This window comes from Chanos chanos, chromosome 6 (genome assembly GCF_902362185.1).
Source record: "Chanos chanos chromosome 6, fChaCha1.1, whole genome shotgun sequence".
Lineage (NCBI taxonomy): Eukaryota > Metazoa > Chordata > Actinopteri > Gonorynchiformes > Chanidae > Chanos > Chanos chanos.
Genome location: NC_044500.1, coordinates 18742684 through 18886862, shown reverse-complemented (window position 1 = coordinate 18886862; position 144179 = coordinate 18742684). Strand labels below are relative to the sequence as shown.

Here is a 144179-nt window from a genome sequence, read left to right as displayed (position 1 = left end):
TATTCATAATCTATACCTTATGTAGAAACTAGTGCATGAGATGGCAAAAATAAACTTTTTTTTCTTTAAAAGGTTATTCCAGAACTCATTTTATTAAAACATATGGCCCCATCATGGGTTAATGTTGCTGATGTTCAGATTTCATTTTTTCTTTTAAAAAAAAAATTCATATGAATGATATTGTCCTGTGTCTCCATGCTCTGTCCAAAACTATCCCATTATTTCCAGTCCTGTTTTCCCTCTCTTCACAGATAGCCCATTCACACACTACTACACAAGTTTGTAGTTAGTGAATAATAGTGAATCGTAAAATATACCATGCGGATATCTAAAGTTAAAAAAAAAATGCTGTTCCAACTGGGCATTTATTTCTTTATTTATTTGGGGTTCATTTAAAAGCATACATTCTTGATCAGTAGACATTGTCACATTGGTAACTCATTGTTAAGGCAAAGACACTCACCTGTAAAAGTCAAAGAGGAAAAAAAAAAAGAAAAAGAAAGAAGCTGATTGGTCGGTCGCTGCGTGCTCTTTGATCAGCAGAAACATGCCTCGTCAGAGGCGGTGAACTGAAGCCATCTCCTCGGCCAATGAACCGCTGTGCATGCAATAAAACGCGGAGGTCCCACGGCCAGCGGCCCAGGCCAAGCACCGTGTTCTCAAAGAGCAAAGACATGATTTAAGGCAACGCATGCCAAGGCAAAGCAAATAAACAGGCAGGAAGCTGTGGGCCGGATCCAGGCAGAGAGGGGCCTAATTGAAACGCTCCCACTGCTACCACACAGAGGAGGAGCCCAGCTGCACACACTTAATGGATCCAGAAAACAAGTCCTTGTTTAAGAACCTTCCCTAATGAAAAGCTTTTTTTTTTTTTTTTTTTCTTTCTTGTCCTTTTTTTTTTTTTTTCTTTTGGCTTTCCATCTTAGTATATGACCCAGGTCAAATAGATGTCTAAACACGTTTGAATGAATTCAAAATGTGTAGTTTAAAGATTTAACTCTTCAACATCTGTTTATTGGTAAACATATAATGTATTGCAGTGTGTATGGTAAATTTTAACCATGATGCGTAGACTGCATGTGAGACAGGAAGCCACCTGTACCATATCAATAGTTGATGTGCAGTGGTAATTTTATGACCAAGTAGACATCCTGTAGTTGTCCGCGGTTCCTTCTGAAAGGGCATGTATTTGGACCCAGGGCTGTGTTTGCGTGTCTCCTCATTTAGCCTGTCTTTTGTCTTTGGTCTTTTGTCTCCACAGAGCTACAGAGGGAGGGAAGCATCGAGACTCTCAGCAACAGCTCCGGTTCCACCAGCGGGAGCATTCCACGGAACTTCGAGGGTTATCGCTCGCCCTTGCCCACCAATGAGAGCCAGCCTCTGAGCCTCTTCCCGACTGGCTTCCCTTAGCCCCGCCCACATCTCATCACGTCTCGCAGAAAAATCCCCTCCATCGCTAGACAATCCCCAACCCCTCAGCGTATCTCTGCAACATCACACCCCTAACCCCCCGGCGAACCCGCACCCCCCACCCCCCCATCCTCCCGCCAGGGCAGTTTGTCGTCCTGTTATGCCGTGCTTTCCTTAGTCAAAACAAGCTTCTCATTGGTCAGCAACTACTCCTCAACCAATCCTGGAATTAACATGACACTCATTATAATTTGTTGAGTAATTGACTGACCTAGTTTTGTTTTGATGAGAAAGAGAAAACAAGAGAGAGTGAGAGAGAGAGAGAGAGAGAGAGTGAGTGAACAGGTTAACACCAGCAGGTCTGAGAAAAAGACCTGTGTTGACGTTATGCTAAAGAGAAGTGTCCATTTTGTCCCGCTCCTGCTGGGATGCATTCATATACAGTGTCATTATCAGATAAGTGTGTGTGTGTGAGAGAGAAAAAGAAAGACAGAGAGAGAGAGGGAGAGAGAGTTTTAACATGTCCTGTTGGTTTGACCTCTCAGTGGATAAGCTGGAGTGTGAGTGTGACAACGTGCAGTGTTAACATTGGTCATAAACCGTGTCCTGCACCAGAATTCATCTGAGTCAAATTCACCTGAGTCATCTGATCATCTAAACTGATAGCTGTGTGGTACAGTCGCTGCTCGCTGGCATTCTTCTTTTCTTCAGTGCATAACTGCCTTTATGGATCTGTATATTAACCTACAGTACAAAAAAAATGTTTTTCCATTCTTATGAAGACATAATCAGCCAAGTGATGTATTTATTGCTGATCAATAAACAAGCATACAAACAAAAAAAAGAGTATTTTTGACTGAGATCAAAGCTGTTGTTAGCTGTCATTTAAATTTGAGCAGATTTTATAGTGATTAATATTCTGTTTGGGTTAAACTTCTTATGTAACAGTGCTTACAATATATTGTATATTATTCTGCGAATTGCTCTGTATATTAGCATCTGATTTTAACGAAAGTCTCGATATGGATTTTAGTTGTTTTTTGTTTTTGTTTTTGTTTTTGTTTACTGCTTCGATTCTGTGAGGAAAGTTTTCATTCTTTTTTTTTTTTTTTTTAAATTTGAAAATTGTGCAATTATGTTTTGGTTCAAACAGACATTGGTTTAACTGCTTCCTTCATAAAGGACAAGCCCATGTCTGCTTTGGTTTCCATGTTTAAGCACGAGCCTTAGAAGATGGGATTAAGTGACATGATTCTGATGGATAACTGAACCTCTGTAAGGCACCAACAGCCCAGTATCTCACCACACATAGATCAGGTGATCTTCAGTAACCAATATGACCTGTGAATGAATCAAGGGCTGTCTTTTGACTGGAGAATAAGCATGTAGCAAATCTATTACTCATATCCACACGCGCACACACACACACAGACACACACACTTATTCATATCTACATTCATATATATACTCATTATCTCTGTCTGCCAGCTAGCTTTATTTCAGTATGTTGTAGTGTTCGAAATATTCACCAAAACATTGGACATGACTGGACAGTACATGAAAAAATGTAAAGATATATTTTACAAACAGAAAAGTTGCCTGGTATTTTTTACTGCAATCCAAACTATTCTCTTTTAGGATTACCCATAAAGAACAAATGCTGTTTGAGCCTGTATTTAACAGAACAATAGCATGTCGATCTGAAATGAATTGCATTGAATGGCCAGACTTGTTTGACTGTATGATAAACTATAGGCAAAGCGAGGCATGAATATACTGTGAATGCCGTGCAAATGCTTTTTCGTTGACTGTGTTACTCTTTTGTAAAACACTGAATTAACCTCCTTGTCAATTACAAATCCATCAAAGTGAAACTATAAGTTTATTTTGTTTTTTGTTTCTTTTGTCTTGAAATAGTAAAACATTTTGTGATCTAGCAGTATGTTTAATTACTTAGGCACTATATTATTGTTTTTGGAAAACATATGACCATTCTAATCTAAATTGAAATATGTCTGTTGCAATGCTGCTGATGAACATGCTTCTCTCAGTGTAGTCTAAGTTATTTGGTCAGCCTCGAAGTAAGTTTGTACCCGATGTGAAAGATTTCCTTTTTCTTATTTTGTTGCGCATTTCTTAAATTTTGTTTAGTTCATGTATACAATTTCTTCTTCTGTGGTTATGCATTCTGTATGTGCAAAACACAGCCTGCGCTCAATACTAAAGTGACAGTGATCTGGGCGTTTCTTTTTTATCTCCCATCTCTGCTGCGTGTCTTTTGTTTGTGTTAAACTGTTCATGTACGCTGTTTTAGGAAAACTGTGTAGAACCACAAAAGACAATAGCCGCAGAACTGTGCACACACCGGACTCTGTTCACAATCACCGCAAGTGCTTTAGTGAATCCTAAAATTTCTTCCAAAAAAAAAAAAGAAAGAGAAAATTTCAATATGTTCTGGACTCTGGTTTGTTCTTGCCGATTACTGTTGATATGTCAGGCTGACGCCGATCCACAAACAAAAATGTTTGCTGATATCATTTTTACAGCTTGCCTTTTGCATTCCTCTAATAGTGTGAGTCAGAATCCTGTCCGTAGGTCACGGCTTTGACAGAAGCCTAAAGTCACTGTTCTGATTCTGAAAAATGACATCATCAATTTCCCATCATTAGAATAACGGACGTTAAAGAAATATTAAAGGGGAAACAAATGGACTAGTGCCATTTTAATATTAAATTTCACCCACTATTACGTATGTGTCTCAAAGCCAAACAGATGAATAGCCCATCTGGCAGAAATAACTTAAGACAAAGCCATTGGAGTATTATCACAGTCTTTATTGTGAGAGCTTACACAAGGCCAGGCAACCGATACTTTACCAGAATGAATGGGTAAAAAATAGATTAGAATGAATATTTCAGTGAACATTCAAAATGATGATAGATGATGTGTGAACTATAGCATTTTAATATATGATATTTCCATATCAGTTTAGGTCACAGTGGTTATTATACAGTTCTTAAGCATGTCAAATAAGTGAGAACAGATGGAGACAGTCTTACATAGCTTGCCTCTGCAGTACTGTTTTTCCTACAGGGCTTGGATTCAAACAGCTAATGTACTGTACATTTTTAAGTGCGATATATTGTACCAATTAGTACATTACTCTAGGATTCAAAATGTTTACAATCTACATCTGAATATAGTTATTAAATATCAAGATTAATTGGCTTGAGGTAATAAGAGCTTAATATTTTTCTACCTGTATCCTTACATGGATAGGAATTGTTGATCAATGGCTGATCATATAGAATCTATAAACTGACCCTCTGATCTTTGGTTGTTTTGGTGTCAGAGCAGTTTAGAAAGTATCTATTTTTTTAATTGTGACAACTGTCACTCTTTTCCACCTTGCAATAAGCTGTCACATTTTATCCATCTCCTTGTTAATAAAGCTGTTTGAATCCATGCCTCACTGCATATCACTCCTCTATGGTCCTGACATACTTGCCTTTGACCTTGGCTTGTGTGTTAAGTGACTGACTGAACAAGGTGTGTCAGCTTAATGAATGAATCCTGAGACCTGAACATGACGTTTAATTTTTGCCTTCTTTGGTTTACTCACGTTTCACCTACAAAGACAGGAAAGGAAACGGTGTCTTTTCCCAAACCTCCTTGTGGATGGTATACTCTGTTCACACACACATAGCCTGCAGCCTGTCTCCTGTGGTGATTCCCTGTTGGAGGGTGTGATAGCAGAGCAGACTCACTCCCCTCTGCAGCCACAGCCTATAAATATCAACACCAGATACAGTAGACATGTCAGCTGGATGTGTTGGGGAGTTCTTTTCTTGTTTTTTGTTTTTCCATGGGTTTTGAGGGAGTCACCCCCTACCACTGCTGCCCTAATCCATAAGCAAGCTTGGACACCTCAGTAGTTTTCAGCTACAAAATATTTTGTGTGCGTGTGCGTTGGAACTGTATCGGGTATGACATGAATCCTCAAACTGCAGTGTGTGTTTATGCGTTAAGGCTTGTTGACATTCTCCACAGAGATCTGTTTGATATCCAGGCCAAAGGAAACCTCTACCTCCCACCTCAGACATCACTTACATCCCCCAAGGACAGCAGACAGGCTGGCACTCCTGGCAAGGCCCCCCCCCCCCCAGACAAGCTACACTTCATTTAACCAGCAACAAACTGAATATCAGATGATAAGACCTACGCAAGAACTGTTCGATTCACACACAGAGACACACATATGTAGAGTTTACTGGTAGTATACTAAACATAAATTCAACTTTTCTTTTTTTGTGTGTTGATAATGATCAGAAATCTAAATGTCACAAACATGGATATTTTAAACTGTTCATTCTGAGAGTACTGCATACACAGACAAAATTGGCTTGTTGTACAAACGGATGCAGTTTTATTAGGAAGGGCCAGTCTCTGATTGAAAATCTGTCAGAAAAAAAAATGCAGAAAATAGCCTACACCTCATTTTATACGGTTTAGTAGCCTGCAGGTGCAGGTCTGCTGAGACAAAGATTTAACTGAAGAAGACGAGTAGAATTACTTCTAGCACAAAATAATGTATTGGATAAGTTGTTTCCTTAATGTTTTTAGATTCAATTTTGAGTTGAACAGAGTGAACCACCGGCAAATTTTCCTATGAATGTATGTGCAAAAAAATCTCCCATAAGTCATCTTCCACTGAACAACAGGAACTTTTTACTAATTAAATAAAGCTCTCACAAAATCGCGAATTTATTTAAATGTGTTATTTGAAACAGGATGATGCATGTACAAGGATGGATAAATCCAATAATACCACGTGGGCGCTCGCGCCTGAGAACTTTAAACGCCAAACCGCTCTTTTGTAAATCTAATCAAAGTGTTTAGAGTCCGACATTTGTCAGAGCCTCATAATGTCAGATTACATCGCCTGTAATAAAGTTCGATGTTCCTGTACTGCTACACGCATTGCTGAGGAAGCCTATTCTCATTTCTTAATTATGAGCGGGAGGCTGTAGCAGTGTTTGAAAAAGAGTTGTTTTTATTCTTGTTGTTGTTGTTTTGTTTTTTTTGGGGGGGGGGGGTTGTTTGTTTGTTTGTTTGTTTGTTTGTGCTGTTAAAACCTTTAAAACAATGCATTTCTGTTGGCATCGAATTTACTGACATCGAACAGAAGGCACCGAAAGGAAATTTTTTATCTTAACCTTTGATAGCGCCACCTAAAACAGAAGATTCATTATTATGAAATGTTTCAATATAACCACCTGTTTCTTATCACTTTAACTGTAGCGTTGGATTTAAAAAATTAATTGTCCCTTTCTTGAATACTTAAAGTCGTCTCTGGTGAAATATCTGACATGACTCGCATCACAAGCAGGTAGGTGTACAACAAACAAGTTTGTGATATCGATGCTGACTCGTGTTCATTCAAAAACCGTAAAACCCTTCCAATGAAACATTCCACAAATTGTCACCTTAAAATAGCCTACCGCAGAACAGAAAACAAACGAGAGAGCTGGTGATTTTTTTGCACAACATCTCCCCTATATCAGTTCTTTGCGAGACAGAATTTTTTATTCAATACCCTGTATCCAGTCTTATTTAGACAAGAAAAGAAACAAACAGTGCCTGTATCTGTATATTTCACCCAAGTGGACGTCTAGTAGAGACGTTCTATTTTTCGATTAACCCGTGAATAAGCGCAATTGAATCAACTTATCTCCAGGACAGACAGCTGCTAGCATGCTCGTCTGCATCGTAATCGAAACGGTTGCCTGCTGATTAAGCCACTCATCAAGTCGGTTTACTAACAATGGATAAAGAACAAGTAAAGAACAAATGTGCCTTCTGAGACCTAAAATATAACAGTTAATGGTTATTGATCCGTTGAAAATGTGTTGTTAATGATACTAATGATATAACCGCTGTGTAAAGTTAGTTCGTGCTGATAAGTAAGTACGTGCAGATTATGTATCAATTCACTCCACAAAGTATAGGTTGAATCACATTGTCAGCTCAACATCCGTTTAATGGTTCAGCTGTGTATCCTTTCATTTTCGCTGGGACAACATCCTCTCTGGATGTAAGCTCTGTTAAAACTGCACTCTTGAATAAAAATGTACGCTCCCAGAATATATACTGAGTGGGTAAAGTTGATATGTTTTGATGGTTTCGTTTCATAGTTACGATAAGCTGTAGTAATGTGCCTAGCCAAATGAAATGTAATTTTCTTTTTCCTCTTCATAAACTATTTCAGGCATGATTATAAGAAGTGTGTCGTTTGATTCAAACCGACCAAATCTATCTTAGATCTGCCTGTTGGCTATCGTTGTGTGACATAATGAGACTATTACAAAAATATAGCCCACTGGTACTGGGCTAATGTCAGTACTATTTTATTTTTGTAGTATATTTAGTAGTAGTCTCAAAAGAAATACCCGATCTAATCGATAGTGATCATTAATGTTTTGTTGTTGTCTGATATGTTTCATTCGATTTGCCTACTTGGCAAAAGAACACAAATTCCTGTTCGACTTGTCATACCGTCACATTTTAACAATGAGGCGAAATATTTGGTCAGTGTGATAGGCATCGGGCAAATGGTCATGTCTACAATCACTTTTGGTTTCTTTCTTTTTTTATCCTTATCAGTAGGCTACTTCAATCGATTAGAAAAAAAAATCTCGAGTTGGCTGGAGTTTTCAGGCAGTGTTTCTTTTTGTGACAAAACATGACACGAATGTTTTGAAGTGGGGAAAAGCGAAGTCAGTATCTTGTGTAGCGTCAGAACAGCCACCCTATGCCATAGCAAAGGACTGTGTCAGGACCGTGGACTCGACATAATGATGAAAAACAGGCCACCTGCTCTACTTGCAGAGTGGTTAAAAGCCAAAGGGAGCAGAGACGATTAGGTCCAGCAAGCAGGGAGTTGTAGGGAGAGTACTAGATCCTGTTCGGTGTTTTGCATACAAGGAAGAGACGCAATTACGGATCTCACCATTATGACAATTAAATTAACGGCATTTATTTGTTATATGAAGAAAATCTCAGCGAAGGCGGTTAAGATATTTAAGGCATAATTTTGTCACAGTAATAGTCTATGACGTGGGTTGCTTTAACTTTCAGTTAAGCTAAATTTAATGTAAATGTTAATATTTCAAGAACTGTGATAATGTTGACGTTGGTTTGACACTGACATTTTGGCATGAAAATAAGGTTTCCAAAGAGCGTTTCGTTGAATGGCACTGGGTGCTACGTTTATGTGTTTCTCCTCTTTCTACAGAACTTTGATGTCCAGGAAAGGTAGTAGCATAGAACACAAAAATAACCAGGTAGACAAAGTCCCACGGGTAATTGTAGCGCCCCCACCTGTTACCTTCAGAAAGTATCACTTCTCACAAAACACCTATGTCCGAAAGCAGTATACTGTATATAAGAACTGTTATGGCCCTGGGAAATGAAAAGTTGTCCTGACGAAAGAATTGTTTATTTTGAAGAGAGAAATCAGTGCCAAATCCGAGCAACTGCTGACTCAAATGAACGGTAAACCAACAGTGTTATATGAGCTGACACTGCATGTTTATTTCTGTCATTTTCCCAAAGACTGACCTCTTTAAAATATCCTGAAATACCTTAATGGATAGGCAGCTAACGCAATTTGTCCTGTAACATACTAGCATGTTTTCCATCTTAATTATTTTATTTGCATATCTGAACCTCTCCTCCTCCTAAAAAGCACATTATGGCTCTCACGTTTAAGCACTCGCTTTAACTTTGCAGCTTTCCCTCATGGAAAAATAAGAACGTTGTTATTTATGGTTGTAAGTATATTGTTTCATAGCTCTATACAGGATAGTTCTACGGTAGAAACATATAACAAAATGTTTACCGCTATATTTGTGCAAAAATATCTTAAGATACTGTAAATCCTCAGGGATATGGCACAAAGATCCTGTTAACATAAATATTGATGCCGATTAACAGAGATGAAGGCGTGCGTCTCTCTCTCCCTCTCTCTCCCTCTCTCCCTCTATCTCTCTTTCTCTCTCTCTCCCTCTCTCTCTCTCTCTGTACACAGTGGCGGTGCGTGAGAATGAGAAAGACAGAATGAAGTCGCAGATAACTACAGTATTTCTGCAATTTTGGGGTTAGTACTTAACTTGTTAGTCCTGTTAATTGCATATGAAGCTGTTATGTTCCAAGTCCGCGCAGCACAAGTGAAAATTGGCCGACGGAAGGGGGGCGGTGTATGCTCCATTGTAACCACCAGAGCTGCCACGGAGAATTGTTATTTCTCATCAATCAGCTGCAATTTGTCCAAGTGAAGAAGACAGGGCACCGGTAGCCCCACTGACTCGGGTCAGTGAGACAAAATATGCTTGGAGAGGAGCAAATTGCATGAGTTGGCAATCTGAGCGGAAGTTGATCAAATCCAAAGATTCGATAAAAGGATAAAGAAATACCGGGAAACATAAACAGGAGTGTGCATAGATTAGTGTAGTGAGAGTGAAAGCGTAAACTGGGCAGAAGGAAGAGGAGGACGAGGAGGAGGAGGAGGAGAAAAGAAAGGGGGGGCTGGTAGCTGGTGAAGGCGTTTGGTATACATGTGACAAGGGGAAATATGAGGGACTTTGACAGGTCTTAAACGGTCTGGCGCCAAGGCCTCAGTCTACTGGCTAAATATAGCGGAGAGATGATGCAGAGAGATGGGAAGAGATGATGAAAAGAAAGAGCAACAATGCAAAAAAATGAAGAAAAAAAAAGAACAAACGTCATTTAATGACAAATAAGCGTTACAGTGTCCTCTAGTTTCATAAATATGAAAGGTATTGAATAAGTCTCCTGTGTTATTGTCTTTTAGAGAAATATTACGTTCCTCGTACCCACAAAAATACAATTAGGCAGGTATCTTGAGCCAGACACTGTTCAAGGACACCACATCTACGCGCAAGGGGGCATAAACGGATTCACTTAGAAAAATATTTGACATGATGTTTTTTTTCCCCTAGATGAGGCGGGACTATTATAGTTTCTGTAGTATCGGCTCTGTACTTTTGTGCTCTCTCACTGAAAGGTTCTCGAGAGATCTTTGTTGAGCAAAGTGAATTTCTCGACTTTTTTGTTGTTTCTAATTAACTGAACGATGGCTAACTTCTGAAAAGTTTCCGACATGAGTGACTTTTTAAGTCATCTGTGATAACACTTCAGCGCTTGATTACATTCTTGTCGGTCTGGATACGTACAATGAGGATAGAGGCTACAGGGAAAATAAATGAAGCATAATTGGAGGGACTTTGTTAATGTGATTAGTTCCCTGAGTATACACATAGAAAACCATTACCATTCCCATGTGTTCTTAATCTTTTTCCACTCAAAATTTCTCTCCCTCTCTCGCTCTCTCTCCAATTTAACCTCAGAGATCAAACATAGGATAGATTAACACATTTGAATGTCTCTGTAGGTAAAACACCTCAGCTGTGTAAGGTGTTTTTTTATAACGATGTGGAAAAAAACGTAACTAAATTCGCAACTACGTATATGATACACTGAGTGTACTCGTTCAACAAACGGCTAAATTACAGAAACAAGGGAGAAGGGTTAAAATTATGATAACAAACGCATTTGAATCAGTTAAAAGTAAATTGCTTTATATGTATGTCCAGTATTTTTATTTAGCAGCTGTAAGACTTTGGGATCATTTACCACAAAAAGAGGAGGAGGCAAAATCCTAGGTAATGGGATTCATAACAAAGCCTTGTGTACTATCGTTCTCATACAAAAATTAAAAACAGTATAAACAACAACAACAACAAAAACAAATCAAAATGGTATAATGCATTTTATAAAGGTTATGAGGCCTGCATTTGCTCTTTTCCAAGGACCTGCTTGATCCATATTTAAATAACGAATGTTAAAATTACGCTAAACTGAGCTAAAATGACTCATCACGTGTTTGATTCTTTATTCAGTGTTCCAGAGTTACAAATCTTAAAATAGAACTGTTCCAGAAGCACTTAGTTATTGCGGCTTAGGTCGCATTCTAGACATGCACAATATTGTGTTCTTTCTTTCTTTCTTTCTTTCTTTCTTTATTTATTTTCGAGTAGGCCACAATTTGTTTCATCAGAGTTCATGTGATAACAGTTAAGGAAGTCTACGTTATCAAATGCGGTATGGCTATTCACACCGCTTTTCTCACCGCGTTGATTTTCTTTTGTTTCTCTGATGATCTTGTTCCCCGTCTTCTCAAGCTCGGCCTCACTTTTTTTTAACAGTCCTTCAGCAACAAGTGTCTATGTACTCTAACTCGTTCACATTAAGTTATTCTGAAATGGGAACCACACAAGCACTGCACTGTCACCTATATAGTTTAAACTTCGTTATTTTCAGCGTTTTTATGCCCGTCGCCTCCAGCATTGCTGAAATGTTTTATCTTATCCACGAGTTAGATATGACAAATGACACAGAGGCAGTATTTAACACTTTGCCAAACAACTAATTAACAGTTTGTACAGTGGCCATTCAATGCAGATTTCGCTTTTACTATTTAAGAAAATTATTCACTTTTTGATGACCAAATTATACCCTCCGGGCCAGCTGCATGAGTAACGTTACCCACTTGGTCTTCGAATCTAAAGACAATGTCAGTTATCCTAAGTATTTTTGTTATTATTTATTCATGTACGACCTACAAACTATTACATTATTGAAGATAAAGACAATGCAAACAATGGAAGAGAGAAAGATGGTTGTTGTAGCTCTACATTTAGGTTGTTAATCTATGTTCGGCCAAATTTTTAAGAACTGAGGTCGTGTCACATCGGTGTTGACTTTAAAAAAATAGCTTACTAGTCCACATAATAATAAGAAGAACATTACCGGCATAGTAAGGGTTAACTAATTATTGCGACATAGTCATAGGCTTCTGCGAGACCACTTGACTACTCTTGTTTCCGAAACGTGTAAAACAATAAACTTTCTGATTTGAACAGAAAACTATGGATAAACGATAAGCAGAAGAATTTGGACAGGCGCTTGACAATTGATTTTAATTCTAAAACTCCAACAAAAGACCGATTCTCCAGAAATTTTTGACCGAAAAATTAAGTAATAAAGCAAAGCTGCTCGACGTGAATGGTGAGAGGGATTGGAGTGCAGCGTTAGAGGATTTGGGGGTAAATATGATGTGACAAGAGACGGCTCTTACTTCGGGTCCTCAGCCGACTGGCGCCATGCGGCTCTATAACAAACTGAATCCATGTTAATCAAGGGTCCACGAACAGCTTTCTTAAAGGTAAACCCTAAATTGCAGTCTCCAAATCTCCGAAAACCACTGACGGGAAGGAGGCACAGCGAGCGCTGTCACACATGATGGAAATACGTTCACACTCACAAACGAAACAGTGAAGTGCAGCACTGTGTGTTTTCCTCTCAATAGATGACAAAGCCATTGTCCATTCTCTGCCAACTAATCTTTGCAGGCTTTTCATGTAACAAAATGTGTCTCCACCTGTAAAATTACATTCCAAACCATAATACACATTTGGTCATGTGTTGTAGCCGATCGTCTCTGATGGTGCTCTGCTTTTTTTCTTTAAAAAGGCAAACACATGCAGCTATATTTTTGTAAAGTGATCGCATATCCTACAAGTCACTCTACTACACTTCTATCGGCGTTCTATCCTCACCTGTTAGTACGGACATGTAAAGGGTGACATGCAACATACAAATAAAACAGTTCATTTTTAGCAAATATAAGTAAGAACTCACCGCATTTTGCACTCCTCTTTTCTGTTTTGAAATTGATTCAACCTCTGTGTTTTTCTTCTTGCTTCCTTACAGCATCTGGGCTCGCGCTTTTCGAATGGCCCGGGGTTGTGTTTAAAGTGGCAATGTCCGGTATATTTGCCACTGTCCTTCCAGAGGAGTAATTCGCGAAGACAGCCGCGATTTAAACAGCAGCAATGCTCATTCACAAAATGAAACTTTGAGCGGAGCTTCAAAGAAAAACGTTTTAATAGTTTACATGATCCATGTGTTAAAGACAATGAACTTCATACATTGTAGCCTAATGCAAACTGGTTCACTCATAAATTACGATATCACCTGTAAAAGATGATACGACACAGAAATCTAGCTGTTTTATCATCTTTGGAGAACACAGCATAGGCCTATATTTATCATCGACACAAATTACCGTTAATGTTTTGGGAAAATGTATTAAACAATTCCGCTTTCACTCATTGTTCGTTTAATTCAACATGTTCGATTGCCTGTTAATTCCAGTAGAAATGACTAGATAAAGAAGTTTATCGGATTTCGTAAAAAATTCTAAACTCAAAAGCTATTCTCATTTCCAAGAAAAGCGGATGGTGAACAAGGTGCCCCGGACAGAGTAAAGGCACTTCATCGTAATTATTACAAAGCGTAAGCCGACCTTGGTACAGTCTACACCGGCTGAGAACTGAGGACTGACCCGGTGCTTGGCTTGGAGACGGGGGTGGGATTTCCCGATCTTTTCTGTCATTGGTTAATATTTTATTCTGTTGACATGTTTTCTTACTGCTAATGCTTCCGACACCTTCTTGTCCACCCCCTCTTCTGGAGCCTGGTCGGAGCTGTCAAAACCACGCCTATAGAGGCCCACAATTGGTCCAGAAAGCGTAAAATCAGCAATCAAGGGGGCTTGGTTCATTAGTGTTGGGATCGGAGCAGGAAGGACATGTGAGATAGTTACAGTTCTACAGTGGACAGGACAGGATCTAACCATTTCAGCTCCGTGTCCGTGTAGAATGATCGCGCTTGAATGGACATCCGCATCGAAAGAATAATCCTATATTTCATAAAACCGATCTATTGGGGGAAAGGAATCCACAAAACTGCCTTCGAAGCGTTGTTGTGTTCGCTCTGACTGATATTATTACTGGACTTCGTGGAGCCAGCACTTACGGGAGATAAAGTGATAGCTCTTCACCATTCTCTGCCTTTCCTCTCTTTAACCGTCAATCTAACGCCTTCCCAGACCATACTTTGCACTGTAATCGAAGTTACCTCACTGGTTCTATTCGTTACGAGACGGCAAGCGTTTCCCTCTGGATTCTGTACTGTTCTGAGAAAAGATCACTATATCAAAATTTCACCTCGATTTTTGGATGCACCGATGAGAGATCCAGTTTTTACAGGGACTGCCATGGCTTATCACCCCTTCCACGCTCACCGGCCGACAGACTTTCCCATGTCAGCTTTCCTAGCGGCCGCTCAGCCGTCTTTCTTCCCGGCGCTGACACTTCCTCCCGGGGCTCTCACTAAGCCGATTCCGGACCATACCCTGGCTGGAGCCGCGGAGGCTGGGCTCCATCCGGCTCTGAGTCACCATCATCAGGCAGCTCATCTCCGCAGTCTCAAGAGCCTAGAACCGGAGGAAGAGGTCGAGGATGACCCAAAAGTCACACTGGAAGCAAAGGATCTGTGGGACCAGTTCCACAAATTAGGAACAGAGATGGTTATTACGAAATCGGGCAGGTGAGGACGAACCTGAAACAGTCGAGTTACTGCTCCTGGTTATTTTTGAGTTATGTTATGATGACAGTTAAACACGAAACCGACTTTGTGTTAGATGTGCTCGACTGAAGTTGTTGTATCTTAAGTATTACTTTCATTTCGATTTTGTTAATCATAGTCCACGCAGTTAGAGAACACCTCCCGTTAATGTAGCTCAGTTCAACGGGCCTAACGGATTTTTTTTCCAAAGCGGTTTAGCGTTGTTTCCCCCAATATTTTTTCCATCCGCTACCTCCTCGGTTAAGAATGGCTGTATTATTTAACCATACAATCCAATCATTTGAACCATTAGAAACTGTCTGGATGAATCTTTTTCCACTAATGGTTCAAAGTAACCTATTAAACATTGGTTATCCGTATTCACACGGCAGCGTAATTGTTAACTACTATACTAGAACATTTAGTTACAAATGAATCCCTAGAAATTTGTTTTATTTATATGTATACATTTGCTTAGATACTCAATAACCTACATTTTTTGAATATTTCATCGCGGTTATTTAGTCTTTACGTCGGCACAGGGGCCTAAGTCAAATGAATGCAAAACAACTTTGTGGAATTCGCTCAGCTAAAAAAATCCAGCCCCTTGATAAAACCACATTCTGACATGACCGCTCAGCTCCTGTTTTTTGTAAACAGACTGTCATCCTCAAGTGAAAAGTGTGATTTAAATGTTGGTGCCTGCTCATAAATTTAAGTTCTGTCAACCAGCTACAGGAGGAAAGTTATCAGAGACTAGTCAAAAAAATATATATGTTGCTTAATGTTTGACAAGTGTTTCAAGACCTTTCTATGTTACCACACTGTGAAACTATCGATTGAAAGCCACATTCCACTGAAACTCATTTGCTTTGTCTGTTTAAAATGGTTTTGTAACAGACGTCAGCTTAAATTCGGTTTGGCACGACCACCGACAGTTTTACATTATTTTTTTCTCTTATTCCTTTGAAATTACCAATGAAAATGATGTCAGCGGTTTTCTATGAACGTTTGAATATTTTATCAATATTTGTATTTTCTCTCCAGGAGGATGTTCCCTCCTTTCAAGGTCCGAATAAACGGCCTTGATAAAAAAGCGAAATACATATTATTACTGGACATAGTCGCTGCCGACGACTGTCGCTACAAGTTCCATAACTCTCGCTGGATGGTAGCGGGAAAGGCCGACCCGGAGATGCCCAAACGAATGTATATACATCCGGATAGTCCAGCTACGGGGGAGCAGTGGATGGCGAAGCCTGTTGCTTTTCATAAACTCAAGTTAACCAACAATATTTCAGACAAACATGGATTTGTAAGTAGACCAGGTTATTACTGTTATTATAATCGTCATTAGTAATTTTTTAAAAAAATGCTCTCTAAGTAGATATTTTTGACGCTTGTTCACTTTTTACAGATTGAGAGCCAGAATTTTACTTAGTCTACAAATTTGTGATCCCTCCTTTTTTGGAGGGGAGGAAATGTGTCCCAGTCAGATATATCGCCTGTCACTACAACTGTTATGAGAAATGGCTCTACCTTTCATACTGCTGCAGAGTGATATAGTGTCCAGTTTACGCACGTCGTTACTGATGAGTTGGTTTTCTTGTCCTGTCTTCTGGCACTGACACGAAATGTTTCTGCAGTCAGTTTTATTATTTGAATTGTGGTAACACGACGAGCCTTGTCACAGAATAGGAATCTATGTTTACACCATCCTAGCCTTGTTTTCAACTCTCAAATCTAAAACCTTAAACTCTGTAATATTATTGTATTTGAAATGGAAGATCAGCAACCCGAGAGTTTTATGATGATACTGTGGAAAGTGGCAGAAACCAGGTCAAGAGAAGGAGGTGTCTGGTTTAGCCATTTATTCTCATTCCATCTTCGGACGCTGCAGTCGAGAGGAGTAATAATGTGCAGCCTCTTAGGCCTTTGAATGTCTTACCCCTAGCCCATGTAATATTGCTTGGAATTTCAATAAAAAAGACATGGGTCATACAGTATTAAAGGCTAACACCCAACAGTCTCAATCTGCTAGTGGAGCACAAATCTGCGTCGTGTTCTTTTAAATCGACGCTCAAACAAACTGACTGTAAACAAATGTATAATTTACATGTCAGGCACAACCATGCCGAGGTCTGTTTAATCTGTTTAGAACCCTATTTTAATGTTATCCTTATCTCATGGAGGCCACATAAGTAACTTGATGTTGACCGGGTACAGATCAATTGCGTTTACTTGACATTCACTTGTTTTTAAAATCACGTGCCAGTTTTGACCATTATCACTACATGTCGCGATTGCACCTAAGTTTGCGCCTCCGGTGTACGAATGCTGTAACAATGCTTCACATTAATGATGAGAATTGCATTACTTAGATTTTCCCTGTTTTTCTTATTTTTAGACAATTCTGAATTCAATGCACAAATACCAGCCTAGGTTCCATATTGTGAGAGCAAACGACATTCTGAAGCTTCCATACAGCACATTCAGGACGTATGTGTTTCCTGAGACGGATTTCATCGCTGTCACTGCGTATCAAAACGACAAGGTATGTAACACCCACGATCTTCAAATGTGTATGATTAGCCCAGACAACAAACTCTTGCAAACATCCGATTGACTCAGACAATAATATTTGTTTAAAATGTCGCTAAGAATGAATTTTAAACAGAAATAGCCTATCATATATTTTTTAATTATCTGATGAATCATCCTGGCTCTGCTACTGCAGTCTGTAGTCCTGGAGCTATATTTATGCTGCAGTGGCTAAAAGTACATTGGTTAAGTTCAAGTCAGACAAACAGATTGACATTTTATGTTGAAGATGAAACATATAAATTAATTAATCGGTTGTTTAATTTGATTAATTTGTTTAATTGTTCTTACATGTGCAAATGAAAGTTTGCATCATACTACTTTAAATACAGTGAAATAAAATGTACATAAGTTTGCTTGATACAATTAGACGTATTTTAATAGTCTTAATTCAGCCATTTTGTGAGGCAGAATGGCTACCATGGGTTTAAGTACTGTGCAACAAAGGCTTCGTGGTTGCGATTATTTTTGCTGGATATCTGTTCCACGTTTTGTTAAATGCGTGAAGTTAATTCCAAATAGATAATGAATAAAATTCTCTGCGCTAAAGCAAAGTATTTATTTTTGTACTGCTTTAGTTCTTTCCACTACATCCCGCCCCTCTGCGCTGAAGCTAATTGGTCTCCATGTCCAACTGGCCTGGTGGGCTTGTTGGTATCGTAAAGTTTATGGCATAGAGTCACAATCGATTAGCAGGCACTTAGACTCGCTAGTTTGTCCCGGAGCTACACAACAGTGTAATCATAGCATGACAGTTCCTAAACCAAAGCCCAGGGGCTGTCTGATTGGTCAGTTCTTGAATTCCGAGGTCCATGCTATGAAAACTGAGAAAACTGGACCCTGAAAACCCAGCTAAAAGTAAAGAACTGGTATCTATAAGCTTTTTTAAAATTATTATTATTATTTATAACATCAAGCGGAGGCTTGACTTACTAATTTAAAAAAACATAAAACATTTTTTTTAAAAACGTCTAGTTTTACAGAGAACTGGCATTGTATGGCAATGATTCAAACCGCAATATTAATTATTGATAGTCCTCTGTCCGCGCAACCTTTTTGCGCATCTGTCTCCGCTGTGTTGCTGAGAATAATTATAGGACCAAAGGAAAATGTGAACTCGTGGTATTTTCTCAAGGGTGTAGTGGGTAGGACTGTCCTTCATTATCCATTCTTCAATAATTTAAAAATGACTCTGGTATAATTTTAATGAAACATGTACTGTGTTTAACCATATGTGGGAGAATAAACAATCGAGATTTGGGTCTATACGCTGAGTTAAATTTATTCCTAGCTATTGTAGGCTTTGTTATTGTCTCTACTTAGATGATGATGATGATAATAATAATAATAATAATAATAATTTTGCCGTACTCTTTTTTTTTTCAGATAACACAGCTGAAGATTGATAATAATCCTTTTGCCAAAGGCTTCAGAGACACAGGAAATGGAAGGAGAGAGAAAAGGTAAGGCCTCTCTTCACAGTCCCATGGTCACACACTTTGGCTAAATTCATTATGGCGGCTACTTCCACAACAGAAAGTCTAACGACATTGGTTTAAATTCACATTCTAGGAAACAACTGAGCCTTCCATCTTTACGCATGTATGAGGATCAATGCAAAGTGGACCGAGATGGCGGAGACTCCGATGCTTCGTCGAGTGAACCTGCCACAGGAAGAGATGTTGGTCACTCACCAATCGGACCTGTGTCCAGCCCACTTAGGTTTAGTCGAAACAGTCGAGGTATGTATATATCCCCAAGGGTGTAACTTTTTTTAAAATTATAATTATTATCATTTTATTTAATATTTTGAGTTTGAGTTATGTATGTAGTGGCACTTTAGCGTCATAGGCATAATCTACCACAGATCACAACTTTTATAACAATACACCGCACAAAACAGCTTTATATTCGGTCAGAGACCGATTTTGCGTCTGACTGTATACATTTAAAAGACTTAATTGAATATTTGTTTATTCAGGATTCAGTGAGGAAAATGCAAACGTGAACTTAGGTTTACAAGTTTAATGTCAGGCCTAACCAAACGGAGTCAATAGCTAGACAAACAAAAAATAGGCAAATCTAAAATCAACGAATCTAGGTTTCTTTTTTCTTCAGACTGGAGTGAATTTTGTATATTTATTGCACCTGGTCAAGAGATATCATCATTTACCAGCTGCCTTTTTACTTGTTACTTATTATCGTATTAATACTCATTAATGTATTACCTTGTCGCTTATCATACCCTATGAGTTTTGACAATGAATCGAACAGGCTAGACTTTTATTTTACAGTTATTTACAGATTGATGATTATTTTAATCATAATACATTTGGATTATAGCAGGATTAAAGGATTATTACTTTCCTTTGATGCAATGTTGTCACTGATCTTGATAAAATATGTGTTCCCTCATCCGTCCATTCCTATGTCCATTGTAAACCTGTTGCTCCCACCCCAAAAAATCTCGAATTAAAAATATAAAAATATACTAATCAATAATTAAGATGAACGTGATCTGCAGCATAGGTTCCACTATATGTTCCTTAAAATCACACACAAAATATTAACTAATGATTTATTAGAGGTGCACAGAGTTAGAGCTATAGAGTAACAATGATCTTCTTCTGCACGCGAGTACTGGCGTACATCAGAATTCTTTGATTAAGTATTTGAGTAGTCTTATCTGCTCTCGTGTTAACGCGTTATGACTATGCACTTTGCCACGTTCTGATCATGCATCATAACCATGTCCTCTGTCATTCTCAATGACGACTTCTGCAATTTGTGTAATTTTTATTTATGTATTTATTTGTTTATGTTTTTTTAATTCAATGTAGAAGAGAAAACTTGCACTGATAGTGAGCACGAACTTGACCATCAAGATGAGCGGTGCGGAGGATCGAGTCCTGTGCCTGAACCCCCTTCGTCGTTTAGTCCAAGATGTGAGGATCGCATGAAAGACAGGCCTAGTCTGGAGAAGAAAGACGACTACCCGGACTCGAGAAAGCAGAGCGACTCGATATTTAGCATAAGAAACTTGGAAAAGGACAAATCGGAGAACAGACACAGGAAAGACACAGAATCGTCTAAAAAGGACATGGATAACGGGGGTTTAAGTGGGAGCAAAGATAGCTTCTCCCCTCTCATGGTACAAACAGAGAGCCCCTCTCACTTCGGTGCAGGGCATCTGCAAAGCCTTGCTCTCTCCGGCCTGCACAGTCAACAGTTTTTTAACCCTTTAAACACTGGGCAACCTCTGCTATTCCACCCTGGGCAATTCGCTATGGCACCTGGAGCTTTTTCGGCCATGGGTATGGGACATCTGTTGGCTTCAGTTTCCGGAGCAAGTGGTTTGGAAAATGGCAGCCTGTCTGCTCAAGGAACTGGGAGCACACCGAGTCCCTTCTCCTTTCCACTGTCTCAACACATGCTAGCGTCTCAGGTAAGCGATACGATGAATTAATATTTAATTTACTGCACTGCTATTCTCATACTGAAATATCGGTTATGATGTGTATTTGTGTAACATGTAATAAAGCGTGAGTTCTTTTAATTTCTGATGGCTTTGAACAAGATTTATGTTGTAGCCTGGATCGTGTTTTGCTGGTCTGGAATATACCATGGCCATAAAGCATCAGGTCACTAACACATATTGTCAAAGATTTTCAAAGACAGCGAAATGTTTGTTAACTAGCTTGTGCTTCCAGCGGGAAAACTGAGCTGCTGTGAACGCGTGGGCCTTTAGGCCTAAACGTTTTGAGTTAAACTGCTGAACAAGCATCGATTAGACTAATTTTCTGCAATATTCTGAATATTCCGATGCTGATAAATAATCCTTAAATGTGCTAAAATAAAAGAATGATAAAATATTATGACTACCTGCTGTCGATTCTTAAAATATTATCACTACCTGCTGTTGATACTTTGCCTATGCAAAAATCAACAGGGGAAATAGTGTTTTAAAATGAAATTAAAAGCACACATAGAGAGGAAACCTGATTTATGCCGACCAATTTAAATTCAAACTGGTGTCGAAGCTGACCTATTTCTACTAGACTTAGACCAGTGACCTCCAGAGCACGTGTCTGTCCCTCGTCTGTGTAAATAAGTGCTATTGCTGCATTTCACCTTTAGCCCCTGCTGTTGCGGGCTTGTGTCATGTTTTCCACGATAAGAGTTTCTTATTAATGTCTCTTTGGTTACAGGGCATTCCGATGCCAACCTTCGGCGGATTGTTTCCGTATCCTTATACCTACATGGCTGCGGCTGCCGCAGCAGCCTCTGCCCTGCCCAACAGCAGCTCTGCTTCCTCGCTCTCCAGGAATCCTTTTTTGAGCAGCCCCCGTCCGCGTCTGCGCTTCAGCCCGTACCAGATCCCCGTATCTATCCCTCAAAGCACAAACCTGCTCACCACGGGATTGCCAACCGGCCTAAACCCTTCATCGGAATCCTCAAAATCCGGTAGCAGAGAGGCGAGTCCAGTGCCTGATCAGCATAACCACAAAGGAGCCATTCAGAGGAACGGCTCCCCCAAAGCGGCAATGAAGGAATCTATTAACGAACTCCAAAACATACAGAGACTAGTCAGCGGCCTGGAAAGTCAAAGAGAGATATCTACACCAAGGGACTCCCCAAAATGATCAAACGTCCTCAAAAACCTATCCAGGGCATGACTTGAATTACCAGAGGATGTTATGAACTGGTTATCTGCGGTAAATTTCGATGTGTACCATTTTACGCATGGATGGTTGGAGTGGCAAAGGCAAACGGGAGTCAGCATGCATTGTTGTTTTGGGTGTGCTTATATATCAGAGAAAAAATCAAACATTTTGCAAAGACAGTAGAATTGACAACCAAATTAATTTATTGAATGAGACATGACTTGAGGCTCTATCGGCGGAAACTTGAACAGATACTATAAATGCTGCGAAGACAATCCACAGATAATAATTTACATCATGGGGTGTGCATACTGAAAAAGGAAAAAAACAAACAAACAAAAACAAAACAAAAAACAAAACACACCAACAGCCTGAAGATGTCGACGAAGAGATAGATGGAACGGACAAATGTTTTGTGGCGGGAGGCGTGCTTTGCAAATAAAATCTTTGCGTAAATCATTAGGAGTCCAAATGATCACTGTGCGCTGCAGGGTGACTGAGTTGAACATCATACAGACCTGTAGATTTACAGGAAAACAAGCTACATCCAAATGAAGTGTATTTCAAAAGGGATTGAAATAAAACTTGTGACAGATAGTTATGGCCGTTTGTAATAGCCTATGTGACGGACAATTGTACCTGAACTATTTATGTAATTAAAAGAGAAATAATCCTGTAAATAAGCTATAAGGATACAAGAATATGCAAATTGGTATTAATTTATTCAAAGCTGTACATTTGCGTGTACATAATATTTAGAGTTTAACTCATTGCTTTTTTTTTTCATTTTACATGAACGTATATTGTAAATGAAAGCTATTTAGCGCTTGTTGGTTTGAAACAGAAGGTATCTCTCTGTGATGCATTGCTGTTTAATCTGCCTGTGACACGTGAAGAAAGCGTGTGCCATCGTTGCATTGTAGCAGTTGCTGAGAACACTTATCACGTAGGAGAAAGCTCCTTGTCTCCTCTGCCGGACTGAACTGTGAGACACGCAAATTTTAGAAAAACCTCAGGTTAATTCACTCCAACACAGAAGAGATTTGCATTCCTCTTCACGAGCTGGGTTTATATACATAGATATGTTAACGTGTCTCATTTTTGCTGGTTGTCCGGGATTTATTTTTTTTGTTGTTGTTGTTGTTGAACTCACAATTTCAATAAAAAAATCAATGTGTTTCAAAATCCCCCTTTTATTTAATTAACCTTGTTTGAGAAAAAAAACAACACTAGATATACCGTTAAGGTGACAACAGCAGCAATAGCAACGATACTAGGTCTGTCGATACTTGCACTCAGTTAAGTCTTTTAACCACCAGTTGGGTACATAAACACTTAAATACAATTTCATAATGATACTAATGTCTTCGGCAAAACGTTCTTTCGTTGCATTATGAAAATGTCTCTCTGAAGCCTAGCCATGCAGCACTAATGCGGTTTACTGCGCCCTCTGTCGTCGATATGAATTTGTCATGTTCGTTTATCATATGCCTATTGCGTGTTGTCTCCTCACCATACTATGAAGACATCGGGTTAAATCACCTTCGGTTTTACTGTCCTTGATGGTAATCAAACACATACGATATCATCTGCTTAGGTCAAAACAGTAATTCGGTAAAAATGTACGTGTGCGTAACAGAGAAACCTCAAAAGGGTCTTTTGACCATCCCCACCATCCTCCTCCTCCACATTATTATTATTATTATTATTATTATTATTATTATTATTATTATTATTATTATTGACATAAATCAGATTAGGTGTCAGCAGATACAACACTGTTGTGGTGAGCGCTATCAAAGATCAGCTAATGTATATTTTCATTGTTTTCCTCCGGCTGCGCTAACAATTATTATCTCCTTTAGGGTTATTTATAGTCTAGAATTACAGTGTAGGGATAGTAGGGATATTAACTGAGATGTTTGCCTCAAAAGCACTGTGAACCCCTCTTCCTCCTCCGTAGACACGCTTTCAGCGACCCACATTTGTTGCTCTCCCGGTAGCAAGAAAATTTTAACCAGTTGCAGTTTGAGCGAAAATATTACACAATTCCAGGCAGTGGGTTTACAATGGAAGGGTTTTTTGGGTTCAGAAATGCTGGACTGAGAGCCACGTACGTAGGTTTGTGTGCGTGCGTGTCTGCGTGTGTATCAGAGAAAGTGAAGGACTCTATTAAAAAACACAGACTCGTATCATGGTGAAAGGGTTAAGCGCCGCGGCAGGGAGGTTAGGGAGGATGGGAGCTTGGACGCCTTACCACTTTGGCAGCAGACATCCCTTTGTCCAGCAACCGGCGCCTGTCGCCTGCCTGCCGGCCACACAGCCTCCCCACACCCGCTCACAAAGGGGCAGAGCCCGAGAGTTACAGCTCCTAATTAGAGATCCCCCTCTTGTTTCTGTTCGTTTCTTTCTTCTGCAATAATCACGAGCCCCGTTTTCATTAAGGGGCCTTTGTTGAACGCTGCTATCCCCAATTAACACAGCGAGCAACTCGACCCTACTATTTGTCTAAAGTAATCAGTCAATGACAGATCAATAGGCTGCAATGACGAGTAATGGTGGTTGAAGGCTCAGGGTATAAAGGCCAAGACTGTTTACATTTTTGTTGATGATCAGGACGTGCCGTCATTTCTTTATAGTCATCAAAAATGAGTGTGTCGGCTGCAGTGTAACACATGAATATTTTTTTTGTCCATATCAAAACAATATGAGCATTCACAGTATGTCCGACGCCTGACATGAAAATTCCGGGAAGCAGCGATAAATGAATGGGCCTGCCGCTGTCAAAGAATGAAAAAAGCAAGGCTACGTTAATTTGCGTGGACACAAAGACTATTTATTTATTTATTTATTTATTTAACCACAACAACCGTGGTTCTGTTACGGCAAAGTTATTTTCAGATTGGAAAAAATACCCTAAAGATCGATTATAGATATTCTAAATGGAATATATTATGTGGGTTATAGCCTATATATTCTGAAAAAGATTATTATAGCCTATAACATGACCTTTACTCTCGTAGTAATAATAACATGCTTAGGAGTGAACTATAAAATTGTGCAGTGAAAGAGCTATCGTTGTACGTTCACATTTCTACATAATTTTATCAACACAACGATTTTAGATACAGTTTTTGACACTTCGTTTATTTGACAATTTATTTACATTAATTTTTTTGATCGTAAATGCTCTAGGTTTTTGATTTGACAGCAGTGTCTTACACTTCCAGACAGTGTGTCTTTGATTCTGTGGAGATTGGATGATCCTGTTTTTGAAATGAAGAGTGAGTTGACTATCCTGAACGCTGTTTCAGGCATGACTGCTGTGCAAACTGTAGTCAGGATAAGTGTGTGGGTTCAGTCTACCAGTCAGTCAGAGTGTTAGTTTGCTGACTATATCAACCGGCCGTCTTTCTGCTGTTTAAAACGTGGCAGGACACAAAACGTAACTCCTCTTGATAATGATAAGTCGTTTAGGGCGAGTGTTTTATCTGGGGAACACACACACACACACACACACATATATATATATATATATATATATATATATATATATAAACTTTCAAAGGGTAGCCTACTGCTAAGTCAAACTGAATCTTTTCATTGATTTGGTTATTTCATTCTCCAATTTACGCATTCACTTATTTACTTAATAAATTTTTCTCATCGACTGGCTCTCATGTCATGTCTATTGTTCACCGTCGCGCAGGTATGGCTGTGTAGTCAATGAGTTTTGGTCGACGCTCGATTTCTTCTTGTCGCACTTTCAAAGCTACAATCCAAGACGATATTTCTCCCATTTCAAAACACTCCAGCAGACGACAAGTCATGACTCAAGTAAAGGACATGGGAAATTAATATTTAATAGACGTGTGTGCAGATGCCTTTTGTTACTACGCTATAATGCTTTTCTTGTTCGGGTCCTGTTTGTTGGTTTCCGTTGTTGTAGGTCACTATTGCGACCACAGGAGCCGTTCATGCCTCATCGGTTCTCTGTCTTTACAGCTCCAATCATTCAGCCTAAGCAGCAGCTAATTAGCTTTTGTTAAGACAGAACCACAAAGAGAATGACAAGATCATCCATGCATCAGGCACCTCGCTTTCCTCTCTGTTGATACAGAGAAGACAATTTATATGCGTATAAGGACTAACTTTTCAGATATGACTCAGATACTGTTCGGATATGACTGTTTGACTGGTATTATTTCAAGGCGCATCACGGCTCTTCTACTCTCTGCTGACGAGAAAAATGCTAATACTTGTAATCTGATGAATTCTATTGCTAACGGACACTGGCAGAGATTTACCCCACATACAGAGACTACATGCATAGGGCCTATGTGTTTATATAAAATGTGCAAAAAAAGTCTATATCTACAAAAAGAGTTTTGCTTGACAGGAAAGACACAGTTGGAAAGCTGTCTCCTGACAGATTACACTACAATGGCGGATAGCCTATAGGAGATAGAGGGAAGGCCGACTCATGCAGTTCCACTGAAGCTTAACAGAGGGCATCTTTACCGCGCGGTCTTGAACGTGCTGCTTACAGTTATCTTAAACTGTTGGTGAATCACTCCTCGTTCCTGGACTTTCTGAATGCTTTTCCAGGGTTTGTGTAAAACAGACGGACAAGGCTTGGCTAAAAGAAAATTTTCATTGTATTTTCTGGAATTTTGCTGTAGGCCTACTTTGACCGTAGCAAGTGAATGATGAATGAACTAAAGGTCAGTATACTGTAGGCTACTTTTCCCAGGGACGAGATGAAGTAACCCCGAAGATCTGATACTTTTTACTTCGAGAGTTAGTCATGTTAGTTATTACAAAAATAGTCCGAATTTTGTGAGCCACTGCCACCTTCTGGACATTTTTTTGCAAATAAATTATCGATACAAGAGTTCTGGGAACTTAACAACATCAAAACAGACCATGGTTAATCAGTTCATACGCTCGTGACAAAAGATGCAATATGTAACTCACTACACAACTGGTTTTGCAATAAAAACAATAAAAATGTTTGCCTAAAATTTTATTGCACTGTTAAGCGGCCGCTCACCCAAGACAAATGTTAATGCTGTGTCTTGTCAAAATACGTAACGGGGGGCCTCAACAGTAAGATTCATGGCCCTAAATATAATGAATGTGTTTGATGATAATAATAGCATATATTTATATATATGTATGTTTATGTGTGTGTGTGTGTGTGTGTGTGTGTGTGTGTATGTATGTATGTATGTATGTGTGTGTGTGATTGTGTGTGTGTGTATGTATGTATATATATATATATATATGAAGTTACAGTGTCTCAATCTACTGCTCGTGTAGTAGAAACAAGCAATTTGCATGTGGTACTGTGTTGCGCAAATTTTTAGGATGCAAAAAATACTTTTGTGAAATACCAATTACTACCGCTTGGTGTCACAATATTTCCCTTTTCGACTTTTTACTTGTTGCTGATAATAATACTTTGAGAGTAGCATTTAAAGCCTCGTGAAAATGATTGTTTATTTAGGAAGATCGTTTACATAACGATTAAAAGTATATAAAGTTTAGTCATAAAAGACATCTGTGGAGTAAAGACAAAACAACAATATGCTGTTCATTCTCTGATTTAGTCAGAGTGGATAATCATGTTGTACACCAATAACACCACGGGTGCGTCATGTCCCTTCAGCTGTCATGATACAGATCAAGAAGTTTTGAAATACAAAGAAAGAGTGCTCTAAGGTGTCTTCAAAAAGCTTTTGATCGGAATGCTAAAGAGTGATTACAGTCCATATGAAGTGTAACAGTACTCAGAAGGCTAAGTGCTTCGACCACCAAAGCAAGCAGGTATGCATCATCTACACATATCTAATGTACACGCTCAAGACAAAAAAGAGAAAAAAAAATCACATCAAACAGGATGATGTGTGTACCACGCCATAGGAAAAAAAAATCGAAGAACTTTGCACCCACAATCCTTGTCTGAAGCCACCAAGTGCTGAATATAAAAATACTGTCAAATAAATCGGTGAAGCTAAACAAAGCTCCAGTACAAATGAGGCTCCATGACATGTCATTTGGTGAAGCTCCAGCAACACATCTAAAGAAACTGAGTAATCCATGTGTCTTGCGTACAAGCACCATCCCCTTAAATCGCTCAGAGGGCAGTATCAGTTCCACAGGTCCCCTCTTCTCCGCTGATCACAGAGGAAGATGAAAACATTCGTGAGGTCAGAAGAAGATGAAAACATTCATGAGGTCATCAAAGTGAGACAGCTCAGGGGTGTTTCAGAAGAAGTTACACACAAGGGAGGTGGGTGAAAGGGGAGGGGGGCAAAGAGAGATTTCTGTGTCTGACCCTTAGAGAAATCATTTGCTCTATGCACTTTGCCCCAGGTCCTGCCACTGAGATGAACAGAGGAGATTAGAAAAGACTAACAGTCTCTGTTTTGATGGACGAAGCGCTGGAGAAGCACAGGGCCAGAGAGGGTTTGAGACTAAACTAGTCGGCCCTTCTCAAAACATACAATCCCCTCACACATCAGTGGCTTCAGCCAGTGTCCATACACACACACACACACACACACACACACACACACACACACACACACACACACACACACACACACACACACACACACACATCACACATACACACCCACACACACACGCGAGAGATGGGGAATACTGCTGTGTACATGGTAAAGGTTTCATACTCCCTCATGCACATAAACATCCACTTAGAAGAGTACAAACACACACAAACACACACACACACACACACACACACACACACACACACACACACACTGTTGGTTGCATGGTAAAAGTTTCAACCTCTCTTGTGCACATAAACATCCACTTATGATGGCATGAACACACACATACATACACACACACACACACACACACACACACACACACACACACACATCACACATACTGCTGTGTTAATGGTAAAAGTTTCATACTCCTTCACACATAAATACATCTACTCACAAGGGCATGGCTTCACAAACACAAGCACAAACACAAACACAAACACAAACACACTCACAGTGTAGACTCAATTAACGATTATCAAAGCTAGACTGCTCTTACACACATAGCTACTGGAATATTTGATCTTAAACATCCACTCACAAGGGCATGAACACATGCATTCACGTACAAATACACATACACATACACATACACATACACATACACATACACATACACATACACACACACACACACTCACAATGTAGACTCAGTTAACAATTAACAAAGCTAGACTGCTCTTACACACATAGCTCCTGGAGGATTTTATCTTAAACATCCACTCACAAGGGCATGAACACACACACACACACACACACACACACACACACACACACCATACCAGATGCATCTCATCTAGTATGGTGGATACAGGTTTCTAAACAGAGATCATATCATAATTATTTTCCCTTGATACAAGATACAACAACAACAACAACAACACCAATAATAATAATAATAATAATAATGATAATTATTATTATTATTATTATTATTATTGTTGTTGTTGTTGTTGTTGTCGTTGTTGTTGTTGTTGGTGGTGGTGGTGGTGGTGGTGGTATTTTGATTGGCTAAGGTCTTTAGTTCTCTGAAATAAAGCTATTGTAATAAATTGAATTATTTAGTGACTTATATTGAATTAAATCCCACTTACCAATAAAATGGTTTATTTTAATTACAACAAATAAAAACTGTAAACCTATTTCAAAATAAACTCTACATGCTAAAATCTATCAGTCATCAGCCATATATAAAGCACTGGATCCCACTTCCTCCAAACTGTTCCAGTGAGGGCACTGTGTTGGAACACACCCTGTAGCCAGAATTTGCTGTCTTCACTGCAGCAAGAGGAGACGTAGATGTTTCTATGTCTGCAAAGCATCACCCACCATATATGTATATTATAAATGATATTTATCCAAACATGTTGCCACACAAACACTGGGGAAATATTAAATGGTGTTCTTTGATAAAGAGGGTTCAAAGAAATTCTTTTTAAGGATCAAATAAACATTATACTGATGACATCCAAGTGAAAAATAAAAATGGGAGAAAAAGTATTCATTCAGTAAATTGTTTAAAATCACATGCTTTGAGGTGGACAAGAAGACACCTCTATAACTGAGTGGCAGTAAGACCAGCAGACCCGTGGTCCTGTTGTCCTGTTTATGCATGTCTTTGTATATATCTCTCTATATAACAGCGTGGATGAAATCTTATAAAGCATGCGTTTAGATGGTTACTACGAAAGAGCTTATAATAGCATAAGCATCTGTAAAATTATATTTAGCATGGTGTGAATATTTTCCCACTGACACTGGAGTCCACAGCGTTGTGTGCATGTGAGAGAAACTACCTACTGCTCTATCAATGTTTGTACGTCATAACAAAGACTCATTACATGTGGGCGATGTGGTTGTTAAGAGAGAGAAAGAGAGAGAGAGAGACTGATAAGAACATCAATCAGAGCAGATATAGCATCAAGAAAAGAGCTCTCCATGAGGTCCAGAGAACCATATTTTGCCACAACACGTGGAGGGCGAATTGACCAGCATGGGCTGCTGTGTGGGTGAACTAGGTTTCATGTCCCCTGTCACATGCTATGGGATCATAGAGGAGAGCCAGAGACGTTCAGAAGTGCCGACACAGAGAGTGACCTCCAGCTGAACCACAAGGCATGTGACAGTTAAACCCTTGACTGAGAGAGACATTCAATATGACCAAATACACAATTTATATTCACGCCGATGATAACTAGCTTAACCTGAAATGAACTGAGCAGCGACCGACCGAGGTAAACTGTAAGTGGTTGTCATGATTTCAGGGGTCTTGCCTTTTTGAAAACATCAGATGAATAAATGCAAAAATTGGGGAAAAAGGAAACAATCAGTTTCCAAATTTGACCACTTCACGACAGCTCTGACTACAGTTGTTAAATATGCTTTGTTTAAAATCGTGACTAGATCACCATGAATATATCTTAATTCTATTTATTGTTTAACTGTAATGGAAAGTAAAATAAAGATAGGTAGACAGATATACGGACAGGCAAACAGAGAAATGCAAAAGGGACAGCCAGCCAGGAATGAGATAAAGAAAATGTCACTTTTAAAAGTGGAGTAGAACTGAGATTACAGTGCTTGGATGATTATGTATGTCTGTATGTTTGGCATTATAATGTTATTAGGTTAAATAAACTATTCAATCTTCCCCTTAGATTTGTATCACAACACCTTCCCTCATTGACAGCTATGCGCCAGTGTTTTGTTAGCTTTCAGCAACCCTGAATCGTGTGTATAAACTGTCTGTTTTCCCTTGATGAAAAGCCGGTGTGTGTCAGTTTGAACTGAGTTAGGCGTCACTGTGTGAGGCACAGGCCGCGGCTAAAACCCACTTTGTGTATCTTTCTGACTGTTTTCACATATCTTAAGGGTTAACTGGTCAGCAATGGTTTTGTTTGCATTAGAGTTTTGTGTGTGCTTTTCTCTCCTCTCCTTCTGCCCTCAATAATTTACTGTGTAAAAATGAACTGTTGCACCCCTTTTATCGAACCCACTTATTCTGAAGCTTTCATTTAGAAGTTTTAAGGGTTCTGTCGTTTGAGAAGAATCATTGTCACTCTTTCTCTCCCTCCACATCCTCTCATTGCCAGCATGCATTGTTTGAATATAAAAAACACCAAAATAAACCAAAATCAAGTAGTATTGAGTAATAATAAAGTCACCTTCTGATAAACAACCAAATCATAAATTGTCAGTGGCTAAAAATGCTACCAATGCCTTAAATAAGTGATGGGGTATTTAGGATGACTTTAATACAAACATTAGCCACAGTTAATGGTGGAAGGTTCCGATTTTTATGATTTGGAGAACTTGAACTTTTTTTTTTAAATGTAAAAAAATTGGATAAACAAGTACTATGAAATAAAGAAGCAACACGTCCTAAAACTTGTTTTTGAAAAAGAAAGCCAAACCACTTGTGTCTGGCTGTTTTCTTCCCTTTACTACAGCCACCAGCATCAGTATGGGGTTTAGCACCCAAGGAGCAGTTTCTTTGAACCATAATAATCATACTGGCTTTAGGTTGTGTGCACACAGCTAAAACCATGAGGTTAAATGAGTATGTTTACTAAAATTTCAGATGGCTCCTTTGTCAGAGAAAAATGTGAGTATGTGTCAAAGGTAATGATACTAAGTCACGTTTATCTCTCATATGATTACACAGTGAAGATGGCAATAAAAAGATTTGTATTTAGTAAAAGTACAGGACAGTGAGCCTAGTGGAAACCTTGCATGGACTTTAAAAAACAAGCAAACAAACAAACAAACAAAAACACTCAAAAAAACAAACTTGGATTTGATTGTTTGTATTTTGAACTGCAGTTAGTATGTGAGAATATTTAAATGATCCATTAATTTACCCAAATCTTTTGTCTCTATTTTACATAAAACATGTCCTCAGTCAACCAATCAATCTGTCTGTCTGCCTATGTATGTATGTATGTATGTATAGATAGATAGATAGATACCTACACACATACATACGTACATACATACATGCATATATATGCATGTATGTATGTATGTATGTATGTATGTATGTGTCTATCTATCTATCTATCTATCTATCTATCTATCTATCTATCTATCTATCTATCTATCAAAAAAAAAAATTACAGCCACAAGCAATGTATTAGAGAAAAAGGTTTTTTCCTTACTTTCCACACGTTCGCTCTGATGTAGGACAACAGTTGATTTAATGGAGTATTGCCATCATTCTCTTTGACTCTTGTTTGTGTTTCATCAGCAGATTTCAGGTACTGGATAGTATCCATTTAACTACACAAATTACACGGTCTGCAAACCACATGAAATGATCACATTACTCGCATCTGTGTCACTAGCTAAAATAACTAAAATTTGCAATCAAATGCAGCCCCAAACAGGAAATGACACCACTTACCAATAAATAAACAAATAAAAAAACAAACAAATAAATAAAAAACAGGTGTTGATGAAAATTAGCAGCTTTGACACTGTCATTTTGTATGCAGGCAATAGAAGATGGTGATTTAAGAATACATGTTTATGCATGGGATAGACAAAATAATCTATACACCTAACAAAGAAAGAACTCACATTTTAATTTATTCACACTTAAAAAGCATTCTACATGTGTATCACATCAGTTTCATTACTGACCACAAATATATTTTTATGATGTACAAATGCTTTGAAATCAGCCCTTTGAAGTGTGTGATGAGAGATCAAACTGATTTTGAAAAAGGTGAAATAGCTGGCGCACAAATCATAACATATATGTCACTTGTGAAAACAAAATAATTACACCCCCCCAACACACACACACACATGCAGATGCAGACACAGGCACAGAGACACACACTCACACACACACGCACACACAAACACAAACAAACACACACACACATACTCGATACTGAGCAGATTTTGGGGTGCATTAATGAGCACCAGGATGCAGTGAAACATTTTCATGATCTTTCCAATGACCAGATCTAAACATCATCAAACTTTTATGGGATGATCTGGAACACAGAAGAGAATTAAATTGATACCGCCTTCATTTCTCAAAAAAAAAAAAAGTATAAGGGCTTTTCTTTTAGAGGAATCATCTAATATGTCACTAGGAACAATTCAGATCTTTCTCAATTTATATAACTGTATTCCAAGTAGGACTGAAGCTGTTTTGAACTCAAAATTGCCTCAGCTCCTTATTAACAAATAAGCATATAAATATTGTTTTTTGTTTTCTTTATTTTCTCTGCCCCCTATGGAGACAAAGAACCATAGTAATTGGGACACCCACCAGTCAGGCCTCCCCTGTTGCTAACATGGAAGTGCTAAAATATATAGATATAGATAAATATATAGAATTATATATAATTATTAAAATACAGTGGGAATGCAAGTGGTTCTAAATCTACAAACAAAGAACAGTCTGCCATACTGACACAGAATACGGATTTCAGGCTTATGTCATGGAGACCCCAAATCCTCTCACAGTCTCAGCACGAGGTATGAAAACATGGGCGAGAGCATACATGTGCCAGTCCACTCCTGTCCACACAGAGATACACTTGAGTCAAACCCCTGAGGATATAACACAGTTATTCAGTTTCCTGGGTGGAGTATATGAAGTCTCTGTGATGTCACTGCTCTACACTCTTCATCTGCACCAACACTTGCTGCCTCTACTCAAAATAAAGAAACAAACAATCACAAAAAAAAAAACAAGACTTAATGCTGTATACCCACAACGCTCTCTGGTCTGCAGCCATACACCAAAGATGCACAAGCAAAGCATTAAAACATCAAAAGAAAAGAAAAGGGAGAAAAAAGGAGAGAGGAAGAGGGAGGGGCATAGGCGTGCAGGATCTCAGCCCCTTCTCTCTTTGCTGTGTATTAGTCAGGACCATTTTTGTACACGGCCAATTATACAGGCAAATGTTTTTCCAAGAAAAGAAAAGCCTAACTCCCTTCCACGTAAATCATGAACTGAATAACTCTGCCATGACACTGATAGCTTCTCCCTTGCTTATTCTAAAGTCACACATACATTTACAGTAGCCAGTATTCCTGCACTTAAACTCTTAGGCAAGTTCTAGTTTCGTGGCAAGGCCACAAGTATATATATAGATGTACATATATACATACATAAACACATGCACAGACACACACACACATATAAATTGAGAGAGAGAGAGAGAGAGAGAGAGAGAGAGAGAGGGAGGCCCAAAATAGTTGTGTTGTACATAGGCTTAATATCTATATTTCTAAATAACAACTTTTTTACGTTTTTATTTCTGAGAATAGGCTACTTGAGTATTTTACATTAATCGTTCACGTTCTGTTATTCAGTAATAATAATACTTTATGATGTCCATCCCGCTGAATTATACAGATGAACCGACGTTTACCGTTCAGGCCTATAAATGAATTTTATCACCGTATCTGTTACCTGACGAATCTTAAGTGTCACGTAAAATGGGCTTACCGCAAAGCCTGTGGGTAAATTAACGTAAACGCATTTGCCTACATGAAGAAAGAAGTCGTGTTAAAATAATGTTGAATAAATGAAGTCGCAAAAACGAACTAAAACTTTAAGCTTGTGTTTTTTTTTCAAAGACGGTCGTTTCAACATAGGTTTGATAATAAATTTCTTAGGTGAGAACGATTATCTGGAATGTCAAAATGTTTAGAGGAAGAATTAGTCCATAGCACTTGCTAACCGATCATTTTCAGGTTTCTGTTAAACATTTTGCCAAGGTCCCGATACTGGATCCGATCTGTCAACATTCAGTCTTTTCAGTTCTTCAGTGATCTAACTTATTCCTCAGTGAAGCCAATTAACACAAGGGTTAATATGTAGCTCAGCAGTAGTTAGGGTAGTTAATTTAAAGAGATAGTAATTGAAACTTCGCGACTGATCACCAATTAGCCTATTCATATTACTTTATTTTTGTATTTTGTATTTTGTATTTTGTATTACTTTATATTTTATATTGTTTAGTTGACGGAATTTTACTAATTTCACATTTTTAAGTATTGTAAATTATGGGTAAGATATAACGGAAGAGCTGGAGTTGTTAAGAAATATTGCAACCGTCCCTTTGACTACCTGTTACCAACGAGAGATGTTCTCTGCTAGAAATACGGAAACGAAAAACTGTGTACATAGAAAATCATGCGTTTTAGTGTGCCACTGTAGTTTTTTTTCTAATAGACCATGCAGAATCCTCTCGGCAACACCCTACCCAAACACTCACAGCAAGTTAACTGTTCTCCTGTTCCTAATTTCTAGACCACGTGACGGTGGGAGTGAATGAAGTTTAAATTCCCTTTCAGAAAGCCAGCTCAATTCTGCCTCTATAAAAAAAATCATCCCTTTTATAGAAGCATCCTATGTACCACAGTAAGGTATAACTTGTCTGATCCAGAATCCTTTAGAAAGGATTTTCATCTATCTTGGGAGAGTGCAGAATTTAAGGCTCTCAAAGGGTCTGTCCAGTTCAGTAAAGCAGAGGTAAGGACGAGTATTTTTAATCACGTGCGATAGTAACAATGTATAAGGCTGTCAAAACGTTCGATGAAATTCAGTCATTGTTTTAGTGTACTCTAACCTACTTGGTTTTTGTCTGTTCGTGTCTGAAATGAATTATTTCGGTACAGTAGCTGCAGTCGCTGCAGGCCCTAGAGATCACAATCTAATCATAATTCAATTTTAATACCCAAACGCTAGTTGTTTCGCCTGTGAATGTGGATAAAAAAAAACGAGTAAAATCCTAACGGAATTCACAAGAAGGCCTGTCCTCTGTATAAAGTGTTAGATGATTGGAAAATTAATTTAAACCATCAGTTATAATTTATTTCGATGTTTCATTTTAGTTATATGCTACTTCATTTGCATTTGACCACTGTTAGCCGATATTATGCTTACTGCACGCTAATTCCTAGTGATTGACTTGCTTCATTCACAAATGGACCAGCGGTTACACAGGTAGGCCCTCACGTGCATGCAAGAGTTGCAGCTGTATTTTAGGGCGTTTTACATTCTTTAAAGCCACATCGGTCTTGTTAAGATGGTTGGCTGTCAATGAAATTTCGTAATCATACAAAATAATCGTTTCTTAGACGCAATATGCGAATGAAACTGACAAATCTTCGGCAAAGCGGCAAATACGAAAAATACCATGAGAAATTATTGTTTTTCGTAGCACGCTAGTTGAAGCAGACTAATGGTGGTAGTAGCCAGTGATGCTCTACAATTTGTCCCAAATTTATCTTTACCAAAATATTAAGGTTTTCAACATTAAGATTTTTTTACACGAATAACTGAGTTAACCGATTAATTTCATGTCTTGAAACAGTATCTTCAAGAGATGGTGGAGTAATTCATTTAATCTTCCAGTATTTAACAACAATAACATTATTAAATTAAGAGCAGCGATTTTGAAACACTGGCCTACTGGACAAACACATGGACAAATAACGATGAGTGCATTTTCGCTTGGTCTATAAATTAAGCGCAACAGGACTAAACGAATTTAAATATTTATATTTTTATACTCTGACGGGCTATAAGCAGGCCTACCTTTGGCCTAATAAACGGTTATTTTGCATTAAGATATTGACACCTCCCCGATAACATGTCTTTCTTTTCAAAAATTTATAACTGCATACTGTTTAGAATCAAAATAAACATGCAGTTTAATTAAGATATAAAACAAGGCATAGCATACATAATGTAACCGATCTTTAAAAAGCACTGTACGTCATCGAAAGCAGCCTATCACTGCGACCTCAGGTGCCTTCATACCCACCCTTATCATAACTTTCCTCTTCAACGAAGATAAGCCAACGACAAGTATTGAAAAACACTATGGTGGAAATGACAAACGGTTTTGAGGAGGACGCCAAGACTGTTACCGTTCATTTGGTCATGTCACCAGTAGATATAAGTCAAAGCTCCGCTGGCCTTCAAACTTCTCCAGGTGATTTATCGATCTTTCAGCCTCATGCTTCGACCCATTTACTACAAAACCACAACCATATTTCACTAGAAACGTTGAGTCGTTTAAAATCAGATCTCAACAGCATTCTCATAAGAACATGTGTGTACAGTGATGGTACAAATAAGCAAAGGAACAAGGTAAAATTATAATGGCGGCGTTGATTGACAGCTCCTTATATTATTTCGGCAAATCCAGTGACTTGCTTGACGCCCCCAAATAGTTTCAATGCAGCTGCCCAAAGTATAGCCTCTTTACATTACATTCTGGTGACAAGTCGATAGATTGATATTATAAGCAGTGTAGCTTTAGCCTATATATTATAATATGATTTCAGCAGTAGAATATATGTATATGGGCTATTTGCGCTCTCTAGTTCTCTCTTGAGCAGTTTCTTGATTTAGCGATAGCTACCAGCTATTAAGATGGGGGAGGAGATGAGGGGATGAGAGAACATGTCACGCATTACTATTAATATTAGCCCCCTTCATGAGAAGAACAATCGTGAGTCTGGCGCTTAGTCTGCACATCGGCTCGTGTAGGTGTTATTATCTAGAGCAACGTCAGCGATGAGAGGGCAGAAGGAGGGAGTGGGTGAGCGAGCCAAGTAATTCACTCTAGTGTTTGAACAAATCAAGTTGTCGAACAGAGCTCTTTTTTCGTATTTCCAAGAAAACATCACGACCTCATCGCTCTCGCAGAGGCATACCCGATCGACATTATCGTTTGGTATCGTCTTCTGAGCAATAGAGTGGTTAACCGCGGAGCTAATGCGTAAGGGGACATTACCGAAGGACCGTTATATCGCACTGATAAACAGATCTGTGAGCGATTGATGCTGAGCAACCAGTCGCCAGTGTAACTACGTTGCGCTGGAACGTAACTTCCTGTTGTTATCTCGCCGAGGACAGAATTCTGCAGTTCGGAAAGAGATGGAGGATTTCAGAACATAATAATTCATGAGGTAAAATCAAAATGGTTTTGATTGTCTTTAGTCGGATGTCGGATGATTTCAAAACTTCTCAGCTGAGTTAACTGCGCTTAGGCGTTTAACTGCTTTACGCTAGAGGCCGGTGATAATGCGATTACGTGAACATCTGATCTTATCACACTTTATTAAATTAACTTATCAGTGAAAAGGCGTTTGTGCAGCAGCCTGCTACTGATAATGACATTGGCACTGTTCATAGAAAAACAATGGGTCGTAAGCAGAGCACATAACCTCAGTAAAAAGTAAACAGCTTATGCATACTTCAAACAACTTCATCATAGAGACTGAGGATATTCCAATGTTAATTTGTATAAAAATCGAAAAAAGAGTGTAAACCGACGGTCAGCATGGCGAAATTTTTGTAGCAAACTACTGAATTATTCTCCGCTTGCAGCTTAAGCACATGCGCTGTGTGTTTAGGCCTGTCTTTTTTTTTTAACAGTGTTTTGTTTTGTTTTACACAAAAACAGTTAATTTGATGAGTGTAAAAGAGCAATAAGCAAATAAATCAAATACCGAATAAATAAATAAATAAACACCGCTATATAAAACACAATTATATTGAGCAGTTATTTAACAACACATTTTTGAAATCACAGAAGTGGCTATGTCCATATCCGTGCATTCATACAGGATGACGGCTTAAGAATTTGAGAACAAAATACTAAAAGAATGTCAGCACCGATTGGGCGACCGTCAAATTTCATAATGATTCCCCCATTTGAGAAAATTACCCTGCGCTAGATAATGGTAGGTAGATAATGTGTAGGCCGACATCTGAAGCAACACTTTCCTGCGATCAGAATACGAGGTTCTTATGAGGACGAACTGATGCTTGAATTTAAAGAACGTAGATTACATTGAGTATAGTTTGATGTATTTAAATATACGTGTTTAATATGTGCATTTATTTCTGAACCAAAACTGTTTTTATGCAGTTAATTAATTAAATATGTTAAAAATAAGATTGAAACGGGTGATCACTGCTGTTATAACCAAAGCAACTGCATGCCAATTATTATTATTATGTTTATTATTATCATCCATGCAGTTGATACATACAACACTGTAATTAAGACCTGACTAGAAACATCCTGCATGGGAATAATAAACTGTTGTTTATACGTAGTACAAATACATTACTGCACACTTTCAGATTAAGTTTCTAAGTGTTTTTAATAAGTGGATGAAAATGTTTGTGTCTAATACAATGGTCATAGGCCTAAGCAGTCATGTTATCAATCCTATCAATCCTTTCACCTCAAAACAGAGCCCTAAATAATTTGTTTGTTTAATCAGCTCGTCCTGCACTTTTAAATGTATGGTTAACGTAAAGACATGTAAAGAAAATAAAACATTGTGGCACCCCTGTGCCAATGCATAGGTTGATTTTTCCCATGTCAGACAGACACCTGTGGTGATCTGATTTTGACCAGTGGTAACTACTTCTAAAGCACTAATTCAAAATATAACATGGATTCCTCAGGCAATTATGTTGGAACACACCAAAGCTTCCTAAAGGCCAGACAAAGGGTCTTTTCATTGTAACATGTCTGATCCAGCTACTGCTCTGCCACCTGACATTCTCAGCGCAATTCCTCCACTTGCATTACAGGAACAGCTCAAGACCAGATAGAAATTTATTAGAGCTGTCTTAATAACATATATTAACTCAGCGCATTTCAACCAAACGCCAGAAAGAGAAGAGAAAACTCCAGACGGCCTGAAATTCCTCCATCATTCCTGTCAAATCCTAAGATAGAGCAGTCATTTGTCCCCAAAGGATAACCTGCAGCAAACTAACCATATTTCACGTGCAAAGCTGTGGTTTCAAGATTGTTAGCCATACTCCTTAATTTTGACCATAATTTGTATCACTTCACTGGAGTAAGTGCAAAGGAGTTCATGAACATCTTTTAGGCTCTTGGCTTGTGAAGCACTGAAAATAGGTTCCCAAACCTCTGTCTACATAGAACAGTATCTGCCAGGAATAGTTTAGCGGATTATATGTCTGGAGTGACACAGATATAAACACAGCACTCGCTCACTGAGCTTAGTTAAACAGTGTAAGTGAAAGGCGCATTTTGGCCTGGAAAAGTCCACGGCTGATTTGCCGCAGCCTCACTGGGCCTGTCAGGCCTTATCTTTATTAGCTTTTGCAAATGTCCGCGAGAGTTTACGCGGAATCCCGCTCGTCTCCTTTTATCTGAAGTGTGCGCTCTCACAGTGTTTACACGCGCGAGATTAAGATGAAAATGGGCATGCAGACCATCGCAACGCGAGAGCGCTTTACTTTGTGCTATGAATGTTGCCACGTTGAGGAGGCACTGCAACGTGCTGAAGTGCACCGTCCTCCCTTCGGTACCTTTCGTGTGATGTTTGTCTGCGAGCAGTGAAGGGTCGTGAGAGAGGGGCTCTGATGGTGACCTCGCTTAATGGAATCGCCCGTATTTGCCCCCCCACCCCCGTCTTCTTGCATATTTGCCGTAACGTTGGAATGATGTAAATATTTAATCAAACGATACTTTAGAACAAACGAATCTCGACCCTTTTCTTGAAATTAACTGGCCAGGTCATGTTTATGAAGATGGGCTTTCTTTCAAAAATGTAAATGTTAATGCTTTTCTCATATTTTGTCATCTTGTTCCTGTGTGAATAATGAACAGCAAATACATTTGAGTCTTAGAGCAAATGGAACATGTATTACTTTCGAATGCAATATAGTTGAAATCTTTTCCTCGTTTTAAACACAATTTTAGATTTTTGTCGAAAACCTGTTGAAATTACGTCTGGTCAGAACCATATTGTCACAGACAAAACAAAGCGGTCTGACATGTACAAGGTCGAAGAGGAGTCTCAACAAGGTCAAAGAATTAAGTTTGATTTTTATTCCCTCATTACAGTAACAGTGACATCCCTCATTTAAACCGAACATGACAATTTATTTTGCCCGTAGCCTACTACTGAGGGTATACTGAAATACTGTCATTAAAACGCCATCATACATACTGCTTTAAAGGCTACGACCATATAAATTTATAGACTACATGTTATTTTCTATATTTTGTCTGTATTTCAGAATATAGTGTCAGATTTGAACTTGTCCCATAATGATATATAAGCAATATATTTTAGCACCCGCTTTCCACCCTTTTCCAGTACAATTCAGAATACCTCGTATCCCAAACTCGATTATTCTGAATTCATGCCTAAAAGAAACAAACTCACTCCTCTGTGGGTGTAGGGTACAGATAACACCTTTGAAAGCCACGGTTGTAAGATTGTCACCTTCTCGGGGATCGGATTAGTTATTGCTATGTAATGACGAGGAAAAAATGAAGAAGAAGAAATTTGTTTATACAGTATTAGTTACACTATTTTAGCTTGTAATTATCCTGATCATTTATTTTGCCAGTCCTTTCATCCGTGGCTCTAGCTATGAGCATTAGATTCAGCACGTGCTCCCTTCTAACCGCGAGCCTTTTTAAAAAGCGATGTGACCGCCATGTTAAAATTACCAGTTACATTCTAACTGATTTGTGAAACAGGACTATGTTTTGTATGTATCAACTGTTTTCATAATATCACGTATGCTGTATTACTTTTAAATATCAATTAAGTCGAACTAACTTAAGAAACTATGTATTTTTTAAACCCTTAAGAATGAACTTCAAGGCGGTTATTTTAAAACAATCGCGTTCAAAGTTCAGTTCTGATATTCATTTTGAATATCTTTTTTTTATGTGGGCCTCCATAAAAAGCCCTTAACCTCCCTTTTTCTTCTTCTCTTACATATAGGTGGATATTATTTTATTTTAAAATGTACTGAAACCAGTTATTCACCAAAAATCTATAATTTTGCTTCATTAGATTTATTGTAACTTGAGGAAATTGTACAGTGTGCTAAGAGGGGACATGACTGTGCCTCTGTTGAGTTGTTTAACTCTGAAGACATAGTCTTTTCATGTGTTTGCGCACTGCAATTGTAGGTTGCAAGCAGTTATAATATAAAAGACTAATGAAATATGCAAAATGTCTCTTTCATTTAATGGAATAGAAAATGCCATTAAGAGAAACTATGAGAGGCTGTTAAATGTACATTCATTAAAACCTTTTAAAACACTGCAGAGATGCTTCAGGAGAAGACCTCAGTGGTCACTGACGAAGGCGTGACTGTGACCCAGTCTGGGCCTCCGGACCACGCTACTGACTCTGCACATCTGACACTGCCTACAACTCCCAGCATTACCCACAACAATGAACCTGACCAGGTAACCAATGAGGGTTGTCTCTCTCAGATGGTGTTGGGTTTGTTTTAAAATGGAATCATTTTACCTAAAAAGAGACATCGGATTTAATAGGCAGTTATCATCATGTAACCAACTAAAAAAAAAAAAATACAATTTAGTATGAACTATTTAATGCTGAAAGTATTTGTTATTTTGTTAAATTCACATACAGGCACTGGCATTCAGAATACAGAATGAAATTGTCCATAAAAATACTTTACTTTTTTTTAAAAGCATTTCTGAAACATAATTTGGATTATATGGGATTATGGAAAAGTGTGTGTAAGGCACAGTGAGTCAATAACTTTGTAACATTTCTGAGGAAACATGACTTTCCTACAATGCGTTTCCAAAGAGGCACTCAGTGTAAAAAAAAAAAAAAAAAACAAACAAAAAAAAATCAAGAGAACCGCATAAATATTTTCTGAGGTGATGTCTCTGGACACTCATTCAACACTCAGATGAAACGACGGGTTCCTAAGAGACAAAATCCCTACTCTATCTGCCCTCTCAAACTTTGGTTGGTCTCCTGTGTTTTTAGAGCATAGAGAACATTAAAGTGGTGCTACATGAACGGGAGCTGTGGAAGAAGTTCCATGAAGCAGGAACAGAGATGATCATCACCAAAGCAGGCAGGTAAGAACTGCAGCCTAATCCATACTTCAGCCTCAAACTTTAAAACGATTCTACCGCATTGTTCATTGACATCCTCGCCATACTGTGTAAGAAAATTATTTTCTCTGCTACTTGTTCGTAAAGGAAAAAAAATCATAGAATTAGGATTATAAATAATCTTTTGCTTCTAAAAATATTTCTAAAATATGAACTATAATAAACTGCAGTTTTATTTTTATTTTCTAAGGGAAAGTGATGCTACTAAGGAAGGGCTTTGTCTGAATTCCTCTGAGTATGAATACTTAATTAAAAACACAAACTGCACCATGTTTTAAATTTAATGCACCCTGTGGATTAGGTGCTGGACCCTGGACATTAAGCAGAAGAGTGAGTCAACGCTTTCTGCCAGTCTTAACCTGCCATTTCTCAAAGCTTTTTTTTTTTTTTTCGGTGGAAAATGGAAAAGGTCACCGCAATTTTTCTTCGGTGCTGTAACACTGAAGCATAGGCTTTGCCTTGTCCAACTGATAAAGTGCGCATAGAATCCTTAAACTCTTTGAAGGGTGAGGGAGAGCTCGGTCTCGCAGCTGCAAAGAAAAAATGAGGCACATTTTGACAAAGGAGGAACACATATCATCAGCGTTGTTTAGCGTGTAATGGACCACAAGGTTCTGTACAAGAAGCGCAATACGTCAATCTTACCATGACAAGGTTAGATTAGGTCCCCCATCCCCCCACGCTATCACTAACTTATTTAAGAGTAAGTCTAAAGATTCATTAGTTCACCACTGTACCTGTAAGAGTTATACAAAATTTTAGATGCTTTTGTGCAGAAGTGAACATCATGGTCTAGTGTGTCTTGGTACTTTGTGTCCTGTTTGCTTCACGGTCATTTTGAAGCCATTCCTTGCGCAGATACAGACATAACTGGTACTGTTCTTGCTTTGCAGAGGTAAAACCACAGTCATAACAAGTATAAATGAGTTGTATAAAGCAGTCTGTGCAGGGAAGCTTAACAACGATAATCTAGCATATGTGTTATGTTCTAATCTTGCTAAAATAATGCTTTGAAATCAAACAATGAACATCAGAATTTATACAAACTGAAATTGACACTAAACTGAAATTTAGTGTTGAGTTCCTAGAGACTGGAAAACATCATGCATTCATTTCTGCAGTGTCAATGATTTTACGTACAGTTTAATATACAGTAATATTTCCTCTTGCTGATATTTCAGAAAAAGTGGGTCAGATTTATTTGATTCTGCGTGTGAATTGAAAGAGAGTTTCCTAGGGTGAGGATTCAGAACAGAACTGAACTCTGAGAGAACTCGTCGTGAGTGGTTTGTTGTTATGCGAACGAGTCGGCAGCCCAGCCCGCCCCGGTCTAATCCTCTTGCTGTTGAGAGCTGCCGGCCGGTGCTCACAGCCTCCTCTGTACACAGCCCGTCAGAGGGAGCGTCGGAGGCGGTGATGAGAAGAGCGCGGCGCCCTGGATCAGTGGTGTGTCCCAGGCCCTTACGGGCCCCGCCGTTTTATCATCCAACCGCCTTTTGATCTGAGTGGTGCTGCTGGTTCCTTCAGACACAGGATGAATCATTGCAAGAGCAGGCGTGTGAGAGCTCTAAGAGAAACAGCTGGCATTCTGCATATACACTGACACTGATATGATACATTCTCAGAGTCCCCATTCCTCTCGCACACACACACACACACACACACACCTAAGTAAGCACTGCCACCCAAGAGCACGCTATGCTGATGCAGGATCAGAGGATATATAATAAACTTGCAACCTTTACTAAAACCTTAAATTTTTTTTAATTATTTAATTTTCTTTATTGTTTCCACACAAAGGAAATCAAACCATTTTTGCACAGTTCACTCAAGTTAACCTCTAAAATTTACAGCATGTCTGTGAATAGCTTAGCCTGTTAAAATGAAAACGAGCTTACAGTAAGAATTTTAAATGTAACATTTCACCACAGATTGAGGGTGAAACTGCCTCTATATCACTGATAGATAGCTCTCTAGTTTGAGGAGATGAGGACGGATAGCGTCAGAGAGACTGAACCACTAAGAGACCCTATTAGATATGCCATGTGATCCACTTGGGTAACCATTAAGGCCCATTGAGGCCTCAAAATGAGTCCCGTCACATGTCCCACAGCTGCGTGAAAGACAGTTTGGATTACCATCTGCTCTGTGCTCAGTAAAACTGTTGTGTTTTTCCAATGCAATTACATTTTGAGATTTTCTTTTTTCAGTATATGTCCATGTGATTTGGTGCAATTCCATGCTTTTCTGGAAAGAATCTTTGTGTGTTCTGGACTTTGTTGTGTCCTTTATTGTTGTAAAAATCCAAAGATTCCAGGCTTATCAGTAACAAATGCTTGTGTCAGCAGGAGTGGTGTGCTGGTACATAATTACACTGATTGATACTTTGTTGCTTACATTGTAGTAATGTATATAAGATTTCAGATTGCTGTAAATATCAATTCCAAATAGCCATGACCTTCTCAAACAGATTATTGAGAGCTAAATGAGAACACCATTGAGACCAACTATATTAACATATGGACCCGTACAAAGGCAATCTCCTCTGCTTACTGGGCTGTGACCAGTGTGTCGACCAGACTGGTTTGGACTTTAACAAGTGGCCTGTACATGAAGGTCTGTTATTGGATGTTCCTCACAGCTTAAAGCACGTCTTTGGGAGTGCCACACCTGGAGTGATCTGTGTGATTGGATTTCTGGCCTGCGCCAGACATAAAGCTTACATCTCTCCCCAATCCCAGCTCCCCATTTAGGTATTAGAGGTAATGTTATCCTGGCTGCCTTTTCCTGCTGCTCTCAGTACAGAGGCTTTTGAAGCTGTCTGTCCGTCAGGTGCTCTAGTGTGTGGTTTCTACATCCATAGCCATTTATTCAGAATCTAGAGGCAGTAATAAATGTATGACTGCTGGTTGAACCTGTTGTCAAAGGCAGCATCACATAAACTGATATTCTCTGACTTTACACGCAGGGGGTAAGGACGAGTCAGCTGCATAAACCGCTGTCCATTTGGGGCTGCCATTAAAAAGCACTTAGAGTTTATAAGGGCACTAGTTCCTTTTTTTGCAACTTGCTTTGACGCAGATGGGATGAAAAAGAGCCATTTTTCAGGAAGAGGTCACGGAAGGTAGCTCCATTGATGTGTTTTACGACCGTGTCTGCTATATTAGCATATTCTGTCTGTCATGTGGACTTCGCTTGCGTGTGAGCAAAAATGGCGCACCTACATCTTACAGTGCCGCTCTTTCAAAAAAAAAAAAAATCAATTACTGCCCCCCCCCCCCAAAAGTATACCTCGGCCCAAAAGCAAATTATTCCCAGGTATGGACTAGGATACTGTACTTAAGTCAGGATTCTGTATTTGGGCCTTAACTGTAGGGATGACGGCAATGTCTGGTTTCAAAATTTGTTACAGCCACAATGTTTTCAGATGTAGTGCTTGGAGATCCTGTGAGTCTGTATGAGTCTTCTTTTAGATTTTTTTTTTTTTTTTGTGACCTCTGTGCATCTTAAACGACTAAACCGTCCTGAAAACAGGTTGAGCTGTTATCTGACCACTAATCCTGTGCTGATCCTCTCATAACAAACACTTCCTGCGATGCTCTTACACTTAAAGGTAACTAAACCCTCTGGAGGAACTCCTAAGAGGAGCTAAGACATGCTTACTGTCAGTCCTCAGCTGTTGTGGAGACACTGTCGCGTAAATCCGATTTGGTCATTTATGGAGAAAATCTTTTCTTGGGAAATGTAATTGCTAGACGACTCGGGTAAATGAAGAAAAGAGGTGAGATGAACCTGTGACAACACGCTTAATAAATGCGAATGACATCAGACGTGAGTGCAATCGCATTAGCACCTAATTTTTGATCAAGCGCTAAGTAGTTACAACGCCAGCACTGCAGGTGTTAGGCTTAAAAAAAAAACCCTAACTCTAATGCTGAGGAAATGCGCTTATGCTAGTCACTTTTGGGTACCAGTGATGACAATGGGCCTATTACCAACATCAATTGGAGACCATTCCTGAGATCCTCTACTGTGAGATTGTGTGTTACACTGTGGAAGGATGATGTCCTCTCTTGTGTTCTTTCTAGGAGGATGTTCCCAAGCTACAAGGTCAAAGTCACGGGGATGAATCCAAAAACAAAGTACATCCTTTTGACAGACATAGTTCCAGCTGATGACCATCGCTACAAGTTCTGCGACAACAAGTGGTGAGTCATTTGCATCTAAACATTTTGCCATCCAAGCAGCCCTTTTCCCCCTAAAATGATTCCCTGGAAAATTGTAGCAACTTGACTTTTGGGTGCAAATTAGAGAGATGTTCACTGCCTCTAGTTTTTGCTTCAGCAGACCATCATGGCCTGACTTATTCTCAAGGCAGCTGACAACACACCTTACACCCTCTCACTTCACCACACCTGCATAAAGAAAATGCATGTTAGCAAAGTGTTTTAAGATTTTCTCTTGATTAATGTATTTGCCCACCGCATCCACATTCACAATCGGAACCGATATATCAATCTTACAGGCCAAATATGTGCCTAACACACAGCCTGGCCTAGAGTTTACGGCTTGATAATGAGGGGTAACTGAAACGTGGCTGGTCCCTGTCACTTTCACTGTTCACATTTGAAAACACTGAGGTCAGTAACAGTTGACTACAGCTGAGGACAGAAAGTGAATTGTTGGATCCTCTGAAAATGTCGTCATTCATGAGAGAATGGGACTAATTGGCTGCTTTAAGTGAATCCAGGGACACACTCTTATTAAGGATTGTCTACTTGCATGCAATCCTTTGCATGAGTGCTGCAAACAGAAGCATGCAATGCTAGCTGCGGCTGCAGACTGTCATTAGCAGGCAGTTAATTACTGCACGTTACTGGCAAGCACCCTGTCGTAACCAATGGACTAAAAACAGCTGGGCAATCCATGCTGTCCTTTCTGTGACCCTCTGCTACAAGCAATGCCACCAGATACGAGCAACACAGGCCATAACCACACAGCGACCTTCATCACCATACAAAAGTTGAGCTGGCATAAACAAAATGATACCAAGCCAAATCATGCCAATAAAAAGCAAGTTTCTTCAGAGGAACTAGTTTTATGGCTATTTTTTTTTTCAAATATTTGGGATGGGCTGGAACTTTAGCATTTGCCATTGTTGGTTCTGGAGTTTTTCAGCGACACCTTGGAAGCATGTAATTAGCAGCGATGTTACGGTTAAAGCGGCAACCCCCAGACTGTTTGAATTATTCCCGTAATGTCAGGAACCAAACTGCACCGCATCTGTCATTAATCTACAGATGTGCGGTATAAAAGAGGTCTTTCCGCTGCCTAAGGATCAACCTTCTGGTAGCTGCATGACACTGACAAGTATATTTTTGTTTAGATGCTCCATGACAGTGAGAGATCTCTTTAAGCGCTAAATCTGAGAACTACTCTTGATGTCTTTGTAAATGTTGTAGTGCTTGTACTACTTGTTGCTCTCAATCTAAACTCACAGGATGGTGGCAGGAAAAGCTGAGCCGGCAATGCCTGGGCGGCTCTACGTGCATCCAGATTCGCCTGCCACCGGGGCACACTGGATGAGGCAGCTGGTATCCTTCCAAAAGCTGAAGCTCACCAACAACCACCTGGACCCATTTGGACACGTGAGTGGCTAGATGCAAATAATACTCACTAAAATGTTAAGCCACCATTTGCCCTCAGAACAGCTTAAATCCCTCTTGCAATACTGTTATGTATATGTCTTTAACTTAATCTAGAGGGCCAGCAGCCCATTCTTCAAAAAGGAATTCATTCCTCTGAGAGATAAAATATACACAGAAATTTGCTATCTGAAAATCTAGTCTGCACCCTATGTTCCAGAACGTTCTGTAACTGTTTGATAACCTGGTGATTTGGAATGCTACTGAAGGGGTTTGATTTGAAATTGGTGTTCATGAAACCACACTCTGAAATCTGTTTTGCTGTGTCTAAAGGGGCATTATCATCTTGGAATCCAGGGAAAAAATGTTTTCCCCATAGGTTGCACATAGTTACCAAAAATGTCTTGGTATATTCATTGGTGCATAACCCAACCAAGTGGAGTACTTAGAGGACCCACTGACTCCCATGAGATGAGAGAGATGGTTGCCCATACCAGATCCATGACCATGTTCAACAGCCTGGCACAAGTCACGTGGGTTCAAAGCTTCCTTTAGCTTTTTCCAAAGATGAATCCAAAATGAGGATAAATCGGAAAAAGAATAAAGGATGACTCATCAGATCATATTACTTTCTTATGTTGTTAAAAAGTCCAGTTTTTTTTGCTCATTAGGACAAATCTCGCATTATTACGCATTGGCCAAGGTTGTGAGTGGTTTTCTTATGGCAGCCTCTCTATAAATATCAGCTTTATGAGGCTCACCACTGACAGTGTTTGCTGGAGTTAGGTCACAGAGACACACATTCTGCGGTCATTACTTAGGCATGTTTTTATAAAGTGGCCCACTGTCTTTCAAGTGTCTAACCAGCTTTAAGCTGTGACCTCCCTTGTTTCTCCCTTGTTGCAAAATTTTTGACATGGCTTTCATTGACACCTTAAATTATTAAAATAATAAAATAATTTAAAGTAATTTAGCTGAAATATCTGAAATTTGGGCACCAACTATCTGACATCTTTCAAAAACCTCGGAAAATTTTTCATAACAAAATATTTTGGTGATTAGTATCAAAATACAACTGTAACACATCCAGAATGTGCTTTAATTGTGATATAGTTACTTGAGAATTAGTCCTATTTTGCTAGATGTTTCTCTTGCTGTCTGGAGGCAAGTTTTAACATCAGATAAAGATGATCTTCAATTCAGCTGTCGTTCTGGTCAGTGATCTACTGTCAAGAAGTAGGGCCATCTCTACCACAAATCTGTTGTTAAATAATGGCGACCGAGAGCAGCTAAACCCTGCAAGAATTAAAAAGTCATTACTTTGACACTTCAAAATCATTGGCCCACTGGTTCAAGCCTGAGGGGAACATTTCTGTGTAGATAGATTACAGATAGCAACTTAACGCTGTTCACCCTTAATCAGTCTGGTTAAAGCACATGGTTATGCTCAGATATGCTTCACATTTGGTCCATTTCGTTTTATTGCAGTGTGGTCAGAGATTGTCTCGTATTGACTCCCAGGCAGGGAAATGATAAATATTCTCTTTCAATCAGCAAATGGTTCAAAGTATAACAGAGCCAGTTCTACTGTTGGTTTGATAAAATAGTGAAAAGGGTAGTGGTATTTCCAGCACCAGAATTCAGTTAAACATTGGGTAAAGATATATAGTCTGTTATACATAGACAAACACTACAGATGAAAGCTGAACGATCCTGCTTCATTTGAACTCCGTGTTTAAGGTCATCGACAGAGTGAGCCAATGACTGTGTGTGTGAAAGAGAGACAATGAAAAGATTCAAGAGAGCTAGAGACAGAAAAACAGATAAAGAGAGAGAGAGAGAGAGAGAGAGAGAGAGAGAGGGATAGAAAGGGCGAGAATGCAGTGGAGGTGAAGAGTCTGACCGTGGCAGCGCTGCCCAGAGGGACCCTGGGATTGCTTGTCTGAAGTTATCGCATCAGAGGCAAGCTCATTAGGTTCATAACCTGTTGGATCGGCTTGAGGTCAACCTGTCAGGTTGAGTTGAGCACCGGAGTGCTGATAAGGGCGAGTAATGAGGCTGACGAGAGGCTGCTAAGCCTGGTCAACCCCAGCAGGGACACCAAGCTTGCCACACAGCCACCCAGCTTTGGAGCTTTTGACCAGTACACTCTAGAAACTGGGAAAAAAGCCATAACATACGTACACTGATGGAGACACCACAACGTCGTTAAATGCAGGCGCCACTATATCAGTCTGCTTAAGACGTTCTGTTTTGTCTGAATTTTACTCTTATTTAAACAGAGAGAGTTTACAGAAAACCTTAGCTTTCTTGTCGTTCACTACTTTCAAGCCGTTTTTTGCATTGCTGATCAAACGCCACTGTAGTAATGCCCCAGATTCTGAAAAAATGCAGATAAAAAGCCGCTGCGGAGACTTGTATAGGACATAATGTAAATGTGTAGGGGAGTTGACGGGCTGTCTAAAAACTGTGATCTCAAGCCTGCCTCCCCCTGTGGCAGAACTGCTCAGCATCAGAAATAAATATAGTATCTCTGATCAAGCCCTTCTGTGCTACTGTTGGTGTCTGATGACAGTAGAGATAGCCTACATCTTGTGTCATTGACAAGACATTGCACAGAAACTGGAATTTGTTTTTATGACGCTATACTGTTTTTTTTTTTTAAGGAATTCAAGTTCAAATGGCATTTCAGAAATACTAGTATCAGACCCATAACCATGTTCAACACAAATGTTACATTAAAAAGATATATGGAACAAAAGATGTGGATAGAAAGGAAGACATAGATCAAATCATAGATGAGATTAAAAATGAAGGTCTGTAATGGTTCGACTAAGCTGCTGGATCGATACAGTTTGACAGCACTCATCCCTGTATTTGCATCACTGGTGCCTTTCAAATCATAAGACATTACCTCAAGACGCCAGCCAGTCGACCAGACATAAGGTCACATGCCCCTCCAGCCAACCGGTGAAGCACTCAGCACATGCACTTGGCTCGAGCTTTTGTTTGCTCGTGAATGGTGGGCAGAGTTGGAATTTAACCCTGCGTTGTCCCCCGCACACTGCTGATTCTCACTCCTCTTAAAGAGCAAGTTTACCTTGACTTAGAGCTCCAGTGAATACTGGCAAAATGCAGATTTTCAGAACAGACCAGTCCAGTGAGCCCCTTATGCTATACACGCACACACACACACACACACACACACACACATCCAGTATAACTGGATGGAGGATGAGCATACTGCAGACTGAACAAGTCCATTGATCTTTCCACACAGTATACAAATATGAACACATGTACATTCAGTATTGATTTTCACTCACTGCGAGGTTCCTTAAGAGACATCTTAAAGGTAAAAGTGTTGGGACAATCTCTTGAGCAACAGCTTAAGGCTTTTAGTGTTGTTTGAGGAGGAGTCGTATACGGTATTGTGATTAAAGTGCAAAATTATACAATTTTTTTGACTCTGTTATTAAATTTTGCTTGGAAACATTGCCCAGTTGGCAGTGAACACCTATATAATACAGATAGAGATGGTGCACAAGACTATCCTGATGGATAGCAGTGTTGCTTAGGCGCATTTGTAAATTGTCGCCCTTATGGTTGGGTCAAGTTTAGTTTTCACAGCAGTACGTCAAGCTAAAAGTTCCATGAAATGAGCAAAATTTCAACTGATGATTCGCTTCTAGAGGAATGACTGGTGCTGGAGAATGCTCCAAAAAAAAAAAAGAAAAGATATTTCTGTTTCCCTTTCCCTCTCAGTAAAAATACATACACAATACAGTATATATTACAAGTCAACATCTCTAATTAGGGATATAGGGCTGTGACACAGTTTAAAAGGACAATGCTCTGTTGTCTCTGTCCACAGATCATCCTGAATTCTATGCACAAATACCAACCTAGGTTGCACATAGTGAAGGCAGATGAGAACAACGCCTTTGGGTCCAAGAACACTGCCTACTGCACTCACGTCTTCCATGAGACTGCCTTCATCTCTGTGACATCTTATCAGAATCATAAGGTACTGGACCACGACCCCTCCCCCCCAAAAAAAAAAAAATTGTGTGTCCTGCAAACTGCCAAAAGTTTTTTTTATGAGCAATGGACTGAACTGACTGTTTGCTTTAATCCCTAGAGACTTTTTTTTAATGTCCTTTTAAGTGAAGATCCCAGATTGAGGGTTTGAATTTTTTCATGCTGAATCTTGTTGTAGATCACTCAGCTGAAGATCGAGAACAATCCCTTTGCCAAAGGTTTTCGTGGAAGTGATGAGGGAGACCTGCGTGTGTCCAGACTCCAAGGGTACAGTAGAACAGTTCTCATATGCATGAAGTACACAATAAAAGAAACAAACAACTAAAAAAAAGAAACAAAAACAAAAAGAAAGTTGCACTGATAAAGAGGGGTTCTTGCTTGCAGGAAGGATTACCCGGTGATATCCAAAAACATGGTACGACAACGTCTGATCTCTTCACACAATCACCTGACAGGGAAGCTCAGTTCTGGGGTGCTAAGCGGGCATCCACAGGTCCTCTCCCATTACCAGTATGAAAGCAGTGTCCCCTTGTCCAATGTCGATCCTCAGGAGCCGCTTCCAAACCCCTTCCCTTCCAGCCGAGACTCAAGTCTGATCTACCACTGCTTCAAGCACAGAGGTACACTTGCTCATTAGTCACTGCCTTTCATCACCTTTTCATTGGTTTAGACCTGTTTTTCAAGTATACAGAATATATAGATAACAATGTGAGCTAAGTTGTATTCAAGTCCTAGTCAAAGCATACAAATTGTTTACTTGTGTTTTATTTGAGCAATCAATTTTTTGGTACATGGAGAATAGCGTGCGCAAAGTACTGTTGTACCCTAAATCATAGTTTATAAGTTGTTCGACTGTGTTATTTGACACACACACACACACACACACAAAGTGGTGTGTGACACTGAGATTTTCAAACAGTTTTTGGTAGATAGCCAGTTGTGTTGTGCTCCACTTGTTCTTAAAGCATTGTTATTAGATTTGTACTCAACAAGCTCATTTGGCCATCTTTAACTCTGATTAATGCCAAAACTATGCTGTAATTGGATGAGGCTGTGTGTTGGCAGCTGTAGCGTTCTCTTGAAACCGCCATTCTTGTTTTGTGAACACTGTGCTGTCACGTAAAGGCTGACACCATAAAATTGCAACAAATTGTAGGGCCCACAGGACTGGAGTATACAATTCAGTGCTCATACATCTGTGCTTTGATTCACATACAGCTGAGGAGGTTTTCTGTTATAGAGTTGTTCCCACACAGGCTAGTATCTTCTTTAGATCGTTGCAGTAACATAGCTGGTGTGCTTTGATTCAACAATGCCATTTTCACTACTTGCAGATAACAGCAGGCATTTGGAACTGGGATGTAAGCGACCCTACATTGACACAGTGCCCTCCACCATGTCAGAGGAGCACTATTTCCGCACGGCTCCCTCCTATGAGCCGCCTTTACTGTCTCATCCATACCGCGGTGAGATGATTGGCTCCAGAGATGCCTGCATGTATGGAGGTATGGATGGCGAGGCTGGGGCAGGTGGGGCAGCAGGCTCTGAAGACATGCCTCCCCACTCTCTGAACTGCAATATGTGGGCCTCGGTGCAGCCGTATCCGCGGTACGGGATGCAGACTGTGGAAGCCATGCCTTACCAGCCCTTCACCGCTCACTTCACCAGCACGGCTACGGCCACCTCCGTGGTGCCCCATCACTCTCCGTCCATGCAGCGCGTGCAGCACGGCCCTCCAGACCTGCCGGTATTCAACACGGCCACCGCACAGAGGGCTCTGCCCCCTGCGCCGTCTTCGACGCCTTCCTCTTCTTCCCCATCTGGCCACAACACGCAGGACAGGTCTGCCGAGCCTCCCCTGTACCACAGGAAACCTGGGTCGCCTTTGCGGCCTCATCGGGATTACCCGGCCTTTCAAGCACAGAGCCTCACGTCGGCACGAGAGCCAAACTATCAGTATCAGATGGGCCTTGGTAGTGTGGGGACACACTGGACTGACAGTTAGGGAGTGGTGTCAATCCTGATCTTTGTTTATCCCCTTTAGAGCTTCATAGTGTGTTTAGAGAGCATATGCAATGAGATTATTTTTCTATACAGCCATCATGCTCTTGCTGAATAGCAAACTGAAGCCATATTACTATGCATTTACATGGAGCTGAGTCATCAAGCCCATATAAGCTTTGATTTCCTCGAAATGTATCTTGAATCTTGAAAAGCGATATTTATTTCCATGTAGGGGTGCATAATTCTAATGACAGCTGTAACTACAGAGAGTATCCAGGCACGAAAACTATACAGAGCCCTCTACGTTGCCATAAACATAAAAGACATGATCAGTTTAATCTTTCAGTGCCAACAATGATTTGTCATTGTCAAAATGCCTCATTTTAATGTTATACCCATATGCAAACTAAAGTTACAGTTCAAATTTGTTCAAAAGTGAATATTAGATAAGGAGGAATTCACCCTTCAACTGTTTTAACTGTAGACCTGACTTACTAAAGCCAAAAGAACTCAAAACTATGCAGGACGTTTTGCACCAAATCACTGGCCAGATTCCTGGTTTAGCACTTGTTTAAATATGCGACATTTGTTATAACCTTCAGTAAGCCTGGGCTCATTTCTGTATGCATGTGCCCTTTTCTCTATGACCATTAAAAAAGGTACTTTGGATTTTCTGGTTTGTTTTAGAGATAAGTTGGGTACAAATAATAAGGGGTTACAAAATTATAACTGGTCAGTGTATAAGAAATGACATAATCAAGGCACCTTTCAACTTGCAAACATGAGTTTACTTATAAATCACAACATGGATATCAGTGAAGGAATGCTTATATGAACATAAGGAAATTATTCATAATTGTTTGAAGACAGTACCATAAGGTTTAAATGTGCCATCTTTTGAAATCACATACGACAGAGATTAATCAATAAACAATTTGAGATTCAGTCAACAGAGCTTTATTCATCAAGCAAGCTTTTATCTATAGAGTTATGTGTCTTGATGCCAAGATCTGGAGAGTATCCTGTCTTCCCTCTGAGCTGAACCATGCTTTTGCCTAATATCACTCAGCATAGAGCAAGGGGCTAGTTCTAGTGTGTGTGTGTGTGTGTGTGTGTGTGTGTGTGCATGTGCTGGGAGGTATGGGTGTGAGTTGTGAGTTTGGCACTAAACCTACAGTCCAAAACAGTACGCTGAGTAGAATGGGACATCAGAGAGGCCCTTTGCAGCCAGATGGGAGCTTAAGGAGTGATCATTAAGCTTGGAAGGGAGAGAAGAAAGGAGAGCTCGGTTTTAGTCCAGGACCCAAATGACCAACTTGGAAAAATCCTTACAAAACTGAAAATGCAAAACAGCCTGGGCAGGCATGCGGCCACAAAGCAAACTCAAAGAGGATGGGGCAATACTTGGAAAGCCTGTGATGGTCACAGTAACCAGTGTGTTGGATATTCACAGATGGTGATCTGCTGACACCTCATGATTCCCTTTTGTTTCAAGCTTAACAAATAATGAATTATCCTCTCAAATATTGAATTATCCTCTGAGAATATTTCAAACTCCTTTTCACACTTCTTTTTAAGAAATGGCACGTTTGGCTTCCATTATAATTTGTTTAACGGCTACGTGGAGGAATTTGTTATGAATATACTTTAGGTTGCATCAGCCATTACTAAGGACCCGTTGAAAAAAGTAAAAGGAGAGTCTGAGTGTGTGGGATGGATATCTTAGCCGTTACAGCAGGTGGGGCAGAGCGACTCTGCTGTGTCTGCTTTGTCTCTTGTCACACGTTTAAGGAACATGCCATACGTCTCATTAGCACTTCCCTCACTCCTTGAACATCTTCACCCCAAAGTAATGTTCATCTGAACAAAGGAAATATTAATTACAGTGATAGACGCTTCAAAGCAAAGCGAGGCTCGGTGTCTACCGCTTTTAAACCTAGCGCCCCATTTGAGCTTTTTGGCGCGCTGTTCGTGGGACAATACGTTTGGCTATAAGGGGCAACAGAGCACATTTCATCAATGTCATATCAGGGTCAAACAGCCAATGAAACCAAGAAGGAGGCAGGAATTGTCCTGTCCATGCCCCTTGGATATTACAGTGCGGTTGAAAGATTGACAGAATGTTGGAAGAAAAGCTAAAATTCACAGTGTATTGTTCTGAACATGTTTATAACTTAAGATAAAACAGTACCAAACACCAACAGGCAATAATATGTGTTGAATTTTGTGAGTGGTAGGATACTGTAAATTTATCTGGAGAGTATCTATTGCTAGCTAGCTAAAACATAAAAGTTTTAGAGTTTATTTTGGTCGCCTAGCAACTATCACACACAGCTCTGCTCTCTGTTTTTTTGAGACGCGAATGCACCGCCGAGCATTTTCAGACCCCTCGCTCTTTGCAATGCGCATCGGTGTGATAGCATCGGTTGCACAATTATAATCTTGATTTTTTTTGTCTAAGTGAAAATAAACCACCCCAGCACTCCTGACTTGAGAGCAAGTGGAGAAAGGAAACAAATGTCATAAGTTATTAGTGTGACACTATACCATAATACTTTTTCACCAAGACATAGTACAAGTGATTTGCTGTTCAATGAAGTAACATTGAAAAAAAAAAAAAAAAAAATTTTTAAAACTAAATATTGTTTTTTATAAAATCAGCATTTTAACCATACATCTTGTTTAGACAACCAGACCATGCTTTTGATTCATGAAAAGTACTTATCAGGCAAAGCAAAGTTTTAATCTCAAATTTGATTAAACAGTGAGCACCATGATATGTTCTTTAAAAGGAACAATTGTCCTTTGCAAACTAAACATTATTATGAAAACGGATAGTTCTGAGGCTCACATCTGGAGGAGAATGCGAAAAACCAGAAAACCTCAGGTTTTTTTCCAACTCTTTCCCAGCCACAGACTTCAGGTCATCATTTACCATGATGGGTTTGCCCTGGATTATATCTGTACACTCTTCATCATTAGCTAGTGAATGCAATGGAGGTTCCATTTAGGAGGATGTACCTGCCACCCACACAAATCAAGACAGTAAGTTTTTGCAGATGGGCCTGAGGTGCACTATCGCAGACAGAGCCTGCGCAGAACCGTAATGCTTAAGCACCTACCGACATGGGACTCTACGTTAATGAGACAGCATCAAAATTCAGATGTTAATTTCAGACATGTTTCATAATCCCTGAATTACTGCACCAGAGTGAAACACGCTCTGGATGAAAAATGATTGCTGTAAATTTCTTACTTGTGGTCTCTCTAATTTGATTCTGAAAATAGGATAAAGGCCTTGTGTGCAGCAGATCCCCAGTCGTGCAAGCTCTTGTAGAAAACTGAGTATTGTCATATGCAGAACCACATATTTAACTTTATAGACCCAGTGGAAAAAAGTTTTATCCTCAAATATTTTAGTTAAAAAAAAAAAAAAGTTCAGAAACTATCACAATTTGAGGCCTCATCACAATCTTGGTTTTCGCAAACACCAAAGTGTTTGAAAGATCTAAAAAAAAATGGAGTTGTGAATTGCATATAGTACATCCCATTTATTATCCAAGATTCAAACATATATCTGAATGCGTACAGAAATTAATATCTGTATAGCTCTGGAGCCACTTTGGGATCAAATCTAACCATAAACATTGATAGCTAAGTTTAAAAATACAGATATGCACTATAAACTGTCTCACAAAAATTGCCAAAAAAATGGAAACTACAGTGCTTTTGATAATGTACTCGATGTAATGTCTTCACTTTCATCTCACAATGAGCTAGCAGACAGGACCAAGAGCGCTGATCTGAGAACAGAATCGGACTGATGATGCAACCAACCAAATCTGTAAGAAAAGAAGACAAAGGGCTGACCACTGTAATATTTGTGGTGATATCGTCATGGTGGTTGACTGCAATGCTATGCAATGATATAGTGAAGAAGTCTGACCTAGACCCCCTACCAATAAATAATTAAATAAATAAATAAGTCCTGGGCTCATTGTCATTTGATCAAAACGTAACTGGCTTTCTTTTTTTATCAGGTGAGGTTTTAGTGGCACATAAAAGGGAGCAGACATTTTAGGATTTATGATTCAACTTTCCACATAAAAAGCCGTTTATCTCCATTAATGTAAAGTCATGTTTAAGCCCTGTGTGGAGTACAATAGCGTTAGTGGTATCTATCTGTGAGAAAGTCGGCCTGGAGAATGGGGGCGAAGGGGGTCATCTGGAACTCATTGAAGTAGATCTGGCCGTGCCTCTCTCCTGCACTGCCCTCTTTCCTCTCTTTGTGCTGCTTCCCACTGTCGTCTCTAAATCCCGTCTGAGAGCTGCCTTGGCTGGGCATACCCTGACCCAGGAGCTTAAGTCGCTCCTCCTTGTAAAAGCCTGGGTCCTGGCTCCTCGACGAAGCACTCAGAAACACGCTTTAAATACTTGAGGAGGGGGGGATTTAATATCAAGTCCATTATGGTCTTTCTGGAGCCTAGTAAATAGTCAATTAGCGGATAATTCTGATTCAATCCACATGCGGCTGGAATCCTTAGGGGCAACTGAATGGCTTCATATGACCAAGCCTGCTCGGGTGCGACACAAAGGTGACTAAGTGGCTTCTCGCTCGACCCTTGTTCCTTGTTTGTGCGTTGTCTTAAGAGTCAGTTGAACCACATAAGATCTTTTACATACTAGGCTCCTGATCACTTTCTACCATCAAGTGACTGTGTTCTGAGGACACAGAATTTGTCACCATGGTAGCGAAGGTCTAGCGGGATGGTAGTCCACTGCAATTAGGACTAACTGAAGAATCCTGAGCTCAGAATAGAGGGGAGGACTTTAAAGACAGGGGGTAGGGGGGCACCAGGGTGGGAGTTTTGGAGTCCAGTTTTTCAAGCAGGGGACACTTAAGAGCTGCGGTGTCCCTTGATCAAAGGTACATCTGGCTCACTCCAATAAAACATAAACCCAACTTTAGCAAATTGGGGCCCCTGTCGAACTGAGAGGGTTTGGATGAAAGCATCAATAAAAATTAATAATTTTATTGCGAGAGCACCATGGATTAGGTTTTGCTAAGAAAATGGAGCATGGATTAAGTGTTTTATCCATCAGATTAAATGGAGGCCTAAGAGGTTGATGTACAATGTGCTATAATGGCAGATGAACAGAGAACAACAAACAAGCTCAAACTTTAAGAATAAAACTCAAGATTCAGCCTTATTTTCTTTAATTGGTGATTTAGCCAATCAGAACATAGTTCCTCTAGTTGAAAAAAAAATTAGCTTCAATCCAAACTCATTCCAAACTGGAATATGCACATGTTTTTGGAAAACAGGATATCATTACAAAGGCTGTTGTGGCATGCTTTGATGACTACAGATGTGCACTTGGCAAGTGACCTCATTGTTCCCCATACACTGGTAGTGCTTATTAAAGTCAGCTATTGGCTCGAAATATGAACATACGTGTATGTGTGTGCACCGTTCATGGAGGAGGAGTGTCTCTGTGGTTTATGAGGGTGTGACCACGTTCATGCATTAGAATGGTTTACATGAACCTTCTCTCCTCCTCTTTTCTCTCTTGTTCTTGGAGGGGGGATACCTCAGGGAGCCAATCACATGGTTACCATATGAGGGAACAGCCTCTCTCCCTGGTCCTCCTGTCACAAAGCAGTATTGCTCCCTCAGAGGGGGCGGGAACATGAGGAAATACAGGAAGTGCCACACTGAGTCACAGACATACAGACAGACAATCGAAAGAAGACATGGCCGTTGCCAGCGATTCGTTATGTGAACGTCCCAAAGAGGATTCCAAATGGCGGTAGCTATTCAGTCAAAGTGATGTAGCCAGTGCTGAGGCTACAGCTAAAGAGAGTGTTAACCTCTTGCCTTAGGGTCTGTATGGACTAGTCATTCAGTCTGGAGAATGAGTACACATCTGCATTCTTTCCTTGTCTGCCCACTAAACAGGAAAAAAAAAAAAAAAAAAAAGCAGATTGATGGATTTTGCCCCTCACCTCAAACATTCATTCTACACTGACCCCACCCCCAGATGAGTTGCCCCCTCTATTCTTTACTCAGCTAGATGTAACTCCTTCCCCTCCCCCTCGTATCACCCTCCTTCCCACTTCAGGTTCACTGCAGCTAAATGACGAGATGGCGTTTACAGCAGTGGATTCCTCTGGCCACTGCAGACTGAGGCCAGCTACAGTGCCACTCCTTTAAAGGCATTACGTATTTAAGGAAGTGGAAAAACAATTTGTTAAACCTTGAGGCTCTGTTTAGGCTTACCTCACATGTACTAGGACTGTTAACAAAGCATATATTCCATTTATTTTACTAAATAACAAATGAACTAACTTCTAATGACTTGAAAAAGAGAAGACAATGTGGAAGATCGAAGCGGCCGATGCTATGTTTTGATTAGAAAGCGACACTTGAATACAACTTGAGTGTTAGGAATGAAAGAAAAGGAACGTCATTCTCATAAGATTCAGGCATTTGGAGTGCTCATCCCCTCTACTGACTGAAAACTGGAACTGCAGAAAACGACTGTGATTTCTCTGTCTGTCTCACAGTATAACAATGAACCAGCTCTTCAGTTATATGTTGGTGATTTCTTTTCTTTTTTTTTATCATTTATTTTTAATAGTAGACATGACAACATGCCATCTGAACCATTCCTGTATGATCCTATCTTAACTGAAATGGTTATGTCAATGCTATGCAGGTAGCAGAAGCTTTTATTTTATACTGCCCTTAAACATTGAGGTGTAACATCCTCTGTACAGTTGCAGAACATGAACAGCCAAGTGGTAAGGGGACAGGCTCATGGGTTGATAGGTGACATTATGGAGGAAAATGAACCGTGTACTGGAGGCTAACTGGTTTAAATTCCTGACACTGCCAATATGAGGCCCTGCATGGGGGGGGGGGGGGTGCTGTGCTGATGAAGATGAGTTTGGGATCTGTCTCCAAGGATGCAGAAAAAAATGTCATCAAAATGTATAACAGAAAATGCAAAAAAAAAAAAGAATGGGGATAACGAAAGACTGTATCGAATTAGAGAAAAGCCAGAAGATTTCTGGTTCTTGGTCTACTGTGGAATTCTCACCAGGAGTATAAGCAAATGTGAGAGGGCAAGTTCAGGGAATTAGCTTAAGCTTCATGCTCAACTGGTCCTTCCCACAGTAGTGACACATTACGGCCACAACAACTGCACCACATTAGTGGTAAGGGCGGTCAGGCTCGCCACTAGAGAGGCTGCCCCAGGCACTCACTTCAGACTCACCCTAGGCGCCTTCCTGTGGACAGTCTAGCAGCCCTACGCTCTGATGGGGAGGGAGGAGATTGTGTGGATTAGCTCCGAAAAGCGACTGCAAAGCTCTAGCTAATACGTTCGTCGTCTTCAAATGCCAATTGAAGCACTCGTCTGGCTCCGGAGGCTTCACCTTTGGCCGGTACCCCTGTACAGATCAAGTGTTTAGTTTGACAAATACGGCTTACAGAAAAAAGGATCAGGGCGGCGGTGACTGACAGAGCAGGTTGAAGGGGATAAGACCTCCTAAAAGTGATTACCTGACTAAAGAGGGAGCTGCAGGAGCACAAGGCAACCTTGTTTGTCATTTTGCACGCTTAGTCGGGTCGAGCCCGTAATACTCATTACCCAGATACATCAGAGTACACAAAAATAAAACTTAAAGCTGATTGGATTGGCAAGTTAGAAACCACATCCACCTAGGATATCACATAGGATTACCAGGAAACTCACAGGTCCAGGTTAGCAGCACACGCAATAGTTGCACTGTTGGATCTGACCTAATAAAGCCTGGTAGATTAGGTCAAATTATAAAAACTTCAGAGGTGTTGACAGTAACTACTGAGAGTTTGTACTCGTGAGCAGAGGGCTCAATGAAACTTGCGTTTTTGTAAACACAGAAAATTTGCTTAAAACCTTGCACACATTCACTCCTTTTCTGGCAAATGTTCACAAAATATTGTCAAACACATCTTTAGCATTTAGCCAGTGTTTGAAGCGATCAAAGATGAATGAATAAATGAACTGTTCCTGAAGGCACTGTGCTTCAAGAGAACATGTAGAGCTTCAACAGGAAGACTACATGAGCATAATCATATATTAGGAGAAGTTACAAAGGCCAAGTCCCTAAATTTCTGGTAGTCAATGAGATGAGAACAAATGGCCTTTCCTAGAAACCGAGGCCTTGCTGCTATGCCAACCTGCAGCACAGTAAGTGCCCTAAGCTTGAGAAGGACGGCAAACTTAAGGATTAGGGCCCTCAGCTCAGGCAAAAGACTCTTAACGGGTGATTTGCAGATCATCCCTGCTGGCTTAGGCAAAGCTCTCCTGAACTGACATGGCCTTTTGGTCAGTGCAGGTGTCTGCCTCTTCACACTAACCAGCCATGCAACCTCAAGTAACAAGACAGGCCTGAGGGCTGGTAGCTCCCTCATCACCATCATTATCATCATCATCATCATCATCATCATCATCATCATCATCACCATCACCATCATCATTATCACCAGCTCCATCATCTAGTGGTGTTTTTGGAAGACCAAATCTGATGTTTTCCAATCACAGTTTTCCTTGGAATTTCCACACGTTCACAAAATTAAGAATTTATTTCTAGTTACTCAAACAAGCGTTCCTCAGCACATTACTCCATTAAATTGTCAAATAGAAGCAAAATAACTCTTTTCTCAGCCTGTGGATTGTCTCTTGTCACTCTTGACAACAAAACTGTGCCTCTGTTTGCTCCATACTCTGGTGTCTGTAGGAACAAGACAGTAGATGTAGATCTATGTAGATGCAGCCAATGAAAGTCCTTGGTTCAGGCTGAGCCTTTAGTTACATTGTCTACCATGAGAAGTTTTAGCATAACAGTTTTTAGATTCCTGTTTTCTTCAGCCTGGCAGAGTGCCATGATAGAGCTTAGATCCAGACGATAGGAAGTTTAGGCACTACAACGCAGAAGCGTGAAACTTCCCACCTGCTAGTGACGGGCAATGAAGCGGGACCGAGATCGATAGAGAGGTGACTCAGAGAAGGCAGGGCTGGATACAGGTGTCTTTGGCAGGTTTGGACAATAGTACGAGACTAAAGTTCTGTTTTATCTCTTGCTTTGACACCACTAAGGCTCGAAAACAATGACAGCTATGTCAAACAGCTACGTAGATCATGGTTTGAAGAGAGATCCAGCGTCTGAAGCTGCTTCACTATTGTCGGTCAAAAAAAGGCTTGGACAGTAAGTATCACATGTGGGGTCAAAACATCCTGAATGGGTATGAAGGACCGGATGCAGCTCAGAGTATCTGTTTAAAGCTCAGTGCGCTGCATGCTGTACCTTCTTTATCAAAGCTGTGTATTTGTTTGGTGTTTGTCATTTAGTCTGCAAAGCAGAGAGTAGAAGCAAAACAATCAGAGAGATAGCCATCACCAGGGTCAGGAAGGGCACATTCGGACAGCTCAGCTGATCTGGGTGCTCCTCCTAAATGCCACTGTGAGAGAACAGCACCTCCCCTTCCTCTAAGTCCACCCTAGCCTATTCCTGAAGGTCATTGCCGGTCCAAATGAGCCCAATTACAGCTAATGGTCTGGATAGCATCTTTGTCTCTTAACTGGTGAGAGGAAAACATCCGGATAGACAGTGTCAGCGAGATCTACACATTCATCTAGCCTGAAAGTGCATACGTACACAAGTAACTCGGAAGGCACAAAGGAGCAAGGGTATTAACGTCAGTGAAGATGTCAAAGAAGCTCCCAAAAGGGAGACCTATCTACATCTGATGAACACATATATTTTATGTGCTAAGAAGACCACAAATATACAGTTTATAACATGGACCAAAAATGCAAAAAAGTGCTATCCTTTACAATGTGATGAGGAAGAAAGTCTGTTTATGCGTGCCTGAGTTGTGCGTGATTTTTTTTCTTTATCTCTCAGTGCGTGTAGCATGGCTCTAATCTCTGATTGCTCTGATACCGCTGCCACCAAGACGGGCTCTGTATCGCTGACCCTCATCGCATATAAACACACACAGGCACAAACAATAGCCTGAAATCTCCAATGGCACAAACAAAGTCCTGATGTAATTACAGAATCAGGAAATTAACAAGACTGCGTGTCTGCTGTGGAGCGAAAAGTGTGTGTGTGTGTGTGTGTGTGTATGTGTGCGTGCGCGCACGAGTGTTAAAGTGTATATGGAAGCGTGTGTGTATGTGCGTGTGCTTGCGTGCGTGTGTTTATGTGTATGTGGAAGTCTGTGTGTGTGTGAGTGTGTGTGTGTGTGTATGTTTATGTGTATGTGGAAATGTGCATGTGCGTGTGTGTGTGCGTGCGTGTGGGACGGAGGCCTAGTGATATGGGCGTGAAGAGGAGACCAGGCATTCAGGGTGTGGGGGCACAAAGTGCCAGGCTCCAGACCGCACCGCGATGCCACTGATAGCTGTCTGCCAGAATATGGAGATGGCTGTGGGGATAATCTGGTAAAGAAGGCAAAGTGCGCACATACACACATCGAGAATGTTTTTTCATCATCTCTGAGGACTTTTGTTGCTTGTGATATCCCCTGCACCTGCAGAACTTAGAAGAGGACCTTTAAATAAAAGTGTACAGTAGTGTGTGTTACTGTTTTTTAAGCTCAATGTCAGACTAAAGCTCCAAAGTAGACTACAGGTTACAGCAACTGCCATTATACAAGGCCATACCACGATTAATCGAGAGACGTTCTCACAACTATCCCTACAGAATCTAATCTAATCAAAACATAAAAAATTCAATTTTAGGGATTTCATTCATTAATGATGAAATCATAACGAACAAACCAATAAAGAAAAACTAAAAAACCCCCAAAAAAGCGGGAGAAAAAAGAGGACCCATAGATCAAATGGGGGTCTAAAGATATTGTACTTAGACAATAACATGCAAGTAAGACAGTAACATGGCGGGAAGAAGACAGAGAAGAGTGAAGATTACGAATCTCTGTCTCGTCCTCCCTGGCTGGTGGTGTGGGCAAATGCGCGTCCATTTATCTCAGCTGTTTGGAGACACAGTGCTGTCTTACCAACACCGATGGTACTTCAGATATCACCATGGCAATGAAGTCTTAATAGAACCTCCTTATCGTAAGCCCCTTTTTTTCAGTGGGGTCTTAGCTGTATGTAGGCACGCGACAGGAGTCGATGGACCAAATAACACACACATACATGCACACAGACACAGACACAGACACACACACACAAACCATGCTCAAGCACAGCACTAAAGGTGGCCCTCATGAACAGCTTACATCAAACCAATACAGGGAGCCAAGTGACAATACCCTCCGTCTGTGCACCAGCTGTTTATCATCACATCATCATCGCCCTACCTGCCCCAGTCCTGGGCACGCCACAACACGGATGTTAGGCCGACTCTCAAATCTGATACAGTCGGAATGCAGAGATGCAGTGGTACGGCAGCTGTGTTAAAAGTGGCCCTAAAAAGGCAGCTCCTCAAGAGATTCACAGAACCTTCGTATGGAAACCCTTAGCATCTAACATGCTAAGAAGTGTTTGTTCATTTTGGGGAAAGACCACACTGCAGTTCCACATTCCAAGATGGGATTTACACTGTCAAAAGGAAATATATTTAACGAGGAAAACGTAAGATTTAGAAGATTAGGATTAGAACTATCTTTATTAAATATACCGCAAATATCAGGCAAATGATAGAAAGGACATTGGACAGGACATTGTGATACTCAGAGTGAAACCGCCTACTGTGTCCAGTGAGTTCACGGCATAAATGCCATAAATTCGGTATTTGAAAATTGTATGTAGATACTGATAAAAAAAAAAAAGATATTTCAACACATTATAGATCAAGATTTATGAAACAGGAGCACTTACACAACAGCTCCAAGACATATTCCCCACCCTTGGATGGTGCAGGGCTTGATTCTTCAATAAATTAGCTTTCACGGCACAGACCAGTCAGGTGAGTCCCTCTATCCCCCAAATGACGCAATACCCTGTCTCCTTCAATCATCTTCCTTCAGCACAAACAAGCAGGATTGAGCTGGGTCAACATCCTTCAGCTATACACAAGACCAGGGCGCTGTCTCTATAGAGCTGGATTAGGTGACATTCTGTAAATGTAAACCTAAAAACATTAAAAAACAAACAGTGTTTCTATGGAGAAACAAGCATGAAAGGAGCACTCTTAACTGAAGCATTAATGTTCTATGCAGAAAACTAAGACAAGGAATGTTCAAGGGTGTATATCTAAGGACGTACATTTAAAAGCACAAATGATGATAGGGAGATTCCCTGGAGACACCAAAAAAGAATGCACAAGACATCACAAAAGAGTGTGAAATCCAAATGTGAGGGGGAAAAACACAGATCAGTCACAAAAAGCACCTTAAGGGTGACTGGAAATGAAGTCATATAGTTTAACTGCTACAGAGGCCAGTTTGTAAATGCAAGAATGAGGAAACACAGGGAAAATAATTTCCATCATCTCCAGCATCTCCGTGTGTGTTTAGTTGACAGAAGACAGGCATATAACCTAGTGGACCATTTCTCTTAGCTGCTAAACCTCCATTTGTTTTGCTTTCCAAAAAAAAGGAGTAAGGGTTGCGTTCATCAGTTTTTGCTTGACTTGAAAAACGGCTTTAGGAGGAAAAGCACTGACACCCTGAGGCAAAGAGCAACAATGCAGTCAAGTCTGTGCCAACACACTAAAACCAAATGCAGAGGACTTCATTAAAAAAACAAAACAAAAAAAAAACAACATGTTCTTGTTCTACTAACTGACTATACAAAAGATTACCTGTGTTTTCCTTAAGGGCATCCTATTTAAAATAATCTAAGAATACATTGCGAACGTTCCAAGTATTGATCCCTGGCTCAGTCATTCCCTATAAATGTTTGCATGTTATCTACAAGGCCATTCCAAAAGTGTAGCTAGAAAATTTGTGTGTCCACCTAAAGAGGGGTTAGATAATGCCGATTCTGAATATCCACAGAAAACATTCCAGTGTTGATTTAGTCAAAAGCATGAGACATTATCACAAATTACTCGGCCACAATGACACCTTGCTGTATATATTTTAAATTTAAATTAAATATTTTGTATTGTAATGCCATTTACTACTGAAAAGAAAAAACAGTTTTGATAAGTTAGAGTGGAAATTTGCTGGAAGGACAACCAAGTGAACCAAGAGAATGAACACACAGTTCACACCCACACAAACACACCACGGGACACATCAGAATTTCACAGTAATCTCTCAAGCCTTGTCAGGTGCACTCCTTTGTTTGAACTGTTAATCGCTCTCATAGCTTCTGCCTGTTTTTGCCTCCACGCTGTGTGTGTGTTTGTGTACATGCTCTGTATGCACAAGAGTGAGAGTGTGCACTGTTCCATTGTTCAAGTGACAGTGTGTGTGTGTATGTCTACGAGGGGAATCCCGGGTTTTATTATATTTTTTAACACCAATACCCATTTTGGCATTGTTTGTTAGTACCAACCAGTTTCACAGAATAATGCCCCTAACTGCTAATTGGTAGACTTTGGCTCAGCTGCCTGTTAGGGTAAATATTGACCGCGAGTAATTTCATGGTCTGTAAAACGTGCACACTGAAAAGGGAGCTGGCAAGTCTGTGAATTAGGACACACATATGGCCTAAGAGAGAGACATCTTTTTGACACTGCCTTGCGTGACACACAATCATTTTTATTCCGTAGTCACAACAGAAAACACCGAAGGCCTGTTGATGAAAATCAAAACCGAGCAAACATAACATGTTAGGTGAGGGAAAAAGAGCTACTGATGTCACCTCCTTCTTTAAAAAATAAATTCACAGGTCACTAACCATCGGTGGAAGTCAGTCTGAAATATCGCCGGTTAACAAAACATGACTTTCCCTGCAGTGAACTAAAGACAAAACGTGAAAGGGATGACGCTGGAGCCTACAAGCTAAAGAGGTCTAGTCAAGGGTGCCCATACATCACGGCCTGGCGACAGAAGGTTGTTGGTTCTTCCTTGTTTGTGTGTTTGCTACCAAATCCTGGGGGGCTATGTTGTTTTAACCTCCCCATTAGTTTTTGGGGATCCACGGTATGTGTTTTCTTTACACTCTCAGGAACTCTTGAGCAAGTCGCACAGACTCCCACAACACTTCAGAATGCCTAATCCCTTCTTGAGAGGGTCAGAATACAATGACTTGTTTATCCACGCAAAGTGTTTTTTCACTGACAACTGAAAAGACAGACCAAACAAAAGAATGATCCTTGGCTGTATTTGCTTGGTTGATTGCCACATGCCAGAAAAGAGTTTAAACAGCTTTAGAGACATGGTGCTTGAGCAGTTCAGCCTCTAGAAACAGTTGATTTTTCATTATTTGAACAGAAAGAAGGTCACTCCGCTCCAACAATTCTCCAGTTAAACCCAGACAAATAATCTCTTGGAGATTGTAAAATAGGCGGTTATTTTCATTGGAGAGAGCAGGATGCCACTCCGCTGAAGGGTTGGTAGATAGCGCCCCCTATCTCCAAGCTGATTAGGTACGCAGAAGAGATGAAGAAGTGTGGCTGATGAGCCTTCGTTGTGGAGACACAGACAGTGGGGCAGAGCATGTTGGAAACACCTTGGTGCTCCTGAGGAAGGTAATTATAGATAGAGCACCACGAAACCAAGCACACAGCACACTCAAAGGGCACAGCTTCTCCCCTCCCTTCTGTCAGAGGCATAATTGGACACAAGACTGGAGGAGCACGATGGGGGAGCTGAGGCCTCCCAGGCAAAACTGGGTCACGAATGAAAGCCAATTAATATACAAAGACGACGATAATACGCCCTGTGTGATTGTGGGTGAGGTAGAAATTCAGTTCATCTGACCCAAGACATTACTGTAATGCCTGTCTCACTAGTGTTTGAGCACGCTGGCACAGAGTTAGAGGAGCACAGGAAAGGGTTAACGACGTCACTAAAGCTTGCACTGGACTACACCAAAACATGCACCTCCCAGAGCACTGCGAGTGTGTGCCTTCGTTCACGCAGCTGCTCAGGACAATTGTAAAGCTCCCTTTGTGTCTCTGTCAATAACCCTGTTTACCTTTCTTATTATCCTCCAGCTTTAGCGCCTTTAAGCTCAACATAAAGGCTCTAGGCTGATGTATGGATCCCTGACACTGCAGGATCTGTGGCGTGGCAATTACTGACATGTTCATTTCTCTCGTGTTGTTGTCTTACCTCTCTGATGCCAATCTCTCCCATAAATTGCATGAAGGGAAAATACCAGCGCAGAGGAAGAGGAGGAATGGTTGACTTGAAACAAAACCCATGGCAATGCCGTCAGTGTTGCGCATTAATATTATAATGTGCTTCGTAACATTCCTCATCCCAGGGTACCTTATGAGGACAGAATTCCAAGAATTCTTGGATTGGAATACAAAACACCATTCCGATGTACAACCACGCTCTTAAGCTATTTTGACACTTGGTTTGTAGATAAATATACAAAACAAAACAAAACTAGGGTTTAATTCAATGAATATGCTGGAGACAACTGAGTAAAGACAGAGCCAATTCTGACATCAGAAATGGGGCCTTCATTCGCATGCTGTTTTGTCAAGTGAGACAGACATACTCCACTAGGGTGGGGTATGTTTGAGGGTGATGTAAATAAACAGTGAATGCACTTAAGTTCCCACTATGTTTAAGGGTTTCTCTCTTTCTCTCACTCTCTAATGGAAAGGGTGCAGTAAACGTCCAAGGCCCTGACTCCAAACCTGGCTGAGTGACTCCTCTAAATGGTCCGGTCTGGAAAGACAGATTCACAAGGCAGACAGACCACTATGGTACTTGTGAGAAGCTAAAAAGAGGGGACAGTTGAAGAGGACTGAAGAAGTGGAGAGCTCAGGGTGGAAATGGCACCTTTATATAAGAGTGTATAAAACTGAAGGGTACTCACTAAACTTGACATTAAAAAGTACACCATCAGCACAGCTTAAATCCCAATGGTAAGGACTAGCAGTGGAGAATACTGACATCTACTGGTCAAAAGCAGACTCTTCACTCTCCCTCACACACAAACACCATCTCTTAAATCGACCTCTCAAACCACAACGATTTTACACACTGAATTTGTTTGCTCATCAGTAAGAGTTATATAATTTGAAAGGCAATGCATCAAAAGGGAATGTCTAAGGCTGACATTTGATCAAAGAGAAGCAGTCTGATAAAACAAATGGCCAGAGGCAGAAACAAAACAAAAAAACAAAACACGCACACACACACACACACACACACAATTGGGTGAAACTAACCTCATCCCTTTCTAGCCAATAAGCCCCTTAAACAAAGCCGGGCACGGCACCTTCCTGTCACATCAAAAACCATGTTCCGGCTGGCTGTGAAAGGGACAGTGAGGAACGCAAACAGGGCGGGCACCATAAAACCGGAGGGGCACAATACATCAGAGCAGAGCCTTCCCATGACACCTGCCGCACAGGTCCTTTAGGGCCCTTTGTGCACACAACAAGGTGCTCAGGGACAAAAAAAGCAAAGCGTTCCTCGTCCGCTTTTGTCGACTGTTTGCTTTTCAGGTGTTCTCCCGGTTCACCGGTGGCGGTCTTATTGTTCAGCCGCCCCCCCCGAGCATTGTGTGCTGACATGCACTGGTAAGGAACTGGGGAGGGCGTGCGTGAGGAGGCTTGGATCATGGCCAGTGGAGCTTTTCCTCTCCGAGAGGCACCTGTGCCCATACCTGTCCTTGGCCTTTCACAGGTGTAATCCCATTCCCTGACAGATCACACAAACTCCTTGAGTGGAGGGGAGACTCCTACCACAACCACGCTCATTCTTCTCTCCTGCAGAGAACGATGGAAACCAAATGCTCTTTAGGTCTGGGAGCGGAGGTCCTCTGTGACAAAAGGAGTGAGGTTAAAGTGGCTGATTTTGTTTTGATCTAAGATGAGCGTTCTCAGTTCCTGATGGACATCCTTGGTAATACAGAACAAGATCTTAAAACTTAACAATGCCCAACAGCTCGGGGTCCAGTTGACCTTCAGATAAACACAAATAAACTCAGCTTTTAACACAAATCTTTCAGAACTGGATTGGTCCAACACGGTCTCACATACAAAGTGAAGCTTGGAGTGTTTTGAACTGTCAGTTAGAATCACAGTGGAGATAACGTGACTGTTATGGTGATGTCAGGGTAATGTTCTCTCAGCGTCTTCCTGTCTGGATTGCTGAGTGTGTACTCTTACTTTTATCTGGTTTGCCAGGAGGCACAGTTCACTGCCACAGAAGTGAGTCAACGCATGATGATTTTTCATACTCATCAAGCACAAGAATGACACCTCTACTGTACATTCATGCAAATTTATAAAATCGAACAACCTACAAGCAAGCCTTAAAATGCAAAACTCCGTCAGCAAACAGTCATACGTGGGAATTTAACTTTACTGATATACAGCCTGGAAAACTGTACATACAGGATATAGAAACCGGAAGTTATTAAACACACTCCTCCGTACTCTAGCTGACTTTCTAAATCGTGCTCTTTAAAACTGCGATTCAAAGACACTCATCCAAAATGCTCAAACTGAACATACCATTACATTAAAAAAAAAAATAGAACTAAACAATAATTCTTAAAAAAATGAAAAAGTTTCTCAGCATTCCTAACCACAGATCCTGTCATGAACAGCCAAACCATTTTGTTTCTTTTTTTTCCCTCTCTTTTTGTTGTTTCAGAGAACCCTTTGAAATATGTGAGAAGAATGATACCATTGGCTGGTTTTCAAATGCTGACTTCACACCCCAAAACTGTTTTCAAATGTGTTTAAAGGATGATTTGAAAGAAAAGCTGCTAGCTTTCTGCTGCAATCATCACATTGGATTAAGGATGATAGAAATCAAACAGCACGATCTGAAGCTAAATAAGTAAGCGGCCCTTTCCATCATGAACCAAACCTGCTTCTCAAGGGTGTGATGAGTCACAATGCAAGTGGGCATGTTTAATTCATCCACCTCCTGTCTCTAAAGACAGCTTGTCTGTCATTACGAAAGAGCCTCGGCTGGCATGTTAAAGGAAAAAAAAAACCCTTCGAAGATTCTTCCCCAGAAGACTCAGGGGCCTGAAGAAAGAGGGGTGTGTAAAGACGACTGAAGCGTACACACGAGCTCTCTGCAAGCGCTGTGTGTACTTGAGGTGTTTCTCGCAGCCCTCTATCTCTTCCTCTGTCTGTTTCTCTCTCTCTCTCACACACACACACAGACGCACACACTTACATACAATGTAAACTCAGCAGTGGAGCTGTCTCAGCCTGCACATTAAGGCAGATGTCTGTCAGCGGCGCTCATTTGCTTAAACAAACCGTTCTGGCACTTCACATGTGGACCCCCATTCATTAGCACAGCACTTGAAGCCTTGCGTGTTTTGACACACTGCGTCTCAGCACTTCCAATATTTACACAACCCAGGACCACCTACAGAACAGTGTGTGCACACACACATACACACACACGCACACACATGCACACGCACACACCCCTATTCTTTTAAGTTACCCTGAGTAATTGTTCATTCAAATATACCTACGCTGAATTGCAAGTTCTGACACTTAATATGAGAAAAGAAGGAGTGAAAAAAAAAAAAAAAACTTCAGCTTGAAAGATATTTTTCCCACAGAGAAAATTCAGCAAATAGAGGTAGCATCCATCATGTTGGGGCCGGGCAGCTTTGCTTAGGGAGCAGTTGATTGATTAGTTGCATGTCTTCTTGAAATGGAACTGAGTGACTTGTTAAGGGCTCTGTTTTTTTCTATTTACTTTAGTGTCTGGTGTTTAGCGTGTCAGCATTCAGCTCATGTCTCTTAAGTGCTGGAAAGGTACGATCTCCACAGAGGCAGAGGTGCAGCTACCGAGGTAGACGGCAGAGGGAGTGTCTGTAAGGCAGTGGCTAATTAAGAAGAAAAAGGCCCGTAATGCGCTCTTTAATATGTCATTTACGTCGCACGTCACCAACATTTGCAACATAAATCAAATAACAAAGCAAGGGTCTGGTGAGTAGTACGGTAGAGTAATCCTACAGGATTAGCAATTCAATTTTTTGCCTTACTGACTAATGGGTGCTTTTTTTTCTTTTTTGTAATAAAAACTGGCACAGTCCTCAAAAGGAACGCTAATTACTCAAAAAAAAAAAAAGAAGTGTATTATTTGAAAAGCCAGATAAGCTGATCTGTGTAATGTTGAGAAGGATGTCATACTGTAATGTAATAATGTGACACACTGAATCCACATTGTCAGTTTCACTCAGAGACACTGACTATGACTGTTCACCCATTTCTAAAATAAACAACACAGTCTACATTAAAAAAAAAGTTTATTTAAAGACCCCCCAGGAATTCATAGGGCTCTGATATGGGACTTAGAGAAACCAATGGTTTGGAATACCTCTTACTGATTTTTTGAGGGTGGGGGGGGTGGGGGGGGTGGAAGGACTTTCTGCTCTCTGCCATCTTTGTACAAGTTTTTTTATTTATTTATTTACTTTTTTTTATTTATTTTAATCTTGATTCAACAACAAAGGAAGTGCAACAGTCTTCAGTTCAGACTGGGTGAAAATAAAGTCTCCCTATCTGTCATAGATATGTAAAAAGAAACATATAAGACATACTTCAAAGATGGGAATGCAGGCCAAATAAAAAAAGAAAAAGAAATAAATAAAAAAAGATAAATGAAATACGGAACACGGTGAAACATCACGTAGGATGTGAGAACACCACATCACCACGAGAATTTATGACGTGAGTCTGCATCGCAGTTCAACAAGCTTGTCTTTGGTGTTTAGGCAGCTGCAAATCACGTTTGCTCAGACAGTGCACAGTTCACTCAGACAGGAATAAAGAGTTTGATTTACCCTCCAGATCAGCACGAAGATCTCAGCTTCAGCCCTGCACGCCCATCTAACATCCACAGGAGTGGAGACAGACAGAGCTCTACAAAACTGACTTCTTCATCTAGCTGCACAGTAATGACGGCTCCCTCTCTTTTCCGCCGACTGCTGGGGCCGACACCCGGGCCAAAGCGTAGCCAAGGGCCACGTGATGAAAATAACTTTGGTAATCCCAACCGTGGTCAGCGCAGCTCCCGTGCAATGCGTAAAAGACAGCTCTCCAAGAGTCGTCAACTTCAGGAGCCACTTCCACGCAGCATGCAAAAAATCAAAAGCACATGTTGGCAAGAGAGAGAGCTTTATGGGCCTTGTCATCTAAGAATATGAAAAACGCGAGGTACACTATGCATGCTAAAAACCATCACCCAGTGCAAGGTAGAGGGAGTGAGAAAGAGAAAGAAAAAGAGAGAGAGAGACAGAGAGAGAGAGAGAGAGAGAGGGAGAGCGAGAGAGAGAGAGAGAAAGAGACAGAGAGAAATATTTCTAGGAGCCACTTTAAGCCTTTGTCTGACAATGCAGACTTAGTATTGCTCACTGCCTTGACCCAAAGGTATTTGTGCTGGGAGGCATGAATATATGATTCATATCTGCCAGCAAACCCATTTTTATTTTTAATGGCTTTTTTACGCACGATGCTTATCAAAAGTCCATAGCTCCTTAAATGTTTTTCATAGTTCGCATTTGATGAAGTGTTTCAATCAAGATTTTATTTTACTTATCTGTACGCCACCAAATAAAGGGAAGATATGGCATTGTCTGCAAATGTACATTTCTCATGCAAAAGTAAAATTTGTTGCACATCTCTTTTTGACCAACATAACTAAGAATATATATTTTCTAATTGTTTCTGAATCACTTCAAAGAGGACTTTTTGCTTTCAAGCTAAGGCAAATATAGTGTTGAGCTGTCTGTTTATTCGAATATGCAAACTCAGGCAAACAGGCATAATGCATGAGGCTGGAGATTCATCTGACCCAGTTGTAAAAGTATTTAAATACATCATTCTTAACTGTATGGATAGTTTTTTTCCAAAAATTTTTTTCTTTTAAATATCCAGCTTATTCTTAAATCTTTTCTAAAATATATACCCTCGTATCCTGTAACAGATAAAAGAAAGGCCAAGAAAAGAGTGAGTCAGAGTGAGTTGGAGAAGCCTACGGGAGCTACTGAAATGATCGAGAGGGACTGAAGGGAGAAGACAGAGTGATTGAGAGAGGCTGAGAGGAAAGGCCTAAATCAGTTGACGTGATTTGGAGAGGTAGACATGAAAAGTGAGAAAAGAGAGGTGGAATTTACATAACTGACATGTTGACAACATAAGTATATCCATACTTATGCATATCCACACATTTCTCGATGTAAGTGGCGAGAGCCTAGAGATAACGATGTTTGAAATGATTTGCTGTTTTGTGCCTTGTGTGTAAGATGGCCAAATTTTATCTGAAGAGATGACCACAGAAACACAGTTTAATTCATCATTTAACAACGCTAGCAAAATCTTTTTTTAATGTTTGCAATTATACTTTTCATATCTTTTTTTTTTTTTTGTTCAAATACAAGATTTTTTTAAATCCTTTTTTTAAAGCCTTTTAACAAAGCAGAGTGAATCTAACTAGAAAACAACTTACAGTTGTTTAAATATTTATGTGGAACAGACAAGTTCTGAGGTCTTTCTTCTTAAGCCTTAATATGTAGCATGATTTTTTTGTTTCTTTTGCACGTCTTCTCTGATCAAACCAGGACTTGTCCTGTCATCACATCCATTGTTGAACTGTAACTATTTGTGGTTGTATTTTTGTGGAATCTCAAATTTGAGAATGCGATGGTCCACTGACAAACAACAATAACCATAACAACAATAACAGTAACAGCAAACCCTCCAAAAATGTGTGGTTTGGTTTTTCGCACCTAATGGAAAGAACTGGCCTGTAATAGATCCAAATATTCCATAAAAATTTTTAAGGTCAACTCAGTGGTGCTATCCTAACAACAGTGTTAGCCTACTGAAAACTGGAGAATTAATATTTATGACAGAAATAAACCTAGAATTTGAGAGTTTAAGACTGCCATATCATAGCCCATTAAATCATAATTCAAGTACAATATTTTGCAATGTGTTTAGGACTTAAAATGTAACTCCTGAATTATTTACTCCATATGGTCTTTTTGTTCATCTCAATCACTGGCATGTGTACATTTTAAAGTGTCATATGTCCTCATAAAATTCACACAGTTTTCTGTTAAAATAAGCTGATTAAGGTGGAGGAAAGACATCTGACCACAACGTGGGCCGTGAATAGGCTGAGATAAAGCTGAGGTGTGCGCAGGCTAAAAAACGCGAAGTTAAACCTAGCCATCAAACTGACAAATGCTCCCTATGACTCAACCACGATAAACAAAAAGGCTTTGGGTAAACAACAGAAGATAAGTCCCGAAGAGGGAATGTCTATACCCAGATCAGTCGACTTATCGAATCGATAAGGCAGATTAGGTGTCTAATTCCAAATAAACCTCCAAAAGAAATCTGGGGTTTATTGTCCAAAGCCCTCCAAAACTATGACCCAAGCCAAGATTTGGCAGCTGGGCATGCAGACAGATCACAAATGACGCTCAAGAACCTAAGATGATCAGCTCTGGCAAATAGCCCCGCCCCATCAGCCCCCTTATTGTTCTGTGGATCAGACACATCCCACCCAAATGGTTGTCCATTTACAAAATTACAGAAAATACAGCATTGCACAATACCATAGGAAATAACAGTACAATTCAATTCAGACTCATAGAGTGAAATTCACTTTTCGTGAGATGAATACAGCATTTCCTACATCTGAACTGGAACTGCACTTTACTAATGATTGCCTGAACAACAGTGTTGGTTAATTTAATATACTCTAACATTAATCATATGTAAAATAAAACAAAAAAAGGTACTTTTACGGTTATACTTTCAAAATGGAAATTCTTTTTAAGGGGGAAAAACATATGTGGAAAGACTGTGACATGGTAAAAATGTTTAATGTAAATGTTAATGTAAATGAAAATGTTGGTTGATCAAGGATACTGCTGTAAGAATCCCTTTACCACATAATTAAACATTTCTGAGGACATGTGTATGACTGAAAACTAAATGTTTACTGTCCATTGTACATAGACTGACCTAATAAACAGAGTATACACACATAAAATGCCTCTTTAAGATCTTATTTATATGTTTATTTCTGTTCATGAGCAAAATAATGCCAGATTATGAGTCTAATGCTCTACAAGAGCTTTTCCAACAATAAGCGCTTTTTCTCTGATCCTGAGCTGTAAAAACTGCAGTCCCAGCCAAGTCAAGACGGTAACATAGCAGACAGATTACCCAAAATGGGGATTAGCCACTATTAATTAGTTTACTCCTCACCTGACAAGTACACCCCCGGCTCCCCCCACAGAACCCCGTATATAACCAGGATTTATTGCCACTGGCGCCCCTGCCCTCTGCAACTGCAGCCGTCACCCCTCCATCAACCATTCACTCTGTTACCACCTGCCTCAACACCAACTCCTGCCCCATCTGAACCCAAAACACTCCAACATGTCCCAACAACAACCCCTGCTGTCTCCAACAATGCTATGGCAGCCTTTTGGCCGACAGCTTCCCCTCTCCCATGCCAAGCGTGGCCTGAGGTGGCAGGTGGTCAAACGTGTACCCTCACCCTTAAGTCCAAAGCACATCTGATGAAGTTGTAAAACTTTTGGGCAACAGTCAGAGCCCGCAGTTTCAGACAACAAGAACAAATAGTCTTTGAAAACAAAGTGTAAACGTTGTGACCTCTCACTAAATATTGTAGCCAATGGTTGCTACTGGGATTTACTAAACCAAATGCAGGGGCAAATGTACAAAAATATGGCAAGAATGTAGAATATGACACAGAGAATGTAGACCATACAATTAACTTTAAATAAATATACATTCTGCATACAAACTCACTTCTTACAGTCTACAAAAATGAAGACAATAAAAAAATCCCCAACAACAGCAAAAACAACATAAAAGAGCTCTATTATTGTTCAATTTTAAAAGATGTAGCAACTTTGGCTCAGCAGTTTATCTCGAAACCATAACACCATTAATCTGCACAAATTACTGTTGTAAAGTAACATGAAGCATTGTAAGTAATTTACTGTGCCATTCCTCAGTGTACATTTTAATGTATAAAGGTGATTGCAACATTCTTGTGATGGACAAAACTATCGAACATTTTCTACCAGTTAGCCCACACAGCATGCAGTGATTAAAAAAAACCCCTCAAAACTATCACACTCAATATTCAGCGGAGCGTGAAGATTTCTCTTTATAAGAGGAAATGAAATTGTGTAATTACAGATTTGGGCTGTGGTTGACCATTAACGGGGTAGCAGCCTGTTCATCTTTCATATGTCGCACAAAGTGGATTAAAAACCACAAGCTCAGAGGCGTCTGCACAGCATCATATTGCGTTTTCGCGAGAATGATTATTTAATGCGCTTATTAACCGAACCAGTGTGAGGTAACGGGTTACGCTGACATGTATGAGGTATGTATGATGGAGGACAAAAGGCCAATCCACCGTCACCCTGCGCTTCAGAAACAACGGATTACAGAGATGGCCGGCTGCTGGCGTCGAAGGCGTGACTAGCATGAGGATAATGGTGAGATGACACCTCGGTTGAATGTGTCAGTCAGGCCCCACACTAGCATGAGGAAGGGGCCATGGTTGGGTAGGATCAGGGTGTGCTATGCCACACTACTGGGCTGGGGGCATAGAGTGTAGGGCATGGCATGTTAGTGGGTATGGGGGATGGGGGGGTTGGGGGACTGGGGGAGACACATGTAACATAACACGGTGCTGTGAAAAAAAAACAAACCAAAAAAACGCCCAAAAAAACCAAAGGGTATTACACAGATGGCCCTAAGGCAATAACTGCTACAACTGCTAGTAGCCTCAAAAGTGCAAATACATTCCAGAGAGACACGTCTTTTGTGCTGTCCTAACTGCTCTTTGTAACAGATTCTTATGCCTTCTGTATATTTAAGGCAGACTCATTAATCTTGTAAAATAATACACTGTACTGTATTCGGCACCGGAAAGGGACATGGCTGAAATCCCCAAGGGCAAAAAAAAATCAATTTAGGGGAAAAAAAAAGCCACTGGGCCTTTGAGTTGACTTTAGTTAAACTGCAGCTTTGAGATTTGACCTCAGTTTATCTGGTCAAGTCAGGCCAAACTCTCACAGAGTGAAGGGTCTAAATCAAGTCTTAAGATTCACTGAATCGGAGGGCTTAGGTTCATGGCAGACACATAAAAGCATGTTAAGTATGTAATAAATAAACTTATGCGATATTTGACATAGTTTTTTTTATTCTATGACTTACTATGTAATGTGCTAAATTTAATGAACTGTATATGCAATACTCCAATCATATTTTGTTATCCATTGTATGTACACATTTTTTGAAGCATTTTACTATGTTTACGTTTAACATGTCTATACGCCTGTTTGATATAGCAATCTCTTGGTTTGTCTATTTTATAAGATACTTAAAAAACTGTTTGTGACTAAGTGTTATACAAGGTTGTTAACACTATATTTGAGAAAGGCTCATTTACTAATATTATCAATGATTAATATGTTACTGCCCAGAGCTGAGCTACTCACACCGTGTAAGGGTTAGGGTCACATACAAAAACACTGGGCCCGGCCAGGGCCTGTTACCCAGTACTGTGACCGTCGCGACCAAAGGAAGAGATCTCTGAGAGAGAGAGGGGTGATTTTTTTTGGAGAACATTCGCAAGAGGTCCAGAGACAAAGGCTGAGATTTAAGATATTTTGTGAAATACAATTTTTAAAGTGATGTGGGCATGGAAATGGGACAGAAATATATTATCGGTTATGGCAACATGTGATGAAAAGCACGCATGCCTTGACTGTGACGTCTGGGCACTGATCTGAGGTGCAAGGGAAACAGGGAAAGATGAGCAACATCAAATAAGCACACTGCAAATATTAATCACGGTATGACTAGACAATTTTATCCATGGTCGTAGTACACAAACCTCCTATTAGACGTAAAACGTGTATGTGAGAGCGAAGGAATAACAGCAGTGGTCTAGTGAGCGGTGAGAAAAAAAATCATATGTCCAGATAAATCATATTTCACCTTGGTCTTTTGGAGTATCTGATTGGTTCCCCCAAAAAGGAAACCTTATAAGCCAAAGTGCTGGTTTCCAGAGTTGATGAGTTGCAGCAATGTGGAGTCATTTGGGTCCACGCTTTAGGTACACTCGTATCTTAGAAGGCAAAGAGACGGAGTCCTTGATAGTTCCAGGATCATTCCCATGATGCACTGAGCTGATTTGGTAACTCAAAATAGTGGCTAAATGCCATATTCAGACGCTTCATGGTGATATCTCCCTTATTTTAACTACCTGTATGGTATAAAGAGGTTATTTTATGCAGCAAAAATAAAGATATAGGTATAATATTCATGTGTTTAATGGAGTTGGAGGCACCTGGAGGATTAAACCTGGCTATGGTAAGGGCGCAATATGTTTTGATAAGCCAATAGGGAATTAGTTAACAGGTCTGAACTGAACATTTGACTTCACAAAGAAATCTGACCATTTAACCGCCTCTCTGGAAATCCCCACGCTCTAGAGGCATTACAGGATCTCTTTTCATGTTGGGATTTAATTAAGGGATGAAGAGGGTGAAAAATCAATATGTCTTTTTACCTATTCCCGATAATTCTTTAGTAAACTAGACAACCTAATTCTTGGTGCTAACACACATATTTAGAAAGCATTTAACCAATCAGTATTCTCACATCTCTTGAACTGATTATTGTCGCTAACCTGTGTCAAGTCTTCACTTGAGTGATCAGAGGCATTAAATTAAGTGTGCATCAGTGACTCAGACCAATAGTGAGTTGTGTGCCCTTAAAACAGCATACGAAGAGAGAATACGTATGATCGTGTAACAGATTAGATTAGATTACGCGCATCGCTGACCTCATCTTCTGAGAACTTGGAAATCTCCTCCTCCCCCTGGCCTCCTAACAGACAAAGTGCCACGCATCACTAAGTGCTGCTTAATTACAATCAATGCATACTTGACACAAGAGGGTCCAATAGTGCTTTAAAAAAGTGTCAGCTCCATCTGTCACTGTATTGATTGAGTAATGACTAAACAGGTCAAGAGACACAATGTACTAAGTGTACACATGCTCCACAGAATGCATAACAGTTGTAGTGGGAGCTGACTTCGTCTTAACTCAGCCTTCTCTGTATCTGAGGTGGACAATGTTCAAACCATATAAGTACATTAACGTCAGTGTTAGGTCCACCTTTTCACTGTTTTAGATTTAGGAAAAAGAAAAAGATGCATTTATTTAGGTTATTGTTTACAAAATTCTAATGGACCGTGGAGGTTTATGTTTGAAAAACGGCATTTCCTCTTATCTAGCTTTAGTAAAATGCATGTGAGAAGAATGATGAGTACTATGTTGATGAAAAGTATGATCCTAGTTATATCAAGATCGTATTATGGTTGTACATAAGCATGGTAAATATTTAATTGTTGATAAGTATCTTCTTTTATTGTTTATTCAATTAATGAATAGACTTAAATTTTCTGATATTTGCATATCAAACTTTCTGTATCTATTTACAATTGTCATAAAATGGACTTTATCATGAAATGGGCTTTACTGCATTGGGTATATTGCATTTGGGACACTAAATTATGATTAACACTTTCACAAAGACTGAAAATAAAAAATGTGGGCAATTAATAGTATTTCAATGATTACCTGTGCTTAACTTCAACAAGTAAGAGTACCTGTTGCTGCAGTTGGCAGATGTGGAGCCTACCTGGTCTCTTTCGGGGTTCTTTGGGTACTGTATCTCCACTGCCATTACATTTTTAGATGGGGGACAGCAGGAGAGGCAGCCCTTGCATTGCAGTAGGCGTGTCACCGAACACTCAGCAGCGTTCCACAAAGCATTGTATGAGCTTGGGCCTGTTTGCATGCCTGCGTTTAAAGTGTGTGTGAGAAATTGAGGAAAGCAAAAGTACACAAACACAGAAAGAGAGAGAGAGTGAAAGAGAGAGAAAGAGCAGGGAATAAAGTGATGTGTCTACACCTCATTTGAAGTATAATAACAAAAACATAAAAAGCATCAAAGGAGCCTGGGGCCGTTAGCGTTCAAATGTTCACTGGATGGTGTCAGCTAAGCACATGGAAAAGCAAACATTCTAATCCCATGTAAAGTGTGTTGGCTCAAGCTGTTTCTGCTGATAATGTCAATAAAGATCAGCACAGTCAAAATTCACATGAAAGGACAGCTTCTATCTCTAAGAACCAACATTCAAGTTTCTAAAAATCTCTACAGCGGAAAAACAGGAACACAAAAAGACCGGGGAAAAAAAAAAGACCTCTGAGGTGTTTGTTGAAGGTATTCGTTTTTTTCCCATCAGTAATAACCTAACATATCCAAACTGAAATGAACCCAGAGTAACTTCCACAAATGATCTTTTTGTCCACAGTTTTTAAGAAATGTCTTAATATTTTTTCTTGCAGAGCTCTTCACAGATACTTCTAAACTTCTCAGTTGTGTTTCTGAGATTTCATAGGTTAGCATTTTCTTTGGCTGTTCTATCAATAACAAAAGTGTTAATGCCTAAAAAGTACATGTCCAGAGTCAAATTCAGGACCGAGCCTGTGGGATGGTCACTAAATTAAACTAAAAATCCACTCTGTCATATGTATGCATTGAGAGATGGATCCAGCTATTTAACTGAAAAAAAAGGAGTTCATAAATGAAACTTTCCAGGAGAGTCCCAGATGACATGAGATAAAACCATAATGTCAGGAACTGGATCTACCCACATAGCATTCCAAATGTAGCACTGAGTCTGACTAAGATCCGTAAAACAGTCTTTTTTGCACAATGGGCCAATACCAGCACAGGTCCGCTTTGATTATCTGATGCGGGCAAGGACCAGTATCAGCCCAGTTTCAGCTTCAAAATGATTAAATCTTGCTCAAATCTGCAAGTCATACTCACATCTCACCCAAATGTAGCACAGAGTCATATTCTTACAGATTAACATTGGCCTGGCTCTGACCTTGACAGCACCATAAACATAGCTGCCTTAGGCCTGTGCATCTTGCATTAAAAGGCAGACATCAGAGGCTGTCACTGCTTTTAAGCAGGAAGCCATGCTTCACCATGCTTCCCTCATCTGCCCACCACCAATCTAGCCCTGAACAATCTAGCTTCCCAGTCACAAACATCACCAATAACGTTCACAAGGACCCCTCTGTTAAGCTAAAAGCACCACAGAGAGGTGGGCTAGCATCTTTTCCGCTAAGCCACCCAAGCATCCGTTCCTGTTTGCTTACATACCATGAAACAATTAAGAACTCCAGCACATATATGGTGGATTTGGAATGCATTCGGTGGAGCTGTTGTTCAGTTAGAGGCAATATCATACTGGTTCTCCAGACCTGCCCCAGCATGCTTCACTGCCTGTGTCAGTGTTGCCTGGATGTGCAGAGATTCAGGCGGATCTGGCATCTGGTATGTGGGTAGCTATCACGACAAGATTTAAAGAATATACTCTTTAGCATCGGCTAAACGACGCTGAGGCTAGCTCCAAATTGCTTCGTGCACCTTAGAAACGTACCTATGCAATGTACATAAAACTACCTGGGTTGATTTACAGCGGAACAATTATGTGTGATGCCATGTAATTTTGAGAATCTTAAGTTGACCTGTTGGTGCTGTGAGACCTACCCATGTTGCTGGTAGGTATGTAGGGCTGCATTGAGTTGCGTAGGGCCAGCAAGGCCTTGCAGTTCTGAACCAGCAGGAGAGAGACACCGTGGCAGGGTGGTACAGAGCTACATGGACATGGGGACATGGGTTTGTTGGCCCAAACTGAACTATCTGTAAGCCAAGACACCTGCTCTCGGTCACATGGTGCTGTGCAAAGTACTCCTGAAAGAAACCATATGAACTAAACGTAGTAGGAACAATGAGTGAGAATAAGTGCTATTAAGGAGGTGCTAGAAAGGACATTTAAGACAAATTTGTCCAGAACAAGTAGTGTATATGTATAACAGTGCAGTCTTCTTAAATTTTGCTTCAGGCTTGTGTACTTGAAATGGAGTTTGGCTGAATTATCATTCTAGAATATTGGGACTTTTGGTAGTTAGATTTACCATCAGCGAAGGGAATGAGTTCGCATCCACACTGCCCACAGTGAACTCCACTCATACAGGGCTGCTGGTGGTAGGCCCCCTGGGGAAAAGAGGGGTGTCAAGCTCTGGTTCTGCTCACTATAATGAAGAGCCTTACAAACAAATCTTACAGCCTTCAGCACTTACCCCCTGTCTTTGGGAGGGCCTTTTCTTATCTGATTCTGTACCCCTCTTGGACCTCCTGCTCCTCTCTCTACATGACCTTTGAATTTTGATCCCTATGGGTTACAGGAACCGGGAGGAGAACTTCAGAACTGATGACACAAGAGTCTTCTACAGCCATATTTAACAAAAACTGACACTGGCCACTTTGAGCAAGATAGTACAGTGTCTAGGTGTGTATTCAATGTGTAAATGCCATGAACAGTCCAATGGATGATTTTGCGCTGTATAACACTTGAGAGGAGCCAGCAATAAAAAAGACTTCATATCTTGCTCAGCTATGGCCCAGAAATTGTAGGAGGTTGAGGTGGCAACAGAAACTGCAGGCAGCCACTCACACCATGGGCTGTTACTCAGTGGTGTTCCACTGCAGCTGCCTACCGACACTCAATAATTTTACACTCAGTGTCAGGGTTTGGGAGCACCAACTTTGCCCAAGTTCAGATGTACTTTACCAACAACCTAGATGGTTAGTAACCTGGGTTTTATACACAACGTGTTTTCAAATGTGTTGCACAAAACTAGCCTAGAGGCTTCTAGAATGTACACACAGTCCTTACAGCTTGTGACTAGGCATAATGTGGCATCATACATAGCCCCCCCTCCTCCAAAAAAGGAATTTCCTTTGTAAGTTGATAATTTGCACAAATTTAAGTTCTAGAATTAGCATTGTGGGAGACCAGTCAAATCTGGGAGCCTAGTGACAGAATGATACATAATTTGAAAATTCTGAAAAATTTTTAAGACTGTAAACAAAGCCTTGAATACATGTTTGCTTTTTTTCAAATACTGTTAGTAGTTTCTGCAACAGTAGATGAGCATTTTGTGTTAGTAAATATGTTAAACCATACAGTTTACCTGTTTGTGTTGACTCTGGGGAGTAACTGATACCAGCTGGGCCAACTCGAGACTTCCTCACTGGTGTGACCACAGGGTTTGTTGGACAAACCCATCTCTCCTTCTCTGGAGTAACTACCTCAAACTGCACTGTGGATGGGGTCATAAGGATGTTAGAGCAACCAGGCTTGGCCACTGCTCTGAGTTTAGCTGTACTCATTGTTACCACTGCAGTCTTAGCATTAGGTTTACTGTACTGCAAGCAGAAGACTTGGGATTGTCTGCTTGTGCTCCCAAGCTTTCTTTGAGCTCTCAGCCCTTCAACCGTATCAGTGTTCTTAGGGTCAGCCGAAACTACTGCAGCCTTGCCCCTGGCTCTTCTCCACCCAGACCCTGGTCGCTGAGATGTAGTTGTGCTGGTGGAATATGAGCGGCAAAACTCAGTTTTCAAACTGCCTCTTTTCTTTCTCTCTCTCTGAGCCTGGGTCCTGTCTGCCTGCCCCTCTCCTGGGCTGTCCAGCACCTCAGCACTACAACCTGCCAAATCAAAGCAGAGTCACTTACCACTACTTCCAAGTCTTGGTTTCTACCCTATGGTAAGATGTCTAACTGATCAGTCAGGTGAGTAAACAGTGAGAAGAGCTTTTCCTGAGGGAAAAAATAACTCTGTTATACAGCATTATCATTATGAAGAGCTTCCTGATGCTCACTATTTCACACTGATGAGTTTACACAAAGGCAGAATTAATGGGTAATTCAATTAGAAGCAGAAATAACACAAACAGTCTGCCTGACAAGGTACAGTCACAGCTTCAGACAGCTTATTACGTGGTCGTCTTCGATGATGCATGCTCACAACTCTTTAGCACACTCAATTAGATGGATGCTAATGGGGTGGCCAAGGATGCCAAATAACAGTAACAAAGTCCCGGTCCTTTTGCGCGAGGCATACGAGATTAGAGCTTTAATTTAATGTCTTCAACTCTCCTTCTCTTTCATGAAACCCACCTTCAACAACCACCCCCCACCCCCCCATCCAAAAACCTCCCCCAAGACATTCGCAGTGGTGCAGCTTAAGCCCCTTTAACGAGACAAATCTTGTCAAGATAATGGTGGTTAGTTTGCCAGAACCTTCTCTCTCTCCACTGGTTGCGATTGGAGGGTTCCCCAACAGTGAGTTAAAAGAGGCCCTTTAAAAATCATGCTAATGATACCCGATTGTGACCCTCTGTCCTCTTTAATCAAAGCTATTAGGAGAGCGCCTCATCATACAATGTTCTCTCATCATTCAGTGCTTCAGGAGGTACAACATACGGTCTTCACTCAGTGAGCCCATCAACTGAGGCAAAATCTCCAAGGTTTTCAAAGCAAATTAACTAATGCACAAATCAAAGTCAAAAAAAAAAAGAAAGAAAGAAAGACAGAAAGGAAAAAGCACAGGAGACCTTTTTGTTTGTAGCAATTTGTAATATGTTAAAAAGATGAACACATTCATAATTCTTCAAAATAACGCAGATAATGAAGGAAATTTAAGTTTAAATAGGACAAATACACCCCTCCATCACCCATCACACAAACACACACAAAATCAATGGTTTGAAATACATCTATTGTCTACACCCAGTCCTCCCTTTTCCGTATTGCACTGAACACTGAGAGCGAACAGATGAGAACAGCAGACATTTTGGCAGTGAGAAAGCTCCAAGGAGACTCTGCAGGAAGGGTAGTGATTCCACCCAGATGTCTTAAAGACAGCTGATCCAAAGTAACAGTTCATGGGAGTCTGACATGCCTTTAAGGGAATACCTTCTCACATACTAACTCCTTAGGAGGAGCTGATTCTGAGACGAATCTCCATTCACTTTTCAACACCATAACATTCACGTTATGTTTATATTCAATTTTATTGAATCACAGCAGGTCCACTCAGCAGGCTTGTTCTTCTTTGTGGGTGCTGTGCAGCTGGTGGTGGGGTGTATGGAGTAAGGGAGATGGGACACAGAGGCAGAGAGTCAGAACCCTCCAGCACAAATCAAAATCCATTAACCTGAACCCACTGAGCCAAACTTCTACTGGCTGGCATCCTTTTGTCCCAGTGACCAGAATACCTCTACAATTTTGGTTCAGCTGCCTTCTGAAATAGATGTTGACTAACACCTCTGTTAACTGAGTCAGGCATATATGTATAGGGATGAAGGGAAAAAAAAAAAACAAACCCTGCACACTGTAGCTCACAGGGATGGTCATTGCTCCTTTAAATGAAAAAAGGACATGAAACACTCGGCCTATAATATAGAAACATCAGAGACAACATTAGATACTTTATTTATTGTTTGGCTTTGAAACATAATGAGTAAAAGCTGCTGATTTCACTCAGCTGCAGTAAGAGCAGGATGGCCTGGTTTTTTTGTGCACCGTTTTGGCTTGCCATACTCCCTACTCCCTCAGCCCTCACCCCTGTTTACATTCAAAGGTCACGCAATTAAAATTTTACTGGATTGTAATTTCAAAGTAAAAGAATGTAGGACCTTTCAACCATGTGAAACAAGCCATTTTACCCCCCCCCCCCCCCCCGCCCCAACACACACAGTCTCCATCAGCCCCCTCCCCAAACCCAATTTAACTCCTCACCAACGACCCCATGCAGCTCATTAAAATCACCCCGGTTGACGCTTCACGTTTTAAAGGACCGAAGACATGCTCATGATGGCTTTGTTTTAATGAGTTTTAAACATAAATAACAACAGCACATATAAAATCAGCTGTACGTCAGTAAATGGAACGAATTTGTTAGTAACGCAAAGCTTAGCAGTGAGGGCGACAGCCCAGTCTGATAATCTGTCACACCAAATGAAGGGAAAGAGCTGCCACTGGATTCATCATTATTTATTCAATACACATTGTTGATCTGAGCTAGATATTTTTGGTTTCTAGTCATCGACTATGTTGACGCGATCTCCGCTGGCCTGAGTTTGCTTTAAGAAGTAGCTGGTGAGTTTACCTGACGTTATTGTCGGTGCATTGGGCCCTTTCTGCTTTGACCTGGACAGTCTATGAGATCTGCTGCTACGCTGTTGCTTCCCTCCAGCCCTGTCCTCACTCACTGTGTTACAGCTTCCCTGAGCTTGCTCTTCAACCCCCTGCACTACCACACATTCTCTGTCAGGAGAAAGAATGCAGCCCTGTTGGGCTTTAGACAGAGCACATGTCTCTCTCCTTGGGCCTTGCTCTGAGCTAAATAGGCCTTCTGACAGCTCCTCCGTCACCCTGGCGTAGGGTGTTGTGCTCGGTTCTGACCTCGCTGGTGAAGTTTGGAGTTCAACCATCTCATCCTCATCTTCCTCTTCTCCTTCAAAAAGTTCTGGAGTGTAAAAAATAGTCTGGTCCTCTAACTCTTCCTCAGTGTCTGCTGCACTACACTCTTGTCTGGGGACAGGGCTGGCTGGAATATTCACTGGGGAGAGGTCTAGCTCTTGAAGAAGAGGCTCTGGAGAAACTTCTTTAGGCCTGTTTTCGATCATATCCTCTAAGCAGTGTGGCAGTGGTTCAGAAGTAGACTGGGAAGAAGTGTCTTTCTTGTTCACTACTAAGTCTCCTTCCCCAGTAGTGTGGTTACCAGAAGCCTTGGGCTTAAACAGAGGAGCTGTAAATCTGGAACTGACTGGTGACGAGGTGGAGAGCTGGTGTACGGATCCTGTTGTTGTCAGATCTTTGGTTTCATTGTTCTGTGTCCCAATTGGATTGTGCACAAGCTTCTTCGCATCTGTTCAAACCGACAAAAAAATACAGGAATAACAGACCATTAGTACATGATAAGGTGACCTGCCTAGACAGCCTTTTTATTGTCTACTGATTAAGTGTCCACAGCTTTATACGTTTCCACTGTTTACACAACTGTATATTTCAGTTGACATACAGCAAATAGCCTTTCAAAACAGTGAATTAACATATTTTCATTATTTAATTACATAGATAATGCTTTAAGGATGCTGATATAAATTGACTGGATGATTATGTGAAAGCAAAACATATACAGCTTTGGTTGTGACCCAAAGAGGGCAAAGCTAAAGTGTGTCATACTAGAAGGTTCAAATCTGGGGCAAATTTTGTGTCTTATTTACTGATGTGTTATTTTAAGTGTCAAATAGCAAAACTAAAACAAATTCAAACTAAACGCATATGCTGATTGTGCCCTTGCGTATATTATGCCATTCACAATTTTCCGTATAAAAATTACTGTCTATAATTCTGATCTCACTAAACATAGTATCTGGAGGAGAAAGAAAAAAAGAGGCAGCCAAATCCTCTAGGCTGATGGAAACATTACAGTGGAAAAACCACAACAGCCATGTACATAAAAATAATGAAATATACTGGCACTAAGAGAAATTTTAGTGCACTGTTTAGCATTGTTTTTTGGGGAAAAAAAAATCAAAACAACTTTTAATCAATAAGAATTTTTAACTGAACATCTTTTGTTGAAAAACTGTTTGAGGTGATATATCTCCAGCCACATCCAGAGGATCCTTATAATACCAAAAAGTTTGACACTAGAATATGTTCCAAATGTTCCAAAGTAAAATATGGTATAGTGACAGGTTTGACGGCTACAGCTGTGGGCTGAGCGCTAACGGTACATAACGATATTTACAGCTTCTGAGAACACTCTCAACAGTCCTCACGGATGCTCATGCTCAATCTACCACGAACAAAAGGTCAACGAAATTTAATTAAAAGCAACAGTCAAAGATCTGCTTGTCTGAGCGCTGGCGAGCTGAGGCCCCGGGGTCTTGGCACAGTAATGAGCCACCTCCATTCCTGTCCTGATTATAGACAATGGGTTATCCCAGATCACCCCACCACCAAGTCACTGTAACAGAAACATCAGTCTAATATCTCACACTGTTTTAAACAGGACACATTCCCCTGAACTGATGGAGACGTACAGGAGGTTTGTTTAGCTGGTCACATCCTTGTTTTGCTCATTGTCTTGTAAGAACAAACTGTTTCTCAGGTGAAAATTTACCAGGGCCTTACGTACAAATCTATACCATACACTTCCAGCCAGATGTAGACATTTGGTTATATAAGGACAATAGCAAAGAATGGTCACCCTATAACAAGAGAGACATTTTTATGGCACCAAATTTATAGACAAAAGATAAATGCTGTTATGAGTTATATATACATTATACACATACCCCTCTTCCCCTGTCAATTCAATTTAACTTTTTGGCATGACTTTTTAAACTTGGCCAAAGTCACCTGTGATCCACACAGCAAAAAACATACACTTTTTTATGCCCTCTATACTGTCTCTGTCTACACACACAGACACACACACGTATATATATACATGTACGTTGTACATACATATACAGTATATATATGTATATATATATATAGAGAGAGAGAGAGAGAGAGAGAGAGAGGAGGAGGGCAAGACAGACTGATATATAGATATAGATAGATAGGTTGATAGACCAATATAAATCCACACACACGTTACACATGGTAACCTCATGTTACTTCAGATATAATACATTAAGCATGATTTTGCAGGCTCATGGGTTTAATGTAAATGATGATAAAAGTATTCCTGACAGGTGTTCTCATACCTGGTCTGACCTTCGTGCTTGAGCTCACAATGGGGGTCGCGACGTTGACCATACCACCAGAACTCAGGCACGGCTGTAAGAGCCGGGGGTCTGACAGCTGGGATGGGCAGGATGACTCAGACAGGGGTGCGAGCACCACCGCGGAGACATTGGGAGACAGAAGAGCAGTCTCGGCGAGCTGCTCTTCGTGAGCTGCTACTGCCCCCTGCTGGGCGTGAGAGAAGGCAACCAAGGACTGCATGGCGCCGCCAAAAGTGTCGTGGTGTTTCACCAGCTGGCGCACCCATTTTGACAGCCCTGGGAGAAGACAGACGACAGGCGTGTTAGAGAAACAATCGAGCTGCTTCATTTCCATACGCACTCTGCAACGTTACTGTCCATCAGTGAATGGATTTTCATAAGGTAGTGTGTCTACACTGCCACATGTAAAAAGGCAAACCCCCAAAGTACATGTATGCACCGCTTCATGGTACGTTGGTTGACAGTCACTTCAATGGACCACTATCTCCATCTAGTGTTGGTTATGTGTTATAACACAGGGAACATGTAGAACATAGATTGAAATTAATAGGCTGGAAGCTCAAGTTTTGCATGTGACTTCGTATCAGAGGAACTTCTTTATTACCTGTAATGTATCTGTTGGGATTGGTCCTAAAACGGTCATCCACTAGAATGAGTGCACCCCAGTCGTTTCTATGTCGGATGCACCTTAAAAAAAAAAGGGACATGCAATTTGAGATAAACGCTTAATCTTTCTATCTATTAGTGGACCTCCAAACAACACTGCATATTATTTAAATATCAAGTAATTGCATAGATGCTGAGGCCCAGATTCTGTACACTTAATCCAATATTCAAAAATATGTTTTGGAAAAAAATTTGTGGTGGTAAAACCCATTCAAACACACCTTCCCAAGGCCTGGTTGAGAGCACGGTAAGCTTGGATCTCGTACCAGCGGCTGCCCGACAGAAGCCCACGTGCTTTGGTGTGCTGGTCATTGTATTTCATCTTAAGTTCAACCTGCAATACACACAAAAGCAATCAAATGCTATCAGAAACTACACACAAAAAAAATGAAAGCAAAAAAAAAAGCTTACGCCAAAACAGTGATATGAAAAAATAACTGTCAGTTGTCCATAATAAAATGGCTCAACCTCTCCCACCTCAGGAGACAAGCCACTATTGGGAAAACACTCATCACAGCGTAATTCATATCATGTCGCTCACTGTTAGCCATGTGAACAGCGTGGACACAACATGTGGTGACACAAAACTTGAGGCCGTGAACGTGGCATATGACGTTAATCTTCTGCTGCCCAGCAAGGTGGCTTTGTTCTGATGGGAGGGGGGGCAGTCAGCAGGTTGGCATATCCACTAGGTTAACACCTGGGTATGGGCATCAGGGCAGTGCCAGCCCCTTCAGGCTGTGGGACTGGGTATCCATTCAGAGCTAATCCCATTAACATAGACTGTAGATTTGGGAGAGGTGAGGGGTGGGGAGGGTGTGTGGCAGAGGGCAAGGCTATCCTGAAGATGACACCCTGGGCCCTTTGAGCGCTAATCACTGCTTGGCTCATATTCGTTGATCCGTTCTGAGGGGGGGGGAGGTGGAGGTGGAGGGGAACAAAAAAAACAGGGGTGGACGTCAACTCAAGACAGACAACATGAGTATCTGACGTTGCCACAAAAATGCCAGGGACACATCAATCAGTTTTCACGCCACTTCTGGATTTCGAACGCTAACCTTTCTCGAATTGACAAGTGAAAAGTTCAGCTCCCCTGTCTGACGGGACAGGGCGGTGAGAGCTGGTTAACTGCATGTGACAGGTAACGTGTGCTCCTGCTTACATACACGTCACTGCCTCTGCTCCAAGATAGGCAATCGTAACATTCTGGTCCCTCTTAGTGAGAGCAGGCTCCCGACTTACACACAAACGTCAAACCACGGGACCACGGGATGCCCAGAGAGACGGCGTCACACTTGTATACATAGACCTATACCAGTATAGGCAAAGAGTGACGAACCCACACATGCAAGCTTACATATAAAACTAGAAAATACTCAAAGTTTGCCCCCCAGCGATTCCTCTTCGTTATGTGATGCAGAATTTCCTGTCTGGGAGTCACCGGAAAGGTTAAAAGCATGTAGCTCAAGATCCAGTCGTGGAAAAAGTAAAGGCTGGGAACCCCGAGGCTGCCGATGTCATCTAAATCCAATCAGAGTCCATTTCAGTATTGAGGCCTCCACGTCCCAGCGCAACATCAACTCTCAATCTGACATGACAGGTTGCATATGTGAAAAAGGCAATTCTCGCTGCTAGCCACTCTCCTAAATGTGCAAGAAAGCACAAGCTAGAAGGGATTAGTCCAAATGTCAGGAGATAGCTTGGTCTGGTGTCCTGCCAAGACCTTCTCTTACCTGTTCATCCCTAAAAAGAGACATTTGACTGAGAGGCATGCTTCGCGGCTGAGTGGCTCGCCGCAGTGGAGCCGCGTGCTCGTTTGTGCCCCGGGCGGTCGTGGACATCTTGTGTCTGTCAGTGAGATCTGGAAGCGCTCCGTTTGCGCGGGCTGCACGACTTGACAGCTGAGTGGCTCACACAAGGAGCTGCCTTGCTCCCTGTGTGTGAAGTACACACTCTATTTAACACCGAACAGCCCTATAGCCTGTGTACATGCTCCCTAAACATACAGGTAACTGCCAAAATAAAGAAACGCTTGACTAAATATCAGGTATGTTATACATACATATAACGTAGAACAAGTTCAAACTTATGTTTTGTTAACTCAGCACAAATACACATTCATGCATTCTACATACCTCCTACTCTATAAACATGCACTGTCGAAAATATTGAGTGAGAAGCTTTAAACTGTGTCCTGTTAAACAATGAGCAACCATGTCCACTAATAAGACAGAATAACAGCTCTAAAGTATCTGGTTTTTTTTCTGGGCACACTCCTTGTTCGTAATGTTTGTCTATCAGTCTGAGATTCAAGGCAGCACAACTGAGTAAACCTGAACCAGCAGGTTGCAAATATCAACTTAGAGCATGACCAGGGAATTTCATCAATAAGTCTGTTGACAACTTAACAGAGAGGTGAAGGCTGGTGAGTTTGCAGCGCATAAAACACCGTTTTGAGTTAGAGAAATGCGCATTTGCGAATAAAGTGCTCCAAAGTGGTCTGGTGAGTAGTGGGGGGAGGATGGGGGGGGCAGTTATATGGTCACAGGAGTCACCTTTCATTCTATTCTCAGTGAGTAAAAGACCGGATATGCATCACATGGCAAAAAGTATGCCCTACAAGCCTGAATGCTCACATCCCAAAGTGAGGGGTCCTGGTGACTTATGATGTAGGGTGCATTTTCATGACAAGATTATGATCCACTTGACCCCACAGAGGGCACAGGAAACAGTAGCTTTATAGATCAAACCACATGGTGTGGCCACTTTGCGAAGTATTCCTATCCTAATGGAAGTTGCCAGAGTGACAATGCCCCAATCCAGCCAGCATGAGAGCTCAAACAGTATCTTGATAAGCATTGAAGCAATTTAAACTACATATATATTAGGGATGGGACAATAAATCAAAATTCGGTAAATCACTGATTAAGATGCCTTAACAATGAAACTGATAATGGAATTATGGTATCTTGTTATCTGACGAATCATTTAAAGTTTTATTTCATCTAATTGTAACATTCGTTACATCCAGTGTCACAACAACGCATTACGTACGTGTGTCACTGAAAACTGCTGTTTAAAATGACCGAGCAACAAAAACGTTTAGGATTTATGGTATCTTGTTATGCAAAGAAACAGTTTTTGTTCATAATGTAGAGACACATACTTAATGTATGATTCATGATATTAGTCCTTTAATTTAATGGTTGATTAACTTTGCTGCTTGGAAGAATTTAGATTTGTTTGAGACAGCTTGTATTTATGACACCTTTGTTGTATTTCTGATCTTCTCTTGTTACTTTCATCTCCTTCTGTGTTGTCTAGTAGAGAACTTTATTCAAATGAAAACTTATTTTGTATTTTGCATGACTAAAAATTAAATATCAATTCTGAATATTCATACTTTGCCACTGAACTGTTATTAGGCTCCATCAAATCGTGGTGCTATTGAATCGTGAACCTCATATCGTATATCAAACCGAATCGTGAGATAACTATATAGTCCCATCCCTATATATATGTGTGTGTGTGTATATACATATACACACACACACACACATATATATATGTGTGTGTGTGTGTGTGTGTATACATATATATATATATGTATGTGTATGTGTGTGTGTGAACATATATATATATATATATATATATATATATACACACACACACACACACACACACACACAACATGTCAGTCACTAGATCTCAATAAAAACCACAAAACACTTTTACAGGATATTTCAGAATACAGCCTGGTACAGTATTTTCCACGACAATTAACATTGAATGATGACTGTTGATGGCAGTGGAAGAGCTGCCATAGCATCCTTCCATCAGAGTTCCTGACTCATGTAGAATCTATGTCACGGTGTACTGAAGCTGTTTGCACAGCTACACAACATACTCTTAAGACTATTTCTTTTGCTGTTTTACTTGACTGTGGATGTTACCTGTACCAGTACCACACACTGTTTGTCCGTTCAACTCAGAAGCCCTGAACTACATCACCTACTGAATGATGAATAACAAGACAGCGTTATGAATATGAGAGCTTCATATACCCTGGGTTTTCTTCATCGCCTAACACACGCCAGACAGGACTGCATAAAATATTAAATTTAAGACTGTAAAAACAGCTGATAAATTTGTCATATTGAAAATCACCCAGTACAGACTCTGCCATCTGAACAAATATTAAAAGTCTGAAACGCCATAATATGAAAATTAAACCCATAAACCATTCAACATTCTCCGCCAGAAATGTCCTCATAAAACTGAACAGTCTTTCACATAAGCCTTTCATCAATCAACAAAAATGACATTATTATCAGCTGGAATTGCTCTTTTATTGACTGTAAAAACGACCAGTTGTTTTACTCAGAGAAACAAAACATGCTCCTCTGCTTTTTAATACTCACCCAAGTATATTTTATGTGTGTAGGTTCAGCTCACAAAGCTTTCTTTGCTTAAGTCTCTTAAAAATTCACCTTTGATCTGATTCTCAATAACAGACTAGTAAAAATGGTAGTTGTGTGTTTTTAAGTGAAGGTTTAAGGGGTTCTCTGTCTGGGAAGGCAGCGTAGGCGTCCGCATGACAGAAACACTGTCCTCATGGTGAGAGGAAACAAGAGGCCAAGAGCCAAGTGGAAATGTGTGTTTGAGTGACGTGTGAGAGTGCATGAGTGAGTGGGTGAGTGAGTGTGTGTGTGTGTGTGTGTTAGAGAGAGAAAGTGTCTGAGGGGTGCAGAGAGAATGTGTGTTGTCCACATGTGTGACTGAGAGCCAGTGTGTGTCCGTGTATGTGTGTGTGTGTGTGTGTGTGTGTGTGACCCCCATAAAGAGTCCTGACAGCTCTGTCGCAGCTTGACGGCATCATCCCCACCTGTGGTTGTCTGCTGTCTTGTGTTAGTGTTGTGTCAGGCTGGCTGTGGGCATTAGAGCTACTGCACTCTGACAGGCATTTGTCTCAGGGTCCTCTGTCCCTTATGTGCAACAAATGGGGTCATCTCACAGTCCACAGTGTGGACACTGTGGACACAGCCTCACAATGCCTGTCATACACCCTCCACCATTCCACTCTTCTAACAACGGTTAACAATATTTTAATGGTTTTCCCCCACGTTAATTCAGTCAGACTTACCCTACAGCCAGGGAAGCTGGAATCATACATTTGCTACTGGCAACATATGTACGATAATACTGAACAAATCCTACAACAAGTGAGCATGTGCACTGTTTGCTGTTTAAAATATGTCTTTCAACACTCCAGTAAGCTGCATGAGACTTGGCCCTGTTTGACTTTACTCAAACAATCAGACTAAGAACACTCTGGGGTATCATCTATGTCCATTAAACGTGCTCTTTATATTCTACAGGGCTGTGTCGTTTTATCGTTTTTTCCCCCTGATTCCCTGTGATAAACATTGACAGACTGAGCCAGGATCTGTTCACAGCACACTGATTACGTGTGTGTGTGGCAGGAAATGATCTGTACCAGAGAAACGAGGCCAAAGGCCAAAGATGCCACACTGAAAAAGTGTGCCTCCACCTCTTGACCCTGCACCAGGCCAAGGTGGCATTTGATGCATCCTTGGCAGGAGCGGTTGGTGCGGAGAAGACGATTTTGGGGGGGGGGGGGGGGGGGGGGGGGTGGGAAGAAAACAGACAGTTTTGAAGACTGCCGACTCCAGCATGTGGCATTTGAAATGCGGGCTTGAGTGTTTACGGTTGGCCAGGTCCGCCCCCCCCCCCAACACACACACACACACACACACACACCTACCCTTACGTCTTCTCTCCCAATCAACTCGTTGCTTGTCCAGAATGCATGAAGGGCCTGGGAAACAAAGCTGCTTGATTGAAAACTTACCCCTAAGCCCTCACTCCCTCCACCACCCATCATCTTCCTGCCAAAAAATTGGGACCAAATGGCAAACTCAATTGGGTTTCCAGTGGAGCAGAAGTGAAAAAAATCAAAGCCTTTCCCCCCAGAGGTAAGGCCAGCGTCACCATAGCGACAGCCTCTGCTAAGGTGAAGGGCTGCGTGGTGTCAATCATCCACATGTATCCCCACGGTGACAAACCCAGTTAGGAAACCTTCAACATCCTCTGACAGCAAAGGTAGACAAGGGAGGGGAGTCAGGGAGCTTAAAGGTCAGAGTGATCTGCTAAGGACAAGGTAGACATGGCACGATTGCTGTGGATTTTTTCTTTAATGGGTCACGTAAAAAGAGAGCTGCTGATCATTGGGCTGTCTGGGGAACCTTTTTTTGAGGACAGGCGTTAATACTGGAGGTATTTAAAAAAAAAATCCAGTCCTCACACTTCAGAGGACATGTTAATGTACTATGAGATAAAAGGATGGACGTCATCTACAGGGGCTGAATAGAGATACCTGGACATATTTTACAAGGGGGAAGTCTCCACTATCATTCTCAGCCTCTGGTCCTATAACAGACCTGTAGGCTAGACTGGCCATCACATAGTGCCCAGTCACTCTGTCTGCTGTAACCTAGCCCTCGACCATATAATGCCACCACCATTACATTACAGTTATTGGCTTTTTATTATTAACATAAGGTCCGCCTGTGCAGCTAGGCACCATGGGCAGCAACAGTTCTCCAACCGTTTCGATCAGCCGCAGCATTTTCTGCTTCTGCTGTCGTAATATTGATATTCTGCAGGTATTCTTTACATGTACTGTGCTAAGTCTAATGTGGACTTCCTCTTTTCCCTTCTGGTCAGGTGATGTCCATCACATAGCAATGGTGGGATGTCATTGGTCTTGCATATGAAGAATTTGAGTGGCTAGCTCTAATTTGTGCTCTCTGACAAGGTCTTGCAGCCTTTGCAAACAACTTTTTCGTATGATCCCCTTGTCGGTGATGCAGTTACAGCATTTAACACCAAGAGTTCTTTGCAGGCACAGCTCGTGGAACACATTCAACTTTCAACACATTCAGAAGTTCTTTTTTTTTCCATGTTTGCATGGAGTCTGCATGAAGCTCCGTTGGTAGGATGATGGTGCTGAGTTGGATCTCTGTTGCAGTGTCTATTGCTGCTGTTGAGCAAACTGAATGCATTCACTGAAACTTGGCTGATGCTTAGTTGCCTTTGCGTCACCGTCACTGTCACTGGATAATATGCTGCCAGGGTACGCGAACTGGTGCGTGTCCCCAAGTAGTTGGCATGCAGTGTTATTCGTGGATCCATTTGGATGCCACCAACCTGCGTAACTTTGATTCTTTCTGTTTTCTCCTCAGACCGATATTTCCTAGCATTTCCTTGAAACTGATGGTCAATTATTGTGGATTTTCTGAAGTCTGGAGATTAAGATCAATGTGTATGTGATGTAGACTTGGTGCTTAGCAGGGAAGCGTCGAGCACTAGTTGGATGGAAGTCAGTGAACAAACTAACAATCACAGCAAGGTTCCACTCAATACACGCTACCTCCATCCAAGTACCCAACGACTCCACGTTTTAGTCTGGTTGTCTGTGCAGGTACTTGAAGAGCCTTAGTGAGGCACGTGTATGCTATCATAATTGCAAGACATTTTGTCTCTAATACATTATACTGACAGGCAAAACAAACTGTCAAAAAATATACAGAAGTGAAATATTTGAAGTAAAAGGTTACCAAAGGTTGATCTTTTACCTGCAGGTCTTTGATGTTGGGGAATGGGATACCAATTGTGACGACCGCTCTGGCGTTGTCATCTGTGAAATCCAAACCCTCACTCACCTTCCCCCTGCACACGGCGATCAGCAGGGCCCCATCTGAGCAAGCATCATCATCATCATCATCATCATCATCATCACCATGACAAAACAGAACAAGAACAACAGTACCAGACAGGATAACACAGCACTGATTACTATCTGATAGGAAATGTCTTTGTCGGTGGAGGGAAGAGGAAGATTAGTGTAGTTGCTATGATGTGAAGTCTATGGTCAGTCAGGCTCCAGTCCTGTGACAAAGATTGGCCTTGGCCTGACCCTCACCTCTGTGTCCGCTATGCTTGATGGCCTCGTAGTATGTCTGCAGCAGCTCATCAAAGTCGCCCTTGCCCCCGCCCCGGGGCTCCGTGATCACAGTCTTCCCATCCTCCAGCTTTTCCCAAAGGCCTGTGTTTATCCAGCGTTCTCTGAGCTTATCCAGCATCTACAGGGAAACAGATGTCAACACATTCACAGGCAGGTAAAAATGTACTCTGCGAAAACAATACTGATATTACTTTCATCTGTTGTGTTGCTTCTGATAAGGACAGCTTCACATTTCAAATGCAATGACAGTTATAGGTCTATAGATACAAATAAGTGGGCACTGATCACAGGTACTAAAGAGAATCATTAGCAGGATGTATTATAACCAGCTAAATTGTTGTAATACACGAATGTGCAGAGTAAGCCAAACTCTTCAAACCAGTTTAGGGGCAATGCAAAACAAGCATGAAAAATTTAAGTTACAGCAATGTGCCTCACAAAAAAACAAATCTCCTAAACAAGGCAGGATATCCACTTGTTTGGGTCAGGGTCCAGAATTTAACAGTTCAAATAAATGGACTAGAGGCTTCTGCCATAAAACAGTCTGTGGGCAGGAACAGTTTGTATCTTTTAAAAAGAACAGTGTGTGCTGTAAAGACAGCTGACAGCGCAAGCAGTCTAAAAGCCTGCGATTTTAAGTTCAAGCAGCTTGAAGGATGCTCTTCCACCCTCCTTCCCTGCTCTAAAGCAGCTCTATTTGCTGGTCAGGAGGAAAAAAAAAAGTTTGTGCGTTTAAACTCCCCATAATAAAAATCACTGTTGCAGTGTGCAAAAAGTCAGGGCCTCTCGAGGGAGGAACATTGATCTAAAAGCCCTCTATCTTACAGAGCACGACTCATGTCTCTGCTGTGTGGATTTTCTCCTTGAATAAGCATGGCTTCACAATCAAAGAGAATCTCCACTGGCTCGTAAATGTGTTGGAGAGGTCAAGTAGAAGTTCTTCTCATCGTCAGCAGAAAACTTCAGCACAGTGCTGGAGTGTTGAGCTTCAAGTTCTGGTGCTAGAATCTGCCAACTTGGGACAGCGAGATTCTTCAAGGCCCAATATTCAGACCTCCCAAGTTCTATTTTAAAAAACTCATAATTTTTTCACGTACAATGATCCCACACAGATATACAAACACAACATATGCACCGGGTAAAGATCCGTGAGAAGGGGAGCACAGGAGAAGATTGAGTCACCTTCCATCAGTGACTTTGGTCATAGGAAAACAACCACATAATGCAAGCGGATGTGCTGGTCAAGGTCACTGCCTGTAACTGTGAAATGAAGCAAAGGGCGATTTCATCAGGTCGGTGACTGCAGGAACAAACAAGTGGAGAAGCTGTCATCAATAAAACATGACACTTTCACAAAAGCTAACGACAACAACATGGACAAGTGCCCTCGTTTGTCCGTGTTTGCAGCTCTGACTGAAAACTGATTGTCCCGTAATTGCTCACGGATCCAAACACAGAACCAATAGTGAATTATTCACCACTTAAGTATTCTAACAAACAAATCTGCCATTCAACGTCGGGCTGTGTTTGCAGGAATTCTCATGTTTGAAGGTGAGTTAAGAAAAAAAAACCAAGGAGACAGGAAAGAGGAGAGAAAGTTCAAAAGGAAGAGAGATACACAATCTTTGTTCTCAGCAACAGAACTGACGAGCTGGAGAGCTGGGTTGGGCATCCTGAATTTATCTTGTGGGGCAAAGTTATTAATTTCTGCCCAGACTGAAACATAGCCTGATAATACCGTCCAATGTAACCTGAGAATGAAATGCTGGCTCTTAAAAGACAAGGACACGTATGAACACAAAGACTCCTTGTTGTTTACTTTCCTCGGCTGTAATTTGTAAGGCACTGGTAAAAGCAAGGGGTGAAATCCAATCCAGCGCTACTCCAAGAGCACTGCGGCTCACAATGTAATGGTTCTAATACTTCAATCTCACAGACAATGTGAGTAAACATCACTCTTATGTCTTCCATGATGCTGCAATTTAATTATGTGCATGTCTCCCCCCCCCCCAAATCTTTCATCTTGACAGAGCAAGGTCTGGTTCAGAGGTGACAGCCAGAAGGACTGGCCAGGATCTTTGAGATTCGAACCTCTTGCTTAGAGTCCAACCTGCTGTCACTTACTCTTTACTTACTGGAACTTTCAGCATCTCCAGCCAAAGGTACACATAAGGCCCCCTCTCTCTCCCTCAGACTTTCTGTGAGTGAGGTCTTCCGAATGACTCTTACTCCTCAAAGAGTAGGACGCATAACAAAATGTCAGGGAGGTATAGATCACTGATTCAGTAGATTGGCATCTAGTTGATTCTAAAACAGGTAGTCAGAAGTCACCAAAAATATGACAGAGGAGCCTGGACTGCTGTGTGCAACGTTCCCAAAAGAAATGTCCTAGCGTGTGTATGCGGGAAGAGGGGGGAAGGGGGGCGGGAGCGCGGGGGGGTGTAGTGGATGAGCACATGGCATTCATGACTAATTCAGATGCATTATCTGACAAGGGCTGTCGTGTTTCCACGGGGCCCAGATCGGGACCGCGGTCGAATGAAAATGTCAATCTACACACTTGGCTGAGGCTCAGGTGCGGTAACGAGGGAGGACCGCGCACCACCTCGTTGCCAAATCAGATCATAAAGCCATCAAATATGGAAAGAGAACGTTGTGACAACATGACCACAGCATCAGCGCTGGGTCCTGACAACAAACTCCAGACAATGATTTAAAAAAAAAAAAACTCTTTTCACCTGGAGAAGTCTACATAAGAAGTTTACACACCAACAAAGGCCCAGAATAAGTATGTGAAATACAACACCAAAAAAACATCAAAGGTTTAAAAGTAAATTCCACTTTTTCCTCCTCAGCATTGTTAACAATACCGATCACTAATTAAGGGTTGGGTAATAGCTGAAATTCTAGCCGAATAACAATTTTTTTTAAATCAATTGTACAAGAATGATTTTTGAGAATTCATTTTGCTTCATTCCAGGTCTATAACCCTCTAGCGCACAATGGAGGGAAAGTAGCACAACTGATCTAGGGTTTTCTATTTTGTTTTGTTCTGTGACAGTGAGAATGTGAATGGCAAAAAGTGAACAAAAGTGAACAATTTTAATGTCCAAGATGGCTCTTCTATGAGTAGTTTGGGCCCAACATACAATACACAAGCATTACCACAATCCTGTGTTGACACTAGAGTGGAAACGATACAAATGTGTTTTTTTCCCCCCATGTGTAGTGAAATCAGATTTATCAAAGTATTTTGCTAAATTATTGTTATAACTGTTTGGTTCCCTGTCAACCATCTCTACAATCATCAGAATTAGTAGAGCAGCTTTCACACAGTATCAGAAAGAAAGAAAGAAAGAAAGAAAGAAAGAAAGAAAAAGAGAGAACAGTGTTATAAAAAGATAAATGTAAGAGCACATGTGTGAAGAGAACCTGAGGGTGTGCTGGGCCCGGGCCCATACAGAATGGGTGAATGTTATGATAAATAAAGGATGAGAGAGGCAGCGTGTGTGTGAGACGACAGGCAGCCCTATTCCTGACACCCAGCTCCTCTAACCAGTCCTGCGAGCTGAGAGCTCACACCAGCACTGACCAAGCCTCATGGCTTATTCATGTCGCCCGGCTGTGTTCCGTTACACAGCAGGCCAGAACCTCACAGCTCTGAGTATTGAACCATCACTCACTGTGTCCCTCACAGAAACCGACAGAAGAGGACGCCGTATAGAGAACCAGAATGATCAGTCATGATGGGCTATGCGAAGTAATCAAGATAATAAACACAACAGCACTGTTCTCTAAAACACTGACATCTGAACTGCTACATTTCAATTACTAAAACGTGGAGCATAATGGAGTCCAGATATTTAAACTCACAGTATCAAATAACTGACTTAGATAAGATCTTGGAGCGATTCTATGTTAGCCACACCACTCCCCAGCATGGTGAAGAGGAAAGAGTTGCCCGTTAAGGCCAACAAAACTGTTGATGTATCAAACCAGGGTGGTAACTATTTAGCAAACTTGCAAAGGCATAACAAAAGCTGAATAATTCATTGCCATTTCTGAGGCTAAGTGTATGCATCACTCCCTTTGTGCTGGCATGCTAGATTGCACACAAAGTGCCACTCCATCTTCCTTACTCTCTGGAATCACCTCTACTCTTCTTCTTGGCTCCTTTCTTTATCTCTTTCCCTCCATCTCGACCACCATTCCGTCCACGTGGCAACAACGCATTCTTGTTTTTTTTCCCCCCCTCTCTCCTCTGCAAACACCTCTTAAATAATGGAGGCAGCTTTGACGACGACAACATTAATGAAACATGCAGGCCCCCAGGTGGCAGCGAGGGGGCCAGGAACGCGTGGCGGCTGTAAATAATTCAGTTGTCAAATATCACAGTGACGATCACGCCAAGGACGGAGCCTAGCAGGCGCCCCGCGACCTGCTGCCTTAGCTCCCTCCCCCGGTCCGACACCATCCTCGACGCGGCACGGATGGGCCATTACCGTGACGACGAGATAAAGGTACGAGACTGGCCAGAACGTAGAACTGGCTTTATCTGGCCAACAGCTCTGGAGGAAAAAAAAAGTTTCCCTTTTCCCCTAATGGACAGCTTAGTGGATAGAAAGACAAACACTTGAAGTGGCAATGTCAGTGAGCGGAAAAACACCCAGATCAAAATGTATGTGAGAGTGAGTGACTATCTTTGGGTAATAAGTAGAAGGAGCCATTCAATGTCTAACTTCTTCTTCGCTGTTGGGTGAAGCATTAGACCAGTCGGCGGGACCTAATCGGGTAAACAGACTGAAGAGCTGACATAGGGAGCTGATACGTGCAAATGGGAGTTCGTTTACGGTTCGTTTACAGCCCGAGTGAGTGGTGACTACAGGAGTGAAGTCTGACTCCATGTGATCTTGGTTACATCTCTGTAATGCAACAGTGAGGCTCGTTCATACTTAACCAGACTATACTGACACGAACTGAATGTAGACACACAGACAAAAGATGCTCTGAACTCTTCATTCTATTACCAATAAGTAATACCTGTGAAAATCACTGAGCTTTTGGACTCATTGAGAGCCTAGAGAGAGGGGTACTGAGCCCTTCCGAGGTATAAATAGCAAATTGTTTCATAAGGTGTTCACATGTGAGCAGGACGGTGAATTCAGATGCTGAGTGTGTGTTGGGTAGAGAGTGGGTAATGTGCTAAGGGGCCTTGGAGGCTCACAGTCTCTGCCCAGACTCCCCGCAGTGCACTTTTGACTTTGATATGACACAAGCTCAGTGGATCCTATCCTCAGCCCCCCCCACCCAGCCCCAGGCGCCAGCACTGACTCATCTTCGCACAGACAGTTCGGCGACATCACCCCTAATGGCCCTTATCTTAATCTACTTTAAAAGCATCTTGCCTTTCTCCCAGATCTTTTCACCTTCTTTAAAACCCCATGTTTAATAAGCTTCTTGCCCCCTTCCCACGAAACTCTACAATCGTTTTTTTCGGCCCCTCGGCTTCCTGTGGTTGAGAGGGACTGGAGAGGGACACTGTGGTTTTAATGGTGTGTAACTGGAAGGAGCCGGGGGAGGGGGGGGGGGGGGGGTGTCCTGTCATGTCAGAAGTGCAACAAACTGTACCTCGTGTGTAACTTGTGTAACACGTGTGTGTGTGTGAGAGTGTGTGTGTGTGTGTGTCTCCACATCCCAATGACACTGACCCCACACGCACTCACTCACACACACACACACACACACACACACGCTTTGGGAATGTGGACCTGTACATGAGTACAGAGCAGGGTGATAGGCAATCTGCTGAGAGGCCCTGTGGAGAAGGCAGAGAGGCGGGACAGTTCCCTTCTCAGACGGGACTCTGCGGCACCAGGACATCCACAGGCTCCAATTAATCCCCAATCTGCTCGTCTTTCAGAGCACCTCTGCAGATTAAATATTAATCTGCTCGCATAGAATTCTTACATGGCCATCAATAATAATGAAGATATTTTACAACTGACAGGACACTTACTGCCAGTGGCCTAAGGGAAAAGAACGAAAAGAAAGAAAGAGAGAAAGAAAGATAAAAAAAGAGAAAGGTAAAAAAAAAAGAAACCCTAAAACACCACTACACCTCTGTTAAAAGTTAGGACACAAAAACTTTGAGAGTAAATTACGCATACCACAAGACAATATAAACACACACTCACAGACACATACACATTGACATCCGAGAGAGTTCCTTGCTCCCTTAGGGAATTCACAGTGAAAAGCAGCTTCAATGGAGAATCAATTATTCATGGCAAAAAAGAAGCACAACAAACAAAGGAGAGCAAAGTATTTATCAATGAGACCCTAAAAGTGAGCTCGTTAGCTGAAAGAGGATACAGGCGGAAAAAAAAAATGTTAGCTTGAGCTTTGAGGTTTGTTTGATATCTATAATACATTAGAGACGGTCATTAGCAGCTAAGTGGCAGACACAAACCCATCGGCACACTGTCGCTATTGAATTTTTAAAACTAGCTTGTGATGTCTTAAAAGGAACGCCATATACCAACCACAGACCTCAACGCCAAACCGTTATTTCAGAGGATACCACGAAAGAGGGAAAACAGCATACCAGCAGATCATCAAAAACTGTGGTCTCTATAGCCATCTGGTGGTGATTATGTGGAACTGCGGGTGGTTGGAGCATTGATAAACTTCTTCCTTTAAAGGCCTGGTTTTCTGGACAACTGGAGTAATACTGGGTTCAACCGCTGTGAGGATCTTCACCCAGAAACATTTAATCCTTGCTTAACATCCAATTGTCCTCCTTCCCTATGTCCACCCTACCGTTCTTGGTCATTCAATATCCAGTCTGAACCCAGACCCAGCTGCTGATCTGGGGTCAGCAGGACAGGAGCAGGACTGTAAATATACCTTGTAGGAGGGCAGGAAGCACAGCACTCCTCGACTCACGGTCTGGCACACTTTCAGCAGGAGGGCACCCACTTCGTCTTGGAAGGCAAAGGTCTCAGCATGCTGGAAGGTGGCGCAAAGCTTACGCCCCTGTGGCCCAGTGCCAATTGTGCCAACCCATACCTGTGACACCACACACAGATCAGTGAGAAAACACCACGAACAAACAAATAAGAATACGAGAACAGAATGCTTGAAAAAAAAACAAAAAACAAAAAAAACGTGTATTGTGCAGTAGCATAAGCATTCACAATGGGGCCATTGGTATCATTCAGTACCCTTCAAAACACAATTAAAAATTATTTAATAAGACAATGCTTCTTTGAGTGTGGCAAATATTTTCAGAGCAAAAAAAACTATGTATATGAGTAAAATGACAGAACATGTATGTATGTGACAATAGAAAACATGATTATTAAAATGACTCCACTGAAACTCAAGGCAGGCAAGAGGCCAACCTTTTCCAATGCCATGTGGTGCCATTAACCAGTGTGAGACATTTTGAAGCTGCTGATAGAGTAAGCCTGTAGGCTGACCTGAGATCTGCTGATGACGTGGCTGGCCTCCAGCTGAATGGAGAATTTGATGCCCAACTCGGAGGAGAAGGAGCCCATGGGCGACAGTGTACCTGAAGTCAGCACAATGCTGCGCACTGACTCGCTGAGGTCCGAGAATGCCTGCACATCACACACAAACCGTGGCCTATCACAATGCACTTCATACACAACTCCCTCATACACATCTACACAAACCGGAATCCGAACTCAGCACCATTTGTCATCAAAGATAACAAATTTAAACTTAGTCCAAATGATAAACAAACTATACAAAGCTGACAGTGGAAAACTGGTCTCACCACTGCTGGATTGAGGCACCAAAAGCTGAGCGTGTAAACCGTGGTCTTAGTGCGTGCACTCTGGCGTCTGCGATGAGGCCGGGCGAAAAAGCCCTGGGCGTCTGGGAGCTCTGCCTGCGTGGTCCAGGTGTAGCTCTGCTGAAGGGCCACACGGTAGTCCTCAGCAAACCTGTGAGGTGAAGGGAGCATTTGCACTGATCTGAGTTACATTCTGTTGATAGGCATGAGATTGACCCTGTTTACACCTTGCATTACGGTCCGATTTTGGTGATCCGATCACAAGTGAACAGCTCAAAAGTACAGGTGTAAACGCATCCAATGCGCATTGAGGTTGCATCGAGATCCGATCACTCAGACCACATTCGGAGGTGGTCTGGACCGCATATGACCATATTCTTATAGCAGTGTAAACATGAATGCAAACTCGAGCACGTTGAATGACCGCCTACTCAACTGACGTCCTCTGCTTACACAGAAGTACGAACTCATTTGCATATGTACACATTCGCTTACCAACGGCATCATACTGAAGTGCGACAACAGGCAACAACAACAGGCAAAATGGGTATTGCTTTGATTTTTTCTTCTTCTTCTTTTAATTTCCAACAGACTAGGTATGAGGAGTGCATTGATGCCTCCCGCCGATTAAAAACAGCAATGTTTAACGTGAAAAAGCTTAACATGGCATAATGTTCCAAAACTTCAATCAATGATCACTAAATTTCTCTCGGACATCTCTCGTTGGAAACGCCTCCTGTCAAAAAATCAAAATCGAAATCTTAGGAGTACGGTCGTTATCTCACCTTAACCGTTTTCCTCTTCGTTGACGTCCATTATAAGGAACAGCTTAACATGCCTTACTGTCTCAAAACAGCGATCAGTGATCACCAAATTTGTCCGACATCTCACATGCAATAAGCACTATCTCCAATCAAAAAAACAAAACTGAAATTCAGTGAAAGGGGTAACATGTTGGAGATGATTTACGTGTTTAATTGCATATAGAGAGGGAAAGTGAGATCCGATCTCAAGTGGTCACTCGAGACATGGATTCCAAAGCCAGGTGTAAATGGACGTACTTAGAGCTGTCCACTTGTGATCGGATCACCAAAATCGGATCTCAGTGCAAGTTGTAAACCGGGCCATAGTGTGGAGTGAAAGGGCAATTGAGACGCTGAGTGTAAGGACAGAGGTTGATAAACTGATAAAAATGGACAAAACTGTACTCAAGGGAGGGGAGGCTCAAGCAATTGTTTCTGACAGAGCTCCAGAAGAACTCTATCCATGGAATTCTATCTATGTTCTTTTCGAAGATTTACAAAGAACAACTGTACGAGCAAACAGGAACATTTACATCGGTTCTGAACTTGCTCAGCAAGCAAAACCAAACGTTTTGGTGTAAAGTGTACAGGAGTGTTGTGCCGAGGGGGATGACCATGATATTTGAATAACCTGCAGTTTTGTCTGAATAGGAACTCCAGCACCATGAAGAGACTCTTCAGAACTGTCTGAGTGTTGGCACTGATGGTAGGGACCTGAACCTGGTCTTCTCTCCCATTCACCAGCCCCACACGCTCCTCTTTCTCCAGCACTGCTGTCAGGCACTTCTGTTCTCAGACAGACACAGTAACATACACCCTTCTATTGGATATAATATAGGATCAGAGCAAATCGGTTTGGAATGGATGTCTCCCTGGACACTCAATTAGAAATATTATTGGTTCATCAGTATTACTGTTTTCGCAGTCAGAACGGGGCAGAAGAAAAGTGATTCAGTGAAAGAGAAAGAGAGTGAGAGTGTTGCTGATTGGGTGGTGATGGGTGATGTACCTGCAGCATGGGGAAGGTCTCAGGGGTGATGCCTAGGCTGTGGAAAATGCCCAGAACTTCCTTCCCTGTCCACACCTTACAGGAAGTTTCAAATTCCCTCTCCTGTAGAGCACCACAGCTCTCCTGCACCCAGCTACACGCACACACACAGAAACAGGTCCCCAAAAGTCAAAAGCAGGCTTCTTGTGTTAGTGATACTCATCAGCTTGCTCTTGCCTTTCTTGTCAAAAAAATAACTCTTAAGTTTTTTTTTTACTTTATCTTAAGATCTTTATTCCATGAGAAAATCGTGTTCAGTGCAAGAAAGACATGGGCAGAAAAGCCCTTACTCCAACTAACCTAAAACACTGCAAATATACAAATATTACCATCAACCCTGTGTGTCCCTATTAATCTCTACTTCCAAACACATCATCTTTATCCATGTTAGTATAACACTTTCTGAGACACTGATTGATATCCAATAATCCATCCCTTCGTTGTCATGGTGATGAAGATCAGTATTGTAAAGCTGTTGTAGGACAGGGTAGGAGGGTCGTACTTGACCAGACTGCAGCAGAAGCCCAGCAGAACCTGGTGCTGGGCGGGACGGATTTTATGGGTCACCATGCCTTCGATGTCGTCGCGAGCATTCAGCAGCTGTGCCTGGTTAACAGTGTAGCTGGAGCTTTCACGGGCGCAGTCCTCAATGTTATGGGCTTCATCCAGCACCACAATCTGGCCCTTCAGGTCGATTTCCATCTATGGAGCAGGACATCAAAAGAGGGAGAGTAATACTGCAAAAAGAACTATGACTCATAGCGTTATTATATCTGTTCAAGGAACTAAAGTTGCCTAGGCGTGCTTACAGGCCATGCTACTGCTGAAGACCAAAAATGACTCAATGCATGTTATGAAGACGTTATAGATGACACCTAGAATTTCTGCAGATACCAAATGTAGATGACATCTCACAAACCACTGAATGACACTCAGTTTCCCCTTTTCCTTACCCCAAACTGAAGTGCCCAATCACAGGCATTGTACTTGTTCACATCCCCCTGAACCCACAAAATCCTGTCTGAGTACCCTGTCAGACTGACCCTTCCACAAGATGGCCAGTTGTGTTCCTTAAGACGCCAAAAATAACCAGCGCTAACACCATCACACAGATTACACAGGTTCTACTCACACTCTCTCTTATGAGGGGGTCCAGCAGGTAGTTGTAGGGGCAGAAGACAATGCAGGCGTCCTGCATGAGCTCACGGGCAGCATAGTAGGCACAAGAACGGAGCCTCTTTCCCAGTCCGACCAGTTCCTCAATGTCCCACGCCTGATGGAGCCCGTGTACCCACTGCAGGGTGCTTTGCTCACGCATCTTATGCACGTTGTGATAGTAACGACAGGACTGGCCCTGGAACGAACACGAACACACACACATGTAGGGGAAAAGGGAGGCATGTCAAAACCCACAACTGTTGTACCTGCATGTTCTCTGTTTCATTACTATTTCAGTTTGAGTGAGTGTAACATAATGAAGAGGAAACCGCAGTGTAGTTTTAGAATAACTTAATTCTTGTGACCGCACAGGTCAATCAAACAGACATCTCTGACACCCTCCAATACTACTAGTTTCTCAGATATTAGTTTTCAAGTCCTGTAGAATATGATCAGGTTGTTCATAATGACTGGAGAAGAGGACTGCGGTTCATTGTGTTACAGCTCATTCGAGACAGCATTGTCCTGACGAGAGCCACTGTTGAGGTTTGATGGATGGATTAGCCTCCAACAAGAGAGGGATTAGCATTGCTCACATGCTGCTCATCTCATCACTCTCTCTCTCTCTCTCTCATGTGGCCCTTAAGAAGGTGATGACGGGCAAGTGGAAGGATGCGACCTCACGGCAAGCGTCAGAAAGACCAGCTTTCCCTCCCTTTTTCCCCCCCAGGAGCCTCAGCAAAACAAGGGAATATGGAAAGGGGGGGGGGGGGGGTGAAGGACAAAAGAAGGATGAACGTGAGAGGTGGGACAAATGAAAAAGGTGAGACGGCAATGGAGACAAGGCACTATAATGAAGACGCTACAGACCAGCCCTCGGGGAGGGCGACTGCGTTGTCAAACTTTTACCCCCTCCCACCCCTCTCTCTCTCTCTGTCTCTTTCACCTAGGTTGTCAGGCGACATTCTCCCCTCTTTTTCACGCAAATGGGGGTGTGACATGGTCAGGGGTCTCGGCAGGCGCATCTCTGGTGACGGCGTGACGGACGGTTTATTCCGCGAGCCGTCTGAATGAGCAAAGAGAGATACGGGAGACGAGACAAAGCCTCTGCCGCTCTCTCCTGAACAAAGCGCCGTTTGAAGCCTTTGACAAGGTCATACAACACAAACCCTCTGTATGACTGAACGACGTGAGACGTTGTCGGCTCATAATTGCCGTACGGCTCCGGTGACAGGATGACACTCGCCTTCGAGCCATGGTTTGGGTTACTGTCAGGGTAATCTGTGGGCGACTCATCTTCTTTCTCTTGCGGACAGAGAGAAGTGTGTTTGTGCGGTGTGGTGGCTGTTTTGGGTGTTTTAGCCCTCAGGCCACAGTTAGGCTCAGGAAACAAGGTGTCTGTTTCCACAATGCAAAGAGAAGGTCAAACTCAGTCCAAAAAATTCCAAAGAGGGGATCCAAAGGTTAAAAAAATTCACGACGAGATTAACCCTAGCAGAGTTGTTTGGGCCAGGCTCAACCTCTGGACCTCAAAGGTGGAGCAGAACAAACACCCCATTGACCTTACTTTTACTGAGGTGTTCCAAGGTCATACAAATCACAGGGCAGTCATAAAAAAGGCACAACAGAGAGACAAGCCTTAATAGCAGAGGCGGCAACTTGAAACACTTTAGTCTGGTGCACTGAAGTCTACAATAAATTATAATGCATGGTAGCAAGGATAAACAACCTTCTCAGACTTCAGATTTACAGTGTATGGGCCTTATAAGAGAATCTGAGAGGCAAAATCTAAACCAACCACACTCTAAACAACAAAATAGAATTTATTCACATTATATAATTTTAAACTTGTTTTCTATTATGACCCTGGCTTGCGGCAGCCTTCTAATTTTGATCCAAACCTTATGACACTTTGGGTAGGCTGATGAACCCTTTGCTGCTTTCTGAGATAAAGGGAGGCTTCGCAGGTGGCGGGATGCTTGGGAAGATAGAGATAATTTTATTTTTCTTTTCAGGCCACACAATGTTAAAACCTTACAAGAGAGTATAGACCATACTGAGGCACTGTGCATCTATATGCATTCCCCGTATGGATCAGGGTCTTGGGGGGACCGTTTGATGCTACACAGGCCTGTAAAAGCCAACGAACTCAGTGAACCCAGACGTCAACGCACATCTCCTGAACCCTTTCATCCATTTGAGGGTCGAACACAATGACAGATTAAGGAAGGACCGTGCAGTTGATTATCTGGGTTGACAGAGGTTTGGTCGGGGTCGACTTACATTCTTGGCCTCCAGCAGTTCCTTGCAGTGCTCGTTGCGGTTGCCGTGAGCAACAACCTCGGGGTTCACACAGGTGTGGTCACGGCTGGACAGAATGGTCATGGGCACAGTGGAGTAGAGCGTACGCTTCAGTTCATGAGCGATCTGGGTGATCTGCTTGTGCGTACGTGTTCCAAAGAAGATCTTTGGGGTCTTCTTACCGGAGTCCTCTTTTTCTTTGGCCTTTTCACCCTCTCTCTGTACTCCTTTAGCACTGGCACAAGGACAGAGAGAACAAGGCACTGGAGACTGCAAACAGAGGGAGAGAGAGACAGAAAGAAAGAAAGATAGATGAGTCAACAACTGTGTCACAATGGGAAACAGACTGATGAAGGAATCCTTACAAGCTCTGGTGGTCCTCCATAATGAAGAGCCATTGTGCTGGGGAATACGTACACAAACCTAAACACTGAAGGGGAAAGGCTATAAGACAGGATCGAATGACGGTAAAGTTACACTCCGCCATTGTTGGGATTAGAGAGAAAGTGCTGCCCTCTGATTGGATACTGTTAATTGCAGCTTTCATACAAACGCACAGAAGAGAAGAATGGTCCACAAATCCTACAGTATTAGCATAGGTTGTGAGGTTGTAACTGATCTTGGGCAGTGCGTGAGTGTCTTTTAAGTGTCTTCATTTCACTCCCATTCAGCAGAATGACACGACACATTACACTGACTTCTCTCTTGTCTGTGCCAAACAGGGAGAGTTTCCATTTCTCTCTCCCACTTTAAATCACCCGTATCATCACAGAAACATTTACTCACAGCAGGGGGACAACATGACAGCAGTCAAACCATTTAGATCGCATAATTGATTCAAATTAATCAGTTCAGCAAGGTTCTGATGAGATAAGTATCACTTTTTTCTCCCACCTGGTCACTACTCTTAAGCAGTTTCACAATGGTCTAGTGGTAAGGGAATTGGCCTTGTGGTAGTACGATTGTGGGTACAAGCACCAAGCACAGCTCACTGCTAATCACATGACTTCTAAGTTTGCTCCAGAGGGGTGTGTGCGCGTGAGAGAGACCTGCGGTAGGTGTAAATAAGTGCCCACATCAGAGATACCACAACAAAACTGTAACTGTTATCCAAAAAAATGTGCAAGAAACACTGAGTAGAATTCACTGCATTGAATGCACTCATTCTAAAGCAGGAGAGGTCAATGACATTCCATGCCACACTTTCACCCTGTCTTTTTCCCTCCTGCATACGAGCAAACTCAGACTCAAATCGCCATGTCTGCTACACTTCAGCATGGAGAGAAACAGGCCATCTCTGGTTTCCCATGATCCCTCACTAAACCGTGTTTGCTAATAAATATTACACAGCTTTGTAACATGGAGGTGAATGTGAGCTCCTCGCTTGTCTGTGGCAATACAGAAGTCAGCCCCACGTGCCAAATACACACAGCCTTGGACACTGTGGCTTGGGTTACTGTTTCTCCACAGGACGAGTTGTTCGCCTGGGCTCTGGTTCGCTCAGATCCCCTTACCTGTTTCTGCCGTGTTCATTAGCCTAACCCAAGCATCCAGGACCATCAGTGCTAAAGAATGACTTATTCATCCCGGTACGGGGGAGGGAAGAGGGGGCTGGCTGGTGAATGGTAGCCCAGGAAACAGCTGACACAAGGGTATCCATTACGTGCAGCCTGCCACAGTTTCGGTAACCCCCCCCCCCCCCCCAACTTCAACTTTCTCACTAGGCAGCGGCAGTGGCCAGGAGAAACACCCCCAGGAATGCAGATAACAGGGCTCCATTTGGCCACCCTCACCACAGCAGACACGTAAACCATACTTAAGGCCGCATTCTTTTACCGGGGCCCCCCGCGATAGCATCCGAGTTGTGGGTTATCTTTCGGCACAATCCAGCCTTCAACACTAGCTGGCAATCCAATACTGCTGACCATTGTCTGCAAGCGTCAACTTTAATGTGCCACTCTAATGGAAACCAGTCAATACCTCCCTGCTCCAACTACCCACTACTCTATGGAAATAATGACAACGTTTGAGGTATTTTATGTGGTACAGAGGTTTTTAGGTGCCTCTTTGAATAAACGTGAACTCAAGGCTTTGTGTTATTAACATGTCTTGAGTGTACAAAAAAGACTAAAAGAGTGGCACTGGGCACACTCAGGTGAGACTGTGCAAACAGGAGAGGTGTACAGAGAGTAAGTTATGCTAGACCGGAGTCTGAGACTGCAATGCTGACCACCTGTTCCTCTGGAGAGGATCCTGTGCTGGTGTCCAGGTCAAGAGGAAGAAAACGCTAGGCCTGAACAGGTAGCCAGACACCTGAGAGAGTGAAATCTCACACTGCCTGCTTCGCTCGACCTTAACGCTCCTGCTCTCCAATGTGATATTGGACAGAGGAGCGAAAGAAAGGCAGGGGTTCTTCGTTCCGGTGCGAACACTGCCTCGGCGCGGCCCGAGCCCCGCCTTCCTCCCTTCACCTTTCCACCTCGTCAAAATCCACAATTCCCCACAAAAGCACCTGCTTATCCCCCAAGCGTAGTAACCAGTGGGTGAACCCCATTCAATATTTATCTCAGGCTTTCACAGTTCACTGCCAAGCAAGGCAAACCTCTTAATTAAACTGGAGCTTGCTTCAAAGGGCCCATTGAAGATGTCAGTCATCGCTCTCCAGGCCCAGCACGGTGTCAGGTGAGAGAGTGAAACTCGACACTCCCTGGCTCCTCTCTCCGTTCTATGCCTCTGGACCCAGTCTTGCCCACCGCGGCAAGGCCTAACCCTCCCTCTTTGTAACAGTCCGCCAATCTCCAGGAACGTGTAACCGAAGTCACTCCCAACCCATTGTGCCCGTTGTAAGCAATATGTTCTTCAGTGTGATGGGCGAGCAAGCTAACACAGATTCCTTTCACCGTGGGCCTGTGTGTGATACCCGGGGTGTTTGTTACACCGCATCTGATTTTCTCTGAAGGGCTATCGGAAAAGACCGCCAAGCCAAGCTCTGTTTTCCATTTCAAAATATTTGGACAGTTAAAGGAACACCCTGTATATTTATATCTGCTGTAACCATGTGTATTATTTCATCTTTGCATCCATTTTCTTTTTCACAGAGCAACGTGAAACGGCATATTCAAATAAATATTGAGAGGCTTTATTCAGAGCAGAAGTTTTAACTAATAAATGTTCAAGACCAAACAAGGGCAAGACAAGAAAATTATGTGCACACAAATTGCGTGCTCTTCCACATCCAAAAGAGGTCAGTCAAACTTAGTCACAATATTTAAATAAACATTTATGATGGACTAGTCTCACTGGACACGACTGCCTTCAGAGTGCATTTAAACAACACGTGTAGACAACGTGATACCGTGAGAGAGCTTGTAACATTTCATACTTGGCCAGTTTTATCAACAGACAGTGCAATACTGCATGCCAGACAGAACAAACAAAAAAATGACCCCTTTCACAACACAGCGGAGCTGACAAAATCTCACATTTACCCAATCAAACCCTTTGACCCCAAAGGTCCAGATTCAAAGCATTGCAAAACTAATGGAGGCGAGATCGCGCAATACGTGGATCACACGAGAGGGAAACAAGAAGTAGTAACTTAAGACCAGGGAAGATCTATTATAAAAATTTTACAGTGTTATTTTCAGACAGATTTTCATGACAGTAAGGTAAACACAACAATACATTTGAGTAAACTCAACCACACCTTACTGTGGACTCTGCTGCCACCCTGTGGTAACAGTTAGAGATAACCATGGTACTACTTAAGGGAGTGTATAAAATAACTTCTGCACAGGACTGCAGAACAACACAGAAAACGTCCAGAGTATAGTGAGACGAAAGTTTTACAGTGCAGTAAGACGAAATTTTTAATCGTGCCAGGTTGTACATGACATGTAGTTAGCGTTGGACAATGATAAACTAAATGCCTTTATGAACCAATTACCTCATTGCTTTACAATGTATTACACTAATAATCACTGGCTGAGGGTTGCAGTATGTGAAGCATTGCTTTGTTTCGGTGTGGCGTGCACTCACACAACACGATGGGGAGGGTAAACTGCCGTCAGCTCCGGCTTGGCTGCTCTGCTCCGTGGTGCCAGTTTGGGCCACAGACGCAGACATCTGCCCCTCAGGTTCATCATCAATGAATATCACACCACGCTCCACGCACCTCCGCTTCCTGCTCTGTGGTGGGACAAGACATGACGTGAATACAGAGGCCAATTCAGAACAAGAATTTAGGATTAAAAGTCAATGCAACAAATTAGATGAGAGTCAAGTTACTCTTATCTTGAAAATATTTCTGGATATGAACTGAGTTTCACATCAAGTGCTGACTTAAGACAGTGCAAGCCACAAATCAAACAAATATGTGCCCAGAAGAACCTTCCGTCCTTTACATTCTCTCTCTCTTTGGCACGGCTCTCCACAACAACTCAACTTACAAGAACTGCTACACTGTACGCATCCACTCAGTATTAAAAGCAGTGCTTGAGAACAAGAGGAAATGAGGAAAAGACACTGATTCAGAATTTTGGGATGGGTATAGTGTCTTTGTAAGACACCTGCACATCTGCAGCAGCTGCACGGATCCGTTTCCGTTCGGGCTGGAAGTCCTCGTCCCTCTCTCTGTCTGTGCTGTGGGAGCCCCGCATCTTCTCTGAAAGCTTGGAGGACAGCGTAGGTCTCACATGCTGGTAGTTTTCCCCTGAAGAGAGGTCACAGAAGACATAGACACATCATGAAGCAAAAGTCAGGCTCCAGCAGGACCATGATTATAAACATGCAAACTGAAACTCTGAGAAGGTCAACAGCTGAACATACAGCCAACAGTAGATAAGTCTTTAACACAAATGAGGAGAACTGGTAATATCTCATCTGAAAAAACACACACCTCTGTCTGAGGGATGGGGTGCACGGACTGGAGTAGTCTCTGGATCAGGACACGTCATGTCTACTACAGCAGATGGCTTTGCCGCTGTGCTGGTAGGATGTGTCTGTATACGGTTAGGTCGACTGTGGCAGGCACACTGACAAGGGGTGGACGCGTCAGACTTCTTACCCTTGTCAGGGGGGTTTCCACCACCCTGGACAGTCTTAGCTTTGAAAAAAAAAAAAAACCAGAAAAAAAACCCACTGGTACCATTACTATACACACTGAAGGAATAATCTGGATAACTCCCAAAGTCGTATGAAGACGTTTATTATAAGTTAGACATTCCAGTTGGTGTACTTTGCCTTTACACTTCAAAGCACAGCAAGACCACACGAGTAGTTACACTATTTTGTACAGAAAAGCCCCAAAAGGTTTAATCCACATTTTATAAATGAAGACGGTATAATTGTTGGAGCCCCTTTGCCTTTTGTTGAGCCGGCTTTTTACCAGATATCTATGTAACAATGACTTAGAACAGCCTTAAACATGCAATTTCGTTCTTTCCCCCCCCTTTTTACAGCTACACAATAATTACACCACAACTTCTTCCAGAGTTGTGCTACATGAATAATACAAAAAAACCTACCCATATCACAGTGCTTACAGACCAGAGCTACTTTAGTACACACAAAGTTAAACTGACAACGCACTGTTGGAAATAGGAGCACTTACCATACTGGGCCTGCTGCCAAGCCAGGGCTGAACACAGCAGAGCCAGGCTCTTGCCACTGCCCGTGGGGCTCTCTAGTAAGCAGTGCTGACCATGGTTCAGACCACGTACAATCTGTAGATAGTCAGGAAAAAGAGTTACACACCCACAAAAAAAATTAAATGAAAAAAGCCAGCACAAACCTTGATTTTATTTATTTATTTATTTTTTAAAAAAAGGTGGGTATAATAGTGTGGTCCATTTTGGTACTGACATCGTATTTTAAAATACGTCAAATTCAGTGAAGAACACTCACTGAGTTCATCATGGCCAGTTGGGAAGGATAGGCTTTACAGGGAAAGTGAATCTTAACCCCTCCTATGGTGTACTCCACGGAGGATGAAGTCATGCTTGCGTTTGCTGTGGGAGAAAGAACCGCCAGAAGTTTTTTTCAGGTCATGAGTCACCGCAAATCACGGTTTATGTCACGTTAGCACTGTTGGTGTATGCTAAATGCTAAATGATCATACGTGCGCTACACTGACTACAACGCCCGACAGAGAAGGGAGTTTTAACGTTCATACCAAATCAGCTTTCAGATGATTAACAGCACACTTATAACGTGAGATGTCTTTTCATGAGAAGACAGAATGTAACTGAAGGTGCAACAGAAACCGGCATTAATCAGTGTATCAGTCAGTGCGTATGTCTTTCGGCAGTTCGTGAGCCCCATACATTAAGCTAGCTAGTTTACTAAATCAACAACCCTATCAAAACTGACTATGGCACTATAATGTAACTACGCCTAATTGACAGTAATACACAATGTTATAACACCAACCTGATCATACCAGGGAAATCGTGGTGCATCGCTAGAAATATCGTCACAGCAACCAAATGTTTACAGAGCGAAACCTTTTCTGTTACGGTCAGAAGATTATCGGATGAAGACGTAAAACTGCTTTGCATGTGTGATTAGCACGACGAACATCAGCTTTACATTAATGTTGCCCTATGTAAATTGGACCTACGTCGTCCAGATGCTACATTTGTTAGCTGGGGAGCTATATCAGAGAAATAAATTCATAGGCACTCAGCTGTCGACTCAAGGCTACAACTCATTGCCGCGGAAACCTTATGACAAGCATATCTATAAGCAAAGCAGTTTATCGGGAATGGTTTACCTTGTTATTTATTCAGAAGAAACTGGACTAACAACAAGCCATCCACCAAACGCCGTAAACAACACTTAGCTAGCTTCAAACTAGTGCAGAAGACAACAAATCAAATTCCCGCCATACCAGGAAACTGTAAACACCTATCAGAGCGAACGGAGCTCCATCGTCATGTGTGACGTTTGCAGAAAATGTGACAGCAGAATAAAAGTTGCTTTGTTAAGGCTTTAAAAGTTATGTGGTGGTATTCATGCGTATTTTGATTACTGTAATAACACGGAACGACAAACAGATTTTTCAGCGTCGCTGAATCACAAATACTGTAACTGTCACGTTCTGTGGGCGTGAGTGTGTGTTTACAATGACCTCGCCAGAAATATGCATACATTACACTGTTATTTGAAATTTTGGGTTTAGTGGTTTAAAGCTGATGGCTTTTCAACAGATGAATGTTTCTGTGAAATGAGCATGTTCAAATAACAGCAACTGAACAATGGGCTAATTTGCTGTTAGAAGTGGACCGTACTGGCAAAGTGAAATGGTATTTTAATAAATGAAAAATAAATGTCAGGTCATGCGAGTCTCAACATGAATGCTAAAGGCAATGAAAATGCTAATGTTTTCAAAATAACACATTTTGCTCGCATACCTGGGAATAAATATATATACATATATACGTATAGATAAATCACGATGCAGGATTTCACAGTTATCTGGCTAAACTATGAAATAGTGAAAGCGACGAGAACATTACTTTCGGCTTAATTTTGTACAGAAAACTGACAAATGTATATGCCTCCAATTTGGATTTGACAACACCATTTTCCTTGTTAGACCAGCAAAGTAAAGCTGAAAGTACAGAGACACCAACACAGGATTTAACTGCACGTGTAAGCCCATAACTTTTAGTTACCCAATCAGTTCGGTGTATTTAAACCACGGTCACTTCTATAGGTAGGTCTCTAAATTAGACTGAGACCTCCCCCGGAATATATCCCAAACTTCCAGATGTGTGGAGCATGCAACAATTTTGGTTATATACATTAGCACGAAAAAAACTGTAAACCTCGACAGCAACTTCCACATTTAAGGAACCTTAAGAATAGCCAGTGAGTTGCGCTGTTGGTGAGTGGTTCTCGTGCGTCAATTTAAAACATGGAAAATCCGAAATAGTTTGTACCGTAACAGGCAATATATTACATTGTGGAACAATTTCAATTTGTCCTTGTCCTGCATTTTCGACTGTCCCAAACTGGTTTTACGCATTTAACCAAAGCAGCGGTGGGAATTGTTAACTACATACTCGTGCAATGTGCATGAACGGGTTTGAAAAATTACCATCAATGCATTGCAACGGGCTAAAGTAGGTATCAGTAGATTGCCCACATCGCAAACTCATTGCACAGAGATGCGAGGTTTGCCAACTGCGCGACCTTTATCATCGGGGAATTTTCCCCATAAAACGAGTTCGTGTCCACTTAGTGTGTCTGGCGGCAGATGAAAAATTACTCACTGTAAGCGCTCTGCGATTTATGTAATTGAAATGTTGGGTAGTCTTATATTTTTCACGTTCTTCCTCTGGATTCTTTACAGAATACTGCTTAGAGGTTTGTGGTGCTATATTGTTCGTATCTTGAAAGTAAAGTTTTAAAGTGATACACCGTATTTTCACTCTAAAATACGGTTTGATTGATGGGAATTCTCATCAATCATATCTCGAGCAGACTACAAGCTGTGGTTTGGGTTTTGTCCGTTGCAGTCTTGTCAAAAACAGGCACCGCTCAGAGTTTATGTCTGCTCATATTATATGCCTTTTATGACTGATCACTCTTGCTTTTGAGTCAAACGTGTTGTAAAATCATGGTTTTCAGAATGCTTTGCAGTGAAAGTTTCCGTCTGTCTGATACGTTTACCTGAGGTCAGGACAGAGAGTCCAGCCAGTCGCAAGCAAGGTCACGGGCTCATGGTCGTGATGGTTTGTGAAATCGTAGTGTTGAAACCGTTAAGTGATGGCACAACCGAGACTGACCATCAGTCATACCATAGCTTTCCTCCCGTGCAGTCTGACTTGGATTTAGGAAAGTCTGATTCTCTCTAACTCCCTTGAGAGCTCTGTTACAGAGAAAAACAACTAATTTTGTTTTCAGTGTTTTCATTATCACAGCTTAAGCGAATATATTACTTTTCCTCCCTAGTATTTGCTGCTATCCCAAGTCTTTCAGATATGGCAGAGCAAGCTGCAGCTACAGATGAGATGACATCCACGACAGAGCCCAGGTCTGAGCTTCACGGTTTGGAGGAGAGCAAGGATGAGAGGCCCACAGATCAAAAAGAGCCTCCCTTGGAAGAAAGGGAGTGCTCTCTCTCTTCTTCCTCTAACAGCTCAGACAGCTTATCAGATATGGGCTTTGACCATCTTGAATGGCCAGCGCAAAACCTGAGGTGAGTTCCTTTCCTTTTCAGTCCATATCATAGAACAGCCTGTTTGGATATAGACGGCATTTTTTTAACGCTCACTGGTTACTTTGTTCCTTTTTTCGCCTCACCTTAAGTGTGCTGCTCCAGATAGCACATTATAATGACATGTGCAAAGAGCCAGATTGATGATGCTGATAAGAGATCACTGTACAATATCAAGGGTGCATGAAACTCTGCTGATGTCAGCATTAATCCTGTCTAATTATACATTTCCTATTTCCTATTCTTTATAAGTGACTGATCTGGGCGGTGTAGCTCTTCAGTTTTGATACAGATATGATTGAATGTCAAATTAAGAAAATAGGACTCTTACTGTGTCATAACGTGCTCTAATGCATCAGAGCACTAGAAATCAGGAAACGTAGTGTATATATTTTTATGTTATGGTGAAAGACCCTGTTTTCATGTCGACGGACAGAACAAATTAAGCTTTATCATGTTTGTACATCTTACATAATTAATAGTTTTTGCTTGTGTTCTCCATTATGTTAGACGCTTTCAAGCCAATGTATGTTAAGCTCTTATCTTAACATCATACCTGGAGGCCCCCAAAAAGGAACAAACACTCTGCGGTAGCCCCTGTTGGAAATCCCATAGAGCATTAGTGTATGATGTAACACTCCTCAGTGCCTTCACTCAACTAACCAAACAAATGTGCCTGTTGGGACCCGCCCCTTGTGCAGATGTGAAAAAATGACACCCCCAACGCCCCCCCGCCTCCTTTTTTTTCAGTCTCTCTTCGCTTTCCTCTTTCCCGGAGTAAAGGGAGGTCTTTGCCTTGAAAAGGAACTGTTTGTCCTAAGTCTGTAGGCTCTGGTAAAAAGACTGACTTTTCCCTAACTTAAAATTGAAGACAATAAGACATTACTCTCCTTTTTACCATTTCTGGCTGTCTGGAGGATTCATCATAAAGGAGAAATAACAAGTAATTGCTAAGTAACTGAATTTTTTTTTTTTTTTTTGAAAAGGGAAAATGGCAAGGAATCACTAAGTATTTGAGCTACATTTCTTTTTTAAAAAGGAGGCTTAATTATGTTTGGAAACAGATGCCATCCGCACAGTTGTCTTTTTAATTGAGTAATTTGGCTATGTGATAGCTTGTGTTAATTTTAAATGTAAGTGCGTATTTATGGAGTATGAGGCCCTGGTTACTGTGAGCTGAAGACATAAAGTAAAGTTTCAGTGATATTTGCCAAATGTCTGTGACGCTGGAGATAAGTAGGGAAAGAATTGGTCTGACCAGAGGCTCAGTGGGACTGATTTTTTTTTTTTTTTTTTTTTTTTACAAACACTTGAAGAGAAATTAATTCAGTGAGTGAGAGACTCATCAACAGAGCTCATAAAAAGAATAGACAAAGCATTATCTTTTATTACCTGGGAGATACTTTTAGAATATTCAGATTAATCATGTCACACTTTGCATCATATTTTAGGTCCATCAGCTGAAGTCTCACATCAACATTAATTCATACATACACTTTTCACTTACAATCCAAACACCTTGAATATGAATCAGGACAGAAGTATCACCCATACTCCCAGCAGTTCAATAACACAGAGTATAGAACTCAAAGAGATCTCTGCCTTCGCCGTGTCACTTAATCAAAAACACTCTCCGTAGCTGGGGAAAGTGTCTCGAATGCCTTTTGAAATTACATTTTGCGGGACTGTCTTGGTCTTGTTCTCCCAGACCCAGCATGTCAGGCCTACACATTGTGAAGGGAGGCAGAGAACGACCACGCATGGACATGCACAGAGACTTTACTGTTGCCTCTCCAGCTGAGTTTGTGACCCGCTTTGGAGGAAACAAAGTGATTGAAAAGGTATGGTGAGAAGACTATGATAGTTAGATTTAGTTCTTTATTTCCCTTTTTTCTGTGAATGAACTTTGTTCATTTGTCTTCTTGAAAAAATACAACAACAACAACAAAAAAAACTATTTTCAGTTGCCTGTTAAGTGATCAATATTTTTATGTAATTACTCAAAGCAGCACTTTCACGTAGAAATGAAAAGGTGTTGTGTTCGCAGCTTCTAATTCCATGTGGCAGGCACTGAGAGGAAACACACATGCTTGTAATTATTCCTCATTTTTATCTGTTTAGAAACTTGGCACATTGTCTCACTAAAACTCATGTCCTGCTGAAGCAGTGATTTTTAAACCAGTAATTTAAAAAGATCCCCCTGTTATTTTTTTTGACCGTAGGTTCTCATAGCCAACAATGGCATAGCTGCTGTGAAGTGCATGCGCTCAATCCGCCGCTGGGCCTATGAGATGTTTCGCAACGAGTGCGCCATTCGATTTGTTGTCATGGTTACCCCCGAGGATCTGAAAGCGAATGCCGGTAAGAATGGACGGGCCGTAGCCTGCTTGGTTTATGATGTCAATATGTAAGGTTATTCAGATGAGTCCTTACTGTTGTTGTCACGGCGATGTGCTGATGTTCCACATCTATGATTGGCTGGGCAGAGTACATACGGATGGCAGACCACTATGTGCCTGTGCCAGGGGGTCCTAACAACAACAACTATGCCAACGTGGAACTGATACTGGACATAGCAAAGCGGATACCTGTACAGGTAAAATATAAAACAAAGGTTAATGCCATCTTTATCTTTATTGGTTATTGCTGGACATAGTTAGGTTTTGCATTTATGCATTTCCGGCAAATTAATTTTCAGCAGAGAGTTTTCAGCAGAGAATATTGATCTGTAGTAGGAGAACTTCAAAATCTGAAGTGTAGTTTTTGGGTTGTCTCTGTTTGGTCTGTAAATAAATAATATGGCAATGTTGATAGATAAACATTTGGCAGTGAATGGTTGAACTATTTTGGTTTGCACAGTAAACTGTTTTCCTTCGATATTTACTCTAGAATTTGTTCATATTTATGTCCTTATTGACCTTAGGAGCAAAAACACCTGCTGTACTTTGGTTGTCTGTTTGTAGATTATCAATGAAATGAACATGTTTGATTATATAATTTATGCTGATGCCTGTCCCGTCCTATCTTCAAGGCTGTGTGGGCAGGTTGGGGCCATGCCTCTGAGAACCCCAAACTCCCTGATCTGCTTCACAAGAATGGCATTGCCTTCATGGGTAAGACATCTAACCCTAAACTGAATCTTCCTCACGTACTAATCAGGGTTGTCTTCTGTCCCACGTCAGCCTAGGTATGGCTGTGTTGTACTGTATGTATCCATTATGTATTTTCCTTTGGGAAAAAAAAAATGGCAGCCAAATTAATACATGTAATCGTAAGCAGTCTGCTCTAACTGTACTCAGGTAGTGTTTTGTCTCTCTTTCTTCACAGGTCCCCCTAGTCAGGCCATGTGGGCACTGGGTGACAAAATTGCCTCATCCATCGTGGCACAGACGGCTGGCGTCCCAACACTGCCCTGGAGTGGCACAGGTTTGACATTAAGTGCGGGGGGTTATGTCCTCTGGAATGGTAGAACAGAGAGTTTGAATGGTGTTACCTTTTTTTCTCTGTGTCAGGTCTGACTGTGAACTGGTCAGAAAGTGACCAGAAGAACAAAATTATTAGTGTCCCATCAGAGCTGTACCAACAAGGGTGTGTTCAGGATGTGGAGGAGGGATTGAAGGTAAGCAGGACACACTAGGTGGTTTTTAGATCAGAATGATTGTGTCTTCTACACATTAAGTCTTAAACATGTATTTTCTCTCTCTCTCTCTCTCTCTCTCTCTCTCTCTCTCTCTCTCTCTCTCTCTCTCTCAGGCTGCTGAGAAGGTGGGCTATCCATTGATGATAAAGGCTTCAGAGGGAGGTGGAGGGAAAGGTATCCGTAAAGTAAACAGCGCTGAGGAGTTCTCCAACCTTTTCAGACAGGTAACTGTCTAACTAAGCTAGCTAGCTGTCTAGCTAACTCCATAAGCTAACTACTTATACCAGCCTCACTGCCATACATTGTGGTACAGTTCAAAGATCTATAGACATATGCAGTAGTAAATTGCAAGCATATTAATAACGGACTCATGATAATGTCTGTCTACTGTTAGCCAAACTCACTCTGTTATGTTAATGGTCTCAGGTCCAGATGGAGGTTCCTGGTTCTCCCATCTTTGTCATGCAGCTGGCCAAACACGCCCGACATCTGGAGGTGCAGCTCCTGGCTGACCAGTATGGCAATGCCATCTCCCTGTTTGGCCGTGACTGTTCTGTCCAGCGCCGCCATCAGAAAATCATCGAAGAGGCCCCGGCGACCATCGCCACACCAGACGTCTTTGAAGAAATGGAAAAGGTGCCAGCACTTTTCCCCCACACAGATGTTTTAAGTTCCAACGGTATCTGTTACTCATGACATACCAGTGAAATATTTTACCCCTGTTCTTTCAAAACTCCATTCTTTCTACCAGTCTTTCCCGGTCTTGTTTTCCCTGTGGATTATCAAATGGCCATGAGCTGGTAGCATTAGTGTTGGTGTTTATTTCTTATAACTGAGACGTTTTCTATGGTTTTGTGTTGTTGACCAGTGTGCGGTGACTCTTGCTAAAATGGTGGGCTACGTGAGTGCGGGTACAGTGGAGTACCTCTACAGCCAGGATGGCAACTTCTACTTCCTGGAGCTGAACCCACGGCTGCAGGTGGAACACCCTTGCACTGAGATGGTGGCGGATGTCAACCTGCCAGCAGCACAGCTTCAGGTCAGTGTGTGTGAGCTTTTAAAGTAGAGAGGAACATAAACTGGAGAAACGTCTGAACGCTGAAGATATAGTAGAACTTTTTGACTGTATTGACTTGACAAGTACAGTGACAAAAACCTGTTCAGATAACGTGCTGTTGCAGTTGCTTCTTGCAGAGCTGTCCAAGGGATGAACTGATATTAGCTCTCACTCTCTGCCTGCGTGTGTCCCAGTAAACAAATGTAAATGACATTGTAACCAGCAGCCATCAGGCTGTGCCAGGACATATTCACCCCTTCCCAAGCCGGCCCTCGACCCTTTATACAGTGCCACAACCAAAAATATGATGTATGACGCTCATGGTTGTGCGGTTTCAGCGGTCTAGATGTTGACAGACCCCAGACAATGCTCCAAAAAAAAAAAGAGGGATTAGATCTGTCCCCCTTTTTTGTTTATTTATTTATTATCTCTCCGAAGGACAAAAGCTCCATAATGCAGCGTCATATTAAATCAGCCTGGATGGCACCTTTCCACCTGGCCTGGTAATGAATGTGACAGGATTATCCTGGAAAACCATGGAGAATCTCTTATTATGGTGATCCCCCACTCCCCCCACGCTTGGTGATGTAATTGCACCTTGACAATGTTCCAGTAATACTCGGATTAGCATCATTAACACGCTCAGAGTGAAGTAAACCTCATTTCCATATCACTGCCTGCTGTTTCATAGGCAGCATTACTGGTGTGTGTTTGTGTGTGTGTGTGTGTGTGAACCGAATGCACTCAAATGTCTTTTCTGAAGAAACATACTTTTCTGTTCCTTAGGCAGAGATTTGGTTTTCTCACTGATCTGATTCACAATCTTATACTGAGTTTAACTCTTAAATGGCTGACACCTCATTGTCTGCGTGTGTCTCAGATTGCTATGGGCATTCCTCTCCACCGGATAAAGGACATCCGAATGATGTATGGAATGCAGCCTTGGGGAGACTCTCTGATTGATTTTGACAGTCTGTCCTCTGTCCCCTGTCCCCGCGGCCACGTTATTGCCACTCGCATCACAAGCGAGAACCCTGACGAGGTAGGTGCAGTCTTGACTTTTTGTCTGGACCTTCTAACAGCTGCTGTTAAGTTTTTTTTTTTGGTGGAGCACTGCACACAGTTCTGCTCCCGTGTACCAATGTAGGGTTGTTTAAACTTTTGCCTGGGACTGTGTAGGAGGTTTGGGCTTGGTAGTCTACATGGAGCTGTGCAGGTCTTTGACTGGGCCTCTGAATGAGGTTCCAACTGAAACTCCCCTCTGTGATGGGTTTGATTGGTCCTCAATAAGAGCATCTGTAGTCTGGGGTCTTGAATGGGGTCTGTTTAAATTTCTGGGTGAAATTTCTTTCTTTCAGAGCTGTCTGCTCACTGCGTGTGTTGTTTGTCTGTATGTTTGTGTGTTTCAGGGGTTCAAACCCAGCTCAGGTACGGTTCAGGAGCTTAACTTTCGCAGTAACAAGAACGTTTGGGGTTACTTCAGCGTAGCAGCCGCCGGTGGTCTGCATGAGTTTGCCGACTCGCAGTTTGGCCACTGTTTCTCCTGGGGGGAGAACCGTGAGGAGGCCATCTCGTGAGTGCACACAGCATCCAATCCACTGGGCCCTCTTTGCTTCTCCTCCACTTTTTTTTTTTTCTCCTCCAAATTTATCTTGACGTTTCGCCTGTCTCCTGGACCGTAGGAACATGGTGGTGGCTTTAAAAGAGCTTTCTATCCGTGGAGATTTTCGCACCACAGTGGAGTACCTCATTAAACTGCTGGAGACGGAGAGCTTCCAGCATAACAGGATTGACACCGGCTGGCTGGACAGACTCATCTCTGAAAAGATGCAGGTGTGTGTTTCTGAGAGACGAGTCTGGACTCTAAGAAATCGATATGATTGCTTCTGTTTTTATGACTCTGAACGGTGTTATTTTCCAACCTCTGACCTCACCGAAGGAGGTGGTGGGTGAAGTTTGTTGATGATGCCGCTCTCTCTCTCTCTCCTTCTCCTTCTCTCTCTCTCTCTCTCTCTCTCAGGCGGAGCGTCCAGACACCATACTGGGCGTGGTGAGTGGAGCTCTTCATGTGGCCGATGCTAAACTGAAGGACAGTGTTTCAGATTTCCTGCACTCCCTGGAGAGGTAATTCACCTGCATCAGTCACCGGTTCATGGGTCAAAAACAGTCTAACTAACAGTCTAACTCTCATAGTTACAAACTGGCTTTAAGCTTTTAGTGTGTGGTGAACCAATTCATGGATAATGATTGATACACATCAAGAAGTTCAAGAAGTTCAAAGTATTTTTAGTCTATTATCAACATTTGAAAAACACCTTTGAAAATACTTGTTAAAGCTGATGTTTCCTTTAAAGTTAATAGTATAATATAGGTTGTGGGGCTCTGCTGGTCATTACATATGTGTGAGATATTAAAACAAAACAACTTCAAGGTAAAAGAATCTAACTTTTCTGTGTCCATATCTTTGTGCAAAAGCGACTGCTGTCATTTGAGATGATTGTGTCCAGGGTGTTCTTTCTCCTCTCCTTCCTCCAGAGGCCAGGTCCTTCCAGCTCACACCCTGCTGAACACGGTGGGGGTGGAGCTAATCTACGAGGGTGTAAAATATGCCCTGCAGGTCACCCGCCAATCACCCACCTCCTATGTGCTCCTCATGAACGGCTCATACATGGAGGTGGATGTGCACCGCCTCAGTGACGGAGGCCTGCTCATCTCCTACGATGGCAGTAGCTACACCACCTACATGAAGGAGGAGGTGGACAGGTATTCAGTTCCTCCATATAACTCTTCACCTTCCCATCTAGACAAATAACAGCAATACAACTGTTTGTTGGAAGCTCGGTTTTCTTCACCCTTCAGTAAAGCACAGAAACTCTTGATTTAAGTCACTGTGTTTCTATGAGGAACTGCTGTCTGAATAGGACCAGTTGCTAAAGTTTCTTCTGAGAGTGCTTGGATTCCGGTGCGGTCAGATGAAAAAACAGGTTCAGTGAAATGGTGTGATGTGAATGAACTTGTCTCTTAGGTATCGCTTCACCATAGGCAATAAGACGTGTGTGTTTGAGAAGGAAAATGACCCGTCACTGCTTCGCTCGCCCTCTGCTGGCAAACTCATCCAGTACATGGTGGAGGACGGGGGTCACGTGAGTGCTGGGCACTGCTACGCTGAGATTGAGGTCAGCTGAAAAGTCTTATACACGTTTGGCTCTGTGTGTGTGTGTGTGTGTGTGTGTTCCCACAACCGCTGAGAGTGTGTATGTCATTTTGCTGCTTAAAGTGTGCTTGATAATGTCAGTTCCCAGAACTCTGTGTGCCTGTGGGGCAATTTCACTCAGCCGTGCTGTGTGTGTGTATGTGCGTGTTGTGTCTTCATGCGTATGTGACTGCGTGTGCGTGTGCATGTGTGCCTTCTCGAATGTGTGTGTGTATCTGTGCCCGTGTGTGTCTGTGGGTGTGCGTGTGTGTCTGTGTGTGTTTGTGTGTATGCCAGGTGATGAAGATGGTGATGACTCTGACGGCTGCAGAGGCAGGCCAGGTTCATTTTGTCAAGCGTGCCGGCGCCGTGCTGGAGGCTGGATGTGTCATCGCCCGACTGGAGCTAGATGACCCCAGCAGAGTACGCAAGGTAACAATCAGACCACTGACTCAGGGTTTCACACCGTATGTGTGTGTGTGTGTGTGTGTGTGTGTGTGTGTGACTGCTGGCCCATGAAGATGTGTATGTGAATGAAAATGTGTTCATACATACATGTTTATGGAAGCATGTGTTTTTTTATTTTATAACTGTGGGTGTAAATCTGAGATCTCATGTATTTTTATGAAGTATCTGTACGGAGATTTACGTATCTGTGTATGAATATGTGTGGAGATTTACATGTATGTTTATGAACGTGTGTCTAATGTTACCTCTGACCTGGCAGGCAGAGCTGTATACAGGAGTCCTGCCGCAGTTCCAGCCCGGTTCTCTGTGTGGAGAGAAACTGCATAGAGTCTTCCACCACACACTTCAGCATCTCTCCAACGTCATGAAGGGCTTCTGTCTTCCAGAGCCTTTTTTCAGCTCCAAGGTGACAGCTGCTCACATGTAGACCGCTCACTCAAAGATACATTAACGCGCACAAAAACTGCTCACACATTGACCACTAATGTGCATATGCAGACCGCTCACGAGACACCACTCACAGAATGGCTACACGCTGCCGCACAGAGTGACGGTCTATTGTGAGAGCAGGAGAGTAAAATTTGTGGACAGATGAGCAGAAAGCTCAGTCATTGTTCAAACTGTTTCAAGGCCTGATATTACTGGAGACTTTTAGGTAAACTGATTAGTGCTGAAAATTCTTTGCATGTTATTCTTTGTCTGCTCATTTGTCTGTTATTTATACATAAATGTGTATGTGTATCTTTTGTGTGTATATGTGATTGTCTTGTTGGTTTTTTGTTAGTATGCATGTATATGTGATTGTTTTGTAGGTATTTTGTTAGTATGTATGTGTGATGGTTTTGTTGGTATTTTGTTAGAATGGATGTTTGTATAAGTGGTTGTTTTGTTGGTATTCTCAGCTTAAGGAGTGGGTGGAGAGGTTGATGGCCACCCTGCGTGACCCCTCACTGCCCCTGCTGGAGCTGCAGGACATCATGACCAGCGTGTCAGGCCGCCTGCCCGCGGGTGTGGAGAAAGCCATCCGCAGGGAGATAGCTCAGTACGCCAGCAACATCACCTCGGTGCTGTGCCAGTTCCCCAGCCAGCAGGTCAGAGGGCACTCTGAGTGCCAAGGGCACCTCAGTCATATAGAGCCATCAGAGCGTGGTTCTCATTCAGGTTACAGGTGTGTAGATAAGTCAGCCTCTCTCCTCTGTTTCCACCAGATTGCTAACATCCTGGACAGTCACGCAGCCACTCTCAACCGCAAGTCTGAGCGTGAGGCTTTCTTCATGAACACACAGAGCATTGTCCAACTGGTACAGAGGTGAGTGTGTCTATATGTGTGTGTGTGTGTGTGTGTGTGTGTGTTTATGTGCGCAGGTATGCACACGTGGGTGAGTTTGTGCGTGTGTGTGCGCGCGCTTGTGTGTGTGTTTGTGTTTGTGTTAACAGGTCTGCTGTCAACCTGGACAGTTGTTTGTTCAACCACTACATCTGTTGACAGTCTCAATGCAGCCAGTCAAATAGTGTTTGTTTTCAAACAGATACCTTAAAAAAGAGAGAGCTTAATTTTGTCGCTGATGTATTTTTGTTTGTTTTTTTTCTCTACACTTACTGTAGTGTCTGAGTGAGGTGATTTTGATGTATAGGCTGAGTGTCAGTGCCGTTATACAGGTATCGCAGTGGAATCCGCGGACACATGAAAACAGTTGTCATGGACCTTCTCAGACAGTACCTACGAGTGGAGGTCAAGTTTCAGAATGGTAAAACAAAAAACAGCAACATCCATCACAAAATTATTCCAAAAATATTTCTGTTTTTTCACTCTAATAGTTTTAATTTTGTTAATATTATCAATTTTTATATTGGCGATTTTTTTTTTTTTTTTGCTCGTGTGGATATTTTGGCTGTCCTTGTGCTTCACACTTAAAAAAGCAGTACCTCTGTTTCACCACATGATGGCAGTATGATTCAAGCCCAACTGTCAGTGCAGCCTCATTTCTTTGTTCTCTTGCCAATATATGAGCTGTGCTGTTTTCCTTTTAATTTCTAAGAAGGAAGAGAGAGAGAGAGAGAGAGAGAGGCAGAGAAAAAAATGTATCCTCAGGTTAAAATAAATAGCCTTTCACAGTTAATTTAATTGACTTTTTACACATAATCGAGGTAATTCTGTCTCTGCCTCTGTCACAAACAAGAATAACAGTGCTTGTGCAATCGGTTGCCACGCATACATGTAGGCTCGATTTGTATTACTCAGACAAACTGTTGTTTTGTTCCTCTGCACGACCTAGAACACCTGTTTCTTTTCTCTTTATTTAAAATTTCTTTTGAAATTTTGAATTTTTTTTTTCTTTTTTTTTTTCTAAACAAATGTTGATATATCTGTTGATATCTTTCATTCGTGGATTGCAGTGTACAGACTTTTTTTTTTTAGTCAAACTTGTGTTTTACAGTGTCTGTTGTCACTCTCTCGTCGTAAGTCATTCTTCAGGTTTATTCTTATTCAATAACATCTGTTTGGGCAGGCGGCAGCCCGGCAGAAACAGGAGTGTATCAGGGATGTGAGGGAGAGCAAAGCCTCTGTTGTTTGGGGCTCTATTTTTGTCTCGCTCTCTTTGATCAGAGCGGCGTTGAGTGCTGCTGCTGTTGCTTTGGCGCTGTGGTGTAAATTGAGGTCATAGGCTGGGCTTTTGTTTTGCACGCCGCTCAGGATAACTTCTTAATCATCCCCCCCCCCACCCCCAACACACACACACACACACACACACCCTGCACCACCACTCTCCTCTTCCCTGTCCTTCTTGTGCCGCTGTCTTATGGACCCCAGTGCGGTTTTCTGTCTTGTGGGCGACCCCGCGTCTCCCTCTCCGAGGCCTGGGCCAGGGCGCGGGATGGCGCATGGAGGGACCCCACGCTAACGTGTTTAATTGTGTCATGTCGTGTTTTCCCAGGGCACTATGACAAGTGCGTGTTCACGCTGCGCGAGGAGAACAAGGGTGACCTCGTCGGCGTGTTGGACGACATCTTCTCACATGCTCAGGTTGCCAAGAGAAACCTGCTGGTCACTACACTGATAGTGAGTATGGACCTCTGAGTCACAGTCGCTGCAAGTCCTCGCCTCCTTAATGCACATAAAGCATTTCGGAAGGGAAGTGTGAAATTCATTTACCTTGAAATACAACTGCAACACATATAGTAAATTTGTACCTATTGTACCTGTTTGGTGCTACTTTTTGCCTAATCCATTCAAGCCATATTCTCTGTGCTGGTTTGATTAGTGGATTGGTAATTGAGAGGTGAAGTTGGCAGTGTATGCCAGCTGCACCCCCCCCCCCCCCCCCCCCCCCCCCCCAATGTAACTCCCCCCACTCCACTTTCCTCTTCTCTCCTCTCCTCTCCTCTGCTTTCCTCTGTCCCCTTGTCTGGGATGGTAAATAAGGTAGGGTGTGTGAGAATCTCATTACCAGGACAAAAAAGCAGCATTTCCTCAGAGGATTGAGGGAGAGAAGGAGAGAGGGAGTGAGGGAGGAGGGAGGCAGGGAGGGAGGAGGGCGGCAGGCGAGTCGAGTCGGGGTAGGGGGAGGAGGGAGGTGGGGGGGGGGGGGGTTCGACCAGGCTCAATCATGACTACGCTTATGGGGAGGGAGAACCAGGCAGCTGGGCTCACGCTCAGGCCTTCAATTTCTGCTGGCAGTCCAGCCACTCAAGTGTGTAATTACTATGGGGTGTCGCGAAGGTGCGATTCCCCCTCTCCTGGTAACACCCAACACCCACCCACCCACCCCTTTTCTCCATCTTACCAACACCACCATCATCATCAACCCCTCCACCTCAGCTGCACCCTCCAGCTCTCCTCTCCTCATTCCTCCCCTGTGTCCACCCCACACACACACACACACACACACCCTTTCTGGCCCAGGTAAGGACATCTGATTCACCAGTGCCTCCTGCTGAAATACACTTTCTCTCCCCTACACACACCTCCTGTTTTGGCCACATCCACCATCCCTCAGCCAACTTGCAGTCTGTTTTGTTTGTATTTATTTAATTATATGTATTTTTTCTTTTGCTATTATTGTTTGGAAGGTTAATGATAAATGCTTTCAAGTTCTTTCTTTTAATGGATCTCTCTGGACTTCATGGATTCTGAGGCAATCATAGCCAAATTAAAATATCTTTTTCTTTTTTTAAAGTACTTCAGGATCACTTTTAATGTGCCTTAGTAAAAATCTGAACAACATAAACTGATATCACAAATGCAAAGGAGATCCAGAGCAAATGCAACTTGTATGTAATGTTTTTCATATTCAGGTGCAGATACAGGTACAGACAGATGTTTATATTAATGTCTAACTGTGCATGTGTCTTGTGTTCGCTGCATCTGTAGGACCGTCTCTGTGGTCGAGATCCCTCGCTGTCTGATGATCTGGTTACAATCTTAAATGAACTCACCCAACTCAGCAAAACTACAAATGCCAAGGTGGCGCTTCGTGCCCGCCAGGTGAGCTCTCTGACTACTAACCCCCCCCCCCCCCCCCCCCCCCAGCACACGCACACACCTCACACCCCCACCACACGTCCACCCAACTGTTGGCCAACTAAAGCTGGGAAACTGTTCCTTTATGAAAAAGCGGATAATGGACAGAGTGGTAAAGACCTTCTGGCTCTGCGCGCTGCAGTGGAAGGTGGTTAAGGTATGGCGGAGCGGAGGCGCCAAGCGCCGTTTCTTTGTGGATTCAGCCATCGGCCTCTGGTTTCCCTTTGAAGCTGTTCGATGACCGAGCAGGGCCCTCACAGCGGGGGGACACGTCGAGCCACAAGCTTGTCATTTGTATACAGCTGTTTCTTTCATCCCCCAGCACCCCCCCCCCACACCCCCCATCTAACACCACTCCTCCTTCTCCCTCCCTCCTTCCTTCCATCCCTTGCCTCGCTGCCTCGACAGCCTGCCCTTTTGCAAGTTCCACGGCATTTACGGACAAAGCGGAGTTGATTGTCGGTGTGCTGATAAGAGTGCAAACAACGCGTAAACACGGCTAGCCTCTGCTCCCTGGGCTACGTGGTTCCCAGCATGCTCTGGCTAGAAGGCAGCTTTTTTTTTTCTTTCTTTCTTTCCTTTTTTTACATTTTTTTTTGGGGGGGGGCGTGGGAGGGGGTTAAAAACATGACAGGAGCTGCCCCTGACTGCGTGGACTGGCACATTAATGAGAAATAGGATGCAGGTGTTCCGTGGCTGGTGTTAATTGCTGCTAATTGGAGCGGCAGGTGTACAGATTTGTAAAGAATGGTATTGTGTTGGTGCAGACGGTGTGGAGGTTGGACGATCATATGCTGTCATGTGCCGTGAGTTACCAGAACATGTGATGTGGGAAGTCAAACAGAGTCAGTGTTAAAACAGCCAAGATATCGGTCTCAATGCTGTATGCTTTCTTAAACAACAACCAGCTATAACATGCGTAACGTTTTTAGGAGAATATTTTGATTTAAAAAGGCCCCACACCGTGAAATTTGTTCCAGACTGCTGTAATGTGACAAACAAACAAAACAGAAGATGCTCTGATCTTACTGGATCTTCATGGGGTCCAACCAAAGAGTGCTGACGTGCGGTTGCATATAGATGCAGCCAATCGCCTGATAAATCAGATGTGTCTGCTCATTGTGGGCGGAGCCTAAAAGCCTAGCCCAAACAAGCATCCTTTCAACTAAAGTTTTTAGGCTTTATCCCTGCATTTACCAAGTGTATATGTGTATATGGGTTCTACTTTGCATATAGAATATGATGATTTGACAGCTATAGCCTTCATGTAGCTTTCTGTATTGGATTGGCTTAGAATAGAAAACATGACCAGACCGTCTTTTTAGAGCCTCACAGCTGTTGTGATATCCATTTGATTTAACTGAAGGAATAATGTATGATGAAGACAGGATAAGGTTCAGAACTGTGGGCAGTACAGCATTAGAGGGTGTAACTCACGTCACGGCTTTTCTCAGGTTCTCATCGCCTCTCACCTGCCCTCCTATGAGCTGAGACACAACCAGGTGGAGTCCATCTTCCTGTCCGCCATCGACATGTATGGACATCAGTTCTGCATTGAGAACCTGCAGGTACCTGACCAGATAAGACATCAAGCAAAACACTTGCAATTGTGTCAGTATAGGCATGAACTTATGTTCTTAGTGCAGTAACAAGAAGTGCTCTCTTTTTAAAGATATGTGAAGGTTGTATCAAAGCCCTTATTCCTCTAGGTTTAAATGACTAAGTTTTTTTTTTTTCTTTTCCTTTTATTAGAAACTGATTTTGTCAGAGACATCTATATTTGATGTCCTGCCAAACTTCTTCTACCACAGTAACCAGGTAGTCCGCATGGCTGCGTTGGAGGTAAGAGTCCAGTGCCTCGTGTTCAATGGCCCTGTTCTTTGATTAGCTCTTTCAGCTAACCCCAGGACAATCCATCAGGCTCCTCTTAACTTTGGTAGTCTGGTTAATTTCCAAGGATTACACATCACTTAGCCCTTCTTCTTTTCCTGCTGACCTCCTCTCTCTGCCAATCATTTAGCCCAGAGCCTCTAGTTCCCACTTTTGCTCCAAATTTTACCTCTCTCTCTCTCTCTCTCTCTCTGTCTCATGTTCTCTTCAGGTCTCCTCCTTTCATTAGTGACTCTATGAATGCCCATGCCAGGTCGGGCTTAGCTCATTTGGAGGGTGTAACACTAAGATATCTGTTATGCTTCAATTCACATAATTAAAAAAAAACATCTATATTAAGCAATCAATATGAAGTGAATATGCACATGTAAATTCCTTTCTTACATCTGCCTGCAGGTGTATGTGCGCAGGGCTTACATCGCCTACAAACTCCGCAGCGTTCAGCACAAGCAGCTGTGTGATGGGACGTGTGTCGTACAGTTTGAGTTTATGCTTCCTCCTTCTCACCCCAACAGGTACAACACACACTGACAATGTTCCGCCACCAACAACACTCTTTTGAGCGTACAGTACCACATTGATCATGCATAGTATCGTGTGTGCGTGTCCGTACATGTAAATTATGTGACAAGAGTTTTTACTTTTTGTGTATTCACAGATACAATAATTACTGTTAGCAAACTGCAACCCGCGATGTGACTCTGCGTGTATCTTAGAAGAGACTTGAGTACCTTTTTTTTTTTCGGTGTTACCGTTTTAGTTACGGTGTAAATGAACAGTTTGTAAGGGCACAGACTTCACAACTGGCCTCTTAATTGTGCCGTTTTAAGTATATATTGAAATCCATTAAACAGAGATATACCCAGTAACAGTCTCTCCTGTCTCCAAAGCTACTGCAAACGGCAGGTGAAAAACGACTTGGACTGCTCCCCAGACAGATATGATTTAACTTCCCTCAAGTTGAGAGAAACTTCGTCAGACGGCCATTAATGGAATACGCTCAAATGGGCAGGGGCTTTTGGGAGTAATTCATTTAGAATGTAGCTCTTCCCTCGTAAAATGTAGTTCTTTCCTCGTCTGGTTTTCTACCGTGAATTACTCTGGCTTTATAGCATGATGTGTGGCAAAAGATGGGCGGCTTTTTTTAATAAAGTGAGAAAAAATGATTGCTCATGTTTAATATTACATATTTGATTGAAACGGATACAGAAGGTCCCGAAAATTGGGCACTAAATCACCGTATTCCAGCCAAACGGGCTTTTGGTGAGACGGCGAGGGAGATATCGACAGATAATGGCTTTCTCTATTCTCCTGATTGGTCATTACAGACCTCTAGTTTTCATTATGGTCCTGTCTTCATTGCTCCATCTTGAAAGCACAAAAACACGCTTCTCTTCAAATTATTGTGTTTCTTTCTCTGTGTTATAATTTTCTATCGTTTCTGATTAACTTTGCAGATGCTGTATTTTTCTTCAGGAGGGGTTGGGGGTTGTTATCTTGTTGGGTGTTTAAATTTGTTTGCTAGCAGGGTGTATGTCTGTGTTTATGCGTGCGTGCAAGCGTGCATGATTTCGGTAGATTGTGCATATCATCAGAGCTTTGCTTCTCAAGTACATACAGCTATGTATTTCCTTTTCTTTTATTTATTTAAGACGACAGAAAGTCCTGACCCTGCTGGTATAAATTACTATTAAATCTAAGTACAAAAGAAACAGACTACCGCATGATTAATCTCTCTCTCAGGCTCGTTCACAGTGATGAGAATTTGTTCCTGATTACTCATCCTACCCTTGCTCACTTTTCTTCAAATAACAGACTGGCTGCCTATACAGAAACATCAATATATTATTAATCTGAATTGTAAATTTTTACTAATAAATATTGACTTTCTGCGTCATACTGAGGCTAGTGCTTCGCCAGTGGAGTCTTCGTGAGAACTGCAGTTGCAAGAGACAGTTAGAGAGAGTTTTTCATCTTCTTTCCCCTCTTGGACTCCTTCACACAGAGGGTTGCATATCCTTTGACCAGGGGGAACTATTGCTTGTTATAATACTTACTGTCACTGGGCTAGAGCTCTCTCTTTCACAGGCTCCCTCTGTTCTCAACTCTGCGTCGGTCTGTCCCTGCAGTTGACTGAAAATGTGTGTTTTTATGTGTGCATGTGTGTACCTGTGTGCGTGTGTGCGCGAGCGAGTGAGTGTGTGGAGCACTGTTGTTCTAAACATCCACCTGCCCATCATCCTCTCTTAAGCTCCAGAGAGAAGGAAAGCCCTTTGGGAGGAACTGAAAGGGCATAAATGTGTTTGATTATAGCGTGCGTCAGCGCTCGCCCCAGACTTTACTCTGGAACTGGACGTGACAAAGCTCTCTTACATTTAGCCTTTCTAGGTCTCTCTCACTCTCTCTCCCTCTCACCCCTGTGGTTTGGCCCATTTGCCCGGGTTTATATTGCAGTCATTCAGTCCTCAGAAAACTCGCGTCGGACTGCCCCCCCCACCCCCCAACCCTGTGTTCCACTACGGCTAGACAGGCAGGCCGCGTGAGCGACGGCCCCTCGCCTCTGTCGCATTGACAGGAACAGAGCTAGGTAGCAATCAGGGCTTGTTTGGGAAGTCAGGGTGTGTGCAGTGATGCTGTCAACGGCAGGCTGTTGTTTTCCCTGGTGGTTCGTCTGTATGTAACTCTTGTGTGAAGAAGAGTTGGGGATTGGTTTTATAAGGAAATGATTTGTGCAGTTGGGGAAGGTCCAGGAGAATGAAATTAAACAGAGGGCTGTGATGTCATAGAGGAGAAAATCAAACTCTATGCAATTTCTTTTCATTAAAAGAAACAGAAGATTTGAATCAAACAGCTCTGCTTTTGTCTGACAAATGTAGAGCATGTACTCCTAGTGCAAACAGATGAAGGCTTTGAGGTTGCTTATGGGGAACTTATTCCCATTTTCCCTGGTTGCAGAATGTACCTCCCCGTAAACACATCCCAGGACAGATTTGGGGACATGACCAGTCTGAGTGATGTTGTGACCCTCACCTGTCAGCGGCGGGGGGCTATGGTGTCCTATCACTCCTTCCAGGATTTTGCCAGGTTAGTTTACAGCAGATAGCTCATCTTCACAGTAAGCATGTCAACATATAAGTGCCCTCATTTATCATTAGCATCATTACCAAATTTGGCCATAGTTTCCGGGTCAGGATGTCTTGTAGATTTCTGTAAAATCTTTCCATAAAACATTATTATAATTCTTGCTTGTATTGATGTGTGAATGGAGAGATAATCATTAATAAAGGGGTGTGAATCCCTCCCAGATGCTTCATAAAGATGTTTCATTTGTATATGAAGTAATTTAAAATTGCCAGTAAGACTTTAACAATTCATTCGGGAAGTTATGTTTTTAACTGGTAAACATTAACTTCAAGGGAAAGATAACCAGTTTGAGATACGTTTGGAATTTAATTCTGTTTTGAAGTTTGTATTAGGCAAGCTTGCATGCTAGGTTACACTGCCATATCATAACACAGATGGATTTGGAGAAACACCTTTTTCAACCCACGTTTGGTCAATTTCTGTAAATGATGTTCTTGCACACCATTCAAATGAATGAGGAGTTTACCTACGCTATTCCATTGCTGGCACAAAAGGCACAGTGCTGAATCCATTTGTGCTGTTGCAGTATGTTTTGTAACTGGATATTAATTACATTGATATTAATTGCATCCTTGTCTATTAGTACACCCTCTATGTAGTGAAGGCCCTTTTGTGTACATAACTTTTGCGTGTTTGTCTTTCAGCAACATTGAGGAGGTGCTGAACTGCATTTCCAGGTGTCCTCCACCCAGCTCCACCTTCCCAGATGGAGGGACTGTGGAGTTCTATGGCGAGGATGAGTACAAGGTGAGGGTTTTCTGTACTTGAACCGCCGGTTTTCATCTCTCATTCTTAGACTTCCCGTGTCTGCTGGAGTGGCTCTTTCCCATCCTGGACTTACGCCCTCCATTATTTCCTTCAACTCTGAGTTTTCTGTTTAGTTTTCTTGCAATTTTGGAAAAACCCCGTGATGTGCTTATTAAGGGATGGAATTGGAACCAAATTTTCCAAAGAAACACTGCAGGAAATGAAATATGTATTGTTGGTAATTTTCCTCGCTCAAATGGACTAAATTGTGGAGGGGGAGAAATTGGAGGAGCAATTTGGAGGGAAGGCAGGATGTAGAGCACCCCCCCCCCCCTCCATCCAGGCAACAGAGCAGTGGATTTTGTTTTTAGTTTGTCTTTTGTCTTTTTATATTGTATGTATCAGGGGTTACACAGAGTACTTGAGCATTCGAGGTCTCGAGCTGTTACACCAGTTCTCGAGTTTCTACATTAACATCGTTAATCGTGTGATGCTAGATCTTGTGCGCACTCAGTCTCAGTTTGGGCTTCTGTAGAATGTTGGTAGCTATAACGTTAAAATATTTTCCGTATCATCCATGCAAGACCCCCCCAAACCCTTCATGAATACCTGAGAACTCAAGTTTATCAGTAAAGGAGTACTCGAGTTGTAAAATTATGCACTCATGCAACTCCTAATATGTACATAGATTGTGGGGCAGTTTGATGGTTCTAAGAATGCAGAAGTCACAGAGGTCAAGGATGAACACATAACCTTTCCTGATTGGTGTATTAGCCATTCCCCATCTCTTCTCGCCAGTGACCCTCACTCTTTCCTGGGTTTATTCACTCACCATTATTCCATTAATAACCAAACTGGTTCCCACTTACTTACAGAGCCTGCAGGATGAACCCATTCTCATTCTCAACGTAGCCGTGGAAACGCAGGGTGACGCGGACGACAGCAGCCTGGCCGCCATGTTCCATGAGTTCATTCAGTCCAAGGTAAGGGCCACCGCCCCCCACCCAACGCTTACCACCCCCCTCACCCATCCAAGAGAATGTTCTGGCTGCGTATGTAGTCTCTGCGGAAGCCAGGGCGGGATGACTCTGCTCTTTAAGAGTTCCTGCACCTTCTGCCAGGCGCAGAAATGGCGTATGGCAAAAGGCTAGGCTCCGCGTTAAGAGGATTACTTGCTTGAAAAAAGGTAGCCGTCATTTAATTGAGGGCTTATGAGCGGTGATGAAAAAAAGCCAGCAGTCAAAGTGAAGGTATATCCCAGCCCAGAACATCCTGAAGAGAGCACATTTGCCAAAGTCTGTGTGTTTTTTCCTCTCTCTCTCTCTCTCTCTCTCTGAAGCGTACATCATGCTTTATCGCCAAGCCTCAGCTTCTTAAAGACGTTTTACACGTTTGGAATTTTAATCTCTTCCACTGATGCTTTCAACTTATATTATTCAAATGCTATGATCTTACAGCTTCCACTGAATCCTCCTGAGCGCAAGGCCACGCTGGGTTGGATGGGGGGGGTGGGGGGTGGGGGGTTGGCATGTGTGGGGGTGTGTAGGAGGTTTTACAAGAGTCGCTGTCTGGGTGTGGAGGGTTTTTGCTTTATGATTACATTACTGTACATGCACATGATACTAAAAGACGATTTACTGCTGCGAGCTGCGACTGTATTGTGTTTACGGATCTCGGGCTCATGTTCTTGTGTACGATCCGCGGCTTTGTATGACAGCCCTGTCCAGAGCTTCGGCAGAAAGGTTGGAAACTCAAAGCACTCTCTTTGGAGAAGCTGTCACTATGAAAAGTAGGGACAGAACAGTGAAATATAATAAAAGGTAAAATGAATTTTGCTGAGAAGGCTCCCTCGACATCGTGTGGGAGCATAGCGCAAAACGGCCCGCCGACAAAGACCGATGCTCTCCGAGAGCCAGCTCGGCCTGCCGCGCTCCCCCTGCAGAAATTAGGCTCATAGAACACAGAATGAGTGCCGCACCAAGTCTGACATGTTCCCTGACAGAAATTAGGCTCACACAACGGCAAACGACTCCCTTGAACTTAGGTGGCAGCGGTGGGATTGAAATGGCTTCACGGCAGGTAACTGATGACCTAATCTGGCCCTCAAAACCTGGGCTGC

General features: G+C 41.8%; 5 protein-coding genes across 7 annotated transcripts in view; 4 read left to right on the top strand and 1 right to left on the bottom strand.

Annotated features, from left to right (window-relative positions):
• Positions 1-1410, top strand: part of bcas3 (BCAS3 microtubule associated cell migration factor) — a 200008-nt gene extending 198598 nt beyond the window's left edge. For both annotated transcript variants that reach the window (XM_030776763.1, XM_030776762.1), the window contains one exon: positions 1262-1410. In XM_030776763.1, coding sequence (XP_030632623.1) covers positions 1262-1410 — 149 coding nt within the window. The remainder of the gene's footprint in view (positions 1-1261) is intronic.
• A 13087-nt stretch (positions 1411-14497) lies between these two features.
• On the top strand, positions 14498-23370 carry tbx2b (T-box transcription factor 2b). The gene is made up of 7 exons (XM_030776767.1): positions 14498-14944; positions 16010-16277; positions 17370-17516; positions 18950-19026; positions 19136-19305; positions 20404-21008; positions 21772-23370. Exons 1-7 carry the CDS (start codon positions 14583-14585, stop codon positions 22204-22206), a joined length of 2064 nt encoding a protein of 687 aa, XP_030632627.1. The 5' UTR covers positions 14498-14582; the 3' UTR covers positions 22207-23370.
• Positions 23371-42919: 19549 nt separating this feature from the next.
• Positions 42920-55441, top strand: tbx4 (T-box transcription factor 4). Its single transcript, XM_030777689.1, has 8 exons — positions 42920-43060; positions 43620-43714; positions 47839-47958; positions 49251-49398; positions 53270-53422; positions 53615-53703; positions 53821-54056; positions 54771-55441. Exons 1-8 carry the CDS (start codon positions 42920-42922, stop codon positions 55439-55441), a joined length of 1653 nt encoding a protein of 550 aa, XP_030633549.1.
• A 4167-nt stretch (positions 55442-59608) lies between these two features.
• On the bottom strand, positions 59609-120173 carry brip1 (BRCA1 interacting helicase 1). The gene is made up of 25 exons (XM_030778134.1): positions 120081-120173; positions 119788-119899; positions 119074-119280; positions 118745-118887; positions 118215-118364; positions 114159-114446; positions 111850-112071; positions 111220-111419; positions 110679-110811; positions 110301-110455; positions 108849-109017; positions 108529-108669; positions 107954-108115; positions 101006-101165; positions 100659-100780; positions 93222-93334; positions 92939-93021; positions 92314-92610; positions 89638-90458; positions 86808-87095; positions 85658-85736; positions 85230-85382; positions 83240-83449; positions 61033-61156; positions 59609-59837 (listed from the first exon to the last, which is right to left on the bottom strand). Exons 1-25 carry the CDS (start codon positions 120171-120173, stop codon positions 59609-59611), a joined length of 4854 nt encoding a protein of 1617 aa, XP_030633994.1.
• A 2684-nt stretch (positions 120174-122857) lies between these two features.
• LOC115813720 (acetyl-CoA carboxylase) overlaps positions 122858-144179 on the top strand; it is a 60766-nt gene continuing 39444 nt past the window's right edge. The window contains exons 1-29 of one of the 2 annotated variants that reach the window (XM_030776296.1): positions 122858-123381; positions 125108-125240; positions 125622-125760; positions 125886-125995; positions 126431-126512; positions 126727-126825; positions 126912-127018; positions 127153-127263; positions 127466-127675; positions 127908-128078; positions 128977-129138; positions 129506-129669; positions 129779-129929; positions 130117-130220; positions 130632-130859; positions 131122-131272; positions 131587-131721; positions 132017-132163; positions 132660-132848; positions 132966-133066; positions 133417-133505; positions 134694-134818; positions 136130-136243; positions 137734-137847; positions 138032-138121; positions 138566-138684; positions 141125-141253; positions 141958-142060; positions 142936-143043. In XM_030776296.1, coding sequence (XP_030632156.1) covers positions 123164-123381; positions 125108-125240; positions 125622-125760; positions 125886-125995; positions 126431-126512; positions 126727-126825; positions 126912-127018; positions 127153-127263; positions 127466-127675; positions 127908-128078; positions 128977-129138; positions 129506-129669; positions 129779-129929; positions 130117-130220; positions 130632-130859; positions 131122-131272; positions 131587-131721; positions 132017-132163; positions 132660-132848; positions 132966-133066; positions 133417-133505; positions 134694-134818; positions 136130-136243; positions 137734-137847; positions 138032-138121; positions 138566-138684; positions 141125-141253; positions 141958-142060; positions 142936-143043 — 3903 coding nt within the window. In that variant the 5' untranslated portion in view covers positions 122858-123163. The remainder of the gene's footprint in view (positions 123382-125107; positions 125241-125621; positions 125761-125885; positions 125996-126430; positions 126513-126726; positions 126826-126911; positions 127019-127152; positions 127264-127465; positions 127676-127907; positions 128079-128976; positions 129139-129505; positions 129670-129778; positions 129930-130116; positions 130221-130631; positions 130860-131121; positions 131273-131586; positions 131722-132016; positions 132164-132659; positions 132849-132965; positions 133067-133416; positions 133506-134693; positions 134819-136129; positions 136244-137733; positions 137848-138031; positions 138122-138565; positions 138685-141124; positions 141254-141957; positions 142061-142935; positions 143044-144179) is intronic. The other variant, XM_030776295.1, reaches the window with a different exon arrangement.

What these genes read in the sequence shown, in the direction of transcription:
- tbx2b (XM_030776767.1), top strand. Translation starts at nt 14,583, where the DNA reads ATGAGAGATCCAGTTTTTACAGGGACTGCCATGGCTTATCACCCCTTC. An exon ending in CTGCGTATCAAAACGACAAG is followed by an intron (nt 17,517 to 18,949) that starts GTATGTAACACC and finishes TTTTTTTTTCAG; the next exon opens with ATAACACAGCTGAAGATTGA. An exon ending in AATGGAAGGAGAGAGAAAAG is followed by an intron (nt 19,027 to 19,135) that starts GTAAGGCCTCTC and finishes TTCACATTCTAG; the next exon opens with GAAACAACTGAGCCTTCCAT.
- tbx4 (XM_030777689.1), top strand. Translation starts at nt 42,920, where the DNA reads ATGCTTCAGGAGAAGACCTCAGTGGTCACTGACGAAGGCGTGACTGTG. An exon ending in AAGTTCTGCGACAACAAGTG is followed by an intron (nt 47,959 to 49,250) that starts GTGAGTCATTTG and finishes CTAAACTCACAG; the next exon opens with GATGGTGGCAGGAAAAGCTG. An exon ending in CGTGTGTCCAGACTCCAAGG is followed by an intron (nt 53,704 to 53,820) that starts GTACAGTAGAAC and finishes TCTTGCTTGCAG; the next exon opens with GAAGGATTACCCGGTGATAT.
- brip1 (XM_030778134.1), bottom strand. Translation starts at nt 120,173, where the DNA reads ATGACTTCATCCTCCGTGGAGTACACCATAGGAGGGGTTAAGATTCAC. An exon ending in AAGCACGAAGGTCAGACCAG is followed by an intron (nt 90,459 to 92,313) that starts GTATGAGAACAC and finishes CGGTTTGAACAG; the next exon opens with ATGCGAAGAAGCTTGTGCAC. An exon ending in CATACCTACCAGCAACATGG is followed by an intron (nt 83,450 to 85,229) that starts GTAGGTCTCACA and finishes GCATGCAAACAG; the next exon opens with GCCCAAGCTCATACAATGCT.